Below are 102,649 nucleotides of genomic sequence, written 5' to 3' on the forward strand. Positions count from 1 at the left end.
GGTCCTTCCCCTGGAGTCCGGAATCTAGCTCATTCACTATGAGCAGGCTAGAATGTAGTTGCCAGAGGTAGGTCCTACCCCTGGAGCCCGTAGTTGCCAGAAGTAGGTCCTACCCCTGGAGTCCGGAATCTAGCTCATCCGCTGTGAGCAGGCTAGAATGTAGTTGCCAGAGGTAGGTCCTACCCCTGGAGCCCATAGTTGCCAGAACTAGTACCTACCCCTGGGGTCCGGAATCTAGCTCATTCGCTGTGAGCAGGCTAGAATGTAGTTGCCAGAGGTAGGTCCTACCCCTGGAGCCCGTAGTTGCCAGAAGTAGGTCCTACCCCTGGAGTCCGGAATCTAGCTCATTCACTGTGAGCAGGCTAGAATGTAGTTGCCAGAGGTAGGTCCTACCCCTGAAGCCCGTAGTTGCCAGAACTAGGTCCTACCCCTGAAGCCTGTAGTTGCCAGAAGTAGGTCCTACCCCTGGAGTCCGGAATCTAGCTCATTCACTATGAGCAGGCTAGAATGTAGTTGCCAGAGGTAGGTCCTACCACTGGAGCCCGTAGTTGCCAGAAGTAGGTCCTACCCCTGGAGTCCGGAATCTAGCTCATTCGCTGTGAGCAGGCTAGAATGTAGTTGCCAGAGGTAGGTCCTACCCCTGGAGCCCGTAGTTGCCAGAACTAGTACCTACCCCTGGAGTCCGGAATCTAGCTCATTCGCTGTGAGCAGGCTAGAATGTAGTTGCCAGAACTAGGTCCTACCCCTGAAGCCTGTAGTTGCCAGAAGTAGGTCCTACCCCTGGAGTCCGGAATCTAGCTCATTCACTATGAGCAGGCTAGAATGTAGTTGCCAGAGGTAGGTCCTACCCCTGGAGCCCGTAGTTGCCAGAACTAGTACCTACCCCTGGAGCCTGTAGTTGCCAGAACTAGTACCTACCCCTGGAGTCTGTAGTTGCCAGAAGTAGGTCCTACCCCTGGACTCCAGAATCTAGCTCATTCGCTGTGAGCAGGCTAGAATGTAGTTGCCAGAGGTAGGTCCTACCCCTGGAGCCCGTAGTTGCCAGAAGTAGGTCCTACCCCTGGAGTCCGGAATCTAGCTCATTCACTGTGAGCAGGCTAGAATGTAGTTGCCAGAGGTAGGTCCTACCCCTGAAGCCCGTAGTTGCCAGAACTAGGTCCTACCCCTGAAGCCCGTAGTTGCCAGAACTAGGTCCTACCCCTGGAGTCCGGAATCTAGCTCATTTACTGTGAGCAGGCTAGAATGTAGTTGCCAGAGGTAGGTCCTACCCCTGAAGCCCGTAGTTGCCAGAAGTAGGTCCTACCCCTGAAGCCCGTAGTTGCCAGAAGTAAAGATGACAAATTTAAAAAAAATAAATGTTTTATTCAAAAAATAAACCCCTCACACTCCTTGACCACACTGGTCATTGACATTGTCCACCGAATCAGTCACAAGCCTGTTTACCAATATCTGAAAAACAAAAGGGGAGACACAAAAAAAGCAGGAGCAGAACACCCATCATTTTGACAGGTGTTTTGCACCTTACAATATACAGCCAGATGCTGCTTACAGTCCAGTACACAAGGGGTTAAGTGAGGAAGCATCGCATCTCCACTTAACCCTTTTGGTGCCATACTGAACAATGTGGCCCACGATGGGGTTGTGAGGATGCACTGTATCCACACCAACTCCCTAGTGGCCAGACCGATGTCACTCTTTACCCATCCCCGCAAGGAAGGGGGGTTAAACGCCCCCTTCCTTTGTGGGATGGGTTCAGTGCGGGTAAAGCGTCCATACTCACCTTCAACATCTTCCTTCTCCAGAGCCCAGCACACTGAGCTTTTAGTGTGCTGGGCTCTGTCTCTTCAAATCAGCCACTCAGCGGCTGTGGCGAGCGATGACTGGCTGAGCAAAGACTTGTGCAGTGTCAGCTCAGCCAATCAGCAGCTGATCACCTCTCCCCCACCCCAATAAACACAATGAAACAACACCCCCAGCTCTCCCCACCCCAATAAAAACATGAAACCATTTATTTTTTTTTTAAATAAACTTTTATTACAAACAATTTAAAGATTAATATTGCACAGTGATCTGTCAGCAGGTTCTGGTTGTATAAACTAATAGTGTGTACAAGGCTTTTTATGCAATCAATATTATACCTTTATTTTGAAAATTAAGGTTATATTCACAGTTTTTTTTTGTATCCGATGCAGGGATATGTCGCAAAGATGTCTGAGACAGCCCATAGAGGTCTATGGGAGTGCCGGAATTCTGGACACTTTCCTGATGCACATCAGGAAAGTGTCCGGAATTCTGGTGACAGGCCAGGCTGGGTGCATGTGACAGGCCGGGGTGGGCGCCTGCATGGAGCTGCAGGCACCAGGCCTCCCCCTCCCAGGCAGACAGTGCAGCGGATGATAATTGCTAAGAAACAACTCGGGGTACATTAGTCATGGACACCCTTCAGGATTTTTCCTGAAGGGAGTCTGTTCCGGAAAATAGGTCAGGATTTTTTACATTCTGTCCTAATCTCGTCCGAAATTCTGGCAGACGCCCCCATAGAACTATACGGGAGCACCAGAACTCCGGATGCTTTCCTGATGCACACCAGGAAAGCATCCAGAACTCCTGATTTGTTGCCCCAGTGTTCCTTTTACACTGTGCGAAACGCAATTTAAAGGGAGCCCCCAGCAAGTGAGACTGGCAACCACAGGGCAACCCCCACAGACCTCACTGTGCAACGATGAGTTCCCCTTACCCACCCCCTCCCCTGCCACCCGGACCCTACCCTGCAATGATGAGCGCACCCCGTACCCTGATTGAGTAGCACCCCTTGTATCTCCCGGATGTGTCAACGCAGAGCACAGCACACTACTCACTCTCCCGTGTCCCTGTCGATCCACAGCAATCCTCCACCTTGGACCCTTCGGAACCTCAAAAATGCTCCCCTACTTCCCCTTCCCCTCAGGCGTAATCCCACCAGGACCTCAGGAGTGATCCTCCACATCCCAACTGTCCCCACATCCCAACTGTTGTTCGAACTACAACCCCCACCATGCGATGATAATAGTTCATAATGGGAGTTGTAGTTGTGCAGCCTGTAGCAATCCAGGTTGCACAACTACGACTGGGGGGGAACTGGGGCAGCTGGGGGCGACAGAGGGGGGGGGGGGACTGGGGCAGCTGGGGGCGACAGAGGGGGGGGGGGGACTGGGGCAGCTGGGGGCGTGACTGGGGCAGCTGGGGGCGACAGAGGGGGGGGTGACTGGGGCAGCTGGGGGCGACAGAGGGGGGGTGACTGGGGCAGCTGGGGGCGACAGAGGGGGGTGACTGGGGCAGCTGGGGGCGACAGAGGGGGGTGACTGGGGGCGACAGAGGGGGGTGACTGGGGCAGCTGGGGGCGACAGAGGGGGGTGACTGGGGGCGACAGAGGGGGGTGACTGGGGCAGCTGGGGGCGACAGAGGGGGGTGACAGAGGGGGACTGGGGGGAACAGAGTGAAGTGGGGCAGCTTGGGGAGGGGCAGCTGGGGCTGCCAGATGGGACTGGGGTCGCTGGACCTCCCGGCCGCACATGGAGCTCCTCGGTCTCTGGAGGCCGCGGGGACTGCAGGGTAAGGTTATCGCATTGCTGCAGGTTCTGGGGCTGTACAGCAGGATTGCTGCACCCCCGATCCTGCTGTAAAGCTCCAGGACTCGTAGCAATGCGATCACCTTACCCTGCAGCCCCCGCGGCCTCCTCCAGAGACCGGGGAGCAGGGCTGTATTTACCCGTTCCGCTTGCTCTTCCTCCGGCTGCCAGTGTGCTGTGACATTTGGGGGCGCTCCGCTGCCGGCTGTACAGGGAGGCGGTAGTCCCTATGTGGCCGGCACTCTCTGGGACATGTCCTTCTCCCCTGCAGTACGGAGTGCACCCTCTGCTCCCGGGCACCGCCCACCTCTGAACCCGCGCTCCTCGGGTTCAGATGGTCACTCGCCTGCGGCGGTAGAGTGACTGTGATGGGCGTCTCGCTCCCGGTCTTTGGCCGGTAGAGAATGCCGGCCACAAGAACCACGTTCAGCGGCCCCGTGTTCTGCCTTGTGCAGCTCTTTCTCTCCTCGTGCACCTCACCTCCTGCAATGATTTTTACGATGAATTTACGATTTTCACAAAAAATTCAAATCAATTCTAAAATTCTGGGCGAATTAATTGAATTTGATTAACCGCCAAGCCATATGGTCTAGTGTGCCAACATACATTCCACACACATCACATGTCCCCTCGTGTACTGTAGTGCTTCATATCACCACACCATGCTGGGAGATGTAGTTCTACTGTGCCACTGCCTCCTCCTCCTCCTATGCTGTCATCCTCTAATCTGCTGCAGAACTAAAACTCCCAAAATGATCAGCCTATAATCATGATGGGGGTTGTAGTTCTGGATGGCCACAGGCTGCAAAACTACAACTCCCATCATGAGCTGTTAGCAGGACATAGTGGGGGTTGTAGTTTCAGGGGGTAATCTCACCTCTCCTGTCAATGTCCGGTCCTCTCAGGCTGTCACTGCTGATATTTTCACCGCTGAGGTCCGTCAGAGCTGGGATGGAGGATCAGCCCCGATGTCCGGGGGACGGTTGGACTGCTGAGGTTCGGGTGGGGGTCCGGGGTATGGTGAGGTAGGGGGATCGGAGAACTTCTGAGGTTCAGGGGAAGGGGGAGTGTGGGGGTGGACGGAGGGGAAAGCAAGCAGGGCGCTATACAAGGTGCATCACTCCATCAGGCTCCCGGTCAGAGGGGCACTACTCATTCTGCACTGTGAGGTCCCCCCATTTCACCCGCTGGGGCCTTCCTTAAAGCTGCAGTTGGGCACCATGGCAACAATCCAGGAACGGGGTGCCCGATCTTTAATCATTACAGCTGTCCAGGAGCCCAGGGCCCGTCTTCATCAGTGAGGGGGGAGTTGTGCCACTCAGGGGGCATGATCTTTACTGCGAACCCGGGTGGGGGGGGGATGATGGGGGGGAGGGTACAGGCTGATTAGGGGCTGTGACGGCCAGCACCGCAGAGGTCCGGGGGGGGGGGGGGGGCATAGTCAATCATTACAGCGATTCAGGAGCAGAAGCCCAGAGCCCGTCTTCATCAGTAAGTTCAGGGGGGGATGTAGTTGTGCCACTCAGAGGGCCGGATCATTACTGCGGTCCTGGGTGGGGGTGGTTGATGGTGTCCGGTGGTTGTGATCATCACTGGGGGGGGTCCAGGTGGTGGGGGGAAGGAGAGTTGGGGGCTGTGGTGGCCAGCACTGAAGGTCCAGGGGACAAAGGGGTACGGGTGGGGGTATCTCTGTTGGCGGCTGGGGTGCACTGGGCTTTCAACCAAAGCAATGGATCCACACAGGGCCGGCCTTTGGGGTGTGCGACCTGTGCGGTTGCACAGGGCGCATCACTCCCGGCCAGCAGGGGGGCGCTCTGGCAGACAGTGACAGCTGCACATTTAGCTATAGAAATGTGTGCTGTCTCTGTCTGCTGGAGCGCAGGCACACTATAGGAGGAGGAAGGCGCAGGGCGATCAGCCATAGAGGCGCCCAGGCAGAGAGGCAGCTCTGCATACCTATCTTTGGTGTAGAAAAGATCACTGTATGTCCTGCAGGAGCGCCGTTAGAAACCACTATAGGAGCAGGGTGCCGGGCGGCCAGCTGGGGGAGCGTCTCGTGCGTCCCGACGGATGAGTGACGTCACTGGAGCGACGCCTGCCGAGCTGAGGAGAGGAGACACGCGGCGGGGAGCCAGGTGAGTTAAAGTGTCTGGTTTTTTTTGTATGTGTGTTTGTTAGTGCCTACGAGGGGAGGGGAGGGGGTGGCAACTACCTACCTACAGCTACCCACAAGTACCTACCTACAGTTACCTATAACTAACTACAGCTACCCACAACTACCTATAACTAACTACCTACAAACAACTACCTATAACTAACTACCTACAACTACCTACCAACAACTACCTATAACTAACTACCTACAACTACCTACCTGTAACTACCTACCTGCAGATACCCACAACTACCTACAGCTCACTATCTATAACTATCTACCTACAGCTACCGATAACTACCTACCTGCAGATACCCACAACTACCTACCTACAGGTACCTATAACTACCTTCCTACAGCTACCTACAGCTATCTTCTTACAGCTACCTATAACTACCTACAGCTACCTACCTATAACTATCTACCTACAGCTACCCCCATCTCCTCTCTGTACAGCTCCCTGCCCACCCTCCTCATCCCCCTCCTCTCATCTCTCTCCTATTGTTTGTAATGGCTAACCGCCATTTTACATCTTTCCCCAAATTTCCTCTTATTTCCATCTTTTCCCTGCCCTTCTTTCCTTCTCCGATACTGCCAATTCCCTCTCTCTATGATCTATCTCAGGAGATCGCTCTTGCTCTGACATTCTGGTGCTCAAGTGACAAATAAGTGCGCTTGTGCATTATATGGGGGCACAGAGGGGGCCTGACTACTGTTTGGTGGCATGTATTTGGCATACTGCTTATATGGGGGCACAGAGCAGCCTGGCTACTATTTGGGGGCATGTATTGGGCATACTGCTTATATGGGGGCACAGAGCAGCCTGACTACTATTTGGAGGCATGTATTGGACACACTGCTTATATGGGGGCACAGAGGGGGCCTGACTACTATTTGGAGGCATGTATTGGGCATACTGCTTATATGGGGGCACAGCTCAGCCTGACTACTATTTGGGGGCATGTATTGGGCATACTGCTTATATGGAGGCACAGAGGGGGCAGACTACTATTTGGGGGCATGTATTGGGCATACTGCTTATATGGGGGCACAGAGGGGGCCGACTACTATTTGGGGGCATGTATTGGGCATACTGCTTATATGGAGGCACAGAGGGGGCAGACTACTATTTGGGGGCATGTATTGGGCATACTGCTTATATGGGGGCACAGAGCAGCCTGGCTACTATTTGGGGGCATGTATTGGGCATACTGCTTATATGGGGGCACAGAGCAGCCTGACTACTATTTGGAGGCATGTATTGGGCATACTGCTTATATGGGAGCACAGGGCTGCCTGACTACTATTTGGAGGCATGTATTCAGCATGCTGCTTATATGGGGGCACAGAGGGGGCCTGACTACTATTTGGAGGCATGTATTGGGCATACTGCTTATATGGGGGCACAGCTCAGCCTGACTACTATTTGGGGGCATGTATTGGGCATACTGCTTATATGGAGGCACAGAGGGGGCCGACTACTATTTGGGGGCATGTATTGGACACACTGCTTATATGGGGGCACAGAGTGGTCTCTGTTACTGTGTGAAGTGATACAGATGAGGATTTGTATGGCGATGAGGATGGTGCTGCATTAGAGAGGAGCCTAATATGTTTCTCTGGCAGATTCTGCGGAGTCGAGGTGTCACCAGGAAAAGTCTCCATGATGGTCTGAACAAGAAGAAAAGAAAAAGGGCCTGCAAAATCATCACCTGCCATTCATACAGAGAAAACGCCCCCTGTGAGTCTAGTATTGAGTATTGTCGTATGTTAATGTATTATTATTTTTTAGTTGTATGTGGTATTACAGTTTGTCTCTATTCACACCAATGGAACTGGGTTGTAATACCACACACAACCTGAGGACTGGGAAGGAGCAGTTTATGAAAGATAGTAGCCATGTTTTTTTAATCCTGGATAACTCCTTTAATAGGGTTGTCTAAAATTGGAATAATATTATTATTTTTTTTTTTAATTATTATGGTGTCCTGGGGGGGGGGGGGGGGGGGCGCCAGAAGACGGTTTCGCACAGGGCGCCATCTACCCTAAGGCCGGCCCTGGATCCACACACCCCTGACCCTGCAGATCATCTCACAACAGTGCATCCACACACCCCTGACCCTGCAGAACATTGCATACCAGTGCACCCACACACCCCTGACCCTGCAGACCATCTCATAACAGTGAACCCACACACACTGACCCTGCAGAGCATCACATAACAGTGCACCCACAAACCTGTCCCTGCAGAGCATCACATAACAGTGCACCCCCAAACCTGTCCCTGCAGAGCATCACATAACCGTGCACCCACAAACCTGTCCCTGCAGAGCATCACATAACAGTGCACCCACACACCTGTCCCTGCAGAGCATCACATAACAGTACACCCACACACACTGACCCTGCAGAGCATCACATAACAGTGCACACACACACACTGACCCTGCAGAGCATCACATAACAGTGCACCCACACACACTGACCCTGCAGAGCATCACATAACAGTGCACCCCCAAACCTGTCCCTGCAGAGCATCACATAACCGTGCACCCACAAACCTGTCCCTGCAGAGCATCACATAACAGTGCACCCACACACCTGTCCCTGCAGAGCATCACATAACAGTGCACCCACACACACTGACCCTGCAGAGCATCACATAACAGTGCACCCCCAAACCTGTCCCTGCAGAGCATCACATAACCGTGCACCCACAAACCTGTCCCTGCAGAGCATCACATAACAGTGCACCCACACACCTGTCCCTGCAGAGCATCACATAACAGTGCACCCACACACACTGACCCTGCAGAGCATCACATAACAGTGCACCCACACACACTGACCCTGCAGAGCATCACATAACAGTGCACCCACACACACTGACCCTGCAGAGCATCACATAACAGTGCACCCACACACATTGACCCTGCAGAGCATCACATAACAGTGCACCCACAAACCTGTCCCTGCAGAGCATCACATAACCGTGCACCCACAAACCTGTTCCTGCAGAGCATCACATAACAGTGCACCCACACACCTGTCCCTGCAGAGCATCACATAACAGTGCACCCACACACACTGACCCTGCAGAGCATCACATAACAGCGCACCCACAAACCTCTCCCTGCAGAGCATCACATAACAGTGCACCCACAAACCTCCCCCTGCAGAACATTGCACCCACATACACACTGACCCTGCAGAGCATCACATAGCAGTGCACTCACACACCCCTCAAAACAGTGGTTTACCTCCTGCTGATCATATACACTGCACTCGCTATACTGCTGCCTCATGAAAAGCCCGAGAAACCAGCTGCCTCATAGAAAACCTAGCAGAGGAAGATAGCTCCTCCCACACATGAGGCTGGTCACATGGGCATGACGTCATCAAAGGTCCTCAAGACCTACCTCTGGTAACTTCATTCTAGCATCTACCCTCCACCACCCCACCATCCCTGTTGGTGCTATAGAAGTTGCCGGTCATGTCTGTTAACTATGCCGCTGGCTTGTCCCCCTATCCTGACAAAGGGCGCTGCGGGCTGCCCGAGGTGAGTGACGTTGTAATGTAGCAGCAGCTACACAGAATCGTACAGCTCGGAAATTGTTGGTTTGTGGCCTGATGAGACAATACGGCTGAAGTCTAATAACCGGATGTCTAATGGCTGACGTTAGGAAGAGCCCAGCGCCGCCCCCTGTTGGCCGCACGGCGGTGCCGTCATACGTGTGTTGTCGGTGAATTGCTCTTTGTTCTGTGGACGTTTGTGTCAGCAAGAGTACAGTCGTGTTCCCATGTAGCAGAGGGCACTGGGTATGAGGGCACTGTCCTATTTCCATCCACTGCCTGGTCAGTGAAGGAGAAGAAACCCCTTATCTGGGACAAATTGATCAATAAGGATGGTACCCAGGCTGTGGTGTACATGTGAGTAATGTATCCTGTCCTGCTGTCCCCCACTGCAGGATCCCGGGGCTATGCTGACTGCTAGAGATGATATACAGTAATATGGAAGCAAATTGGATAGTTAGCTCAGCACTTATCAGCCGGCTGCCTTATAACTCAGTGCCCCTCAGTGTGGCTCTTCACTGGTTGCCTGGAAAACTGGATCCAGTCCTGGGAAAGATTCCGAGGACTGAATCCAGCTTTTCCCAGCACCCTGGGAGGAGCGGCACTGAATTAAAAGGCAGCAGGTTGATAAACTGAGTGCTGCGCTAACAATCCGATTTGCTTCGGTAATACTCTCATCTCGAATCGAACCTGCTGATAGCTCCCTAGTGCGCATGGGCCGCTGAAGGTGTGTCTTTTACCTTCACCCTCAGCGCTGTTCCCAAGCTGTTTGTTGTGAATTCTGATGCCAGTAGCGCTGTTAGGAGCTCAGCCAGCCCACCCATTGTTTTTTTTTTTGTTTTGTTTTTTCCCCCCAAAATATGTATTGGGTTTTCCAAAGAAAAAGTATAGAATGCAATACATAGACAATATACAGCGTTTCCAAAGCTCGGCATAAGATATAACATATAGAAAGCGGTCAAACAATCATATTGTTTGGAAGTACATAGTAAAGAATGCTGATTAATTTTCAAGCTTGTTAACTAAGAACTGAGAACAAAAAAGTAATTCAAACACAGCTCTCTAGACTCAAGACCGGACACCATAACATGTATCTATGTGGATTATCAGTTCCCTACTCCCTGCAAAGATTATGAAATTTGCAGAGCACCTGGCGTGCCTTTTATTGCACCCTTGCAGTACCACTTAATTAATTGAAATGGGCGCACAATGTCTCGTACTTCCTGGGCAGTATAATGGGTAAGGATAAACGGTTTCCACTTCTGAAAAAAACATTTCATGCCAGAATCCTTATGTCACTCTCTATCTAACTTGTCCACTCCTAAGGTGAATTTCATTTGTGTAATTACCATCTCTACATCCGGCACATTGGGGAGCAGCGAGTTGGTAAATAAACAACGTAGTACAACTAGCAGTGTGATATGAACCAACTGGGGCACGATTTTGGGACTATCCGCCCCTTCTGGGGGTCTCAGTTGGTGAAACAGTAGTTCTGTGGGGCTTAGAGTCAACTGAATCTTATAGAGATCACTAATGTAAGAAAGAATAGTGGTCCAATTAGATGCCGTTGGCTCACATGTCCACACTCCGTGCCACAGATTGGTCAGTGGGGTTCACCCCATTGGTATTCATTAAAAGGGGCCAGCTGGGGGCGGATCAGTGCGTGGAGGTGGTAGCCCTGTCCTCAGTACTCTTAAAGGGGTTATCCAGCGCTACAAAAACATGGCCACTTTCTCCCTACTGTTGTCTCCAGTTTGGGTGGGGTTTTGAACTCGGTTCCATTGAAGTAAATGGAGCTTAATTGCAAACTGCACCTGAACTGGAGACAACAGTAGGGGGAAAAGTGGCCATGTTTTTGTAGCGCTGGATAACCCCTTTAACCCCTTAAGGACAGAGCCTGAAATGGCCTTAATGACAGAGACAAATTTTATGAATATGACCAGTGTCACTTTATTCATTAATAACTTCGGGATGCTTTTACCTATCCGGCTGATTTTGAGATTGTTTTCTCGTGACATATTGTACTTTACATTTCTGGTAAATTGGAGTCGATACTCATAATGAATCTTTATGAAAAAAAAAACCAAATAATGTGAAAAAATGCATTTTTCCAACTTTGAAACTTTTTTGCGTATACAGAAAGTGGTTATACCACATAAATTATATATTAAATAGCATTAGCAACATGTCTACTTTATGTTGGCAGCATTTATTAAACTATCTTTAATTTTTTTTAGACGATAGGAAGCTTAAAACATTAGCAGCAAATTTCCAAATTTTCAGTAAAATTTCAAAATCAGATATTTTTAGGGACCTGTTCAGGTTTAAAGTGTATTTGAGGGGCCTGTATGTTAGAAAGCCCCACAAAGCACCCCATTTCAGAAACTGCACCCCCCACACTCTGCAAAAGCATATCCAGAAAGTGTTTTAACCCTTTAGGGGAGTCACAGAAATAAAAGCTAAGTGTGTAAGGAATTTGAAAATTTTAATTTTCTGTGCAGATTTTATTGTAATCCAATATTTTTCATAACTATAAACCTATTACCAGAGAAATGCACCCCAATAATTATTGTCCCGTTTCTGCAGTTTATAGAAATACCCCATATGTGACCCTATTGCGCTATTTGACGCAACCACAAGCCTCAGATATAAAGGAGCGCCTAGTGAATTTCAACGCCTCCGTTATATTTGGTCATTTTTGACTGTACCACTTCAGGTTGGCAGAGGCTCTGGGGTGCCAAAACCTAAAAAACACCCCTAAAGGGACATCATTTAGAAAACTACACCCCTCAAGGAATGTAACTAGGGGTGCGGTGAGCATTTGGACCCCAAAGGTGCTTAACAGATTTTCCGAACAATATGGCGTGAAAAAAGAAAAAATTATTTTTTACACTAAAACGTTGTTCTAGCCTTCAATTTTTCATTTTCTTAAAGGGATGAGAGGAAAAAAAAAGACACAAAACGTGTAGCGCAGTTTCTCCCTAGTACAGAAATACCCCACATGTGGCGATAAAGTGCCAACGGGGTGCAGGACGAGCCTCCAAAGGGAAGGAGCGCCAATTGGCTTTTGGAAGCTGAATTTCACTGGAAAGGATTTCAAGGGCCCTGTCGCATTTACAGAGCCCTCGTGCTGCCAAGACACTGGAAACCCCCCACAAGTGACCCCATTCTTGAAACTACACCCCTCAAGGAATCTAACAAGGGGTGCAGTGAGCATATGGACCCCACTGGTGACGGGCACAAATGTGGAACAATGTGACGTAAAAGTAAAAAATTTCATTTTTTCACTTTCATGGCACAAATGTGCCCGTCATCAAGGGGTCCATATCCTCACTGCACCCCTTGTTAGATTCCCTGAGGGGTGCAGTTTCCAGAATGGGGTCACTTGTGGGGGGTTTCCAGTGTTTTGGCAGCACGAGGGCTCTGTAAATGCGACATGGCGTTCATCATCCATTCTAGCCAAATCCAACCTCCAAAATCCAAATGGCGCTCCTTCCCTTCGGAGGCTTGCCCTGCACCCACATGGTGCTTTATGTCCACATGTGGGGTATTTACGGACTCGGGGGAAATTGCTCTACACATTGTTTTTTTTTCCTCTTTTAACCCCTTGTGAAAATGATAAATTCAAGGCTAAACCAACATTATAGTGTAAAAAATTTATTTCATTTTCACGCCACATTGTTCCACATTTGTGCCCGTCACCAGTGGGGTCCATATGCTCACTACACCCCTTGTTACATTCCTTGAGGGGTGCAGTTTCCATAATGGGGTCACTTGTGGGGGGTTTCAACTGTCTTGGCAACACAGGGGCCTTTTGAATGCAACATGGCCCCTCGAAATCCATTCCAGCCAAATCCAGCCTTCAAAAACCAAATGGCGCTCCGTCCCTTCGGAGGCTTACCCTGCACCCGCATGGCGCTTTATGTACACGTGGGGTATTTCCGTACTCAGGGGAAATTGCGCTACACATTAAATGTTTTTTTTTATCTTTTAACCCCTTGTGAAAATGAAAAAATCATGACAAGATTCATGATTTAGAGTAAAAATTTTACAAAAATTACACTAAATGTTGGTCTAGCCTTGATTTTTTTTTTCCATTTCCACAAGGGGTTAAAAAAGAAAATGAACACAAAACGTGTAGGGTAGTTTCCCCTGAGTACGAAAATACCCCACATGTGGGCATAATGTGCCATATGGGCACAGGGCAAGTCACCAAAGGGACAGAGCGCCATTTAGAGGCTGGAATGGAGGATGGAGGCCATGTCGCAATTATAAAGCTCCTGTGCTGCCAGGACAGTAGAAACCCCCGACAAGTGACCCCATTCTGGAAACTACACCCCATAAGGAATCTAACAAGGGGTGCAGTGAGCATATGGACCCCACTGGTGACGGGCACTTACGTAGAACATGTGCCGAGAAAATAAAAAATACAATTTTTTTCATTTTCACGTCCCAAATGTGGCCGTCACCAGGGGGCCATATCCCCACTACCCCCCTTTGTTAGATTCCTTATCGGGTGTAGTTTCCAGAATGGGGTCACTTGTGGGGGGTTTCTACTGTCCTGGCCGCACAGAGGCTTTGTAATTGCATCATGGCATCCTCTAATGGGAATGGCGGCCATACCTATTTAGCTGAGGAAAAGGGACAATTCTAATTTATTTGGGGGTATTAGGCCAATTTTTAGTTTATAAGGTTGAAAATGACAGGTGTCCATCAAATTCAACCTGTGTTGATCCAGAGGAAGGAAAAAAACCCTCGTGAGGCAGACGACAGTAGCCTCATCACTGGGAAAAATTCCTTCCCGACTCCATATTGGGGATCAGAATAATCCCTGGATCAACGTGACCCCTGAAATAGGAATAAGGGACAGAATTTAGATAATGTAGATCTCCAATGACGTGTGGTGCGCCTTGGAGCGATCCTGTATGCAGAGGCCGGGGTGATCAGGACAGGTGTCACACTGGAAAATGGTGTCCTTCCTGATCCCCCTGTTACTCCACACTCTGCGCTTCTTCTGGGGTCTCCCGTTCTCCAGTGTGGGGGACGTCACCTGGAAAATGTTGTCCTGGTGCGATACGGGGTCCTTCATATCCAGAAGCGCTGGGTCCGCTCCATGGCTGCTAAATATTAGGGCTCTATTACTGCTTCTGATATGTTCGGATTGTGCCGCAAGCTACAGTAGCTCGGGCAGCAAAGGAACCGGAAGAGGGGGGTGCTGGTATAAAAGTTATCCCTGTACAGGTGGTAACCTTTATCTAGCAGTGGGAAGATCAGTTCCCGGACGATCTTCCCACTTGTTCCGAGGATGGTGGGGGAGGGGGCATCTGGGGGCAGGATTCGGGTGTCCCTTCCATCATACACTCTAAGGGTACGTGCACACTGCGGAATCGCGACAGATAACCCTTCATGCATTCCGCAGCTGGCACCCACCGGCGGACTGATGCAGGCGCACGTCTCCACACGTGTCATAGACTCCATTCTATGCACGGGCGGATTCCGCTCTCCGTCCAACGTGTTCATTCTTTGGATGGACGACGGATTCCGCCCGTGCATAGAATGGAGTCTATGACACGGGTAGAGACATGCGCCCGCATCAGTCCACCGGCGGGTGCCAGCTGCGGAATGCACGAAGAGTTATCCTTTGCCATTCCGCAGTGTGCACGTACCCTAAATCTGTAAGAGTACCCAGAGGTACGCTCACACAGTTTGTAGAATTTCACACCATACCGTCATCTCTTATTGGGACGGTACTGGCGGAAAAGACGTGTCTGGGGGGCAGCGTACGCTACGCTACCCCCAGACACGTCATAGGATGATGAGGAGGATGATGATGAATGGAGGAAAGAAGGATCCCCCCCATTCATCCTTACTGGCTGTTTCGGTGTCGGAGGCAATAATAACGTATCCCTCTGACGCCGAAAACACCCTGGGGGCCATCTTTATACGGGGACTAGTATATGGGGTATGTAGTGGTGTAGTGTCAAACTTTATTCAATGTAGTGTGGTGTAATGTAGTGTTTTTTACGTGTTTTTTTACAGTAAGTATAAAAAAAAAACCTACGCCAACAAAGGAGTTGCTGATAAATGCCGCACTTATGTGCGGCACTTATTAGCAGACCGTGGCAGTAGAATATAGAAAAAAAACACCCTACGCCAAAAAGGAGGAGTTGCTGATTAGCAGCGCACTTTTGTGCGATGCTGATCAACACTCAGCGGCGATAGGGTGCGGAAAATAGAAAGAAAAAAAAATTGAAAAAAAACACAAACGTTTTCTACATTCTGAACATCCCTGTAGCTGCTGATAAGTGTATTACACATATCAGCCGCTAGAGGGCAGCAGAGCGCAAAATACGGAAAAAGCCGACGCTGGAGCCGAAAATAGCCGAGAGAAGCCGAACGTGACGTCACGGAGGAAGCCGAAGACCCGAACGAACACGAGGACGCCGCGAACCCGGAAGACGCCGATCAGGAGCCCGGGACAGGTGAATAATGTACAAATACCTGCTCTGGACCCCTCGGCTACCTAGCTGAGGGGTCCAGGGCAGGTATTTACTATTTTGTGGGACTCTGATCGCCGTGAACGGCCGGCCGGTACAGGACAGCCGTTTACGGCGATCGGGCCGGTGGCACGGTGACCACCATTACTTTTTACAGTAATGGCGGTCAGTGCCGTCCTCGGACAGCACCGACCGCCATTTTTTTCCGGGTCATCGGGTCACTGATGACCCGAAAGGTTCCGATCGCCGCTATTGGCTGATCTGAATTGATCAGCCAATAGCGGCGATCGTAAGCACGGGGGGTGTTAACCCCCCCCAGTGCCGTGAAGCTAAGATGGCCTGCTATGATTTATAGCAGGCCATCTTCCCCGATCGCTGTGTGCGAACACGCAGCGATCGGGGAAGCATCGGGCGTAAATTTACGCCCTGATGCGCCAAGTACCAGGGCGCGAGGGCTTAAGTTTACGCCCGATGTCGTTAAGGGGTTAATGGCCTTACAGGGCAGTGGATTTCACAGCAAATGGCATGGGAACAGCGCCAAGGATAGAGGTAAGAGACATGCCTCCATCCTTAGTGCAGGATAGATTTTTTTTAACCTTCTGATAATAAAGCAACTCTGTACCCACAATCTGCCCCCCCCCCCCCCCAAACCACTTATACCTACGGATAGCTTTTTTTAATCCCAATATCTGTCCTGGGGTCTGTTCGGCAGGTGATGCAGTTATTGTCCTAAAAAAAACAATTTTTAAACTTGCAACCCCGTGCCCAACGGCCGGGGCTTAGAGTATCTGTGCCCTAACTTTGCACCACACCTCTGTCCTTCCTCCCCACCCTCTTCATCATTAGGAATGCCACTGGAACATTTTCTCCTGTCTGAACATTGCACAGGTGCCTTAGCGATCCAACCCATGTTCAGTATTCACACAGCTGAGGAATAGGAGGCAATCTGCCTGAAGCATTCCTAATGATAAGGGGGGGGGGGGAGGTGGACAGAGAGGTTGTGCCAGCCTAATGAATACACAATCTAGGCCATGGCCGTTGGGCACGGGGCTGCCAGTTTAAAAGTTGTTTTTTAGGACAATACCTGCATCACCTGCCGGACAGATCTTGGATTAAAAGCGGCTATCCGAAGGTACAAGCGGTTTAGGGGGGGTCAGATTGTGGGTACAGAGTCGCTTTAAATTGCTGGCAACCCACTGCTTTGCACTTTCCACAGCTGCAGCAGGGTCTTGGCTGGCCAGGACCCTGCTGATTGAAAACTGTCATGGCTTCAGCCATTAATCCTAAACTAGATTTGGGCAGAACTGTAGGGGTAACCTTATATATTTATTAAAAGACCTTGTAGAGTGGCATTTCATTATTTGCAGATTACCCTAAGGGTACAAACACACACGGCATATACGTTGCATATTTACTGCTGCGATACGCAGCAGATTAGATCTCAATAACTAAACACAGCATCAAATCTGCTGCGTATCTGCTGCGTATACGCTGTGTGTGTTTGTACCCTTAGGGTACAAACCCACACACCGTATACACAGCAGATACGCAACAAATACGCAGCAGATTTGTTGGTACAGATTTGATGCTGTGTTCAGTTATTTAGATATAATCTGCTGCGTTTTTGCTGCGTATTTGCTGCGTGTTTGCTGCGTATTTGCTGCGTATCGCAGCAGTAAATACGCTGCTTATACGGTGTGTGGGTTTATACCCTAAGAGTGCATTCACATGTCCACAATTTTGCACAGTAAATGCATATAATGAATGTTCTCCCCAGCTGGCATGATTTAACAATATCATGCCGGCAGCGGGGGAAATGTTTTACTCTCTGCGACACTGTAGCAACAGAGGTGCAGAGATTCAAACAGTTTCCCCACTGCCAGCATAGTATTGATAAATCATGCCGGACGGGGAAAAACATGGGTAAAGTAATCACCACAGAAGAGGATAATAACATATTACAGAGGGATTTGGAGAAGCTACAGGCTTGGGCAGATAAATGGCAAATGACATTTAATGTGGATAAATGCCAAGGCTAATAACATCATGAGATGCATCAAAAGAGGCATAGATGCTAAAGATGACAACATAGTTTTCCCCTTTTTTAAATCACTGGTCAGACCACACATGGAATACTGTGTACAGCAACTGGGCACCTGTATATAAGAAGGACACAGCTGACCTGGAGCGGGTGCAGAGAGGTGTCCAGGTGAAATAAGGGAATGGGTGGGTAACAGTACCAAGACAGGTTATCAAGCTTGAGGCTATTTAGTTTAGAGAGGAGACGTTTTAGGGGGGAATCTAATCATCAGGTACAAATACAGTGGTGCCTTGGATTACTAGCATAATTCGTTCCGGAACTGCACTTTAATCCAAATCTTAAACCAAAGCAGATTTTCCCTTAAGGAATCATTTAAATGCAGACAAATGGTTCCACACCCCAAAAGTAATGATTTTTTCAAAATTCTAAATAACAGGTAAAACAAATGAAACAAACATTAAGGGTATATTCACACGAACGGTCTCGCAGTGAGATTCTCGCTGCGAGACCGACAGATCCTGGCAGTTCCCACAAACTATATACTAGAGTATGTAATTGTGCTGCCCTTAACCCCTTCTGCTCCCGGCCGGCTCCCCCGCTGTAAGCATACATTACCTGTCCTCGCTGCACGGGTCCGGCGTCCTGCTCTTCCGCCCGGCCAATCAATGTGTTGCCCAGCCGCAGCCACTGATTAGCCGGACGGGAGAGCAGGACGCCGGGCCCGTGCAGCGAGGACAGGTAATGTATGCTTACAGCGGGGGAGCCGGCCGGGAGCAGAAGGGGTTAAGGGCGGCAGAATGACATACTCGCTGCGGTCGTTCAGACCGCAGGGAGTATATAGTTTGTAGGAACTGCCAGGACCTGTCGGTCTCGCAGCGAGAATCTCGCTGCGAGACCGTTCGTGTGAATATACCCTTAGAAACATCTGAATGTCATATTATGAATTACTGTACAGTATTGCAATCAGCACATGGAGTATAGTAAGTGCATAAGAATGAAAAAACAACAGCAGCTTGTAGATAGAGGACGGAGCTTCAGATCCCCATAATGCAGGAGCGTAGTACAATAGGCTTGAATGGATAAGCAGGGCTGCTGTCAGAGGTCTGTGTGGTCACATGATAGCAATGGGGAAGGGATCAATCAGGAAGTGAGAATCACAGAGCTGTGCAGTAGGACAGTGACAGAACATTTTCTACACAGCAGTGTGTATATCTGAGTGTAAGTGCAGGCACATTATAGCAGCAGTGTGATTTAGAAAGTGAGGGAGACTTCCTGGGTCAGAGGACAGGGCTGTAGATCCTGCTATGCAGACCATGCCTTTCCCCCAATCCCCCTCTTACCCAGTACAGGGAGCTCTTAAACCTTTACAATTTTGAAAAACTGTGAGCTCTTCTTGCAAAACGTTCTCAAACCAAGTTATTCTTAAACCAAGGTACCACTGTATATGAATGGACAGTACGAAGATCTTTTTAGTAATTTTTTTTATACCTAGGACAATCAAAGGTATAGCAGACTGCACTGCTTTCACTCATATGGCAGGTGTACCTGTTTGGACCATGTATCCAGCAGCAAGTCCGAAAGCAGTAACAATAACCAAAGTATAAGAGGCAAAGAATGGTACTCGCCAGCTGCAGCTTGAATAAAATCCGGCTTTTATTAGAACTTCAGGATAGCAGGGTAGAACACAGAGCAGGTGACTGCAGTTTCACGCGACAGCGACGCTTCGTCAAACCCTAACGCATGACTCATACATCACCCCTTTATCAATGACACAAACAATCAAGCACTGTCTTTGGTCATGTCCAGCGGTGTCAAATGTATGGATGGAAGAATATGCATATGCCAAACAGGTGTGGAAGGTCACTCTCCCGTTTACCCCCCAAACCGCAATATTTCATATTCTATCACTAGACACACCAGGGTTGGAATTAAACTGAACCCCAGTCCTAATTGTCCACACATTTCTTCTGGTGGTGAAGAAGTGTCTTCTTAGGCATTGGCTACAGTCTTATGTACCGACATTAGTAGAGATTAAAGATACCATGAGTCAACTGTTACATCTTGATAGGATTGAGACTGAACGTCATACAGAAAAGGGTGCAAAAGGGTTCTTTCGGAAATGGAGAGTATTTATTGAACATCACTATACATCAGGTGAAATTGAGGAACTAATGTCTGTCTTTAGATACACAGAGTGGTATAATAAAGAGGTGCTGAAGAATAATTTGGGAAAGCTTCAACTGCGGGAGAGGAGGGTAAACTAAATACTAGAGCTATATGGATGAGAGAAGAGAGGGATGGGGGGGATTAGGGGAGGAGGTGGCAGGGTTATAGTTGGGGTAATAATGATGATGGTTAAGTTCAATTTTCTTTCCTAGCAACGCTTGTACTTTATATCTACGTTATATGGTGGAAAAATCTCTGAAATGACAATGTGGGATTATTTTCTTGACTAAGGACATTTTCTCCAGTATTATGTGTAATTTTTGTGTGGGTATGCCCTATGTTATGTTTTTGACCCCAACAAAACAGACATTATGGTCTGCGTGCAGGCCTCTGTGTTGTATTGAATGTCTTTTCAATAAAAAGATTTTGGGAAAAAAAAAAAACAACAAACACAATCAAGGACTAAGGTAACATGCTATGTGAATACACTAGTAGGTTTATATAATTTCTAGTATTTAACCCTAAATTTCCCAGAGCCTCATATCTGATATATTCATTTTCCTTTTTTAAAAAAGCAGTTTGTCTATCGCCCCCAACCCTCTGCTGTGGTACAATACAAAGACCCAAGAAGCTCAACTGGGAAGTATCACCATGGTGAACATCAATCATGTGTTTTATCACCCCGGGACTTCCTTTCCCGATACGTATGCACCGTATGTGCTCAGAAAATCCTATTTTCCTATATAGTATCTTCCGCAAGTGCAGAACAGAGCATACACAACAAACAGCTTTTACACGTTGTAAAGTCATTTACTACATGTACATGTTCTCCTAATCTCACATGGCGTCCATTTTTTAGGGAGTTGCACTGGCGACGCTGGCCACACTTATGATTACCCTTTGCTGCATCTAAGGATAACCATGTAGATCCCACTTTATTTTTGGGCTCCATCTGACCATGAACCAATAAATCACAAAGGTTCTGTGCCCTCCTAAATGTTACAGTAGGTTTTGCACTTGCTATATCTTTTGACACCTCATCTTGTTGCACAATATGGCAGTTATTATAGATGGGATTTTGAATGACCTGTTCAATCAGAGTATAGTCAAAAGAAAAAACAACACTTCTTTTATTAATTTTTTTTCCTTGTTTTTTTCCTTTTTGTTAGGGACCTATTCACACTGCTTGCCTTTTTCATGGCGTCTTTGATCATTTTTTCAGGACATCCCGAGCTAGTAGGCGTCGACTCAGTTCCTCTGCCTGATTTTGAAAAGACAATCATCATTATTAATCCTCCTTATGCTACATTTACACGAAGCGATAGTTTGCCCAATTGATTGTAACGATTTTGAAGCAGTGATTTGGTTTTTATAACAATCGGCATTTAGACGAATAAATCGTTAGAAAAATCGTTTGAAAATTCAAAAGAAAAATCGTTATTGCGATCATGCAGTTATTGCGTGATTGCACAGTTATGCTCAGACAATCGCGGCTGAGCAGCTATTGACGCGGCAGAGGGGCACCGGCACAAGAAGCGGATGGAGCGATTCGGCCGGCCGCCCAAAGATGACATCATTGTCACAAGATGGCGGACGGGGGTCGACAAAAATCAGGTAACCCTGCCGGGTCTGGCGTGGGTGGGGGGAAACACGTGGGAAGGGGGCCATTCACATACATAACATACATTACAAAATTGTATAACTTTTGTAATGTGTGTTGTTTTGTGAATAATTGTTTAGCATCCGCACTACCCCTTTAAATCTAACAGGGAATTTACTGCTTTGTTTGTGTGTGTCACTGATAAAGTTGCATATAAAAGAGGTGACGTATGTGTGCTAGGGTTTGACGAAGCGGCGTTGTGTCGTGAAACTGCAGTCATCTGCTCTCTGTTCTACTCTGCTATTCTGAAGTTCTAATAAGAGCCGGATTTTATTCAAGCTGCAGCTGGTGAGTGCTGTTCTTTGCCTCTCATACTTTGGTTTTTACACCTAGGTCTGTAACCATGACAAGAGGACATCCTCTATGTCTAGAGGACAGAAGGTTTCACCACCAGCACTGGTGGTGATTCTTTACTGTAAGAGCAGTGAGAGTATGGAACCCTCTTCCACATGATGTTCCAATGGCTAATTCATTATGTAAGTACAAGGGAGGCCTGGATGCTTTTCTTGAAAAATATATTATTAAAAGTTATTTGCACTAGATTTCATGTGATAGGATGGTTATCCAGGGATTATTCTGATTGCCATATTGGACTTAGGAAGGAAATGTTCTCCCTGTGATGGGGCAATTTTTGCCTTCCTCTGGGTCAACTTTATGAACTCTTGTCTTCTTTTAACCTTATTTGCTATGTAACTGTAGTCGCAGACCTCGTTTGCTAGTATACCTTAAGGGTACGTTCACATTTACCGGATCCGCAGCTGATTTTCTGCTGCGGATCCCCAGCAGATCCACAGCAGATTTCACTTAAATAACTGAACACAGCATCAAATCTGTACCATCAAATCTGCTGCAGATCAGCTGCGGATCCTGTAGGTGTGAACGCACCCTAAAGGGATCTTTTCACCCTGGGAGAGTGGGCCAACCCCTCCCTACTGCTGGATATAGCCCATCCTACTTACCCCCTCCTGCTATTACCGATACTGGTCCCATTGCCAGGAAATCACCACCGCCCCTCTGTTCGCTTATTGTGCAAATGAGCAGAGATGAGTCCAATTCCCCCTTAGGAAATCCCTGAAGCAATGATTTCCTAAGAGCATCGGACTCCTCTCTGCTCATTTGCATAATGAGTGAGCAGAGAAGCGGTGGCAATTTCCCTACAATGGGATTGGTAGGCGGGGATAAGTATGGGGGGCACTATCCAGGGGTGGGGTGGGTTCAGCCTTTAACCCTTTCCCGCACGAGGACGTAACTGTACGTCCTCGCGCGGGTGCGGGCGTTCAGAGCGGGGCCGTGCGGCGACCCCGCTCTGAACCGCGGCGGTCCTGGGTGCCGCTTTTAGCCCGGGACCGCCGGTATTAGCGGGCAGGGTCCGATCGCCGTGCCCGCTAATACAGGAATCAGATGCAGCTGTCAAACATGACAGCTGCATCCGATTACCGGATACAGCATATCCCTGGTGTCTAGTGGCGGAGATCGCTCCTCTGGGACGTTGTCCCGGAGGAGCAATCTTCCTGTCTGATGCCGGCCAGGAACTCGTCCAAGATGGCGCCGTCCCCGCCTCGGCACTGCAGCAGCCGAAAGCAAACGAGTGCCGATCTCATTGATCTTTGCTGTATATCTATACAGCAAAGATCTCAATGAGAGATCAAAGTATATACACTAGAAGTCCCCTAGGGAAAAAAAAAGTGTTGTCATTAGTAAAAAGCCCCCTCCCCCAATAAAAGTCTGAATCACCCCCCTTTTCCCAGGTTATAAATAAATAAATAAACATGTTTGCTATCGCCACGTGCGTAATTGCCCGAACTATTAATTAATCACATTCCTGATCTCGCACGGTAAACGGCGTCAGCGCAAGAAAATCCCAAAGTGCAAAATTGCGCATTTTTGGTCGCATTAAATCCAGAAAAATTTTATAAAAAGCGATCAAAAAGTCGTATATGCGCAATCAAGGTATCGATAGAAAGTAAACATCATGGCGCAAAAAAAAGGGCACTTCATACAGCCCAATAGACCAAAGGATAAAAGCGCTATAAGCCTGGTAATGGAGCGATTTTAAGGAATGTATATTTGTTAACAATGGTTTGAATTTTTTACAGGCCATCAGATACAATATAAATTATACATGTTATATTTCGTTTTAATCGTAACGATTTGAGGAACATGCATAACAAGTCAGTTTTACCCCAGGGCGAATGGCGTAAAAACACATTCCCCCCAAATAAAAGAAATGCGTTTTTTTTTCAATTTCACCACACTTTGAATTTTTTCCTGTTTTCGCAGTGTTCTTTATGCAAAAATTCAGCCTGTCATTGCAAAGTACAATTAGTGACGCAAAAAATAAGGGTTCATGTGGGTTTTTAGGTGTAAAAATGCAAGTGCTATGGCCTTTTAAGCACAAGGTGGAAAAAACGCAAACGAAAATTAGCCTGGTCCCGAAGGGGTTAAGCTCTCTCCAGCACTTGTGGCTGGTGAGCCCTGTGTAACCATAAAAAATTATTGGGGAGATTTATCAAACCTGGTGTGAAGTGAAACTGGCTCAGTTGCCCCCAGCAACCAATCACCTTTCCACCTATTATTTTCCAAAGAGTCTGTGAGGAATGAAAGGTGGAATCTGATTGGTTGCTAGGGGCACCTGAGACAGTTTCACTTTACACCAGGTTTGATAAATCTCCCCCAATAGATATGTAATGTACACTCACTAATAGTATTATATTTTGTATTATTATTATATTTTAAATAATAGATGTGTAATGGTTTTATTATTTGCCCTTTTCTAGATGTTTGACTCGCCAGAAGATCTGCATCAAAAAGTGAAGGAACTTGCTGATATGGTTCAGAAAGCCTCACATGTCGTCTTTCATACAGGAGCTGGAATAAGCACGTCATGCGGGATCCCAGATTTTAGGTGGGAAAATTTGATGAATAATATAAGTTACTATTTAAATAAATTTTTTTTTTTTTATTAAATTTTCCAACAAAAAAAAAAAAAAAAAATTTTTTTTACATACAAACACGTCATCTCTCCAAAGAGTAAAGAGAGAGGAATATAACAGAAAGTGAAATATCACATATGAGGTACATACAGAAATATATGGTGAAGGGACAGAGGCATCTGGCATGTCACAGGGCAACACAAAACCACTGAATTCACATTTGTGCCTGGGCACGGTGAACTTCCATATCTTGGCAATATAACACATAGAAATTTCCCCCCCCTCGTCTCCCTTGTCCCATCACCCACCCCTCTTCTGGGACACAAGGACAGCTAAGGAGATACATTACTACCAGGGTCTCCTAGATTTGGTTGTCGGACACGTAAGCGCCCCAAGGTTCCTGCCAGGTCATGCCTACAGTACCACTCAGTGAGTCTAAAGGGGTACATTATATCATGTATCTCTTGAGCTGTGTGATGGGATTCCAAAAAGGAACGCCAGCGGTCGAAAAACCCCTTAATCCCTGAGTGTTTGTGACGTTCAGCATAAACTCTATCAATGCCAAAGAGTCTTTTTAGCTGAGATATTACCATAGGGACATCTGGAGTCTTATTTGAGAGCCACTCCTGGAACAAACACCGCAATGCTACATGTATGGCTATGTGTACTACGTCAGGTATCTTTACCACTGTGTCTTCCTCCGGGGGTCTTAATTGATGGAAGAGAAAGGCCTGGGGGGAGTGTGATATCTCTATCTTCCAGTGCGTGTGAACATAGGCAGCTATGGCCCTCCAGTATGTTTGGGTGTGTGTGCAACCCCATACCCCGTGCCACAGATTAGTAAGGGGCTGTTCACATTTTGGGCAGGCTGTGATTCTGTCAGGAAATTGCGGAGAGGGGAGTATGTTGAAACCATAGAGTGCATTATGTGCTAATTTGAAATAAGTTTCTCTCCATCTTTCATTTATTATGCATTTTCTGATCTTTTGCCACCCTTGCAAGATTTGTTCCTGAATTTGCTGATCAGACGTCCATCTAGCCCATGTCGGGAATAGGGCTGTCTTGTCAATTTTTAGGAAAGAATCTCTAAGGGCATTATACAATACTGATATGGAAGGCTTCCCAGGAGTGGCCCCCATGATGTCATCCAAAGTATGGTTTTGAGCCTCTTCCCCCAAGTTCCGCAGCCTGGTAAAGCAGAATGAATACACCTGCTGGACATAGAGGAAGTGAGACTGAGGAAGAGCAAATTTAGACAGGATTTCCGATGGGGTGAACCATTGCCGACTCTCGGGATTAATCAGATGACCCGCCTGTGTGACTCCCCTGGTCATCCATTGCAACGCCCATCCTGGGGAACTTCCCCAAGGGGGTTCTGGATGTCCAAAGAGAGGCATCCTTTTGGACAAGAGAAAGGGAAGTTTAAATATCTTTCGTACCTCCCTCCACGCCATCACTGTATCTTTCAGAATGGTAAAGCTCTTGAGCTGCGTCGGCATTCGAGAGTGAGAGGTGTGTAGAAGTGCCACCGGGTTCCAGGGTTGAAGGAGTGCTGACTCAAGGGGGAAGTTAGAATGATAGGAGGAACCATGTAGCCAGTCAATAACATGACGGAGAAGACAGACTATATTGTATCCCCTAACATTCGGGAAGTTAAGCCCCCCATCCAATTTGCTCAGGGCCAATTTTTGGAAGGCAATTCTCGGGCGTCTACCCGCCCATATAAATGTGGAGAAGGTCTGGCGAAGTTTGTTTATGTCAGTGTGTTTTATAAGCAGGGGTAGGGTTTGAAGTGGGTACAACAACCGCGCAAAACTGATCATCTTTACCAGGTGACAGCGTCCCATAAAGGTGATTGGCAATTGTGCCCACTTACGCAGTTCTGAGTAGATTTTGTTCAGTAGTGGAGGATAGTTTAGGGAGTACAAAGAGTCCGGCGTTTTCCCCACCTTGATCCCCAGATAAGTTATATGTGACTTAGCTACCTGTACAGAAGATGGCCTATTTACACGCGCCCAAGGGGGGGGAGATGGACCCAGAGGGAGGAGCTCACTTTTAGCAAAATTTATTTTATATCCTGAAAGCTTACCATAGTCAGTCAGGAAACTAAATAATGCGGGTAGGCTGGTGTGGGGGTTATTAAGAAAAATTAGGAGATCGTCCGCAAAGAGGGTCGTTTTAACTGATCTGCCACCCACCTGAATACCCTCGAACATGTCCGAGGTTTCTAGATATTTGGCTAGAGGCTCTATGATCAAATCGAATAATAAGGGGGAAAGCGGGCATTCCTGTCGGGTGCCCCTTCCTAATGGGATTGGGGCTGACAAGAGCCCCGGGGTATGGACCCTCGCTATCGGATTAGTGTATAGGCCCCCCAAAAACGCCTGAAAGCGCCCTCCAATAGAGAATTTGTCTAACACCGCCCACAGCCAATCCCAGCGAACATTGTCGAACGCTTTCTCCGCGTCTAGAGACAATAAAGCAGGGTTGTCGTTTGGCTGAGGGCGGTGTCGGATCCTATCCAAGACCACCAGCACTTTTCTAATATTAGTGACTGCCGACCTATTTCTAATAAATCCCACTTGCGCCTCCCCCACCAGGTCAGGCATGTAATTGGCTAGTCGGTCTGCTAGTATTTTGGTCAGTAGTTTAATGTCATGATTTATTAGCGAGATTGGGCGGTACGATCCCGGGTCTGTGGGGTCTTTACCCGGCTTAGGGAGAACTTTTATGTACGCCATTTTTGCTCCTGCCGGGACATTGCCTGTGGTAAACATAGAGTTAAAATGTGCAGTGAGACTTGGTGCGATCTGGTCTGTTAATGTTTTAAAAAATTCACCCGTAAACCCGTCGGGTCCGGGAGCCTTGCCATTTGAGGAGGCCTTTATAGCCCCACGGACTTCCTCCTCAGTAATTTCTGCGTTTAGCACCTCCTGCTGCTCCATAGAGAGTGAAGGAAGTGATAAATCCGCTAGAAAAGTGGACAAGGTACCCGTCTCCAAAGGGGGTGTGGAATAAAGTGATGTGTAATAATCCCCTAGGATTTTATTTATTTGGGTCGGGGTAGTGTGCAAGGTCCCCTGTTGGTCTCTCAGGGCTAATACATGGGCCGGGGGATGTCTACCTTTTGCTAGTCTAGCCAGGAGTCTGCCCGCCTTGTTACCGTAGCGGAAAAATTCCACCTCGCCTTGGGATCGATACAGCCTATCCCTCCTGTCCAGCCATAGCTCATAGTCAGCCTTTGCTGCTTGCCAGGCCTCCCTGTTGGAGTCAGATGAGTCCCCCAGGAAGGCTGTGTAAGCGTTTCTAAGGTGATCACTCGCCGTCTTATATTGAGCGGCGGTTTTTTTTTTCATCGAGGTGACATGAGCTATTAATTTACCTCTAAGAACAACCTTGCTAGTTTCCCAGAATAGTTGGGGAGTGGATTTGTGTTCCGCATTATAATAATCGAACTCCGTCCACCACCCCCTCAAAAGCTCAACAAACGTTTCATCCTCCGTCATAAAGGAGGGAAACCGCCAAATAAACTCGTTACCCGTCGGGCAGGATGGGAATAGGGTCAATATAACCGGAGAATGATCCGTGATGACTAGGTCCCCATGTTTTACCGATTCTACCCTGCGGCTGAGTATTGGGTTAGTCAATATGTAGTCTATTCTAGACCAGGATTGGTGGGGGTGTGAGAAGTGGGTGAAGTCCCTGTCGGCTGGATGCGTGAGTCGCCATGCGTCCTCCAGGCCTGTCAGTTCCAGGAAACCCGGTAGCACTCTATCTCTAGACCGGTATTGCGTAGGGTTTGTTGAGGGTCCCTTCCTGTCCTCTTTTGGATCGAGGACCGTGTTAAAATCCCCCCCCACTACTTTCTTCTGAGTGGTATCTGCATTTAGCTTATCTGCCAGTGCTGAGAAAAAGGTCGTGTTATCCCCATTGGGGGCGTATATATTAAAAATGCTATACTGGTCCCCTTGGTGGTCTATAATCAGGTGCGAGACCCTTCCTTCATCATCATTAGTGTGAGATACTAGCTTAAATTGGAAGGACTTATGAATCAGCGTAATAACTCCCGCCTTACCGTTCACTGATGGGGACCCATAGACGCTGCCAACCCAGAATCGTTGCATTCTATTCATGTCCTCCGCCTCTAGGTGTGTTTCCTGCATCATTACTATGTCGGGGCGGTGGTTCTTCAGAAAGCGGAGTAGCTGCACTCGCTTATTGGGCGATCTTAACCCCTTAACGTTCCATGTTATGAGTCTAACCATGATGAGTCGAGACAAAGATAGAATGCAAGGATAATCTGTAGTAAGGAAATCGCATTAGAGAGAGCATTTTCAGCAGTGGATACCCTATGCCCACAGGTCTGTCTAAGCTCATATTTGAATTCCCCCCTCCCCTCTCCCCCCGAGAGTATGGAAAGAGAAAAAGAAACAAAAGACCATGTGTCCCCTATGCCATATGCCGCGTGCCTCTTAAATAAAACTTGGGATACATAAAAACAACAACAAAACCTAACCAAACAAAAGTGATTTGTCATCTCGTGAGAGGGCCTGATAGCATGAGACTGCCTCTCCATCCTCGAGTATGGGACTTCTCTTTTTTCAGCCATGCACCGGGCTGCCGTGGGGGCGCCACTACATAGGTATACAAAAAGTCACGCCCCGAGGATCAAGACAACAGCAGGATCATTGTTATGTAAGGAAGAAAAGTGTTAAATGATAACTATAACATCTATGCAGGTAAATGCGAGATACTTGCTACTGTCCCTTAAGCAGCCGGATTACAGCCCCGTCCTCAAACATCTCAGTCAGGGGAGGGAGACCTGGAGTGACTTCTGGCGCGTCTTGCACGTCGCATGCGCCGGCGCTGCTCCTTGGGTGAAGACTGTTCCGGGCGGAGGGCTGTATGCTGGGCGGGGCGGTCTTGTGACCGTTGGCTGAACGGCTGTGATCCACTGAAGGGCTCATTTCTCCTGAAAGCTTCTTCCGCCAACTTTGGTGATTTGTATGTAGACATTGAGCCATCGTTATGAAAAATGCGCAAGGTGGCCGGATATTGCAGCTGGAACTTCTTTTTCGCCTTAAATAAAGCTGTGCACACGTTGCTGAAAGCTCTGCGCCGTTTTGTGACTTCTGCAGAGTAGTCCTCAAAGATCATGAGGCGCATGCCCTGTACCTCCAGGGGCTGAGACCTCTTCCTGTAAGCTCGTAGGATGGCGGTTTTATCGTTAAAGTCCAGCAGCCGAAATATAACTGGGCGAGGTCTTGTGTTAATCGAGTCCCGCACATTCTCGCGGATACTGGGGGGCATGCCCAGTCTGTGCACCCTTTCAATCCTACACGCATGGGGCAGGTCAAGGGCCCTTGGTATGTCCCGCTCACAGAATGGTTGCAGGTCAGCTGCGCCAATTTTCTCCTGTATCCCTATGATGCGCAAATTGTTCCTTCTGGAACGATTTTCCAAGTCATCTATTTTGTCCTCCATAACCTCAGTGACATCGTATAATTGGCGTACGCGAGAACGAAGAAAGTCATTTTCATCTTCTAGAGCAGAAACACGCTGTTCCACCACCTCAATTCTGGTGGCGTGGTCAGTAACTTCCTTACGTATCTGAGACAGAGAGGTCTTAAAAGCATCCTCTATTATTCTCTGCATATTCGGGAGTATATGCTGTGTAACTGCTGCTGCCAATAGCTTATAGTCAATTGCGGGCGATATTCCTCCCTGTGAGCAGGTATTGTTAGTAATGCTGGCAGCACCGCCTATTTCCCCAGTATATTCCAGCAGCTGAGCCTGGGCAGAGATCTGTGGCATAATACCTTGTATTGGGGTCTGGGATGGGAATGCAGGGCTGCCTGGAGGAGCTTGGTATTGGCCGGGACCCCCTAGCATTGCCTTTGCAGGCTGAGTCTCCCCCATAGATAGCACATGGTTACCGGCTTTGGGTCCTGCTTCCCCCTCCTCTGTGCCGGTTCGCTGCGGGTCCTGGCTGGCATCCCTTCCACACTCTCCCCCTGCACTGTCGGGAGGATGTCTCGGTCCCGCTGGGCCGGTATTCTGCTGCCGCTGCCCCGGTTCTGGGTCTCGCCAGCCCTCACTTGCCTGCTGGGGGGGTCCGCCTGTGGCAGTGCTTTCCTCCTCCTGCGCCATATTGGATCCGACTGCCGCCATGTGGCCCGGCGTCTGGGGCTGCTTCTGGGTGCTACGGAGCAGATATCGCTCCATCTGCTTGTCCCCCTGCTGATCGCCTGCCGTCCTGTCTCCCCGGGCTGGTCTGTCGCCGTCTGCGGCGGTTTTGCAAGGTACCGTGTCGCCTCACACCGGGAGCTCCTCAGGCGTGCGTCCTCACATGGTCGCGCCGGAACCGGAAGTCATAAGTTACTATTTAAGTTAGAAGTTAGTGTTGAGGGAATCTGACAAAGGGTTCCAGTTCGGCACCTTTCTCTAAACCGAACGCTCAGTGTTTGCTTTCCTGTGGCTTCAGAAGTTAGATCCAGGAAAACATGGATACAGCCATAAGAATTTAAATAACACAAAAACTCATGGTTAGTAGTTGGTTGAACCATTTATTGTCAAATTACTGTGTTTTCTCTTTTTAAATCATAATTACTACCAAAAACATCTAAATGACCTTCACATACCCTGGTGATTTTGGCTTAATAACCTGCACAGAAGTTGACACAAATTGACAATTTTTTGCCACAACTTCCAGGAAATTTGTTTGGGATGCAAAGAAGAACCCACTCCAACCCAAACTAGTTCCAACTCCACAGCCCTGGTGAAAAGACCAAAATCTACCTTTTTTTTTTTTTTTTTTTTGCCATAACCATGAACATAGCATAATGTTGGAGAGGTGTCAACAAGGCCTATAAATAACGGATCACCATTCCTACTTTAACCCCTTAGTGACCGCCGATACGGCTTTTTACGGCGGTCACTAAGGGTCCTTATTCTGCTGCCATCAGCTTTTTACGGCGATGGCAGAAAATAAGGCTGCGGGGTCGGGACGGCCCCACCCCATCCCCCCGGCTACCGGAGGTAGCTGAGGGGTTGGGGCAGTGTGGGGTCCGTCCCGGCCCTGCCCCTAAGCGACGATTGCCGCTATTAACGGTATAGCGGCGGCCGTCGGTGAAGGGGATTACCGATGCCGCCGCCTTTCATCTCCCCCCGCTGTGAATCTACGGCGGGGGGAGATGAAATAAGTGTCCCCCAGACCTCAGATCAGCCCCCCCTAGTAGGGCGATCACTAACCCCCCTCCCCCGGCGGCCATAATTTCCAAGATGGCCGCCGCCATCGCTGTGAACCGACTAATGTCGGTTCACAGCGATGGAAAAGTTAAAATGAATGAAAGCCCCATGCTCTCCGCCTATATACCGCTGATCGCTTGTACCATGTGCTCCCGGCACTTTTTATCCCCTGTCACCATGAATGATTGGTGACAGGGGATAAAAAGTGATGTCCCCCAGTCATCCCCCCTTCCCCATATACTCACCTGATCCTGGAGCTCTGTCCTCCTCGACGTCCTGGCTGGTTATGAAGTGCGCATGCGCTTCACAACCAGCCAACTCTGAAAATTTAAAGTGACAGACCAAATTTTGGCGTGCTTTTTCTCTCATGTTCCTTTTGAAAATGAGAAACTTCAATCTAAACATATATATTATTGGAAAATTTAAATTTTCCATTTTTTTACTGCCTAATTGTGAATACTTTCCTCCAGCCCCTGTAGGGTTAAAATGCTCATTATACCCCTAGATTAATTCTTTAAGGTGTGTAGTTTCCAAAATGGGGTCACTTCTGGGGGTTTTCAGGATACCAGACTTATAAATCCATTTAAAAAAAGAACTGGTCCCTAAAAAAATCAGTTTTGGAAACTTTCACGAAAATGTGATAATTTGCTGATAAATTTCTAAGCCCCATAACACCCTAAAAAAGTAAAATATGTTTACCAAATTATGCCAGAATAAAGAAGACATATTGTTAATGTGACTTAGTAACTAATTTATGTGCTACGACGTTCTTTTTTTAGAAGCAGAGAATTTCAAAGTTCATAAAATGCTAATTTTTTTAATTTTTCATGATATTTTGATGTTTTTCACAAAAAACAAACAAAGTAGTGACCAAATTTTGCCACTAACATAAAGTGCCATATGTGACGAAAAAACAATCTCAGAATCGCTAGCATACGTTAAAGTAGGGCTGGGCGATATGGGCAAAAAATAAAATCTCGATTTTTAAAAAAATTTGGATGATTCTCGATTTAAATCTCGATATTTTTTTTTTTTTTTTTTTTTTTTTTTTTTGTTTTTTGCTAAATAAACAGAACATTTTCTCCCTGCAGCATCAGATACTATTTTAATGATATTTCAGACAACAACTGTATTGCTTTCCAGTGTAACAGAGCCCCCATATAGTATAGGAAATCATGTTTGTGCCTTCATCTACGTAGGGTGTAGTAGTGGAGGTCTAGTGGATAAGGGGTGTAGTAGTGGAGGTATAGATGAGGGGTGACTGGGGAGACTGAGGGGGAATGGGGTGACACTGAAGGGGACTGGGGGGGGACACTGAAGGGGACTGGGGGGGACACTGAAGGGGACTGGGGGGGACACTGAAGGGGACTGGGGGGGACACTGAGGGGATGGGGGGACACTGAGGGGATGGGGGGGACACTGAGGGGATGGGGGGGGACACTGAAGGGGATGGGGGGGACACTGAAGGGGATGGGGGGGACACTGAGGGGATGGGGGGGGACACTGAAGGGGATGGGGGGGACACTGAGGGGATGGGGGGGACACTGAGGGGATGGGGGGGACACTGAAGGGGATGGGGGGACTGAAGGGGACTGGGGGGACTGAAGGGGACTGGGGGGACACTGAGGGGACTGGGGGGACACTGAGGGGACTGGGGGGGACACTGAGGGGACTGGGGGGGACACTGAGGGGACTGGGGGGGACACTGAGGGGACGGGGGGGGACACTGAGGGGACTGGGGGGGACACTGAGGGGACTGGGGGGGACACTGAGGGGACTGGGGGGGACACTGAGGGGACTGGGGGGGACACTGAGGGGACTGGGGGGGACACTGAGGGGACTGGGGGGGACACTGAGGGGACTGGGGGGGACACTGAGGGGACTGGGGGGGACACTGAGGGGACTGGGGGGGACACTGAGGGGACTGGGGGGGACACTGAGGGGACTGGGGGGGACACTGAGGGGACTGGGGGGGACACTGAGGGGACTGGGGGGGACACTGAGGGGATTTGGGGACTGGGGGGGACACTGAGGGGACTGGGGGGGACACTGAGGGGATTTGGGGACTGGGGGGGGACACTGAGGGGATTTGGGGACTGGGGGGGGACACTGAGGGGACTGGGAGGGGACACTGAGGGCATTTGGGGACTGGGGGACACTGAGGTGATGGGGGGGACACTGAGGGGACACTGAGGTGATGGGGGGGACACTGAGGGGACACTAAGGGGATGGGGGGACACTGAGGGGATTGGGGGGGACACTGAGGGGATTGGGGGGGACACTGAGGGGATTGGGGGGGACACTGAGGGGATTGGGGGGGACACTGAGGGGATTGGGGGGGACACTGAGGGGATTGGGGGGGACACGGGGGGGACACTGAGGGGATGGGGGGGACACTGAGGGGATGGGGGGACACTGAGGGGACTGGGGGGGACACTGAGGGCATTTGGGGACTGGGGGACTGGGGGGGACACTGAGGGGACTGGGGGGTGATTGGAGCAGGAGGGCACATACATCTCCTTCTCCTCCTCCTCTCACCTCCGCACACATGCTCTCCTCCCGGCAAGACATGGAGGTCCCGGGTCTGTGGAGGAGGAGGCCGCAGGGACTACAGTAGGTGGTGATCGAGGCGCTGCGGGTCACGGAGCTATACAGCGGGAACGGGGATCTGCACTGAGCCCCCCCCCCCATCCCCCTGCGGCCTCCTCCTCCACAGACCTGGGACCTCCATGTCTGGCCGGGAGGAGAGCGGGACGCTCAGTGGAGGGGGCGGGGGCAGGTCAGCGGCGGCGCTGTCAGTGGCTGGAGGCCGCCGGCACCGCCCCTCTCCAGCCTGGCCACCCAGCATCTTCTCCCCACTCACCCACACCGCCCCTCTACGGCTCTCCCGCCGGCCCGCACCGCAACCCACCTTCCTCAGCTCCTCTCCGGCACAGCAGCCCGAAAAGATTTTTTGTGAAAATCGAATTTACGATTTTCACAAAAAATCAAATCGATTTCAACGTTCTGGACGATTAATCGAATTAATTCGATTAATCGCCCAGCCCTACGTTAAAGCATCACTGAGCTATAAGAGCATAAAGTGAGACAGGTCAGATTTTGAAAAATTAGCCTGGTCATTAAGGCCCAAACTAGCTGCAGCACGAAGGGGTTAAAGCACAGAGGTGGATCGCTGATGTTTTGGTTGTTTTGGGTTGTCATTATGATTTAAAAAGAAAAAACACAATAGTTTGACAATAAATGGCTCCACCCAACTACTAACCATGAGTGGGGGAAAAAGTTTTTGTGTTATCATTCATATTCTCTGAAAAAAAGGACAAGAAATTCTGTAAACTTTTGAATACAACTGTGCACCACACACTGAACCGACACATAAGCTTATGGACATAGTATCATCAAACTCATGCCCAATCTCTTTTCTTTTAGAGGTCCTAATGGTGTGTGGACATTAGAGGAGAAGGGTTTAAATCCAAAATTTGATACAACATTTGAAACTGCTTGTCCATCTGTAACACACATGGCGCTACTGCAGCTACAGAAAGTTGGTGTCTTGAAGTTTTTGATCAGTCAGAATGTAGATGGTTTACACTTAAGATCTGGATTTCCAAGGTATGTTACTTTATTTCTTGTCTTCATTCTGTATATCTTAAATTCTCATTTTATGCTTCACTTTGAGGTGTGCCTGTCATTATGTTTTCTGTCCAGATCAGCCTGCAGACACTGCTGCCGCTGGAAGTTCAGCGTAACTCTGGATATGCCTCCATTGGGTCCATTCCATGCTCAAGCCCCATTATTTTCCAATAGGGCTTGTGCACGGAATGGACCCAGTGCGCTTGTCTATTCCCGGGCCCGGCCAACAAATATAACGTTTCAAGTTATGGACACTAAATTACATGTGATAATGTTGAACTTAATGAACCCTTGTCGTCTTTCAACCTTATTAACTGTATAACAATGTAAACATTACAACATTTTTTTGGCTATACCCCTAAGTTTTCATAGGAAAAACTTGCTCTTTTGTACAGTAATTTGACTTCTTGCTTTCACCATCATAATGTGTAAAAATTTAGGCCTTATACACATGTTCTGTCTGTGGAAGCCCTGCATTGGAGTGTCGTCCCTCACAACATTATCTACTAATATGATGCTGGGAGCAGGGAAAGTCTTTGACTGTTCCCGGCACTGTAATGAAGCAGCTGTGCGAAATTTAGAGAATTTTAGAGGTCATCTTGCTAGAATCCAAAACTCTACATCCAGAATAAGTTAAGCACATCATTTACATGCTTTGCATACATCTTGTTATTAATATTGAATGCACAGGTTTGCTGCAGCCTTTTATTTATCTTTGCTTTGTCCATTTTGCAGGGATAACCTGGCAGAGCTTCATGGAAACATGTTTGTTGAGGAGTGTAAAAAATGTGGCAAGTGAGTATTTGGATTTTAATGAAAAAAACTGAGGCTAATACATGGTGCCATACAGTATATAGACTTCATTCTTCTTCTACCAGCTAATTTTCTGCAATTAAAGGAGAAGTCCCGCGAAAATTATTTTTTTATGTTATTACTGATGGAAAGTTATACAATTTTCTAATGTACATTAATTATGGGAAATGCTCCTATACTGCTATTTCCCTTAATTTAGTGTACCAGGAAGTGTTAGAATTCTCTCAGAAGCAGTGACGTCACGACGAAAGGTGTAATTCCTATGGAGTGTCCAGCAGGGGGCGCACTATATATATAGAAGTCAATGAGTACCATTGACTTCTATATATAGTGCGCCCCTGCTGGACACTCCATTGGAATTACAATGGATGTGTATGTAATGTAATATACAGTGTTTTTGATTGAATACATTTATGAAATACATTGGGGAGCAAGTGTCCTTGCTCCCCAAAGTATTCCATAAATGTAAGCAATCAGTACATCACAGGAAGCCCGCCGCTACCGAACGCCCGCCGCTGTGGACTACTCTCAACTACTACTCTCCCCACCTGCTCATAGCATGTGCAGGTGATGGGAGAGTAGTAGCCGGGTTATATGGCTGAGATCGCCGCCGCGATGCCGCGCAGGGGAGCCGCACATCACTGCAGCTATCATCCCCCTCCGCTCCCCCCTCCTGCTGCTTCCTTACTCTATGTGATAGCTGACTTCCTGCCCGGCGGCCGGGCAGGAAGTCAGCTATCACATAGAGTAAGGAAGCAGCAGGAGGGGGATGATAGCTGCAGTGATGTGCGGCTCCCCTGCGCGGCATCGCGGCGGCGATCTCAGCCATATAACCCGGCTACTACTCTCCCATCACCTGCACATGCTATGAGCAGGTGGGGAGAGTAGTAGTTGAGAGTAGTCCACAGCGGCGGGCGTTCAGTAGCGGCGGGCGGCGGGCTTCCTGTGATGTACTGATTGCTTACATTTATGGAATACTTTGGGGAGCAAGGACACTTGCTCCCCAATGTATTTCATAAATGTATTCAATCAAAAACACTGTATATTACATTACATACACATCCATTGTAATTCCAATGGAGTGTCCAGCAGGGGCGCACTATATATAGAAGTCAATGGTACTCATTGACTTCTATATATAGTGCGCCCCCTGCTGGACACTCCATAGGAATTACACCTTTCGTCGTGACGTCACTGCTTCTGAGAGAATTCTAACACTTCCTGGTACACTAAATTAAGGGAAATAGCAGTATAGGAGCATTTCCCATAATTAATGTACATTAGAAAATTGTATAACTTTCCATCAGTAATAACATATAAAAAAATAATTTTCGCCGGACTTCTCCTTTAATACAGCCCGAACTGCTTTGGGCACAGACGCCTCAGAGGTGACAGGTGTTATAAGTATTTTTGGTTTCAATTTTTGAAATTTTCTTTTAAAGGCCAAACATTTCCCAAAGAAATGAATGGTGAAATTCTAACTGCACACAGCACAGCCCTAACCAGCCAATCACAACACATATGCAAATAGCTGAAATGTTGAGGCCAATAGACATTCACAGATCCTTCATTTAATGCCTGACAACCTCCACATAGTCACATGGCCCCTATTGACCAATAGAAGATGGCAGGTCCTTATCTTTTTGCCTCACTGACATAAATACAGATTTACCCTAATTCCCATGACAGCACCCCTGGAGAGCACCTCCCACCGCAGGACAGGAAACCTGGGAATATAAAAGCTTGACACACCTCTCAGACCTCAGTTCAGGTTTTCTGTCCTAGCGGTTGGGAGGTCTGGGAAGACGCTCCTGTGGGAGTGAAGAAAGAAGCAAGCACACCTGGTAGTCGCAGGTCCCCCGTCTGCCGATCCGCACTGTGCGGCTCTGTAGAAAATGGCGTTGGCACCTGTAGTTTATGGCTCGCCGAAGTAGGATGACATCAGAGAGGTTTCTTTATAAAATAGAGATTTATTGCTTCTTCTTTAAAAGTAGTGAAAGTTACAGAAATGAATAGAAAAGAATATCAGATAACTGTCTTACAGCCCTTAGTGTCTAGTGTCCATAGTTCATATAAGAGTCCTTTGAAGTGAAGGGTTTGTTACACAAATCGTCACGAGCTTCAGGCAGCTGTTGCTTCACTCAAGCATCCTGGGGACATTCCTTCCTTCACGCTTCCATCATGGATTCCTCACGCTTACATCACAACCTTCTCCTTGAAGGCTCTGGATCCTTCTTGTGACATAGGGCTCATACCTTCTGTACAGCCCTGATCCAACCTAACCTCCATCTTGGTGACTACCATCTTATATAGGGTTCATGACTCACTGTCAATGTCATGTGTGGGTGTGTTTATTATAATTGAGTGTGTGTGTCTGCACATATATGACCATAACAAATATAGAACTCTTTCTCTATGCATCAGCATAACCTGCTTCCACTTATGGATGTATAGTTATCGTGCTGTGTACTGACATTACCACCCTACATACGTCATGGAATCATAAATAGTGATGTGTACACTTATGAATCTATTTCCAACTTATACACGTTTACTTAGTATAGAATATGATATTATAATGTCAGTATTACAATCCCTTTATACAGTGAATAGTGTTGTGCTATTATGGTGAGGTCAGCAGTATATATATATGACTTACATTATATTATACCAAGATATTGTTCATTGTAAAACACATCATATTTAACAGGCTCCCTGCAGGCATGAGACTCCGCTGATGGAGCAGCCTGGAAGCCTGATGTGAGTCTCCCCGGACATCTGACCTGGCTCTGGCCGCGGGGAGTGTGGCTCCATCGGGGTCCGCAACTCGCGGGGAGACGCTGGCTTCAGCGGTGAGTCGGCTTCCGGTTTCCCCGGGCGTCCGTTGTGCGCATGCGCAACGTCACTTCCGGCGGCGCCCAGGACGGCGTCTTTTTAAAAAGCCCCAGAAGCCAGAGTGCAGTGTCCGCAGCCTGTAGCGTCCACAGGCACCGAGACTCCCACCAGCCGACACCCAATTCAAGGATTTTTGCTGGTACACCTCCTGCAGCATGTCTGAACCCTCAGGAGGGGATAAAGTACGCCATGATCGTGGTGAAAGAGGGAGCGATAAGAGAAGCTCCAGGCCTTCCAGTCCGGTACCAGTGAAGACCATAGGGGGGGTGAGATTTCCCTGGTTGGTTGTTCTGTGTTACTAATTAGGGGATTCTTGCTGTTTATGTTTTAGAAATCTCCACACCGCTCTAAATCCCATAGCAAGGAGCGGCATCGCTACAGAGAATGTGGGGAATGCAGAAGAGAGTTAAGGGTGGATCACCTGGTAGCACAGGAATCGCAAGCCCTTGCAGAGAGCATTAAGAAAATTGTAAGGGAAGAAATATATACGTCCCTAACTCAGCTAAATCTAACCCCCCAGGCAGAGGCCCACGGTCCTTCAGGCTCTCAGGATATTTCAGAGCCAGCGCCCATAGTCTCCTGGAGAGATTTAGAAGAAGGGGAAGTGGAGCAAGCAGCGCACTCTGAGGAAGAGGAATCAACTCCTAATAAGGCTTTATGCCCAGCTGAAGACACAGAACAGCTAATTAAAGGTATCCGAGCCTCCATTAATATGGAAGAGATTAGGCAGCCCAAGACAGCGGAAGGCGCGTTATATGAAGGTCTGGCCCCAAAACAAATGCGTACCTTCTCCCTGAATTCCAGCATAAAAGTTCTAATCAAGAGAGAATGGGAAAATCCCGATAAGAAATTCTTTGTCGCTCGTTTCTTTAAGTACCCCTTTGAGGAAAATGACTCTAAGGCGTGGGATAAAGCCCCGGCATTAGATGCCCCTGTAGTAAAGATTCTAAAAAGAACAGTCTGCCCTTTGAGGACCTGGGATCCTTAGCAGATCCTATGGATCGCAAAGCTGATCATTTTAATCGTAAGACCTGGGAGGCTACTACTGGGGCACTAAGAACAAACATAGCATCTACCTGCGTAGCTCGTTCCTTGGGACTATGGTTAGGGGACCTGAAGACTCAACTAGTCAGTGAAAATGCCTCAGCCAAGATCCTAGAAGACTTACCTGTCCTATCTAAAGCAGCCGACTTTCTGGCAGATGCGTCGGTAGATTCCTTAAAATTAACGGCCAGAGCATCGGCATTGTCCAATTCGTACAGACGCTCTGTCTGGCTGAAATCCTGGAAAGGTGACGTAGCTTTGAAGGGGAAGCTCTGTGCCATCCCTTGTGACGGAGAACATCTCTTTGGCCCTTTTCTAGACTCCATTCTGGAAAAGGCATTCCCGGCCCAGCCTAAATCGCAAGAGACATCCCAGGGCAAAAGACCATACAAGAGGCCCTTTCGTCCAAGGCAGGACTCCAACAAAAGATTCAGGGTCTCTGGAAAAGGGAAGGGATTTCTTTTCTCTTCCAGGGATAAACCAAAAGACTCCCAATGACGTTTGTCCGGTGGGGGGCCGTCTGTCCCTTTTTGCCCCAGCCTGGAGGGAAATTTCCTCTAGTACCTGGGTCCTAAGTACCATTTACTGGGGGCTTCTGTTGGAGTTCAACAGTCTCCCAGGGGACAGGTACCTTCCCACCAGACTAATGTCAGATGGGAAAAAACAGTCTGCTCTGGAGAAAGAAGTTCTTTCTCTAATAGAGAAGAATGTGATAATCCCTGTTCCACTTTCTCAACAAGAGAGGGGATTCTATTCCCCTCTTTTTCTGGTCAAAAAACCAAACGGTTAATACCGTGTAATTATCAACTTGAAAGGACTCAACTTACATCTAAAATACAAAAAATTCCGCATGGAGACTCTCAAATCTGCCATTCATCTATTTCCTCACTGCCTGATGGCATCAATAGACCTACAGGATGCATACTACCATGTGCCTATTCATCCCTCACATCAGAAATTCCTAAGGTTCGCGGTAAAAATCAAGGGCCGTTGGGCCCATTTTCAGTACAAAGCTCTTCCCTTTGGGGTATCTCAGGCCCCGAGAGTATTCACAAAAATAGTAGCAAATATGGCAGCCTTCATAAGGACCAAGGACATAGTACTCGTCCCATACTTGGACGACTTCCTCCTAATATCGGACTCAGAACAGTCTCTGATCCATCAATTGGACCAAGCATCCCAGATAATAAAATGGTTAGGATGGAACATCAATATAAAGAAATCCAACCTCGTTCCATCTCCTCGCTGCATCTTCCTGGGGTATCTACTAGACTCCACAGTACAGATGACCTTCTTACCAGAGGTAAAGAAACCGGTAATACAGGAAAGAGTAAAAAGAATTCACCTGGGCTCAGCGATGCAGTGCTTCAATATACTTGCTTTATTCAAGTGATCCAAGAAAACAACGGAGACATGTAGTGCGCTCTCTCAGACCCACTCCAACGCGTTTCCGGTACGTCATGTACCCTTAATCATGGCTAGGGATTGACCATGCAGGTGTGTATAAATAGGTTACCTGACCCACGTTCGGAAACATGATGGCGTCAGATCTTTACATAGACAAACATCTAGTAATAAACAATCACATGGCTAAAAATCCAATCATGCATGCAAGAATGCCGTGTGTAAGTGGCAACATGCTAAATCTCAGCAAGAAGTTTGTAGCTAACATAACCATACAAGATACAGATCAGATAACAAAATTTGTTTAATAATGTTGCCCAGTAGGAAGGACGTCACATCAAATATCTATTTTCGCGTCTGGCAGGCCTTCTTAAAATTCTCTAAAGGTAAACAAGACCCATTGAATGAGCCTAACATCCCACTGGTACTTAGTTTTCTTCAGGCGGGGCTAGATATGAACTTGAGTCCTAGCACCTTTTTAAAAGTTCAGATTTCAGCATTAAGCTCTTTCCTAAACTACAAACTAGCAGAGAATTCATTGGTAAAAAGGTTTATAACAGCAGCCACACGTCTCAATCCTCCTAAAAAAGTGATGGTGCCGCAGTGGGACTTGAACTTGGTCTTAAATGCCTTAACAGCAGATCCCTTTGAACCAATAGATGACTTATCCATTAAAATGCTTACTATCAAAATGACTTTTCTTCTATCTATTACGACTGCACGGAGAGTGAGCGAAATTCAAGCCTTGTCTGCCCATCCCCCCCCCTATACTCAAGTGTTGGAGGATAGGGTAATCATGAAGACCCTGCCAAACTTTTTGCCTAAAGTTGTATCAGAGTTCCATAAGAGCCAGGACATCATCTTACCATCTTTTTGTAATAATCCAAAGAACCAGAAAGAGGCTACTTTTCACACACTTGATGTCAGGAGGTGTTCGCTGAAATATCTAGATAAGACTAGAGAGTTCAGGTCAGCTGAAAATCTATTACTTCAGTTCTCAGGTCCCAATAGAGGTAAAGCAGCTACTAGGGCCACAGTCAGCAGATGGATTAAACAGACAATAGCCCTAGCTTACTCTAGTTCAGGTAGTGACCCCCCTACATTCTTTACAGCGCATTCCACTAGGTCTCTGGCGACATCTTGGGCAGAAAGGGCAGAGGCCACACTAGATCATATCTGCAGAGCGGCCACCTAGAAATCGGCTCACACCTTCTTTAAACATTACAGAGTTCAGTTAAGACCAGTTACCGATCTCGCCTTTGGCCTGCGAAGTATTGTCGGCCGTGGTCTCCCCCCCCCCCCCCCCCCCCTAAAAAGTTCTCCTATTCTAGTCCTCCAGGGGTGCTGTCATGGGCGTTAGAGTAAAAGCAGGATTACTTACGGGTAATCTTGTTTTACCCAGACGCCCTATGACAGCACCCCTGGAGAGGACCTCCCACCGCTTGACAGGAAACCTGAGAAGATAAAAGCTGACACACCTCTCCACACCTTCAGTTCAGGTTTCCTGTCCTGCGGATAGGAGGCCTCAGAAGAGCCCATCCTGGGTGAAGATGGCACAGGAAAACTCCATACCTTCGTGGCTGCAGGTCCCCCGTGGCTAGATCTCAGATAGTGGGGCTCCCTGGAGGCAGAAGTCTGTCTGCGGACAGCAGCCGGATAAGTCTGGGTCCGAGATCCCTGGAGGGTGCTGAGAGCTCCTGCGGTTCCTGGGGGGTCTCCGCTTCCGGGTGGGGGTCTTCCGGGGGCTGTGGTTCGGGTAGGCCGTGACCGTCCCACCAGCCCGCTCACGGGGCGCATTGCGCCATGCTCGAGATGCCGCGGTATGGCTGCGGCACTTCCGGGTCACGTGATTACGTGCGTGCGTACGCACGCGTCGTGACGTCAGACGCCGCGTACCCGTCCGTCGTGATGCGTCAGTGCGCGGCGCTGGCGGATGACGTCAGACGCTGGGACGCCGCATCCAGCAGCTGTGGAGGAGGCGGTCCAGGTGGTTATAGGGCCAGGGGCACTCCAGCACTTCTTCCATACTCCTAGGCGTCCAGGAGGAGGACTCACCCAGCCAGCCTACAGTTATCCGGAGATAACAACCTGCCTTGCGACAATATGTCTGAAAGTTCAGGCAGGAGGGATCAAGGACGCCATGAGAGGTCATCCAAGTCTTCAAGGGACCGTGACACGGTACCGGTGGGACGAGGGGACATGTTGGTGAGAGTATTCCCTCCTTTTTTTGTCTTATATTGCTAATTTGGCGTTACATTATTGCTTTATAGGCATCTGATAGATCACATAGGAAGAGATCATCTAAACACCATCATAAAGAGTGTGGGGAATGTGGAAATTTGCTACCAGATGATTATTCCAGATCACTTTGCCAATATTGTGTGGATAAGTTGGTGGCTCAGGAGGCCTCTTCCCTGGCTGATAACTTAAAGCAAGTGGTCAGGGATGAAGTGCAGCTTTCCCTAAGAAATCTAGGATTTGATAGACCAGCTGCAGAAGCCCCACTCATTGCTCCTGTATTTTCATTAACCTCCGAACCTCCAATAGCTCCAAGTGAGGATCAGGAGGAAGGAGAAGTGCATTTAATTTCTTCTAATGATGATCAGGAGCAGCCTTCCACTTCTAGAGCCCTCTGTCCTACAGAAGACACTGAACAGCTTATTAAAGCAATCAGATCCTCGATAAATATAGTGGAGGAAGAGGTGTCTGTGTCACCTGAGGATGCTTTATATGAGGGGTTAGCCCCCAGAAAGATGCATGCCTTCTCTATTCATAAAAGTATTAAAGCATTAATTGACAACGAGTGGCAGAACCCAGACCGGAAATTTTTCATTCCCCGGTATTATAAAAGAAAATATCCCTTTGAGGAAGGTGAATGTAGCTCGTGGAATAAAGCCCCGGCTATTGATGCACCTGTGGCGAAAATTGCAAGAAAGAATAGCCTTCCCTTTGATGATCTCGGGTCTCTTTCTGATCCCATGGACAGAAAGTCTGACTATTTTTCCAAGAGAACTTGGGAAGCAGCTACAGGTGCATTAAGAACCAGTATCGCAGCAACCTGTGTGGCAAGACCTTTGCGAATGTGGTTGACTAAACTTAAGACTCAATTAACTAATGATCAAGATACCACTAAGGTACTGGAAGATTTACCAGTGATATCCAAAGCAGTAGACTTCCTGGCAGACGCCTCTACAGACACCATAAAGATGTCAGCAAGGGCAGCGGCACTGTCTAATTCTGCAAGAAGAGCACTCTGGCTCAAAGCATGGAAGGGGGATGTAGCTGCAAAGGGAAAATTATGTGGTATTCCATGTAATGGCGAATTATTATTTGGTCCTGTTCTAGACTCTCTCTTGGAAAAGGCATCAGACAAGAAGAAATTTCCAGCTCCCCCCAAACAACAGGAGTCCTTTCGTGGCAGAAGACAGTCCAGGAGACCCTTTCGTTCAAACCAGGACAACAGGAAATTCAGAGTGCCAGGGAAAGGCAGAGGTTTCCTGTTTAACTCCAAAGATGATAAATCTAAACCCCCTCAACAGTGACGAGATGCAGGTGGGGGGGCGCCTGTCTTTTTTTGCCCAGGCCTGGAGGGAAATATCTCTCAGTCCTTTGGTCCTAAATACAATTTCTTCTGGTCTGCTTCTGGAGTTCAGAAGCCCACCAGTAGACAGATTCCTCCCCACCAGAATCTTGTCAGATCGGACAAAACAAACGATTATAGAGGAAGAAGTTTTGTCTATGATCAAGAAGAATGTTTTGATCCCAGTCCCTCCATCACAACACCAGCAGGGATTTTATTGAGTCATCATAAACCTAAGAGGTCTCAACAAGTTCCTCCTATACAAGAGATTCCGTATGGAGACCTTGGAGTCCACAATAAATTTGTTATCCCCACACTGCGTCATGGCGTCAATAGATCTGGAGGACGCATACTATCATGTTCCCATCCATCCGATACATCAAAGATTTCTCAGAGTGGCAGTGTGTATAGCGGGAAAGTGGACTCCCCTCCAGTACAGAGCTCTGCCATTTGGAGTATCTCAGGCGCCAAGAGCCTTCACGAAGATTGTGGCAGATATGGCATCTTATATCAGAAAACAAGATATCCTCATAGTACCATACCTGGACGACTTCCTGCTGATAGCAGACTCAATCCCTCGTCTTCAAGCCCAGATCCAGCTAGTATCGGAAATTGTCAGGAGACTAGGGTGGAACATAAACCTGAAGAAATCAAATCTATGTCCCTCCAGGCAGTGTGTGTTTCTGGGCACTCTATTGGACTCAGAGAGACAGTTATCCCTTCTCCCTCCTCCAAAGAGAGAAGTAGTTATCAGGAGAGCAGAAGAACTCTTTCTCTGTCCCAAACCGGTGTTAAAACATGCAATGTCGGTGTTGGGGCTACTTACATCATGTATCCAATCAGTTCTCTGGGCTCAATCCAGAACCAGAGCCTTACAATGGGACATTCTTCAAGCATGGAATGGCAGTCAGCAAACGTTAAACAACACCTTCCACTTATCTTCAAAAGCAAGGATAAGTCTTCGTTGGTGGATGGATCCCAAAAATCTGGAGAGAGGGGTAAGATGGTCTCCTGCACAACAACTGAGATTAACAACGGACGCCAGCCCCTGGGGCTGGGGAGCACACCTGGAAAATACCTTTACCCAGGGCAGTTGGTCTCCTCATCTCAGACAGCAGACTTCCAATTTCAAAGAACTGTATGCAATCTTTCAAGCCCTACAAGACCTAGTGCTTTTAGTGTCCTCAAAGGATGTGTTAGTATACTCAGACAACACCACAGCTGTCTCTTACATAAACAAGCAAGGGGGGACACGCTGCAAGACCCTCCTGCAACTATCATCCCAAATTTTCCTGTTCGCAGAACAACATCTACTATCACTAACAGCGGTTCATCTCAGGGGGGACCAAAACATCCAGGCGGACTTTCTAAGCAGAGTGAAAATAACCCAATCAGAGTGGTCTCTCAGCGAGGAGGTGTTTCAACAAATCATCAGCAGATTCATGCCTCCAACAGTAGACTTATTTGCAACCAGAGCCAACAGGAAAGTCAAAAGATTCTACTCCCTCAGGCCAGGAGACTGCCCAGCGGCAGTAGACGCACTTTCTCAGAGTTGGAAAGGAGAGATAGCTTATGCCTTTCCCCCTCTCAACCTGATCCCCAGAGTCCTGAGAAAGATCATAGAAGACAGAGCTCAAGTCATTCTCATAGCTCCGTTTTGGCCAAAGAGGCCCTGGTTCACGCTGCTAAGGAAGTTGTCAGTCGCCCAACCATGGATTCTCCCAGAGAAGAATCTCCTCTCCCAGGGCCCAGTACAGCACCCGGTCTGTCCACACTTGCACTTGACTGCATGGATGCTGAAAGGCTAATCCTCAGAGGTAGGGGCCTCACAGACGATGTCATAAATACTATGCTTGCAAGTAGGAAAGAAGTCACTTCTTCAATCTATTTAAGAACATGGAGGGCCTTTTTAAAATTTTCTCAAGGAAAACAAGACCCCTTAGGGGAACCTAACCTCCCATTAATTCTTAGCTTCCTGCAGGCAGGGCTGGATAAAAATTTAAAACCTAGCACCCTCAAGGTTCAGATTTCAGCCCTAAGTACATTCCTGAACCATAAGCTAGCAGATAACCTGCTAATTAAAAGATTCATCACAGGGGCAGTCAGATTAAATCCATCAGTCAGAGTCACTATTCCCCCATGGGATCTAAACCTAGTCCTAGAGGCCTTAACTAAACCTCCATTTGAACCATTAGAGTCTTTATCATTAAAAATGCTAACCCTTAAACTCGCCTTTCTTTTAGCTATTACTTCTGCTAGGAGAGTTAGCGAACTCCAGGCATTATCAGCCTTTCCTCCTCACACCATTATCCTGGAGGATAGAGTAACAATGAAGACCCTTCCATCCTTTCTTCCTAAAGTGGTATCTGAATTCCATAAAAAACAGAATATTATTCTCCCGTCTTTTTGTGACAGACCCAAAAACGATAGAGAAAGGAACTTTCACAATTTAGATGTCAGGAGATGCTTGATACATTACTTAAAGTCTACCAAGGACTTTAGAAAATCAGAGAACCTACTAGTTCAGTTCTCAGGCAAGAACAAAGGGACTTTAGCTTCCAGACCTACTGTTAGTAGATGGATTAAGGATACGATTTCACTAGCCTATACTTCTCAAGGGAAAGACCCGCCTGCATACTTTTCCGCACACTCCACTAGGGCAGTAGCCACATCTTGGGCAGAGAAAGCAGACGCCTCTCTAGATCAGATCTGTAGGGCTGCAACATGGTCTTCTCCTCACACTTTTCTTCGTCACTATAGACTCCAACTGAATCCTCTTTCTGACCTATCCTTTGGGCGCAAGGTTCTTTCTGCTGTTGTCCCACCCTAATGTATATATTTACTTGCTTATCCTCCAGGGGTGCTGTCATAGGGCGTCTGGGTAAAACCAGAATTACTTACGGTAATGATGTTTCCATAAGCCCATGACAGCACCCCTCCGGTATACCCACCCTATTGATCTTACTTTTTCCTTTTGGGTTTCTCTTTCTATTTTTCTTCTATTTTTCTATAATATCATACGATATGTTTGCTCCGCTGGAGTACTTTTATATGAACTGAAGGTGTGGAGAGGTGTGTCAGCTTTTATCTTCTCAGGTTTCCTGTCAAGCGGTGGGAGGTCCTCTCCAGGGGTGCTGTCATGGGCTTATGGAAACATCATTACCGTAAGTAATTCTGGTTTTCGGGAGCCCATGACAGCACCCCTCATTAATACCCTACCCTATTCTTAAAGTTATTCGCTTTATATTGTGATAGCCAGAAGTTATTTTAAGTTATTTGTTTATTAATTTTGTATATACCTCCGCTGGAGTACTTATGTTTGAACTGAGGTCTGAGAGGTGTGTCAAGCTTTTATGTTCCCAGGTTTCCTGTCCTGCGGTGGGAGGTGCTCTCCAGGGGTGCTGTCATGGGCTCCCAAAAACAAGATTACCCGTAAGTAATCCTGCTTTTCCACAATTGGAACAATTTTCTATACCATTATAGAATGTGGATGTCATTGTCAAAGGGCCTGTCGCTCATAAAGGAATGGTGCTAAAGTCACTCTTAAAGCGACTCTGTACCCACAATCTGATCCCCCCCCCCCCCCCAAACCACTTGTACCTTCGGATAGCTGCTTTTAATCCAAGATCTGTCACTCTTCATAATTAGGAATGCCACTGAAACATTTTCTCCTGTCTGAACATTGCACAGTGTCTTAACGATCCAGCCCATGTTCAGTATTCACACAGCTGAGGAATAGGAGACAATCTGCCTGGACCATTCCTAATGATGAGGGACAGAGAGGGTGTGCCAGCCTAATGCATACAAAATCTTTGGGCACGGGGCTGTCAGTTTAAAAGTTGTTTTTTAGGACAATAACTGCATCACCTGCCGAACGGACCCCAGGACAGATCTTGGATTAAAAGCAGCTATCCGAAGGTACAAGTGGTTTGGGGGGGGGCAGATTTTGGGTACTGAGTCACTTTAAAGGGTCGGCGCCAAATTAGCTCAGGTCAGGTCTTCCTTAACTCAACAGTAGATGTGATGTAAAGCAATTTTGCAATATACATTAATAATTTTTTTATCGTGCTCTAAAACAAAGTACTCATGATAACAAAAAAAATAATAAAATGTTAAATGCAAACTTGCTTTATTTCACATCTACTGTTCATTTACGTTTTGAAAGTTATAATTACAGCGACACATCTGGGTGTACTTGTAGATAATAGACTACAGAACAGCATACAATGTCAATCAGCTGCTTGTAGGGCCAGCAAGATATTGTAATTTGTTAAAACAGGCATGGACTCTCTGGACAGGGATATAATATTACCGCTCTATAAAGCTTTGGTGCGGCATCATCTGGAGTATGCTGTTCAGTTGTAGAACCCAATTTATAGAAAGCATGCCCTAGAGCTGGAAAAGGTACAAAGGCCGCAACTAAACTAAGACAGGGAATGAAGCATTGCAGTTATAAGGATATAATAAGGGAGTTAAATTTGTTGAGAAGAGACGTTTAAGGGGATTAATTTATTTAAATATATAAATGGGCCTCTACAAGACATATGGGGAAAAGATCTTCCAGTAAAACCCCCTCAAAAGACATGGAGGCACTGCCTCCGCCTGGAGAGAAAAGGTACAATCTCCGGAGGCGACAAGCCGCCTTTACTGGTGACAGCAAAAACAGTAGAGGGCTCCAAAATAGGCCTAGACAAGTTCTTAGACCAAAATAACGTAAATGCATATGTATAAAATGTACCCGTCAACCATCCACATTCCCTCCATCCATCCCCTCCTTGGTTAAACTTAATGGACATGTCCCTTTTTTCAACCGTACTATGTTACTGCACCCACACACTGGTTTAAATGGACACTGACTTTACCGCACCCACATACTGGTTTAACCCCTTAACGACCATTGGCATATATTTATGCTCTGCGGCCACCTCGCATGTAGCCTGGGACCGTGGCAATTAGGGGGCACGGTCCGATCGCCGTGCCCGCTAATTAAGAAATCAGATGCAGCTGTCAAAGTTGACAGCTGCATCTGAATCCTTTATGCAGCCCGATCCCTGGTGTCTAGTGTGGTGGATCGCCTCCCTGGGACATTGTCCCGGAGGAGCAATCCACACATCTCTCACCGGCCGGGGTCAGCGCCGTAATGACTCTGATCCCGGCTCGGCACTCGATTGCTTTCAGCTGCAGCAGCCGAAAGCAATCCAGTGCCTTTCAGCTGCAGCAGCCGAAAGCAATCCAGTGCCTATCTCATTGATCTATGCAGTATAACTATACTGCATAGATCTCAATGAGAGATCAGTGTACTTATACTAGAAGTCCCCCAGGGGGAATAACCCTAACCCCAGGGGGGCTTCTAGTATATGTGTAAAAAAAAAAAAAAAGTATTAATAAAAAAAACCCCTCCCCTAATAAAAGTTTGAATTACCCCCCTTTTCCCATGTTATAAATAAAAATAAATAACATGTTTGTTATCGCCGCGTGCATAATCGCACGAACTATTAATTTATCACATTCCTGATCGCGCACAGTAAACGGCGTAAGAGTAAAAAAATCCAAAAGTGGAAAATTGCGCACTTTTGGTCGCTCTAATGCTCTACGCCACTCTGGATTGACGCCCTGCTGCACAGCAGCAATAAAAGTAGTTTTCCTTCAAAATGCCGGCATTGAGAGGAAGGCCAACCCCCGAATCGGACACGGCGTAAGGACCTCTACTATGTAGTTATGACAGTTTTGATGTGGCTACAGATTCGTTTTAAATATCCAGTAAAATTTATGGTTAATTTTTTCCTGTGACTTTGTCTGCATGTGGAGCTCAGAAACAAGCTCTGAACAGTGTTGCACTTGCAGTATGTATTTACAATATGAGCTTTTTTTTTTTTTGTTTTTGTTTTTGTGCATTTGTACTTTTTGTATCAGATTTTACATCTTTTGCTGCTAGTTAAAATAATGTTTTTTCTCTCTAGACAGTATGTTCGAGATTATGTTGTTGGAACCATGGGTTTGAAGCCTACTGGTAGATTCTGTGATGTCCCCAAAGTAAGAGGCCTACGAGCTTGCAGGTAACAAGAAAATACATTGCTGTAAAGTAATTTTTTATTTTTTTTTTTAGATTTTTGTTAGCATTGCTTTCATAACGTTATATAAGTTTTATTTTATAGCTTCATTAAAATATATAATTTTTTTTTATACATACATCATACATACTTTTGTAACAGTTTTTATTAGTCTAATGTACATAAAAGTAAGCAATGACATACAAATCGCTACATCAAATGTCATTAAAGGGTTTGACAATTTTTGGGGGTATGACATTTCATGTGAAACAATAATCATAACAAACCATAACATCAACAGGACTACTCTAACAATATCCTGGTATGCCTAGTGTATTGTATAGGTTCCACCACCAAGTAAAACTAAATCTAGAAATGAGATGATTGGGATCATGTTAAAGGGGTTATCCAGCGGAAATCTTTTTCTTTCAAATCAAATGATATCAGAAAGTTATATAGATTTGTAATTTACTTCTATTAAAAATCTCAAATCTTACCATACTTATTAGCTTCTGTATGTCCTGCAGGAAATGTTGTTTTATTTTCAGTCGGACAGTGCTCTCTGCTGACATCTCTGGCCGAGATTGGACCTCTGTGTTGTTCTCTATCTTTATCATCAGAACAAATCCTGATGTAACTGAGGGCTTGGCTATAGATTATGGACTTTTTTGTGTGGTTTGGATGAAAGCTGTTCCATTTTAGGTATGCTGGTTTGCCTGTAGGTTTCTTGTAGATTGAGGTTTGTATGGTGTTGTTTTTTATAGATATAGTTGTGTCCAGGAAATGGATTTTGGATTTTGAGTAGCTGAGTGTGAGTTTGATGGTGGGATGGAATTTATTAAAGTTTCTGTGGAAGGTAAGTAGTTCCTCTTCAGATGCTATCCAAATTATGAGTAAATCATCTATGTACCGGAAATATGCTAGAGGTTTGATCAGGGCTGTGGAGTCGAGGGATGTTTGAGTACAGAGATTCTACATCCATGGTGGCCAATATTGTGTCCTGTGGTAGTGGGCCCAGGGCTGACAATTTGGAGAGAATGTCGGTGGTGTCCTGGACATAACTGGGTGTTTGCCTCACCAAGGGCTTTAAAATATTTTCAACCCAGCCAAAAGTGGCTTCTGTTATGCTGCGTTTACGATTATCGTGCGAATTTGAACGATAATCGTACGTGTAAACGCTGCGAACAGTCAAACGACAAATGAGAAATCGTTCATTTTGATCTTACAACATGTTCCAAAATCGTCGTTCGTCGTTTGCAAAAAATTTACAGATTGTTCCGTGTAAACAGTCGTTCGCCAATTTAACCAATGTGTGAGATAGGCTTAAGCGATCGCAAAACGATCGCAGAACTATTTTCCGTACGATATATCGCAACCTCTAAACGCTGACCGTTATGAAAAAAAAAATCCTTACTCCGACATCGTTAATTGTACGATCGGGCCAATTATTGTTTTGTGTAAATGAAGCATTAGTGTCCCAATACCAAAGATAATTGGTCTCCCTGGATTACCTTCTTTATGTATTTTTGGTAGGATGTAGAAAGTCCCCTTTTTGGGGGTGTCCGGTACAAGGTTCAGTAGATTGGTAGATGTAGAGTTATAGCTCTTTATGACGTTTAAAAGTTCTGTAGTTCTAAACTGACATCTCATTTTAGATATTAGGTATTTAGGATGTTCAATGTTTTTAGGTTATTTCTAATGTGCATAAGCCTAAATTGCCATAAACAGTGCAGAACTGTTGGGGTATATAGGGCTACTTGAGATTTCTCTTTAACCCCTTAACGACGCATGACGGCTATACCCGTCATGCGGCCGTTAAGGGTGATCAGAGAGGGCTCCCGGCGTGAGCCCTCTCTGCAGCCCGCGGTCCCTGGCTACACACAGCAACCAGGACCGCGGGCTGCAGAGAGGGCTCACGCCGGGGTATTAGCCGACGCGGGCCAATTGCTGCTGCCGGCTAATTAACTATTCAAATGCAGCTGCCAAAGCTGACAGCTGCATTTGAATAGTGGTGGTGCCCCCTGTCCCTGGTGTCAAGTGGGGGATCTCCCATCCCCCCCCCCCCTCCCCTCCGCAATTCGATGGCGAAGGGGAGATCCCTTGTACTGAGCCTGCCGTGTAGAGAAGTCTCCCAGGGAGCTTCTAAGTACTTAGTGAAAAAAAATAACGTGTTTTTATTAATAAAAATCCCCTCCCTAATAAAAGTTTAAATCACCCCCCTTTTCTCATTTTATAAATAAAAGTAAATTAAGTAAAAAATAAACATATTTGGTATCGCCACGTGCATAATCGCCAGAACTATTAAATGATTACATTCCTGATTTCGCACGGTAAACGGCGGAAGGGCAAAAACCCGCCAAAGTGAAAAACTGAATTTTTGTTTACATTTACAGAAATTTTCTTTTTATAAAGTGATCAAAAAGTCTCATATATGCAAACAGCAAAAGCGCAAAAATGAAAACTGGCCCCGTCCCTTGTCCTTACCAGGCTGGGGTCTGCGCCGTAATGGCGCTGATCCCGGCTCGGCACTTGATTGCTTTCGTCTGCAGCAGCCGAAAGCAATTGAGTGCCAATCTCATTGATCTATGCAGTATAACTATACTGCATAGATCTCAATGAGAGATCAGTGTACTTATTCTAGAAGTCCCCCAGGGGGGCTTCTAGTATAGGTGTAAAAAAAAAAAGTGTGATTATTAATGAAAACCCCCCCCCTCCCCTAATAAAAGTTTGAATCACCCCCTTTTCCCATGTTATAAATAAATAAACATGTTTGGTATCGCCGCGTGCACAATCACCCAAAACATTAATATATCACATTCCTGATCTCGCACGGTAAACAGCGTAAGCACAAAAAAAATCCCAAAGTGCAAAATTGCTCATTTTTAGTCTCATCAAATCCAGAAAAATTGTAATAAAAAGTGATCAAAAAGTCAAATATGCGCAATCAAGATATCGATAGAAAGTAAACATCATGGCGCAAAAAATGACACCCCACACATCGCCCCATAGACCAAAGGATAAAAGCGCTATAAGCACGGTAATAGTGTTTTTAAGGAACATATACAGTGGTGCCTTGGATTACGAGCATAATTGGTTCCAGGAATGAGTTTGTAATCCAAATCCACTCTTAAACCAAAGCAAAACTTCCCATAAGAAATCACTGAAATGCAGACAATTGGTTCCACAGCCCAAAAATAATAATTTTTTAAATTCTGAATAACATGTAAAACTAATAAAACAAAGATTTAGAAAAAGCTGAATATTATAAGTTACTGTACAGTAAAGCAATCAGCATGTGGAATATAATGTACAGTATATAAGCCTGATAACACAGCAGCAATTTGTAGATACAGGATGGAACTGCAGATCCTCATAATGGCGAGGATGGGAAACACAAGGGCTGACAGAGACTGTAGGGAATATGAAGGAATGAGCAGGGCATATGTGGGCACACATACATCTCTCTCTGTCCGGTAGGAGAGGGGGCTGGGTTACAGCTATGAAGACATTACCTCCACAGTCCTATCCCCTGATGTAAGCCTGAAGTGGATCTGCTATGATATGGAAGGTGAGAGAGACTTCCTGTGTCAGAGTACAGGGCTGTAGACCCCACTATGCAGACCATGCCCCTCCCCCGCTCCGCCCTCCACCCAGTACTAGGAGCTCTTAAACCAAAGCAATGCTCTTAAACCAAGTCACAATTTTGAAAAACTGTGAGCTCTTCTTGCAAAACGCTCTTAATCCAAGTTACTCTTAAACCAAGGTACCACTGTATTTGTTAACAATCGTTTGAATTTTTTAAAAGCCATCAGATAAAATAAAAGTTATACATGTTACATATTGTTGTAATCGTAACAACTTGAGGAAAATATATAACAAGTCTTTTTTTTTTTTTTTTTTTTTTTTTTTTTTTTTTTTTTTCAATTTCACCAAACATTTAATTTTTGTCTGCTTTTGCAGCGTACTTTATGAAAAAATTCAGCTTGTCATTGCAAAGTACAATTAGTGGCGCAAAAAAATTAGGGCTCATGTGGGTTTCTAGGTGAAAAATGCAAGTGCTAGGGCCTTTTAAGCATAAGGAGGAAGAAACGAAAACGCAAAAATTGAAATTGGCCTGGTCCTCTAAGGGTTGATGGAATACTCCAGCAAAAAAAACAATACTTTCAGATCAAGTGGTGTCAGAAAATTCCAGAGATTTCTAGTTTACTTTCATTAAAAATCTCAAGTCTTCCAGTACTTATCAGCTGATGTATGTCTCGCAGGAAGTGGTGTATTCTTTGCTGTCTAGAGAGGTTTTCCATGGGGATTTATGGCGACAGTTCCTGTTATAGACAAAGACCATTGTGTCAGACTGGAAAGAAAAGAACTTCCTTCAGGACATACAGCAGCTGATAAGTACCGGAAGACAGGAGATTTTTTTTTTTTTTATAGAAGTTACAAATCTCTGGCACTTTCTGACACTAGTTGATTTGGGAAAAAAAAGTACCCTTTTAACCCCTTAAGGACAGAGCCTGAAATGGCCTTAATGACAGAGACAAATTTTATGAATATGACCAGTGTCACTTTAGTCATTAATAACTTCGGGATGCTTTTACCTATCCGGCTGATTCTGAGATTGTTTTCTCGTGACATATTGTACTTTACATTTCTGGTAAATTGGAGTCGATACTCATAACAAATCTTTATGAAAAAAACCCAAATAATGTGAAAAAATGCATTTTTCCAACTTTGCAACTTTTTTGCGTATACAGAAAGTGGTTATACCACATAAATTATATATTAAATAGCATTAGCAACATGTCTACTTTATGTTGGCGGCATTTATTAAACTATCTTTCATTTTTTTTAGACGATAGGAAGCTTAAAACATTAGCAGCAAATTTCCAAATTTTCAGTAAAATTTCAAAATCAGATATTTTTAGGGACCTGTTCAGGTTTAAAGTGTATTTGAGGGGCCTGTATGTTAGAAAGCCCCACAAAGCACCCCATTTCAGAAACTGCACCCCCCAAACTCTGCAAAAGCATATCCAGAAAGTGTTTTAACCCTTTAGGGGAGTCACAGAAATAAAAGCTAAGTGTGTAAGGAATTTGAAAATTTTAATTTTCTGTGCAGAGATTTTATTGTAATCCAATATTTTTCATAATTATAAACCTATTACCAGAGAAATGCACCCCAATAATTATTGTCCCGTTTCTGCAGTTTATAGAAATACCCCATATGTGACCCTATTGCGCTATTTGATGCAACCACAAGCCTCAGATATAAAGGAGCGCCTAGTGAATTTCAACGCCTCCGTTATATTTGGTCATTTTTGACTGTACCACTTCAGGTTGGCAGAGGCTCTGGGGTGCCAAAACCTAAAAAAACACCCCTAAAGGGACACCATTTAGAAAACTACACCCCTCAAGGAATGTAACAAGGGGTGCGGTGAGCATCTGGACCCCACAGGTGCTTCACAGATTTTCCAAACAATATGGCGTGAAAAAAGAAAATTTTTTTTTTTACACTAAAACGTTGTTCTAGCCTTCAATTTTTCATTTTCTTAAAGGGATAAGAGGCAAAAAAAGTCAAAAAATGTGTAGCGCAGTTTCTCCCGAGTACGGAAATACCCCACATGTGGCGATAAAATGCCAAGGGGGCGCAGGACGAGCCTCCAAAGGGAAGAAGCGCCAATTGGCTTTTGGAAGCTGAATTTCACTGAAAAGGATTTCAAGGGCCATGTCGCATTTACAGAGCCCTCGTGCTGCCAAGACACTGGAAACCCCCCACAAGTGACTCCATTCTGGAAACTACACCCCTCAAGGAATCTAACAAGGGGTGCAAAGAGCATATGGACCCCACAGGTGACGGGCACAAATGTGGAACAATGTGACGTGAAAGGGAAAAATTTCATTTTTTCACTTTCATGGCACAAATGTGCCCGTCATCAAGGGGTCCATATCCTCACTGCACCCCTTGTTAGATTCCCTGAGGGGTGCAGTTTCCAGAATGGGGTCACTTGTGGGGGGTTTCCAGTGTTTTGGCAGCACGAGGGCTCTGTAAATGCGACATGGCGTTCATCATCCATTCTAGCCAAATCCAACCTCCAAAATCCAAATGGCGCTCCTTCCCTTCGGAGGCTTGCCCTGCGCCCACATGGCGCTTTATGTCCACATGTGGGGTATTTACGGACTCGGGGGAAATTGCTCTACACATTTTGTTTTTTTTTTCCCTCTTTTAACCCCTTCTGAAAATGATAAATTCAAGGCTAAACCAACATTATAGTGTAAAAAATGTAATATTTCATTTTCACGCCAAATTGTTCCACATTTGTGCCCGTCACCAGTGGGGTCCATATGCTCACTACACCCCTTGTTACATTCCTTGAGGGGTGCAGTTTCCATAATGGGGTCACTTGTGGGGGGTTTCAACTGTCTTGGCAACACAAGGGCCTTTTGAATGCAACATAGCCCCTCGAAATCCATTCCATCCAAATCCAGCCTTCAAAAACCAAATGGCGCTCCTTCCCTTCGGAGGCTTACCCTGCACCCGCATGGCGCTTTATGTACACATGTCGGGTATTTCCGTACTCAGGGGAAATTGCGCTACACATTAAATGTTTTTTAACTTTTAACTTTTAACCCCTTGTGAAAATGAAAAAATCATGACAAGATTAATGATTTAGGGTATAAACCCACACACCATATACGCAGCAGATATGCAACAAATACGCAGCAGATTTGTTGGTACAGATTTGATGCTGTGTTCAGTTATTTAGATCTAATCTGCTGCGAGTTTGCTGCGAGTTTGCTGCGTATCGCAGCAGAAAATACGCTGCATATACGGTGTGTGGGTTTATACCCTTAGAGTAAAAATTTTACAAAAATTACACTAAATGTTGGTCTAGCCTTGATTTTTTTTATCATTTCCACAAGGGGTTAAAAAAGAAAATGAACACAAAACGTGTAGGATAGTTTCCCCTGAGTACGAAAATACCCCACATGTGGGCATAATGTGCCATATGGGCACAGGGCAAGCCACCAAAGGGACAGAGCGCCATTTAGAGGCTGGAATGGAGGATGGAGGCCATGTCGCAATTACAAAGCTCCTGTGCTGCCAGGACAGTAGAAACCCCCGACAAGTGACCCCATTCTGGAAACTACACCCCATAAGGAATCTAACAAGGGGTGCAGTGAGCAATATGGACCCCACTGGTGACGGGCACTTACGTAGAACATGTGCCGAGAAAATAAAAAATACAATTTTTTTCATTTTCACGTCCCAAATGTGGCCGTCACCAGGGGGCCATATCCCCGCTGCCCCCCTTGTTAGATTCCTTATCGGGTGTAGTTTCCAGAATGGGGTCACTTGTGGGGGGTTTCTACTGTCCTGGCAGCACAGAGGCTTTGTAATTGCATCATGGCATCCCCTAATGGGAATGGCGGCCATACCTACTTAGCTGGGGAAAAGGGACAATTCTAATTTATTTGGGGGTGTTAGGCCAATTATTAGTTTATAAGGTTGGAAATGAAAGGTGTCCATCAAACTCAACCTGTGTTGATCCAGAGGAAGGCAAAAAACCCTTGTGAGGCAGACGACAGTAGCCTCATCACAGGGGAAAAATTCCTTACCGACTCCATATTGGTGATCAGAATAATCCCCGGATCACGTGACCCCTGAAATAAAAATAAGGGACAGAATTCAGATAATGTAGAACCCCAATGACGTGTGGTGTGCCTTGGAGCGATCCAGTATGCAGAGGCCGGGGTGATCAGGACAGGTGTCACACTGGAAAATGGCGTCCTTCCTGATCCCCCTGTTACGCCACACTCTGCACTTCTTCTGGGGTCTCCCTTTCTCCAGTGTGGGGGACGTCACCTGGAAAATGTTGTCCTGGTGCGATACGGGGTCCCTCATATCCAGAAGCGCTGGGTCCGCTCCATGGCTGCTAAATATTAGGGCGCTATTACTGCTTCTGATATGTTCGGATCGTGCCGCAATCTACAGTAGCTCAGGCAGCGAGGGACCAGAAGAGGGGGGTGCTGGTATAAAAGTTATCCCCGTACAGGTGGTGACCTTTATCCAGCAGTGGGAAGATCAGTTCCCGGACGATCTTCCCACTTGTTCCGAGGATGGGGGGGGAGGGGGCATCTGGGGGCTGCATTCGGGTTTCCCTTCCTACATACACTGTAAGGGTACATGCACACTGCGGAATCGCGACAGATAATCCTTCGTGCATTCTGCAGTTGGCACCCGCCGGCTGACTGATGCAGGCGCACGTCTCCATCCGTGTCATAGACTCCATTCTATGCACGGGCGGATTCCGCTCTCCGTCCAACGTGTTCATTCTTTGGATGGACGACGGATTCCGCCCGTGCATAGAATGGAGTCTATGACACGGGTAGAGACATGCGCCCGCATCAGTCCGCCGGCGGGTGCCAGCTGCGGAATGCACGAAGGGTTATTCTTTGCCATTCCGCAGTGTGCACGTACCCTAAATCTGTAAGTGTACCCTGAGGTACTGTCACAGAGTGTGTAGAATTTCACACCATACCGTGATCTCTTATTGGGACGGTACTGGTGGAAAAGACACGTCACTGGATGATGAGGATGAATGGAGGAAAGAAGGATCCCCCCATTCATCCTCACTGGCTGTTTCGGTGTCTGAGGCAATAATAACATATTCCTCTGACACCGAAAACACCCTGGGGGCCATCTTTATACGGGGATTGGTATATGGGGTATGTAGTGGTGTAGTGTCAAACTTTATTCAATGTAGTGTGGTGTAATGTAGTGTTTTTTACGTGTTTTTTTACAGTAAGTATAAAAAAAAAACCTACGCCAACAAAGGAGTTGCTGATAAATGCCGCACTTATGTGCTGCACTTATAAGCAGACCGTGGCAGTAGAATATAGAAAAAAAAACACCCTACGCCAAAAAGGAGGAGTTGCTGATTAGCAGCGCACTTTCGTGCGATGCTGATCAACACTCAGCGGCGATAGGGTGCGGAAAATAGAAAAAAAAAAAATTTGAAAAAAAAAAAACTTTTTCTACATTCTGAACATCCCTGTAGCTGCTGATAAGTGTATTACACATATCAGCCGCTAGAGGGCAGCAGAGCGCAAAATACGGAAAAAGCCGACGCTGGAGCCGAAAATAGCCGAGAGAAGCCGAACGTGACGTCACGGAGGAAGCCGAAGACCCGAACGAACACAAGGACGCCGCGAACCCGGAAGACGCCGATCAGGAGCCCGGGACAGGTGAGTAATGTACAAATACCTGCTTTGGACCCCTCGGCTACCTAGCTGAGGGGTCTAGGGCAGGTATTTACTATTTTGTGGGACTCTGATCGCCGCGAACGGCCGGCCGTTCACGGCGATCGGGCCGGTGGCACGGTGACCACCATTACTTTTTACAGTAATGGCGGTCGGTGCCGTCCTCTGACAGCACCGACCGCCATTTTTTTCCGGGTCATCGGGTCGCCGATGACCCGGAAAGGTTCCGATTGCCGCTATTGGCTGATCTGAATTGATCAGCCTATAGCGGCGATCGTAAGCACGGGGGGTGTTAACCACCCCCCGTGCCGTGAAGCTAAGATGGCCTGTTATGATTTATAGCAGGCCATCTTCCCCGATCGCTGTGTGCGAACACGCAGCGATTGGGGAAACATCGGGCGTAAATTTACGCCCTGATGCGCCAAGTACCAGGGCGCGAGGGCGTAAGTTTACGCCCGATGTCGTTAAGGGGTTAAACTTCACCTTTTTTTTTTTTTTTTTTTTGTCTTGAAAACTGACTTTGAAGCTGCATGAGCAATGATTTGATTCCTCACACAGCTCTATTGCTAGAGCCTGCTGTAGGCAGGCTATGGGAATTGCTGGGTTACAACTATAGAGATCTACAGCTATAGAGATCTAGCAGAGGTGTTCAGCTGTTTTTGTAACAGATGGGCTCCCTGTGATCATATCGCGGGGAGTCAGTTCAGCAACTGGTTAAAGTTTAAATGGCACTGTCAAAAATAAAAGCGGCATTTATACAAGTACATTAGCCGGCAACAGAGATCGCTCTGAGCCACCGGGCATGTAGAGGACTCTAGTGTCCTGAGCATGTGTCATTAAGGAGGTCATATATGCTGCCACACTAGTGTGATAAATGAAGGTTAAGTAGTGCTAATCTGAAAACTAGTCTGTTCATGTCCTTTTGGCTCGCCTATACTGGCCTTGTGTACAAATTGCATAATCCCACAGATGTGATCACTTCACAATCAGTGCACTGCATGTGAACAGATTGGCTAGTAGCAGCACTCAATATTTTATTTATATTTCCTTGTTTTCTCCTGGGGTTTGTCAGGATTTAAACCAATAAAAACTGTGATTGTCATTCTTTATCAGGGGAAAACTGATTGATACAATTCTTGATTGGGAGGATTCTTTGCCGGATAAAGATCTGAATCTTGCAGATGAAGCTTGCAGGTATCTATCTGAATTATATTTTGTTTTAGTATCCCTTGTGTTCTGCAATTAAGTCAGTAAAAAAATAAAAGGTATAACAGGGCACCCCTTTATACTGACTCACAATGACTAAAAGGACCAATTGGACTCTGTATTTTCTCTATGAGTTCTGCCTTGTACAAGTGGAGAACATACAATACAATTCAAATATAACAGCCTGTTGGCTAAGGATCCTTTTAGATAGAAAGATTTGTCAGCTGCTCAATTGATCAGTGCTCGATTGCTGAGCTTTTACACAGCCTGACAAATCGAAAGGGCCGGGCTGCACAAACTTTGTATCGGTCAGATATGAGTTTACATATATGGGTCTGGGATATATGTTGTGGCCTGAGGGTCCACAAGTGGTAGTTAAGATAGCAGTCCAGGGTTTATTTTACAGCAACTTAACCTCTTAAGGACATATGACGTACCGGTACGTCATATGTCCGCACTTGCACTTCAAAGCGGGGCCGCGCGGCGGCCCCGCTTTGAAGTGCCGCGATCCCGGGTGCCGCGAGTAGCCCGGACCGCTGCTATTAGCGGGCACGGTCTGATCGCCGTGCCCGCTAATTAGCTAATCGGAGGCAGCTGTCAAAGTTGACAGCTGCCTCCGATTACCGGAGGCAACGTTTCCCTGGGGTCTAGTGGGGGAGATCGCTCCTCCGGGACCTTGTCCCGGAGGAGCGATCTCCGTTACTGATGCCGGCCGGGGACGCGTCCAAGATGGCGCCGTCCTCGGCTCGGCACTCGTTCGTTTTCGGCTGCAGCAGCCGAAAGCAAACGAGTGCCGATCTCATGGATCTCTGCAGCATATCTATGCTGCAGAGATCTCTATGAGAGATCCAAGTGTATATACTAGAAGTCCCCCAGGGGGGCTTCTAGTATATGTGTAAAAAAAAATAAATAAAGTGTTGTTAATAGTAAAAAGCCCCCTCCCCTAATAAAAGTCTGAATCACCCCCCTTTTCCCAGGTTTTAAATAAAAGTAAACAAATAAATAAATAAACATGTTTGGTATCGCCGCGTGCGTAATCGCCCAAACTATTAATTAATCACATTCCTGATCTCGTACGGTAAACTGCGTCAGCGCCAAAAAATCCCAAAGTGTAAAATTGCGCATTTTTGGTCGCATCAAATCCAGAAAAAATGTAATAAAAAGCGATCAAAAAGACGTATATGGGCAATCAAGGTACCGATAGAAAGATCACATCATGGCGCAAAAAATGACACCTCGCACAGCCCCATAGACCAAAGGATAAAAGCGCTATAAGCCTGGGAATGGAGCGATTTTAAGGAACGTATATTGGTTAACAACGGTTTGAATTTTTTACAGGCCATCAGATACAATATAAGTTATACATGTTATATATCGTTTTAATCGTAACAACCTGAGGAACATGCATAACAAGTCAGTTTTACCCCAGGGCGAATGGCGTAAAAACACATTTCCCCCAAATAAAAGAAATGCGTTTTTTTTTTCAATTTCACCACACTTTGAATTTTTTTCTGGTTTCGCAGTGTACTTTATGCAAAAATTCAGCCTGTAATTGCAAAGTACAATTAGTGACGCAAAAAATAAGGGGTCATGTGGGTTTCTAGGTGGAAAAATGCAAGTGCTATGACCTTTTAAACACAAGGAGGAAAAACCGAAAACGTAAAAACGAAAATGGGCCACGTCCTTAAAGGGTTAAAGTGTCACTGTCGTAAAAAAATGTTTTTGCAGAAATCAATAGTACAGGAGATTTTAAGAAACTTTGTAATTTGGATTTATTAGCCGAAAAATGAATTTTTATCATGAAAAAGCAGTTTGAAGCTCTCCCCCCTGTCTTCATTGTTCTCCTATGGAGAGAGAAAGTAAAGGCACCAAAACAGGACTACAAAGAGTTAATTTACATTCCGTCTCTCTCCTCTGCAGTCAACACTCCCCTCTGAATAGCTCATCCACTGTGTTATCCTTTGTTCTGGGCTCTCAGCTGCCGCTAATTGTGCTACTTCCTCCTCCCCCCTCCCCTCTCCATAGCTCAGACAGAATCCAACTGATGAAAAAACAATCGCGATTTCCTGATTCTAAGCAGTAGATGACAGAAAGGAGAGGAGCGGGGACCTGGGAAAAGACTTTTTAAATGCAGATAATGGCATATTTGCCTAATAAACCTAATTACAAAGTTTCTTAAAATCGCCTGGACTTTTGATTTCTGCAAAAAAAAAAAAAAAATTAACGACAGTGACTCTTTAACCCCTAGACGACCCTGGACGTAGGGTTACGTCATGGAAGTCTGTCCCCAGACGACCCATGACGTAACCTTACGTCCTGGGTGTTTTTCCCGCTATGGGGGAAATCAGCAGCCGGGAGCTCACCGGTAATGACACGCTGCAGCGATCGCGCTGCCGCGTGTCATTAACCCCTTAAACGCCGCGATCGCGGCTCGACCGCGGTGTTTAAGTGTAAGTGACAGGGGGAGTCCCCTGTCACTTACCGATCGGGACCCCCGCAGTGTGACTGCGGGGGTCCCGATCGTTGAAACGGACTGCCGGAGGTCTCTTACCTGTCTCCGTGCAGTCCGATCGGCCATCTGCTACACTGAGCCTGCACAGGCAGGCTCAATGAGCAGATCGCCGATAACACTGATCAATGCTATGCCTATGGCATAGCATTCATCAGAGTAGAAATCAAAGTAATGTATGTAGAAGTCCCCCAAAGGGACTTCAAAAGTGTAAAAAAAAAAAAGTTCAAAACACTATTACACTACCCCAAAACCCCTTCCCCAATAAAAGTCTAAATCACCCCCCTTTCCCATTATATAAATAAAACATATAAAAATGAATAAATAGATAAACATATAATATACCGTAGCGTGCGTAATTGTCCGATCTATTAAAATATAACAAGCGTCATTGTGACCGGTAAACGGCGTAGACGAAAAGAGGGGAAAAAGTGCACGGATTACCGATTATATGTTACATTACATATTAAAAAAAATCAATAAAAAGTGATCAAAACGTCCGATCTTCACAAATATGATATTAATAAAAACTAGAGATCATGGCGGAAAAAATGACACCCCATACAGCCCCGTAGGTGAAAAAATAAAACCGTTATAAGCGTCACAATAGGCCCATTTTATTAATATTTAATTGGCAAAAAAAAGGATTTCATAAAAAAATATATATAACATTAGAGAATCTGTGTAACCTGCATATGGTTGTGTTCGGACTGACCTATAGAGTAATAGTATCATGTCGCTGTTACCATATAGTGCATTACGTAGACACAGGAACCCCCCAAACATTACCATATTGCATTCTTTCTTACGATTTCACCTATTTATATCTTCAAAAATAATATATTTGGAATTCCATCATACAGGTTATGGTAAAATGAAAGACGCCATTACAAAGTACAACTATTCCTGTAAAAAACAAGCACTTACATGGCTTGTAGATAGAAAACTGAGAGTGCTAGAGCTCTTAGAAGGGGAGGATGGAAAAACGAAAGCACTAAGATCAAAATTTGCGCGGTCCACTGGGTCATTTTGGGCCTGGTCCTCAAAGGGTTAAAACAGAAGGCAAAACAAGTCCCATGAGAATAAACAAACACATAACAGAAAATAAATGGAAATGCTCCACAGTTTACACAGTCCAAGAACTCAGGCCGTGGCTCACCAAGGACAGTTCACTTGACCGGCAGGACTTTTTCTTGCCTTCTATAGAGGCCAGCAGACTCAGACATCTAGCAGCTCACACACTGGAAGGCATGCCTCCTCCCAAGCTAGATGCTCTCCTATTTATTTGACTCAGATCTACACCTGTACTCCAAATCAGATAGGAAGGAAAACCTGAAGTGTATAAAGGCTCTGCCCAAACAACTCCCATCATTCACAATAGAAACACCACAATGGGAGTAACCCCTTGGTAATACTTGTTTGGAACACTACATCACTGAGAGTAGTAGTCTTAGTGGCATATACCTCCCATTTACCACTTTGCCTGCTGTCTGTTTTACTATGTATGTACATTGGGGTCTAGATATATGTATACACAGGGGTCTTGGATATCTATATATCTGTGGTGTTAGTTACCAGATCACAAGCAGCAGAATATACTTACCATTAGTGCTGGTTGTGATCCTGCATCCAGGTCTCCTGTCTTCTGGCCACTGCTGTATCTTCAGACTTGCCTTGCTGTCAATCATTCTGGAGGAGGCAGGACCTGAAGTTATAACAGGAGGACTGGAGAGACCGGATCTGGATCACAAGCAGCATGGTAAGTATACACTGCTGTGTCTTCTGGAAACTAACAGCACGAATATATGTGCCAGACCCCAATATCTATACATATCCCTAAGCCCAATATCTAAACATATCACAGACCCTTATATAAATACATGTCCCAGACCCCAATATATACATAATCCATGCTCATAGAGATATATCTCTATCTCAGACACCTCTATATACATATCTGTGCAGGAAGATGTGTGGTCTGCAATGATAAATTTGAAACCTTGCTCTAAAGACTTGATTGGTCGTTTTCCCCCGCCAGGAGCTGATCAATTCCTAGCAACACACCTTGTCGATAATCAGCCTGTGTAAAGGCCCCTAAGGGCTCTATTACACCAAGTGATTATCGGCCATATTTGGTGGATTACCGGCTGTTCCAGGCAATAATAGTTTGGTGTAATAGGTCATGTTAAAAGGCCCTTTTACAGGGACCGATAATCATTAATGAGCGTTCCTAGGAAAAGGGCCTTTATTTACATGCCTATATGATATATACACTTTCATAACGTACACACATATAGTAATAATTTACAAAGATATATTAGGTTTTACGTTTTCTTTTTAGGAAAGCCGATCTGGCCATCACTCTTGGAACATCTCTACAAATTAAGCCAAGTGGGAATCTTCCTCTATTGACTAAACGTAAAGGTGGAAAACTGGTGATTGTAAATTTGCAGCCAACTAAACATGTGAGTTTTTAAACAAGACTTGTATTTAAAAAGTCACTTGTTAATTTTTTTTTTTTTTTTTTTTTACAGAAATCAATAGTCTAGGCGATTTTTAAGAAACTTTGTAATTGAGTTTATTAGGCAAATATGCCATTATCTGCATTTAAAAAAACCTTTTCCCAGGTCCCCGCCACTGCGAGATAAGTTGGCAGCAGAGAGCAGAAAAAAAACTAATTACTCAGAGGGGGAGCTATTCAGAGTGTTATTCAGAGGTCAGAGAGATCAGTGGTGACATCAGAGAAGAGAGCCAGGTAATTTACTGCTAAATTAACTCTTTGTTATCCTGTTTTGGTGCCTCATCTCCCCCTCTCCATAGGAAAACCATGAAGACAGGGGAAGAGCTTCAAACTGCTTTTTCATGACAAAAATTCATTTTTTGGCTAATAAACCCAATTCCAAAGTTTCTTAAAATGGCCTGTACTATTGATTTCTGCAAAACAAATTTTAACGACAGTGACACTTTAAGTTTGTTTAATATGCTTGGTGGAAATGGGTAGTCATGACTATGAATTTCTAGAACATTATGTTTAAAAATTAGCAAATCTACAATAGTGTCAAAGGAAAGCACTTGTTATGCTTGTCCAGCTTTCAGGCTGCTGCTTTTCAACTGGAAAATCTGGATACAGTCCTAAGAGAAGTTTCCCCAAACTGCATCCAGCTTTTCAGGCACCCAGAGTGGAGTTCAAAAGCAGTAGCCTGAAAGCTGATGGGCGAGAGTAGTGAAAAGTCCGATCTGTGGATTTTAACTGCTCAAACTTTCACATACAAGTAATAGCCTGCCAAAATTAGCGGTGGCACTTCCAGTAATAAATGTAAGAGAAAAATATGAATAAATCTAAGTGAAAAAAGATATATTTTATTGGTACAAAAAAGCAAGTGAGACTAGTGGGGACGGAACGCGTGGGGTTCTGTGGACGCCGACATGGATACTCTTATCTGGTTATACATAATCTTTTTAGCCTGTGTTTTTTCATCTTCACCATGTGTTACTCTTGTACTTGTGTCTATTTAACTTTACATTACTCTGACCAGTGAGGATCCCTTGTACTTTCATGTTGGCTTGTCCTTGTGCCGTGCTTATTATACACGGTACAGTGTTTGGTTGTGTCTGTACATTTTAAATGTTTTTATCCTGTTTGTCTCACTTGCTTTTTTGTACCAATAAAATATATCTTTTTTTCACTTAGATTTATTCATATTTTTCTCTTACATTTATTACTGGAAGTGCCACCGCTAATTTTGGCAGGCTTTTTCTTGTATGTGTAGGCTTGTGTTTCTTCATGCCAATGTGGTTTGAGCACTCCGGGAACTATTATGTTTCTTTTTGAAAAGCTTGTTTTGGGTAGTGCCTAGTCCGCTTCTGTAGTTTTTTAAGAGCTCAAACCTTGCCAGCAACACACTTTACATTGCCTACAGTGCTAGTGAGCGGATGTTCCCACACAGTAATAAATGCCATCATTTGCTCAGGAGTGGAGCCCACACATCAAAAGCGGATATCGTTTGTACCATTCAGTTGAATCCATTATCCTACTTTTTGTTTATAAGTATCCCACCTCTTAATGCAGTATTACACTGCTCAATTTGCCGAATAAGCGTGGGGAGATCTGCTAGATCGGCGCTTGTTTACATAGCCTATTTAGCCTATTACTTGGATTGACTATCATGCTGCAAGGGCTTAAGGTTTGTGCTGACACAAAAGTATGCATTAAGATTCATATTTCTGGATGTGTCAGCAATATAGAAAATTATTTAGCTTTGCTAGATAACCCTTTCACGACCATGGGTCATTGATCCCTCAATGCCCAGGTCGTTTTTGGACATCAGCTTATGGGATCATAATGATCCTATTAGCTAATATCTCTATGTCTGCCCCCTCTCCTCTGTCCCCTGCCCTTGACACAATCTTGGGACAGCGGCAGGGGAGGGGGGCGGCAGAGAGCACTGCCTTTCCTCCCTGCCTCTTCCCTCCCCCCACCGGCCTCCGTAGCCATTTCACTTTGTACAGGGAGAATTCTTTGTCAGGAGCTCGAAAGATGCTGCGGTCGTGCTGACTGCAGTATCTATAGGGTTAACGCTCAGCACCGGAGCGCGGCTCTGGTGCTGAGAGTTGTGATGGGTCCCCGGCTATCACTGATAGCTGGGACCCGCCGCAGATGACACAGGCACAGCTTCTATGCCTGTGTCATCCTGCAACTTAAATTAACATCGCTGCAGCATCAGGCATAGGCTGCAGTGACGTTAATTTACTGTGCAGTAGCGTGAGGGGGATAAGTGGTCCAAACAATGGAAACTGCAGCTTAGTGTTTCCATATTTAAAATAATGCACTTGGGGATAAAGAATCCTCTGTCTGAGTATCAAATCAGCAGTTCTGTGTGGTAAAGACTTCAGAAGAGAAGGATTTAGGGGTAGTGATTTCTGACTTAAAGTGAGTTACCAGTGCAGCTAGGCGGTAGGGAAAGCAAATTGTATGTTTGCTGGGCTCTATGTATATAGTATATAATATATGTGTATTTATATTATACATTTATGCCCCCACTGCCTGGGCCTTAACGCGAGAGGGTGTTAAATGTCCGCCCTGGCACGGTCCCGGGCTACGGAGCAGGTGGTATAGCATAGCAGTGATCAGTGTTACTTATCTAAAGTAGTAATGTAAAAGTCCCCTAAAGGGACTTAAAGTGTAAAAAAAAGAAATCAATAAAAGTTTTAATAAATGTCCCGAAGCCCCTCCCCCCAAAAAAGTGAAAATCTCCTCCCCCTTCCCATCTTATACATAAAACACTTATAAAACACATAAAAATAATAAAGTTAGTTAACATACACTATACCGTAGCGTGTGTAATCATCCGATCTATTAAAATAAAACAATATCGTTCCTGCACGGTGAACAGCGTGAACAAAAAGCGGTTAAAAATAACGCAAGGATTGCTTTTTTTAAATTACATTTAATTTATAAAAAAATTAGGAAAAAGCGATAAAATACATGTGATCTCGAAAAAAATGTTACTAATAACTAGAGATCATGGGGCAAAAAATGATACCCTATATGACCCCATAGGTGAAAAAATAAAATATAAGAGTCTCTATAAGAGTCAAAATAGGACCATTTTAAATACACCTATTAGCAAAACAAGGTTTCACTGCTAATAAAAATTGTAAAACATTAGAAAACCTAGTAAACCTGCATATCACTGTGTTTAGACTGACCTATAGAAGGAAAAGGATGAATGCCAGTTTTACCATAAAGTTCATTATGTAAACATGGAACCCCCAAAAATAATTAGCGGAATCATATTTTTTGACCAAAATTCATCCCTTAACCCCTTACCACATGAGGACGTAACTGTACGTCCTCGCGCGGGAGGGGGAGTTAAGAACCCCTCACCCGGCGGTCCCGGGTGAGGCATGTAGCCAGGGGCCGCAGCTATTAGCTGGCACGGTCCGATCGCCATGCCCACTAATTAAGTCTTCAGATGCAGCTGTCAAAGTTGACAGCTGCATCTGAAGACTTACTGCAGCCGATTCCCTGGTGTCTGGTGAGGAGACAACGTCATGGAGGAGCGATCTCCGTGTCTGGTGCCGGCCGGGGTCTGTGCCATAATGGCGCTGATCCCGGCTTGGCATTCTATTGCCTTTGGCTGCAGCAGCCAAAAGCAATAGCACACTGATCTTATCGATCTATGCTGTATAACTCTACAGCGTAGATCTTAACCCATAGCTGCACCAGGACGTTACTGAACGTCCTCGTGCCGCTATGGGAGTTCAGAGGGGGGTCGCGCGGTGACCCCCCTCTGAACTGCCGCAATCCCGGGTGCCGCATGTAGCCCGGGATCGCGGCTATTAGCAGGCACGGTCCGATCGCCGTGCCCGCTAATTAAGTACTTAGAAGCAGCTGTCAAAGTTGACAGCTGCTTCTAAATACTTGCTCATATCCATCCCTGGTGGTCTAGTGGGGGGATCGCCCCCCTGCGGCGCGATTGCGGGGGGGCGATCCCCGCATCCATCCCGGGCCGGGGTCTGCGCCGTAATGGCGCTGATCCCGGCTCGGCATTCTATTGCTTTTGGCTGCAGCAGCCAAAAGTAATAGAACACCGATCTCATGGATTCATGCAGTATAACTATACTGCATGGATCTCTATGAGAGATCAGAGTGCATATACTAGAAGTCCCCCAGGGGGGCTTCTAGTATATGTGTAAAGTAAAAGAAAAATGTATTTTTAATAACACAAAATCCCCTCCCCTAATAAAAGTCTGAATCACCCCCCTTTCCCCATTTTATAAATAAAAATAAATAAATAAATTAATAAACAAACATGTTTGCTATCGCCGCATGCGTAATCGCCCGAACTATTAATTAATCACATTCCTGATCTCACACGGTAAACGGCGTCAGCGCAAAAAAATCCTAAAGTGCAAAATTGCGCATTTTTGGTCGCATCAAATCCAGAATAATTGTAATAAAAAGCGATAAAAAAGTCATATATGCGCAATCAAGGTACCGATAGAAAGAACACATCATGGCGCAAAAAATGACACCTTACACAGACCCATAGACCAAAGGATAAAAGCGCTATAAGCCTGGGAATGGAGCGATTTTAAGGAACATATATTTTCTTTAAAAGGTTTTAATTTTTTACAAGCCATCAAATCAAATAAAAGTTATACATGTTACATATCGTTGTAATCGTAACAACTTAAGGAATATATATAACGAGTCAGTTTTACCCCAGGGCGAACGGAGTAAAAACAACCCCCCCCCCCAAATAAAAAAAAACTTTTTTTTTCAATTTCACCACACATATAATTTTAATAAAAGTCAGGATCACCCCCCTTTTCCCCATTTTATAAATAAAAATAAATAAATAAAACATGTTTGGTATCGCCGCCCCCCCCCCCCAAAGAAAAAGAATTGCGTTGTTTTTTTTGTTTTTGTTTTTTTTTTCAATTTCGTCACGCATATAATTTTTTTTCTGTTTTTCGCAGCATATTTTATGCAAAAATTCAGCCTGTCATTGCAAAGTACAATTAGTGACGCAAATAATAAGGGCTCATGTGGGTCTGTAGGTATAAAAATGCAAGTGCTGTGGCCTTTCAAGCATAAGGAGGAAAAAACGAAAACGCAAAAACAAAAATTAGCTCGGTCCAAAAAGGTTAAAGGAGTACTCCGGGGCTGATGAAAATAAAAATAAACATTCAAAATCAATCAAACATTCCGGATGGCGGAATCCGATTGACCATCAAATGGATCTGAATCTGTGGGATGTTCTCAGCGTGGATTCCTCAGTGTGAACACACCCTAATAAAGACAGCAATCAGCATAGCATCTCCCTTTGTACCCCATAGAGAAAATCTATATGTGCACATACAGTCTACTGTGATGTTATTATACTTATATTACTAAACACACAAAAAGCATACCTAAGTGCTTGTTTGAGGGCTTCATGGTCTTTATCCCTTACTTGTCACCACCCACTCTATGGATTCCACCCTAAGACCACCTATATACCTTACAGTGGGGGGAATGGAGAATGTTGACCAAACGGGAATCAGGACCTTTGAAATGCTAATGTCCAAATGGCCTCTGGACACACTGAAAGCTCAGTGCATGACTAGCACTGCCTAATGTTAGTATATATTTATAAACATGTACCAGGCATATTTATATGTGGTCATAGGCTCTAATCACACCTTGACAGTCTATGGCAAGAATACGTTTTGCTAATCTGTAAATTGGTGGGTTTGGTACATTCCTGAAAATGAAGGTGTTCTACAGGCAAAACAGTGATGAGCTATATAGCTGATCAGTCACAGGTGACAACACCTGGGACTCCCATCAGGTGTCTGTTACGCACCAGCACTACATGGTGCATGGGTCGGAAAGCAGTTTGCTTTGTTTACTGTATAGTGGAGGCAACGCGTCAATGCACCTTAGATGCTGTTCGACTGATCATGCCATTCAGTGACTGATGAGCTATCCTCAGGATGACGCATTATGACAGTAGTAGTTTTGCTAAACTTACATCAGTGGTTATGGTATGTTCCTGGGGATAAGGCTGCTGTTTGATTATTCTAGATGGTCATCTGCCTATTATTTAGGCAAAATTAGATAATGATCTTTATGAATGTTACAATGTGCTTGGCAACTAATATATACTTAATATGCTTCTAAAATGTGGGAGTGTTCATCTGTCAGCTGTTGAAGACATTTGGGTACCTTGTAAGAAAGGCAATCATGTCTGTCTTGTTTTTTTTTAGAAAGTTTCATTTCAGAAATAATGTGTTATTGTATATGTATATATTGTATGTGTATTGTAGGTGTTATTTATTGAAGTTGTCAATCTAGCATTGAATGATGATTTTATAACCATGCCCTATTTTTCCCTAGGATCGTTGTGCTGACCTGCGTATTTATGGATATGTGGATGAAGTCATGTCACTGTTAATGCAGAGTCTGGATCTCAAAATTCCAGTGTGGACTGGTTCACCAACTAAATTAGAACGAGAAGATCAGACCACGGAACACCCTGATAACTGCAATGGGGATTTAAATTCTTCACATATTAAAAAAGAAGAAACAGACACGTGCATTGAAGAGAAGCCCCACCTGCCAAAAAGAGCAAAAGTGGAGGCAACTTGTACATGAATTTGGATCAGCATTTAGCCACATTTTTGAGGCTCATTTTGAGCCACTAAAACTGTATAAAAAAATCAAGATGTTATTATTATAATTTTTTTAGCCTGTGTTAATTTTTCTATATAAATGTTTTCTCAGCCATACTTTTTAGCAGTTTATTGGCTACAGCAAAAGCTGTAACCCAGGAAATGGCTGTTTTCAGTGGAGCCATGTATTTTTTTCCCCCTTTTTTGTTTTTTTCTTTTTTTCTTTTCAAATCCTTGATAACCCCTTAAATAAATTCTTAAAGGGGTATTCCACTCAGACATAAATTTTAATATGTTGCTGTCCATTCCATACTTATCTGTTTAGTCTTTTCCCCCCCAAGTTTAATCTGAAGTGGAGTTGCTGATGAACTTACTGTGGTTAACCCTTCTGGCATTACAAAGTTGCAGGTAGGGACATGTTTACATCCACCATCTCGGAAGAGAGGGGGGAGGAGCGGGATATGGAGAGAAAAGCTCACACGCAGTTTTATGTTCAGGTTAGTGTGGAAATATTCCACACCCCGGCAAATCCCGTGCATGAGCTCTGTTCTAACTCATTCTAAGGTTCATTAGAATAGGGCCAATATGGAGCATTGATGAGGAGTACCGAGAGACAAACTATACTGCTTATTCATTAATTATAGTGCAAAATAAGTGTACGTAGGCTTAAACTGAAAATGTACTGCATTATTGTTTTATTGTTGGTGTTGTTTTTTTTAACCTTCTCTTAGGTTCTGTGTCTGTCTCCTCCATTAAAGCGACTCTGTACCCACAATCTGATTAAACTTGCAGCCCTGTTTCAAATTGATGTAGCCTAGTGGCTACATCCCTCCTCCCTGCCCTCTTCATCATTAACCCCTTCGTGCTGCAGCTAGTTTGGGCCTTAATGACCAGGTTAATTTTTCAAAATCTGACCTGTCTCACTTTATGCTCTTATAGCTCAGTGATGCTTTAACGTATGCTAGCGATTCTGAGATTGTTTTTTTTTGTCACATATGGCACTTTGTTAGTGGCAAAATTTGGTAACTACTTTGTGGGTTTTTTGTGAAAAACATCAAAATATCATGAAAAATTAAAAAAATTTGCATTTTATGAACTTTGAAATTCTCTGCTTCTAAAAAAAGAAAGTCGTAACACATAAATTAGTTAATAAGTCACATTACTAATATGTCTTCTTTATTATGGCATAATTTGGTAAACATATTTTACTTTTTTAGGGTGTTATGGAGCTTAGAAATTTATCAGCAAATTATCACATTTTCATGAAAGTTTCCAAAACTGATTTTTTTTTTTAGGGACCAGTTCTTTTTTTTTTAAATGGATTTAGAAGTCTGGTATCCTGAAAACCCCCATAAGTGACCCCATTTTGGAAACTACACACCTTAAAGCGTAACTGTCACGCTTTTTTTTTTTTTTAATTGCAGAAATCAGTAGTATAAGCGATTTTAAGAAACTCTATAATAGGCTTCATCAGCCAAAAAAGCCTCCTTCTGTACTCAAGAAGCAATCTCCCAGCCTCCCCCCCTGACTTCTTATCTGTGCATTATCAGGCAAACACGTCTTCATTACAGAGAAGCCAGTGAAGACAGGCTCTGCTCTCTCCATTGTAAGCCTATGAAGGGGGCAGGGGCCGAGGGAGATGAGGGAGCAGGAAGAGGTGACATGAAGGTCAGCTGTTTGTAGACTCTCTGGGCACCTAAAACGCTAAATTCAGGTTTCAGAAAGGTCAGTGCTTATCTATGAACTTACTGAGAGAAAATTGCAGGGTGTTGTGCTTTGTAAGACTGCTCCGTGCTCAGTCACTCCTAACAGCCCCTCCCCTCTCCATAGCCACATAATGGAGACAGAAATACTGCTTCATTTGATGTGAGAGGGGAGGCTGGGAGATTGCTTTTTCAGTACAGAAGGAAACTCTTTTGGTACATAAAACCTAGTACAGAGTTTCTTAAAATCGCTTGAACTGTTGATATTTAATGCTTTCAGAAAAATTACCCTGAAATGACAGTTACGCTTTAAAGAATTAATCTAGGGGTATAATGAGCATTTTAACCCTACAGGGGCTTGAGGAAAGTATTCACAATTAGGCAGTAAAAAAAAATGGAAAATTAAAATTTTCCAATAATATATACGTTTAGATTAAAGTTTCTCATTTTCAAAAGGAACATGAGAGAAAAAGCACCCCAAAATTTGTAACGCAGGTTCTCTTGAGTACAACGGTACCACATATGTGGGCGTAAACCACTGTATGGGCACACAGCCGGGCTCAGAAGGAAGGGAGCGCCAATTAGCTTTTCCAAAGCAGATTTTGCTGAAGTTTCTGAGCGCCAGGTGCGTTTGCAGAGCCCCTGTAGTGTCAGCAGAGAGAAAAACCCCCATAAGTCACCCCATTTTGGAAATTGCGCCCCTCAAAGAATTTATCTTGGTGTGTGGTGACTATTTTGACCCCACCGGTATTACAGGAAAGTATTCAAAAGAAGCCAGTAAAAATAAAAAACCTCGAATTCTTCCAATAATATGTTCGTTTAGTTTGAAATTTCTCAATTTCACGAGGAACAAGAGAAAGTACCCCAAAATTTGTAACGTAGGTTCTCCTGAGTACAATGGTACCCCATATGTGGGCGTAAACCACTGTATGGGCACACAGGAGGGCTCAGAAGGGAAGGAGCGCCAATTAGCTTTTTCAATGCAGATTTTGCTGCAGAAGTTTCCGAGCGCCAGGTGCATTTGCAGGGTCCCTGTAGTGCCAGCGGAGTAAAATCACGCCATAAGTCACCCCATTTTGGAAAGTGCACCCCTCAAAGAATTCATTTTCGGGTGTGTTAAGCATTTTAACCCCACAGGTATTAGAGGAAAGTATTCAAAATTAGACAGAAAAAATGAAAAACTCTAATTTTTCCAATTTTATGTTCTTTTAGTTTGAAATTTCTCAATTTTATGAGGAACAAGAGAAAAAAAGTACCCCAAAATTTGTAACGCAGGTTCCCCTGAGTGAAAACGTACCTCATATGTGGGCATAAACCACTGCATGGGAACACAGGAGGGCTCAGAAGGAAAGGAGCGCCAATTAGCTTTTTCAATGCAGATTTTGCTGAAGAAGTTTTTGAGCACCAGGTGCATTTGCAGAGCCCCTGTAGTGTCAGCAGAATAGATTCCCCCCAAAAGTTACCCCATTTTGGAAATTGCACCCCTCAAAGAATTCATCTTTGGGTGTGGTGACCATTTTGACCCCACAGGTATTAGAGGAAAGTATTCAAAATTGGCCAGTAAAAATGAAAAACTCGAATTTTTCCAATATGTTGGTTTAGTTTGAAATTTCTCAACTTCAAGAGGAACAGGAGAGAAAACGTACCCCAAAATCTGTAACGCAGGTTCTTGTGAGTAAAACGGTACCTCATATGTGGGCATAAATCACTGTATGGGCACACAGCAGGGCTCAGAAGGGAAGGAGCGCCAATTTGCTGGAGCAAAACCGCAGCTAGTAATAGTTATTAGAATAGCGCAGTTACTAAAATAAAAAAAATGAGATTACAGGTAATGTGGGGTGGTTACGGACAGTCTGGGGTGGTTATGCGCAACCTGAGGTGGTTACCGGTAATCTGGGGTGGTTACGGACAACATGGGGTGGTTACGGGCAACCTGCTGTGGTTACGGCAACATGGGGTGGTTACAGGCAACGTGGGGTGGTTACGGGCAACGTGGGGTGGTTACGGATAAACTGAAGTGCTTATAGGTAATCTCGGGTGGGTACCTGTAATCTGGCATGGTTACTGCAATCTGGAGGGGGTCATTGGCAACGTGCGGTGGTCAGAGGCGACGTGGCGTGGTCAGAGGCGACGTGCGGTGGTTACAGGCAGCGTAGGCTGGTTACAGGCAACCTGCTTTGCTTACAGACAATCTGGGGTGGTTACGGGCAACCTGCAGTGCTTACAGACAATCTGGGGTGGATACGGGCAATGTGTTGTGGTTACGGGCAACCTGCAGTGCTTACAGACAATCTGGGGTGGTTACGGGCAACCTGCAGTGCTTACAGACAATGTGGGGTGGTTACGGGCAATGTGGGGTGGTTACGGATAAACTGAAGTTCTTATAGGCAATCTGGGGTACCCTGTAATCTGGTATGGTTACCGCAATCTGGAGGGGGTCATTGGCAATTTGGCGTGGTCAGAGGCGACGTGGCGTGGTCAGAGGCGACGTGGCGTGGTCAGAGGCGACGTGGCGTGGTCAGAGGCAACGTCCGGTTGTTATGGGCAACATGCGGGGGTTAGGGGTAATTTGGGAGTAAACAGCAATTATTACTATAATAAAAAATGTTGTATTTTTTTGTATGTTTGTCACTTTTTTGTACTTTCTACATTCATTTTCACTATATTACCAAATTGGTCTCTGTCACTTTAAATTTTCAGAGCTGGCTGGTTGTGGAGCGCATCCGCACGTGATAACCATAAGTCTGTTCACAGCGATGGCGGCGGCCATCTTGGAAATGATGGCCGCCGGGGGAGGGGGGTTAGTGATCGCCCTACTAGGGGGGGCTGATCTGAGGTCTGGGGGACACTTATTTCATCGGCGGGGGAGATGAAAGGCTATAAGGCTATAACGTTAATAGCGGCGATAGTCGGTACGGGGGGGGGGGGGGGGGGGGGGGGGGGGGGGGCAGGGACGGACAGCCGGTAGCTGGGGGGATGGGGTGGGGGCCTTCCCGGCCCCGCAATCTTATTCTCTGCCATCGCCGTAAAAAGCTGATGGCAGCAGAATAAGGACCCTTAGTGACCGCCGTAAAAAGCCGTATCGGCGGTCACTAAGGGGTTAATATGCAAAAGAAGAGCCCGTGGAGCCTCATTGAAGAGTCTCAAAACACAGGACTAGCCAGATATCCCTCCGGGAAGGACCCAACCAAGGGGCAGTTCCTGTTAGGAAACCACCAAAACCACCATATTAAGTGGCCCTATAAGTCAATGTAATGACAAGGGATAAACCAAGGCTAGGTAACCATCCACATACAGCTGTTTCGGGGTGTTGCCCCTCATCAGTGTGGAGCAGGATTCTGGCTAGGTGGGAGCAATGCCTAGTAGAGCCATAAGAGAAACAGATTGCTGAACTCTGGGAGACCAGCCAAACGATAACACTGCCGGCTGCTAGTGAAAGTGCTCAATGCAGTGAAGTCCTAGGTGCATTGCCCCCTGGGAAACATGAATATGCAAAAGAAGAGCCCGTAGAGCCTTATTGAAGAGTCTCAAAACACAGGACTTGCCAGATATCCCTCCGGGAAGGACCCAGCCAAGGGGCAGCTCCTGTTAGGAAACCACCATATTAAGTGGCCCTATAAGTCAATGTAATGACAAGGGATAAACCATGGCTAGGTAACCATCCACATACAGCTGTTTCGGGGGTGTTGCCCCTCATCAGTGTGGAGCAGGATTCTGGCTCTTCGTCATTAGGAATGCCCCTAAAACAATTTCTCCTATTCATCACCTATCCAGCACATGCGCTGTATCGTTAAGCCACATGTGCAGTGTTCAGAAAGGTGATGAATAGGAAAAATCCTGCCTCGGGCATTTTTTAATGCTGAGGAGGGGCGGTGCAAGCCTAGGGCATAGACACTCTAGGCCACACCAATTTGACAGGGCTGCAAGTTTAGAAGTTGTTTTATTGGACAATAACTGCATCACCTGCCGAAGGGACCCCAGGACAGATCTTGTATTAAAAGCAGCCATCTGACGGTACCAGCGGTTTGGGAGGGTCAAATTGTGGGTACAGAGTCTCGTAAGTGCAGTAAAAACCTTTTGAAATCTCAAAAATTATAAACCCCCAGGATCACCCGCATGTTTATCACATGTCTGTTGAATTAGGGGGCATTCACATGTCCACAGCATACACACCATACATGAACTGTACACGGCAGACTTCGGAACTCCCAGCATAATCATTCGTTATGATGCTGTGATGCCGGAAGCTCTGAAACAGTTTAATTCTTCGTGCATGGACCGTATATTGGGGATGTGTGAATGGCCCCTAAGTCTTGGTGAACCTTTTCCCATTTTTATAGATCTTACCTGTTTGGCCACATGTTTATGCAAAGGGAAATTGTAACTTTTATTTATCTTAATAGAGCACCATCTATGGTTCTCCTGCGAAATAGATCTTAAAAAAATGACTTTCTTTTACTTCTCACCATTTAGTGTCATGTCTTTCAGGTTTATACATGTGTAATTCAAGGGTTTATTATTGGTTTTCTTATTCAACAGTGGACCTGCCTGAATAATAATTAACTTTATGGTCAGGGACGCCCAACAAAAAGTATACAAATAATCAATATACTCTAATTATGGAAATGCACATAAAGTGCTTTATTCCTTCATTTACTACTGCTTAGTAAGTCTTTCCAGCTAAAATGGTAACATTACAACCCACTGTCTAACATACAGAGGCTCGGGCTGGGCACGGCAGGGATGGGAGCGTGAAGCAGGGTAACCTCCGGTAACTGCTCTGGTGCTGGACGGGAAGAGAGACTACTGGGATAATGTAATGGGATAATGTAATGTAAATTATCATCACACCCTGGCGGTCTCTCTCCCATCCCTGCACTGAAGCTTTCATTATCTGTATTTTTTGGGTGGCCGGTACATCTGGATAGACGATTGTTGGGGGAGCTGCTCTCACCAGCTCTCCTCTCCTCCATCAGACCTGTCAGCCTGTGCGCCATCCCTGTTGCACACTGTAGCTGAACCGATGTCCGGACCTTCCGTGTCGCTCTGCACTTTGGGAGAGAGCAGGCTGTGCCCTTGTTGAAACATGGGAGCTTTCATTTACAACGTTAAAGGGATGTCACCTGCAATTCACATTTCATACTGCTGACACTGTTAGATCAGGGAGACACGTGGTACCTTTTCATATATCCAGCTGTACTTCCAAAACATTAAAAAATGCATTTCTTCTATAGTAAGAAGTGTCAAATAGGCTTTCCCTAGCTCCTGAAGTACTCCAAACTGCTTTGGTCACAGCTTTTAGTAGCTGGGTGAACCACTTTATGCTGGAAAAGCTGAGTGACTCCCTTCATGCTTTGAAAGCTGAGTGACCTTCTGCATGCTGGCCACCCAGCGACCAAACAAAACCACCCCCTCTCACCTCCCCACCATAGCATGTGGTTTATTTAATTTTGCCAGGTCACTCTTCTCCCTCAAGGTGGCATGCAGCAGTTAGTCTGTCAGGTGGAGAGTGGTCTGTCTTCAGCTTCTTCTGCTGGCCAGCTGTCTGCGGTCCCCACAGCTTCCTGCCTCATTTGTGGAGCTGCCTGTGCTCTGCTGCTCCACCAATGAAGCAGGAAGTTGCAGAGTGGCCGTGCATGTGTCAGTGCGGCCTCTGCACTGATACAAGTAAGTTGGTGCCTTACCACCTATGAAGTGGGAGGCCAGGTGCAGCACACTGCAGCCTCAGGAGCAGGGGGGTCCCCTGCCAGGTGCTGACACCCGCTGGGGACTTCAGTGGGCCCCCTGGCTCTCTGGACTTGGGAGCAGACTCTTATCCAGAGCCAGATGCAGCCATCAAAGGAACCACATCTGTCTCGCAAGCCATAGGTTTCTGACCCCTGCCATAAAACTAAAGCATTTCTCTACGTTCTGGAAGCACAGTTAGAGATGTGAAAGATACCATGTGCTTCCTTGTCCTAACAGCTAACTAGTAGTGTCTGCGGTTTGAAAGACATGCAAGATTTTTTTTTTGCTCTATATAACCTTATACGAATCGGATAGTGCTGAGGTCTCCTCCCATAAAAAGTCTATGATTAAGGGCCCTATTACATGGAATGATTATCATGAGAAAAATCATTATATTAGTCAAATTTAAAAAATCATTGCCTGCATACACACAAAACAATTATCGAAAAATCTTTCCTGCGTCGTTGATCGCATCTTTTACACTGACCATAAAATCATTAACTGTTTGCTAAATGTTTTCTTTTTTGCTGGGATCAGGAGTAAACGATCGTAGTAACAATTGTAAGTAATGATAATCGATAATTGTTAAAAGTTGTTTTGTCTATTTGGACCCTTGTCTTTCCTTGATAGGATATCGCTTTCTACACTCACAAGTAGGCAAGCATTATGAGCAAGTTATGAGCAGAATGTCCTGGATGCCTTGCAGGCTTTGCCTAAGAACAAGTGCCCAGGACCAGATGGGTTCACACCTCATTACTATCTGACCTTCTACCCTATTTCACTGAATTATAAAATGAGGCTCTGCTTGGAACACAGTTTCCTAAACAGACCCTTATGGTTAACATCACTATAATACACAAGGAGGGAAGAGACCCTACCTTATGCAGAAATTTTAGACCCATATCGCCCTTGAACTTGGATCTGAAGGTTTTCGCCAAACTCTTAGCTGAGTGGCTCAAGCATTTCCTACCCTCTCTCATTGTTTCTGAACACGTAGGCTTCATTCCCTCGAGAGAGGGAAAGAAAAGCGTTTATAAAGTCATCCAACTTTTAGCACATGTCAAAGCAACAAAAACACCTGCAATCCCATTAGGAGTTGATGCTGAGAAAGCATTCAATAGGATAAGCTGGGCTTTCATGGTGGCTGCCATGTGACAGTTTAACATCCCTGAACAGTTTTTACAGCTGTTCTCTCCATGTATTCTAACCCCACAGCTAGGATTTTGGTGAATGGTACCCTGTCCAAAGTAAGAGCAGTCCAAAACAACTCTAAATCCCCAAGTTTAACAAATTCAGTCCAAATTACCGGTATAGGTGTTGGAGTTGTGGCGAATCCCAGGCTTCTACATACACATGTGGTACTGCAAAGGCATACTTACCTTCTGGAAAAAAATATTCTCCTGTGTTGGCGAGATAGCAAATAAGTCTGTCCCTTGCACCCCAGAGGTTTGCCTTCTACAACTCTTCCCTTGCACAACACTACAGCTCATAAGGACCCTCCTGGCTGCAGCCAGACTTTTTATCGCAACCTCCTGAAAGCTAGAATCACCTCCTCTAGAACAGCAATGGTTCCAAAAGGTAGATCAACTCTACTCCCAGTAGGCAAGCTCCTTCAAACGGTAGAGACGCCACCAAGCCTTTGTCAAGACTTTGAAACTTCCAGCTGTATGTGTAATGATGCTTTACCCTTTATCTGTGTGGTCAACCAGACATTTATTGCGGACACCCCCTTTTTCTGCCCTTTTTCTCTTCTTCCCTCCTCTAAACCCTCCTTCCCTTCTTTGTTTAAAAAACACAAAAGTACAGTTTATTGATTAGAGCTATCTGATCTAGCCCACACTGTAGGGGACCGTAAACCTGCCTTGTTCCTTTTGTTACGATTTGTTGTACATTACCATTCATTTATGTTCTATGTGATGTAACATGTACAAATTATTTTGTATCTATTTGTACTTTTCAATAAAAAGAGTTTAAAAGGAAAAAGTGGTCAGTTCCATATGGTTAATAATATATCTGCGTGAGGAGGTTAAATATAGATGATGCACTGTTCAGGCAGCAAGCTGGTGAATTGACAAAACGTATCCAGAGTCACAGCTGAACAAGGCCTTTGATAAAGCATAAACCTTGGATGGGGATCACAAGGGTGGACGATTTGGGCAGCCACTGGGGTCTGAGGCTCCTCTGGGCCCATGGCCCTCAATAGCACACATGTCCTCACTCAGGGCTGCTTTGTCCATGAGGCTAATGAAGTTTTTGTTTCAGGCGGGGCTCTAATAAAACTAAAGGGGGGTGGGGGGGGGTGGAAATTCAGCCTGTAGCCTATAGTCCTGCACACAAGAGAGGGAGAGTGACATGAGTCAAATGATCCACAGGTCCTCAAAGTTATTGTGTGGAGCAACATTGGTTTGACTGCAGAGAAGTAAGACAGAGCGGTAAGTGATGTATCTATGTGTATGTATATGTGAGTGTGTGTACTGTATGTATGTTGGACATGGTCTGACGCTAGCCTGAACCTCCTAGCCAATAGGTAGTTCTTGAGGGAGTTAAGTGCCCATTTTATGGCCAGACCCTCCTTTTCGATGATGGCATAATTTCAGCTGGGGAGAGTTTCCTGCTGGGGTAAACTACCTCTCTACCCTTGGAGCATGGAAAAGCTGGATCCAGTCCTGGGAAACTTCTCTCAATTTCTTAGGACTGGATGCAGCTTTCCAGGCACCTGGGAGAGAGGGACACAGAGATCAAAGGCAGGCGGCATATAAGCCGACTGCCGAAACTTTGCGAAGTTGCATTATTTGTCCCAAATTCACCCCATAAATGATATTTTCGGCTCAGTCATTAATTTTATGGTGGATCGAAAGGCTGCATTACAAAGTACACCTGTTACTGGGAAAAAAAAAAACAAGATCTTACATGGCCCTGTAGATGGAAAAATAAAAGAGTTATAGCTTTTAGAAGGCGAGGAGGAAAATCAAAAACGTAAAAATGTAAATTGGCCCGGTCATTTTGGACTGTCATTATAACGTTCAAAATCAACAGTAAATGTGATATAAAGCAAGTATGCATTTTTTAGTTATGGAAAACACGACACTTCCTTTTTTCTGACAGTTTTTTTTTTCTCAAAGAGTCACAAAACAGGAAGTCCAGTGATTCCTAAGTCATCTGAGCGCTCACAGAGCGAAGGCAGTTATGTGATTGACTGACATATTGAGCCGTGACACTCTATACTGGCCAGACTTCCTATGTTTTAAGTCTGTTTTTTTTACAACCAGCACACATCTAAAAATCTGCCTTCAGGAGACTGGACCTGGATTTCTGGTAAGTTCAGCTTTGTTTTACAGCATTATAACAAAAAAAAAATAATGAATGTAAATTGCAGACTTGCTTTATTTCACATCTACTGTTGATTTAGATTTTGAAAATTAAAATGACAGGGACACTTTAACTTCCTTTGTAACATAAATTCACTCATCTCTAGTAGTTACTTTACTATGCAATGCTGCAGCATTACTTTATACCAGCAGGCAAGCAACTGATTATTATGTTTTTGTCTCATTACCAATGCATCCGAATCAGCAGCAGGCAGCTAGGGACAGAATTGGACAAGCAGGGAGAGGTTGTACTATTAGAATGTCGGGAGAAAACAAACATTATACAAATTTTCATGTGGTTGTGCCTTGCTTTCTTCTGCTGGTGAAGATGGTGCTGCTGCCATTATTAGAACTACTGCATGCCATGATAGGCCTAGTACAAGCAGCCGCAGAGGTGGTGGTGGGAGAAGGAGAAGTCATCAAGACTTGTCTATATATGTCATTAGACGTAAAGTAAGATGGTTGGGGCCAGAGTGGTCTTGGTAGCTCCTTCACCGATTCCTGTGCTTCCTTCCGGTTCAGTTTAGTTAAATTATACAGGCGCCTGGTGATGTTATTTCACTGCAAACGGGTCTGCCCTTCCAAGGGTAAAACTGTCCATGTTTGTCACTTCTATGGGTTAGTATTGCTGCAGTTATGTAATATTCGCCCCCTGACACATATAGGTTATGTAACTGCCTATAAATATGGCTTGGGGCTGCTCTACAGGGTTCGGCATTCACATTGACTAGGGCGAGCCGGCGCCGGGGGATTTTAGCTGAAGTCTTGCTCCCCCTCCAGAGAGAACCCCTCAGCAACATAGAAGTAGGTGGGGTCGTCCGAGCCGGGGATATATAGACTTAGAGATGAGCGGATTTCCCGAAGTTCGGGTTCGTATGAACCTGAACTATCGGCATCTGACTCCCGCTGTCTGCCGGCTCCGTGCAGCGGGTGGATACAGCCTAAGGAATGCCTAGAAAACTGGGATACAGTCTATGCCTAAATCCGCTCATCTCTAATATAGACATTGTCTCCTGTTAGTAAGCCTCTCTCCCCTCACATATAGCCACTGTCTCCTGGTAGTAAGCCCCCCTAACCTACTTGGGTAGCAGGGCTGGCATCAGCACAGGGCTTACCCAGGCAAGTCTCGGGGCCCAGAGAGGGAGAAGGGCCTGGTGTTCTAATGTTAAGCTATCCCTGCTAGGATGCCCTCCCTCTCTCCTATGCAAGTGGGCCTTTCCAGGAGCAGGGGTCTTGAAACTTGCTGTCATCTGACTGGGTAAGAGTCTGAATGATGACACCAGGGCCCAGACAACTTGCAACAGCACACACTGACTCTGACTTTACTCTGCTACTGGGGCCCGGGAGCGTTAGTGTGCTCACTCAGCAGTCGCAGCATTGTTGTTTCTCCTAAAGAGATCCAACAAAGCAGCACTCTATTGTATTGAGTGCCAGCCTGTAGTAGGTGCCAGAAGACAAAACATTCGTGGTGGCGGCATTTTATCCGGGGCACAAGTCCCGAATAAAACTGCCTAGTGACGCCCCTGCTGCTAAGTTTGTTTGGCGCTTGTGCACCTCAAATGCAATGAAGGAGGGTAAGCAAGTGATGAAAAATTGGTAAGTTCCATTGGTCCTTAGAGGACTTTTGCTACGTCTTGGATCTACTCTCCAGCTTGTCCTTGCTGTGGTACCCCGTTGAGAGCTGTGGTGTTTAAGATGCATATGCTGTGCTTATGATGTTGCTGCCAAGAGCTGTGCCTAGAACTTAACACAACTTACAAAGGTGAGTGCTCACCAATTCTAGATTAGCATTGGTATTTGGCCTTTATATAATACTAGAAAATGTACCCGGTGCTGCCCGGGTATAAAGTGTCAGTGTGTTAATTAGATTTGTTCTAAGGTGCCCAGGAGGCCAATCTAAAGGTATTGTTTCATCAGTGGAATTTGTGTATACCTGTAGTGCATAGTTGGATGCGTTCTGTATACCTACAGTGTATAGTTTTTAGGGGTCCCGCATATCTGTAGTGCATAGTTGGGTGGGGGGGCTGTATACCTGTAGTGTGTAGTTGGGGGGGGCTGTATACCTGTAGTGTATAGTTGAGGGAGGTCCTGTATACCAGTAGTGTATAGTTGGGGGGAATGTATACCTGTACTGTATAGTTTGGGAAGTCCTGTATACCTGTACTGTATAGTTCGCGGGTCCTGTATACCTGTAGTAAATAGTTGGTGCTGTATACCTGTAATGTATAGTTGGTGGAGGTTTTGTATACCTGTAGTATATAGTTCGGGGGTCCTGTATGCCCGTAGTGTATAGTTTGAGGGTCCTGTATACATTTAGTATGTAGTTGGTGGAGGTCCTGTATACCTGTAGTGTAAAGTTTGGGGTCCTGTATACCTGTAGTATATAGTTGGTAGAGTTCCTGTATACCTGTAGTGTATAGTTTTGGGGTCCTGTATACCTGTAGTGTATAGTTTGGGGTCCTGTATACCTGTAGTATAGAGTTGGTGGGGGGTGCTGTATACCTGTAGTGTATAGTTTTGGGTTTCTGTAAACCCGTAGTGTATAGTTTGGGGTCCTGTATATCTGTAGTATATAGTTGGTTTAGGTCCGGTATACCTGTATTGTAAAGTTTGGGGGTCCTGTATACCTGTAGTTTAGAGTTGGTGAAGGTGCTGTATACCTGTAGTATAGAGATGGTGGAGGTCCTGTATACCTGTAGTGTATAGTTTTGGGGTCCTGTATACTTGTAGTGTATAGTTTGGGGTCCTATATACCTGTAGTATATAGTTGGTGGCGTTACTGTATACTTGTAGTGTATAGTTTGGGGTCCTGTATACTTGTAGTATATAGTTGGTGGAGGTTCTGTATACCTGAAGTATATAGTTGGTGGAGGTCCTGTATACATGTAGTGTATAGTTTTGGAGTCCTGTATACCTGTAGTGTAAAGTTTGGGGTCCTGTATACCTGTAGTATATAGTTGGTGGAGGTCCCGTGCACCTGTAGTGTATAGTTTTGGGGTCCTGTATACCTGTAGTGTCCTGTATACCTGCAGGGTCGTATTTACCATTAGGCACCCATGGTCTGGTGCCTAGGGTAGCACCTTGCAGAGGGGCAGTACCCTCCCGCTCAGAAAATCTGGTGTCTTTTCGAGGGGGGGTATGGCAGTATTGGTCAGGTCTGGTATAGCGGTGTTATCCAGTCACAGTATGGCAGTATTGGTCAGGTCTGGTATGGCAGTGTTATTCAGTCACAGTGTGTCGGTATTGGTCAGGTCTGGTATAGTGGTGTTATCCAGTCACAGTATGGTGGTATTGGTCAGGTCTGGTGTTGCGGTGTTATCCAGTCACAGTATAGCGGTATTGGTCAGGTCTGGTTTGGTGTTATGCAGTCACAGTAAGGCGGTATTGGTCAGGTCTGGTATGGCAGTGTTATCCAGTCACAGTATGGTGGTATTAGTCAGGTGTGGTATGACATTGTTATCCAGTCACAGTATGGCAGTATTGGTCAGGTCTGGTATAGCTGTGTTATCCAGTCACGGTATGGCGGTATTGGTCAGGTCTGGTATAGCAGTGTTATCCAGTCACAGTATGGCGGTTTTGGTCAGGTCTGGTATGGTGGTGTTATCCAGTTACAATAAGGCGGTATTGGTCAGGTCTGGTGTGGCAGTGTTATCCAGTCACAGTATGGCGGTATTGGTCAGGTATGGTATGGTGGTGTTATCCAGTCACAGTATGGTGGTATTGGTCAGGTCTAGTGTGGCGGTGTTATCCAGTCACAGTATAGCGGTATTGGTCAGGTGTGGTATGACAGTGTTATCCAGTCACAGTAAGGCGGTATTGGTCAGGTCTAGTGTGGCGGTGTTAAATGTGACGTGTGGAGCTATTACCTACCTATCCTGATGCTAATTGGTGAGTGAGGATGGGGCGTCTTCAGGCTTAGTGCTTAGGGCAGCAGCAGCTGGTAATACTGCCCTGTATACCTGTATAGATGGAGTAGAGGGCCCTGTATACATGTACTGTATAGATGGAGTAGGGGGTCTACCAGTTATTTCTGTGGATCTGTTGTGAGGCAGCTGGCCCTAGCAACCATTCACATTCCCTGTGAAAGCAGTAATCCTATTGGTTGCTAAGGCTCCCAACTGCTGGGCAGCTGCAACTAATTATATCACCTGTGTGCAGTGTGGAGATTTTCCCATTCATTTCTATGGGGCGCCGCTCTTCCCCCTCCCCCTCCTCTCATGTACATCTGGCGGGGACTGGACCTTCGCAATAACCTTCCCGGGCACCTAATGTATCTGTGTGCCAAATTTGGGGTCAAATGATTCAGGCGTTTGGAAGTCTATTTTGGACAGACATGCAGACTTTCATTTTTATGATATAGACAAACTGAAAAAAAAAATATTTCATGCAATATACCAGTATTATACAAAATAGCGATACTGGTATACAGCTAGTAATCCAGTCCTCACCTGTGCTTGTCTCCAATACTGCATGTATGATTCTGAGCTAATAAACAAGGGTCTACATCAGGGGTGTCAAACTCAGGCCCTCCAGCTGTTACAAAACTACAATTCCCATCATTATTGGATAGCCAAAGCTTTAGCCTTGGCTGTCCAGGCATGATGGGAATTGTAGTTTTGTAACAGCTGGAAGGCCTGAGTTTAACACCTGAGCTCTAGATCAGGATCGCCCACCCCTGGTTTATTAGGATTTATGGGAAACAGTGTTTCACCCATGGCGGATATACATCAGTATAAGGCTATGCTCACACTACGTAAGAGACCGGCCGTTCCGTGACCCTGGCCGGGTCACGGAACGGACGGTCTCTGGCCGGATCATCTCGGCCGGTACTTAACCCCTAGGCGACCTAGGACATACCGGTACGTCCTGGAAGTCTGTCACCAAACTACCCTGGACGTACCGGTACGTCCTGAGCTATGAAGCGCGCTCCGTAGCGGAGCGCACTTCATAGCAGGTAGGGGCCGGCTGCAATCAGCAGCCGGGACCTCATCGGTAATGACACGCTGCAGTGATCGCGCAGCAGCATGACATTAACTCCTTACCGATCGGTAAGTGTGACTGCGGGGGTCCTGATCGGTAAAACGGACCGCCGGAGGTCTCTCACCTGCCTCCGTGCGGTCTGATCGGTGCTCTGGTCACTTAGCCTGCACAGGAAGGCTTAATGAGCAGAGCGCCGATGACACTGATCAATGCTATGCCTATGGCATAGCAATCATCAGTGTCTAAAACAAAAGTACTGTATGTACAAGTCCCCCAAAGGGACTTAAAATGTATAAAAAAAAGTTAAAAACACCAACACACAACCCCAAAACCCCTCCCCCAATAAAAATTTAAATCACCCCCCATTTCCCATTATATAAATAAAACATATAAAAATAAATAAATAAACATATAATATACCGTAGCGTGTGTAATTGTCCGATCTATTAAACTATAACAAGCGTCATTGCGAACGGCGTACACGAAAAGAGGGAAAAAAGTGCGCAGATTACCGATTTTATGTTACATTATATATAAAAAAAAAATAATAAAAAGTGATCAAAACGTCCAATCTTCACAAATATGGTATTATTAAAAACTAGAGATCATGGCGGAAAATGATGACACCCCATACAGCCCCATAGGTAAAAAACTAAAACCGTTATAAGCGTCACAATAGGCCCATTTTATTAATATTTAATTGCCAAAAAAAAAGGATTTCATTAAAATCTGTGTAAACCTGCATATGGTTGTGTTCGGACTGACCTATAGAGTAATAGTATCATGTCGCTTTTACCATATAGTGCATTACGTAGACACAGGAACCGACCAAACGTTACCATATTGCATTCTTTTTTACGATTTCACCTATTTATATCTTTATAAATAATATATTTGGGATTCCGTCATACATGTTATGGTAAAATGAAAGATGCCATTACAAAGTACAACTATTCCTGTAACAAATAAGCCCTTACATGGCCTTGTAGATAGAAAACTGAAAGTGCTAGAGCTCTCAGAAGGGGAGGAGGGAAAAACAAAAGCGCAAAGATCAAAATTTGCGCGGTCCACTGGGTCATTTTGGGCCTGGTCCTCAAAGGGTTAACCCCTAGACGACCCTGGACGTAGGGTTACGTCATGGAAGTCTGTCCCCAGACGACCCATGACGTAACCTTACGTCATGGGTGTTATTCCCGCTATGAAGCGCGCTCCGCAGCGGAGCGCGCTTCATAGGAGGTGGGGGCCGGCTGCAGTGAGCAGCCGGGACCTCACCGGTAATGACACGCTGCAGCGATCGCGCTGCCGCGTGTCATTAACCCCTTAAACGCCGCAACGGCGGCGTTTAAGTGTAAGTGACAGGGGGATCCCCTGTCACTTACCGATCGGGACCCCCGCAGTGTGACTGCGGGGGTCCCGATCGTTGAAACGGACTGCTGGAGGTCTCTTACCTGCCTCCATGCGGTCCGATCGGCGATCTGCTACACTGAGCCTGCACAGGCAGGCTCAATGAGCAGATCGCCGATAACACTGATCAATGCTATGCCTATGGCATAGCATTCATCAGTGTAGAAATCAGACTAATCTATGTACAAGTCCCCCAAAGGGACTTCAAAAGTGTAAAAAAAAAAAGTTCAAAACACTATTACACTACCCCAAAACCCCTCCCCCAATAAAAGTCTAAATCACCCCCCTTTCCCATTATATAAATAAAACATATAAAAATAAATAAATAGATAAACATATAATATACCGTAGCGTGCGTAATTGTCCGATCTATTAAAATATAACAAGCGTCATTGCGACCGGTAAACGGCGTACACGAAAAGAGGGGAAAAAGTGCGCAGATTACCGATTTTATGTTACATTATATATTAAAAAAAATCAATAAAAAGTGATCAAAACGTCCGATCTTCACAAATATGGTATTAATAAAAACTAGAGATCATGGCGGAAAAAATGACACCCCATACAGCCCCATAGGTGAAAAAATAAAACCGTTATAAGCGTCACAATAGGCCCATTTTATTAATATTTAATTGCCAAAAAAAAGGATTTCATAAAAAAAAATATATATAACATTAGAGAATCTGTGTAACCTGCATATGGTTGTGTTCGGACTGACCTATAGAATAATAGTGTCATGTCGCTGTTACCATATAGTGCATTACGTAGACACAGGAACTCCCCAAACGTTACCATATTGCATTCTTTCTTACGATTTCACCTATTTATATCTTCATAAATAATATATTTGGAATTCCATCATACATGTTATGGTTAAATGAATGACGCCATTACAAAGTACAACTATTCCTGTAAAAAACAAGCACTTACATGGCTTGTAGATAGAAAACTGAGAGTGCTGGAGCTCTTAGAAGGGGAGGAGGGAAAAACGAAAGCACTAAGATCAAAATTTGTGCGGTCCACTGGGTCATTTTGGGCCTGGTCCTCAAAGGGTTAAAGAGGTTTTCCAGGATTTTTATGTTTTTTCAAAAATCATCTAGCATTATTGCCTAGGTCAAGACAAACCTCCCCATATACATTTTTCTTCTCTATCAGCTTCTCTTGAGATGAAAAAGCTCTTTTTATATCTTGTATTGTTTGTTTACAAGCTGCTCTGTCTGTTTACATATGCAGCACACCCAGTGGCCAGAGTTGGAATTGCAGTGTATAACAAGGTAATCAAATACCAAATGTGCTGCAGCCTCAGGCCAGGTTCACACTATGTAAAAACAACGTCCGTATTTCATAACAATGGCCGTAGTTATAAAATGCGAGCGTTGTTTTTACATAGTGTGAACCTGGCCTAGGCATAGAATTAGATCTATTTTTTTTTTTTGGACTATTTTCCTCCTGCTTCCACAGTTTCTGCCTATGGTGCAATGGTAAGTGTCAGGATTACTGTGCTCACTGAAGGGTTCGGGTCTGGTGACAGAGTTTGATTTAATTTTTTTTCCCCCGACTTAGGGCCCGTTAACACAGAGTAAGAAAGGCAGAATTGTCCGCCGCAGAATGCCGCCAGCCTCCGTGTCATAATGACGCTCTATGGGAGGTGCGTGCCGCTCCTCTCCCCGCGCTGAAGAATGAACATGTTCATTCTTCAGCGCCGAGAAATGCAGGGCGCACCTCCCATAGAGCGTCATTATGACACGGAGGCTGGCGGCATTCCGAGGCGGACAATTCCGCCGTTCTTACTCTGTGTTAACGGGCCCTTATTTTGCAAAGATGGCTTGTGCTAGGCATTATGGTGATTGTATTTCCTCTGCAAAGAAGCAGCACTGAGGGTATTATACAAACAAGATGAATTTTCAAAGAAAATAAAGCTCCACTGACAATACCTATTGACTCTATACCTTCTAAAACTGCCCTGGATATCTGTATACATGTATTACCTAACCAAGTCTATAAATAAATAATAAAACCAAATCTATTTGCCACAATATAATAATAATAATAATAATAATAATAATAATAATAATAATAATAATAATAATAATAATAATTTTATTATTATTATTGTGAGGAAAAAGGAGTATGGTTCATCAATATATTGATATAACTATATATCAATAAAGCCCATGGCTCACCATCTGCCAGGAAGCCATACTCCACAGGGGGGTCTAGTGTCCAGAGCCCTCCAGGTCCCTAAGTGTGAAAAGTATCACTCCTGGAGGCCAACAGGCATTCAAAAACCCTGATAACAAATTCCCCTACCTAGATCAGAGCAAATATCTCCAGACTGAGTGGCACCATAATTCCATAATGAGTTATAGAATTTCCGTGCGGCCTGGCCATATGAAAAGTATATTTTCTGAATCGTCTGACCCACCCGAACGTCCCTCTGGGTCTCACTCCTCTTTGGGAGCCCGGGATAGGGAGATACAGAGAACTGGTAGACCTAGCTGGGTAAAGGAGTCGTGTTTGGTCTCCAAACGTTCCAGGCGCCCAGCCGGACCCAATGGTACCAGAACCATCTCCCTATGACCCGGTGTTAGGAAGATATGACCCACTTTGGGGTTATAGGGGTTTTGGGTTGTAAGCCCAACGGGGAGTAGCTGAGACCAGCCCACACCTGGGAGGGGGGCGTGTCGGCCAGGTGTATATATCCCAGGGGCTAGGAAGGACCCATTGTTCTTTGTCCAGGGAGGCCATGACGATAGGTCGGAGAAGTTCCTGAAAACCAACGCAGCAAGCACACGCCTCCCATGCTTCGCTTTACCACCCAAATTACGGTAACGACCAATTGCTAAAACTGTCTGTGCTACCACCTGTACTTTGTCTCTGACCACTGTATATATTATTCTGTGTATATTGTGTGTTGTTTAGTGCGCCCTTAAGCAATTAAATTTAATCTGTGGCTGTTCTTTTGTCTTGATCAACGTACCCACACGCCCTTGTTCGCAAGCTAACGCTATTACTCGGGGCTGGCTTCTGGCCCGATATAGTATTATTATATCTTAACGAGAAGCTGGTGGCAGCTTTACCAGTCTTCCTGTGCCCACGTGGACAGGGTGGCGGTGTAAATCAATACCCAGCTGACCTCCCATACTCCTGGTGGAGTGTGGGACGTCACAATTATTATTATTAATATTATTATTATTATTATTATTATTATTATTATTATTATTATTATTATTATATTGTGGCAAATAGATTTGGTTTTATTATTTATTTATAGACTTGGTTAGGTAATACATGTATACAGATATCCAGGACAGTTTTAGAAGGTATAGAGTCAATAGGTATTGTCAGTGGAGCTTTATTTTCTTTGAAAATTCATCTTGTTTGTATAATACCTCAGTGTTTCTTGTTTGCAGAGGAAATACAATCACCATAATGCTTAGCACAAGCCATCATTGGAAAATAAGATGGAAAAAAAAAAATCTAACTCTGACAGGATGTGAACCCTGGTCAGTGAGCATGGTAATCTAGACCAGTGATTTTAAACCAGTGTGCCGTGGCACACTAGTGTGCCGCGACACATGGTCGGGTGTGCCGCGGGGAAAGTTCCCCAAACTATGGTGCCCCTGTGAAACAAGAGAAAATAATGGGGGAGAGAAACCTGGGGATGGGGGAGAAACAGGGGAGAGAAGCAGGGGGGAGAGAAACAGCGGAGAGAAGGGGGGGGAGAGAAGTTTGGTGGAGAGAAGCAGGGGGGAGAGAAGTATGGTGGAGAAAAGCACAGGAGAGAAGCATGGGGGAGAGAAGCAGGGGGAGAAGTATGGTGGAGAGAAGCACAGGAGAGAAGAAGGGGGGAGAAGTATGGTGGAGAGAAGCACAGAAGAGAAGCAGGGGGAGAGAAGCACAGGAGAGAAGCAGGGGGGAGAAGTATGGTGGAGAGAAGCACAGGAGAGAAGAAGGGGGGAGAAGTATGGGGGAGAGAAGCAGGGGGGAGAAGTATGGTGGAGAGAAGCACGGGGGGAGAAGAAAACAGGCCCAGGTTTCACACTGAGTGAGTATAAATACATTTAGAATCTATATTATTAACTATATGTATAATATGTACTGTTTTAGTGTCATTTTGTGCCATTTTGGTTGGTGGTGTGCCCCGGGATTTTTTAAGTATAAAAAGTGTGCCGCGGCTCAAAAAAGGTTGAAAATCACTGATCTAGACAATTACCATTGCTCCACAGGCAGAGGCTGGAAAAGCTGGAGGAAACCCCTGTCCCGACCTCCTCCCTCCACAGACATACGGAGGACACCAGCAGCAGCTCTATCTATAGGAAAGTTCGCACTGACATCCCATGAGTCCTGTGTGTGTGGAGGAGGGAGGAGTGGCTTAGGACAGGGTGGACATGATTTCTGTGTTGTGACAGAGAGAGCTATCAGATCGGCAGCAGCACAGACACACACAGCATCTCCCTCCCAGAGTGACTCTCACTGCTCCTGCCCTGGAAGGGAAGCAGCATTGTGTGATTCACTCTGGAGACGGAGAGACTGTGGATGTCTGTGCTTCCCCTCTCCACACACAGGACTCAGCAGCTTCCAACTATATCAGAGGACACATTGCAGACACAGAAGTGACGTCACCGAACCGGAAACACTGTGTTTCTGGTCCGGGATGTGACAGGAAGTCAGAAGCTCAGGAGCAGGCAAATCACATGACCAGCTGGACATGTAATGGACATGTAGAGCTGACAAGTAATGTTAGGGAAGTATATTAGAAAAGGGTTAACCTTGGTCATCAGCGCGCGCCCGCATCAGAGCTTCCCATAGCACACAGTGAAGCAAGCGGCTGGAGCTGATCACTTCACTGTGTGTACTGACAGGTCTTTCTGCGGCCGGAATTCACTGAATTCCAGCCGCAGAAAACTGACCTGTCAGTTTTTTGCAGCGCTGCATAGATCCCTGCCGGAGCGTATACAATGTGTGTATGCTCCGGGCGGGATCCCATTACACATAAGGGTATGTCACACACCGCAAAACTATGGCCGTAGTTCTGCGGCGAGTACTACGGCCGTAGTTTTACGTAGTGGGAACATAGCCTAAATAGGTATTCCAACATATAATACATGTGCCATGTTTTTAGTGTATAGAAGAAGCAATGTCTGGAGGTGTTGTAGGAGTAATTTGAGGAGAAGGTGTTGTAAGGGTAATGCCAGAAGGTGTTGCAGGAGTAGCTTTGTGGCCCCTGACCTGGCGTTCAAAGCACAGGCTGGTGTACAACATTGCCGCCTCTCATCCAAAAACCCTTTTAAGGGTGCCTTCACACTTAACGACTCGCAGCAAAAAACTCGCTACGAGTTTCTGCTACGAGCCGAGGTCCTGGAAGGCCCCTATCACTACATACAAGCAGTGGTCTGAAAGACCGCTGCGTGTATGTAATGCAGCCACCCCCTTAATCCCTTCGGCTCCCGCATCGGTCCCACACCGCTGTCTCCATACATTACCTGGCTCTGGCTGCATGGGGTCCCGGGGTACTGCTCTGCCGCCCAGCCAATCAATGGCTGCGGCTGGGCAACACACTGATTGGCTGGGCGGCAGAGCAAGACACCGGGACCCCGTGCAGCCAGAGCCAGGTAATGTATGGAGACAGCGGTGTGGGAGCCGAAGGGGTTAAGGGGGAGGCTGCATTACATACACGCAGCGGTCTTTCAGACCACTGCTTGTATGTAGTGATAGGGGCCTTCCAGGACCCCAGCTCGTAGCAGAAACTCACAGCGAGTTTTTTTGCTGCGAGTCGGTATGTGTGAAGGCACCCTAAGGGTGGGTTTACACACAATGGATCCACAGCTGATTTCCAGTTGCAAATTCACTGATGGGCTGATTGCCGGGAGCCCCCAAAGCAAGCTGGAACCCGGACTCTGTAATGTATGTATTGGATTAAGGGGGCTGACTTTTACATACTGGCAGCAGGATGACAATCCCACTGCGAGTATGGAATCTTATTGAAAATGACAGTTTTTTGTTTTTTTTTACAATATTTTATTAAGTAGGCAAAAGCAAGAAAACATCTCAAAAGGAGCATGTGAAAATACTTAGGATTACAGACATGGTAGAACCTTATTGATATTGTCTAAATACAATAAAATAAGATCATGCCTACAATTTCTTATAATATACCAGCAACAATGAAAAGAAAGAAAAGACGTAAAATATCTCCAGATAGTAGATGTTATTTCAGGTTCATAATATATATGGGAGTGAACCATAATAGTAAATCATTGTTACCATAATTTAGTAGGAAAACAGTATATCATTCTGAAGTAAAACAGAATAAGAACAACAAACATAAACTATTAACTGCAGCAAGAAACAAGATTATTGCAAGAATAAATGGGCCCAATGGCCCATAGGTATCAGTCAATCCCCCTCACTAATGAATTCTAAGGATGCCCAGTGTTCCTTAAATATCTTCTTTACTGTACCACTCAGAACCACGGAATTGCATCATAACATTTGTTCTCTCAGTTGGAGATAATTCACGTTCAATGAATCTGTGCCAAGTAGAGAAGAAACAAAATGTGGACCAGGTGTGTGTTGGGTATCCAACCTGTCTACAAAAAGAAAATCCTTGAGCTGGTTGCATAATTACGATACAGAGGGGAAAGATTCTTCAAGCCAATGTCGTTGTAGGCATTTCTTGAGTGCTAATATAAATAGATGCATACCATGCCTGGAAGTATTTCCTGAGGAGTGTTTTTCTCTCCTCTCTGGCATTTTTAAGGCTCTGTAGCAGTTTTTTCAAAATGCAGCATGCTGAGCGTGTGGTGTTTTTTGGGCTAACTGTAGTGTTTTTCTTCCATAGGCATAAAGTAATTGCTTGTGAGCCAGACTGTGGGCCATTGAGGGGGCAGCGGAGGAGGGTTAACCTACGCTCCAGTCTTCTTTACTTCAGCCAATCAGCAGCTGAGGCAGGACCCTGCTGCAGCAGCTGAGGCAGGACCCTGCTGCAGCCGCTGATTGGCTGAACAGAGAGTTTTGCAATCTCTGCTCAACCAATCAGCAGCAGCAATGCCCTACCTCAGCCACTTATTTGGCTAAGGTAAAGAAGACGGAGGGTAGATTAACCGTCCTCTGCAACTTAACCCCCTTTCTTGCTGGCATAAATCCAGTCTGAGATCAAGTCTTACCCCCAGGGGGTTAAGTGTGGATGCATTGCAATGCATCATCACGTAATCCCTTGTGTGCCAGACTTTAAGCAGCATCTGGTAAGATGCTGCATACTGTAAGGAACAGAACACCTGTTAAAATGATGGGTGTTCTGCTTCTGCCTTTTCTTTTGTGTCTCTCCTTTTTGCTTTCCAGATATCAGTATCTAGACGATCATGCAGGATTTGTTGGACTACTTTGATGTCCAGGGTTTTGGTTTATTTTTAATAAAATGGTCAACGAAGGTTAATAAAAAATATTTTTCAATTGTGTCTTGGCTTTATTTCTTTACTTTACAGGCTTATTAATGGAAGTCGTCTTATAGACTGCATCCATTACTAAGTCGGGGCTTTATGTTAGATAGTAAAAAGTGGCTAACACTACCCCCCCCCCTTCCATTATTACCCCAGTACCCATCCCACTAGGGGTACTGGTTAGAGCCAGGTACTGGCATGACTGGATAATAGCAGGCTGCTATTATTAGGCTGGGGAGGCCCTGCCCACCCTGTTACTACTAGGCTGCTGTTGTTTTTTTTTTTTTTATTCTCTGGTTGATTCTCTGGAAACTGGGGGTAACCCTACAGGCTTTTTTCTTTTTTAAATAAATAGAATTTTTTTTAAAAAAAACGTGTCTGGCTCCTCCATTTTCATAGTAATAGGCTGGTTAGGACCATTTTTTCTTTTTTTACCTTCCCCAGCCTAATAATACCAGCCTGCCACCTAGTCCAGGTGTGGCAATTTTGACGCTCCAGGACTACTGAAACCCAGCTCTCCCCATTACACTTGGTGCGGCGGGTACTGGGGTAATAATGGGAGATTAGTGTCAGCCATTTTATTCATTCTAACACTAAGCCCTGTATCCACACCTCTCTTTGACCTCCTGTTGACCATTTTATAAAAAAAAAGCTGGTTATTAACATTGTCCAACGAATCTGACACAATTCTCTGGAAACTGATATCTTGAAAACAAAAAGCAGAGACACACACACAAATAAAGACAGGAGAAGAACACTCATCATTTTGACAGATGTTCTGCTCCTTACAGTATGCAAAATCTTTCTAGATGCTCCTTATAGTCTGGCACACAAGGGGTTAAGTGAGAATGTATTGAAACCACACTTCGGGTGCCATACTGAATAATGTGGCATTGCATCCACACTTAGGCCTTATTCACACGTTCAGTATTGTTTTCAAGTTTGTAGAGTCCATCTGTACAATCTGCTAAAAGTTACGATTGGGCATCCGTATTCCGACTGCACAATACTAGTTAACAAAATTGATTAGGTTAAAAAAAAACTAGCACCAGTATGCCCAACCCCTAAAAAAGTCACATGATCACTTGTCAGCCATTTTACTTTGCCATTTCTGGTTTGTTCTGCTTCTGCAGTTCCTTCTTCCTGGATGTGGTTGCTTAGAAACACAACCTTATGACCTATGAGCCATCCATATTTTTTTTTCGGATATACGGATGCCAAACAGGTTACAATTCATAAAAAATAGCGGATCCCATTGATTTCTATGAGAGGATCCGTAGAAAAAAAATCTGGCTCTGCACTAGGACATGTCCTTATTTTTTTTCAGAATTTGTTTGCATCCTTGTAATCTACTGATGAATAGCCCAATAGACATCAATATGTACTAACTGGAATACGGAAATACGGATCCGTAAATTACGCGACGTGTGAATAAGGCCTTTAACCCCCTGGGGATCAGACTGATCTCACAATGTACCCCCAATGTACCCTTTTTGGTGGGATGGGTGCAGTGCAGGGATGAGAAGGGGGGAGCGACCATACTCACATTCGATGTTCTCTTTCTTCACCAGAGCCAAGCACACTAAGCTTGAAGTGTGCCGGGCTCTCTCCCTTCAAATCTGCAATCAGCCAATCAGCGGCTGAGGCGAGACCTTGCGGTAGGTTCCCGCGTCAACCGCTGATTTGACTGAAGCAGAGAAGAGCGGAAAAAGGTTATTCAGCAAAAATCTTTTTCTTTCAGATCAACTGGTTTCAGAAAGTTATATAGATTTGTAGTTTACTGTCCAGAGCAGTAGAGGATTTCTGTTGGAATTTGCTGCTGCTATGGACAGCTCCTGTCAACTTAAAGCGACTCTGTACCCACAATCTGCCGCCCCAAACCACTTGTACCTTCGAATAGCTGCTTTTAATCCAAGATCTGTCCTATGGTCCGTTCGGCAGGTGATGCAGTTATTGTCCTAAAAAAATACTTTTGAACTTGAAACCCCGTGCCAAACAGGAGTATCTGTGCCCTAACTTTGCACCACCCCTCCATCCCTCCTCCCCACCCTCTTCATCATTAGGAATACCACTGAAACATTTTCTCTATGCTGAACATTGCACAGGTCCTTAAAGCGGCACTTCCCAGAGAACCTGCTGATATGCCGTAGTAGCTATGTATGTCAGTAATACATAGCTACTACTTTCACCCCTCTCGGCGCCCACATTGTTTCTTAAATCACTAAATCCTCTTATGCAAATTACTAGCATAAGAGCATTTAAGGCGTTGCTCTGGGCCAGAGAGCAACGCCACGGCCTGCCCAGCCCGCCCCCTGCCGTCCCGCCCACTATGCATATTCATAACTGCATAGTGGGCTGTATCCCCAGCGGCTGTGCAGGGAAACAAGGCCATGCACCTCCCGCCCCTGGGGCACCCCTCCCCTGCAGATGAAGCAGTACAGTTCACCCGCTCCAGGCGTAGCCACCTCCTCCTCCACTGCTTCCATCAGCCGCTGCTTGCGGGACCTAAGGGCGTCAGTCATGTGCCTGCCGTGCCCTCCTGGATTGTCCGGGTTCTGTGCACTGAGTGCCCTGACACTTTCTGCTCCCGGAGTTGTGAGCCCGGACAGAAGGTCAGCCCCCCGGACGCGCCCTCTGGCAGAGCACATGGCTGGACGTAAGGAGGTGGCAACTGCAGCGGCCGCAACTACAGGTGCTCTGTGTATCTCCTGCCGCGCCAGGCATTGACAGCCCCGTGTCCGGGCTCACAACTCCGGGAGCAGTGACTGTCAGTGCACAGAACCCAGACAAGCCAGGAGGGCACAGCAAGCACATGACTGATGCCCTGAAGTCCCGCAAGCAGCGGCTGATGGCAGCAGTAGAGGAGGAGGTGGCGGCGCCCGGAGCGGGTGAACTGTACTGCTTCATCTGCGGCGGAGGGGTGCCCTGGGGGCAGGAGGTTTGGCTGCCAGTCCGGTGCCCGGCCCTGTTTCCCTCCACAGCCACCGTGGATACAGCCCACTATGCAGTTACGAATATGCATAGTGGGTGGGATTGCAAGGGACGGGCTGGGCGGGCCGCGGCATTGCTCTCTGGCCCAGAGGAATGCCCTAAATGCTCTTATGCTAGTAATTTGCATAAGAGCATTTAGTGATTTTAGAAACAATGCGGGGGCCGAGAGGGGTTTAACGACCATGTGCCAGGCTGCCACAGGTGGGGAATAGGACACAATCTGTCTGGAGCATTCCTAATGATGAGGAGGGTGGGAAGGAGGGACAGAGAGGTTGTGCAAAGTTAGGGCACAGATACTCCCGTTTGACACAGGCTTCAAGTTTAAAAGTATTTTTTAGGACAATAACTGCATTACCTGCCGAATGGACCCCAGGGCAGATCTTGGATTAAAAGCAGCTACCCAAAGGTACAAGCGGTTTGGGGCAGCAGATTGTGGGTACAGAGTTGCTTTAAGTTGACAGGAACTATCTATAGCAGCAACAAATTCCAACAGAAATCCTCTACTGCTCTGGACAGTTCCTGTCTCGGACAGAGATGTAGGTACAGGAAGACTTGAAATTTTTAAATAGAAGTAAATTACAAATCTATATAACTTTCTGAAACCAGTTGATCTGAAAGAAAAAGATTTTTGCTGGATAACCTTTAAGGCTAAGAAAGAAGTATAGTTTGAGGTGAGTCACGAAACCTTGTTGGGAATCCGACAGCAAGGGAAAAATATTTGATTGCATAGCCTATGGGCCATTGAGCCTGGCCTATCAAATAGATGTCTGACATCTTGATTGAGTCTGAGGTGTGGGCAGCAATAAGTTCAGAATTTAAGGCATTATACTGTATTTTTCAGACAGTTTTTTTTTTCTGTACTAGACATATGCAATATGCAATGGAGAATCAAGCTTGTGTTTCAAAATGTGAAAAAAAAAAAAAAAAATCATCAGCCACCGGCTGCACATCTCTTCATGTAATAGGCGATGCACGGTTGACGGGTGATTAAAGCAAGTGCTGGAGCCCTTCTCACATGATTATCGAGCTGGCTGGGCCATCCAATATGGCCTTTAGTGTATGGGGCTTTCCAGAGAAACAATACAGAGATTGCTGCATGCTGGGGAGAAAGTGTGATACATCTCGCTTCTCTCTGATTGTTCCAGGGATTGGTTGGGGAACGACTGATCAAATCTTTGGACATGTCCCTGAGATTTTTTTTTACTAAATTGTACTAACAAGTATGTATTTTAAATGCTTGCATTCTAGGAATCATAAGTTTAAAATTTTACAGTGTAGCTGACTTGATTTTTTTTTTTTTTTTTTTTTTAACAAGTTGTATTTTATAAACATGATGATTACAAATAAGTATAGTTTTTTTTACATGTTAGTATCTTGTGCAAGTACAGGAATATGTTTTTACATAAATTTTTTACAGATAAACTGACCTATGGTGCAGATTTTTAAATGCTCAGAACGAGTAATTGTGGATATTTCCTGTTTTCGGCTATGTTCCCACACAGTATTTTTCTCAGTATTTTTGTCAGCATCTAGCAACCAAAAGCAGGAGTGGAGTGAAAACACAGAAAAGCTTAGTTCACACACATTGATTGGATGTTCGTCATT

The 102,649-nt window shown here is 45.6% G+C and overlaps 1 protein-coding gene across 6 annotated transcripts; it reads left to right on the forward strand.

The window, feature by feature from the left end:
• The first annotated feature begins 9,162 nt into the window (after positions 1-9,162).
• Positions 9,163-74,572, forward strand: SIRT6 (sirtuin 6). Of its 6 annotated transcripts, none has more exons than XM_069977897.1 (10): positions 9,243-9,322; positions 22,034-22,176; positions 24,478-24,605; positions 35,308-35,490; positions 36,247-36,306; positions 48,596-48,679; positions 51,208-51,303; positions 61,666-61,746; positions 66,609-66,732; positions 73,155-74,572. In XM_069977897.1, exons 2-10 carry the CDS (start codon positions 22,150-22,152, stop codon positions 73,410-73,412), a joined length of 1,041 nt encoding a protein of 346 aa, XP_069833998.1. In that variant the 5' UTR covers positions 9,243-9,322; positions 22,034-22,149; the 3' UTR covers positions 73,413-74,572. The 6 variants fall into 6 exon arrangements, with proteins under 6 accessions (XP_069833996.1, XP_069833997.1, XP_069834001.1 ...); XM_069977898.1 differs by lacking the exon at positions 9,243-9,322 and adding an exon at positions 9,381-9,693; XM_069977895.1 differs by lacking the exon at positions 22,034-22,176 and having other exon boundaries at positions 9,163-9,322.
• The last annotated feature ends 28,077 nt before the right edge of the window (positions 74,573-102,649 follow it).

This window comes from Dendropsophus ebraccatus, chromosome 7, assembly GCF_027789765.1.
Source record: "Dendropsophus ebraccatus isolate aDenEbr1 chromosome 7, aDenEbr1.pat, whole genome shotgun sequence".
Lineage (NCBI taxonomy): Eukaryota > Metazoa > Chordata > Amphibia > Anura > Hylidae > Dendropsophus > Dendropsophus ebraccatus.

What these genes read in the sequence shown, in the direction of transcription:
- SIRT6 (XM_069977895.1), top strand. Translation starts at nt 9,257, where the DNA reads ATGTCTGTTAACTATGCCGCTGGCTTGTCCCCCTATCCTGACAAAGGG. An exon ending in TGCGGGATCCCAGATTTTAG is followed by an intron (nt 24,606 to 35,307) that starts GTGGGAAAATTT and finishes CTTTTCTTTTAG; the next exon opens with AGGTCCTAATGGTGTGTGGA. An exon ending in CTTGCAGATGAAGCTTGCAG is followed by an intron (nt 61,747 to 66,608) that starts GTATCTATCTGA and finishes TTTTCTTTTTAG; the next exon opens with GAAAGCCGATCTGGCCATCA.